The following is a 144,179-nucleotide window of genomic DNA, read 5'->3' as shown; positions in this document are numbered from 1 at the left end:
CCTCGGGTGCTGAAATCACTCACTCTCAAGTGCGTACTCACGCCCACAATTCAAAGGCCGCCACTTGCCCCACCCTCTGCACCTGTGTATGCAGCCATGCATTACAGCATTTGCCGACTTCCAGGGGGTCTGGTAGGCCCGGTTTTTGCCATCCCCATGCTCCAGAGGCTTTCTTGGAGCTTCGGGAGGGCAAAATGCTCCCCCCTCCGCCACATCAGAGGTAGTGATGGGCGAACTGAACCCGCACAATTCGGGTCCATACCGAATTTTGTGGTGTTCGGTATGCCGAACCTGAACATGAAATTTTTTAAAACTTCGGGCAAAGTTTGGGGTTGTGTTCAGCATTCAGATCTTTGACGTCACTGGCAGGTTGCTAAGGACGCCAAGGTGATCACTTCCTGGATTCCATGGAATCCAGGAAGTGATCACCTTGGCATCCTTAACAACCTGCCGGTGACATCAAAGCTCCGCCCCTGGAATCTCTTCATGGGAGGGATTCCCCATTCAGGTTTGAGTTCGGGTTCGGTTCGGGTTCAGCCGAATTTTGCGTAAAGTTCATCCGAACTTGCCGAATCTGAACACCGTTGGGTTCGCCCATCACTAATCAGAGGCCCTCCAACGGCCGAATTTGACCCTCCCCCCAGAGCCTCTGTACAAGGGAAAAAAACAGCTGGACAGCACACACATGTAGGCTGGAGCAGAGCTAGAGCAAAAGTTCATGTGCCAGCAGATATGGTTCCACATGCCCCCTGTGGCACACATGCCATAGGTTCGCCATTGTGGCTTTAAGTGTTGACCAAATCTGTTTATATTTTATCTCTCAGTTTTCCAGGTTGTAGTCAAGCATCATCCAAAATACTGATGATATTATAAATAATCAGCAACATATTAAATTACTTTTATAATTATTACTTTAGATTTAGTAACATTTATTAATGTTTTAGAAGCATTGCAGAGATACAGAGGATAAATTTATAAATATGGTTGAAAATAATGAAAATGATAAAGGTAAATAAAGTATAAATGAAAGAAATCATTATAGGATAATTTGGGGTGAAAGACCAAACAGAGATTTTCAAAATAATATAAATGTATTTGGATATTTTTTGTTTATTGGATTCCTCAAAAAGTATTCAAAATTTGATTATAATTGTTTCTAATTTCCCTTTGATTATATATTATTATAATAATGAACCAATCTCAGGAATAGATTTAATGTTTAGGTTATATTCCAAACAACTGGATTGGGTAAACATATTAAGTGTCTTAGATATATTGTGCCTGGTTTGTTGTAAAAAATATATCATTTTGGAAGAACAATTATATATCAAACTCTAGAGATTGACTAAAAAATTTATCAACTCTCAACATTTGAACAAATTATTTAGAAAAGAAAGACTATAAAATATGACTTGTAATGGATTTCATTTGTCATTCAGGTGGTGGCCATTTTTTGTAGAAAAAGAATGTCATTATTTTTGATAGTGTACAAAAGTATAGTGTATAAAAAGTGTACACTAGTGTACAAAAGTATAGAAAGTTTAATTTTATTATATTATTGTATTGTATCTTCTTTGTTTCTCATTCTTCCTTATGGTTTCTATTAGGATTTTGTAAAAGTAACCCATCTTTTAATAATAATAAATATTTATTAAATTTATATATGGTCAATTTCCAGGAGCCATATTTTGGATATTTGTAATTTTGAATAGATTGGAGTAGAATCATTTAATTCTAAATTATTTAAAATTGCAAATATTCAAATTTGCTGTTGTTTGTCCCTATTGGGTGAGAGAGGTGGCTATATAAATTTGATTAATAAATTAAATAAAATTTGTTTTTATTATTTAAAAAACCATTTAAAAATAAAAATAACGTAATATATTGTTGACATTTTTTTGTATACAATAGCTAAAGTTTCAAAAAGATGCTTTATTCTTAAGGTGGAAGAGTTCAGCTACTCTAACATTTGCTGGAAATCTAACTCTGCTAAGAGTTAGAGATCCAATAAATCATGGTGCCCTTTTTCTAACAATTTCATTTGTCAGAAACTTGAAGAAGGAACAAGAAGATGAGGTCTCTAACCCAGACCTTACCTCAACAGAGAGGAATTGGTTGAAGAAGTGAAAGTGACTAGAACCTTGAGGTGAAAAATATTCATGTCATCCTTGAGTTCATTATATCAAAGGAAGGCAGAATGCAAAAGTCAAAGCTATATACTGGCTTTCAGAAAAGTGAATTTTGGTGAATTCAGATTAAAAGGAGTCAAATACAGTAGCTTTAATCCTAAGAGGAAAAAGCACCCAAGGAGGATTGGAAACCTATAGTGAGAATATTACAGGTGCAATTGCAAACAATTCTTCCTAGAAAGAGCAAAGGGGAGACCTCCAAACATGACACTGTAGATACAGAAAGAGCTTTCTAAGATTCTAAAACAACAAAGGGGCAAGTATAGTAAATAGAAGGAAGGGATCATAAGCAAAGAAAGAAAGAGGCAATTATCCAAAACTGTAGGGATCCTATCGGAAAAGGAATGAGAAGGATTACATAACAGTTGCAAGAAATGCCATGAACAATAAACAGATTTTCAGATATTTCAGAAACTGTCTGTCTGTCTGTCTGTCTGTCTGTCTGTCTGTCTGTCTGTCTGTCTGTCTGTCAGCCTGCCTGCCTGCCTGCCTGCCTGCCTGCCTGCCTGCCTGCCTGCCTGTCTGTCTATCTATTAATTAATCTATTTATTAATTGGACTTATATGCCACCCTTCTCCATAGACTCTATCTATCTATCTATCTATCTATCTATCTATCTATCTATCTATCTATCTATCTATCATCCATCCATCCATCCATCCATCCATCCATCCATCCATCCATCTATTGGATTTATATGCTGCCCGTCTCTGAGGACTCGGAACATCTTACAACATATAAAAGAAACAATATAAATATCCTGAATCCAATTAATTTCACTAATTAATCTAAAAGTCCTAGTAATATTAACTCATTCCCATTCAAACAACAGACAGACATTACGTTCGTTGGCCAGGGGGCTAGAGTCTAGTGGCCCCAAGCCTGAAAATGATGGCCCACCTGAAAATCACCATGGATTCACTGCCAGACCTCTTGCAATTTGCCCACTTCAGGAACTTCTCTCTATTAGAATATGTGTTTTGGGCTATTCTATGTGTTATATTTATGTGGTGTATTATTATGGACTGATTGGTGAACATCTTGAACTTAAAAACTATGCACCTCAATTTTGGATATGGCAGAATTCCCTTCTTTCCTCCCTCCTTCCATGTCTTGCCTTGCTTTGCCTTTTTAGCAAGCAGATAAGTGGTTGCTGCAGGATGCGGGGAGGGAATGAGGCAGTGGTGGGTTGCTATTCTTGCGCCTCGGAGCTCCAGTAGCGGCCCACGGATTGTACAATTTGCACACGACAGCTACAGTGCCCTCTTTGCCCGTCTGTCACATGGCACCATCTTTTTGTAAAAAAAAAAATCACTGTATTCTGCTTCCTGCAAACTTCCTGCAAGGGGACACTTACCTACACTTACCTTGGTGATTTCAGCGATTATTTGCTTCTGTGCATGCGTAGAATTAAAAATTCACCAAAATCATGCATGTTTGATCCCCTTATAAGATTTTGGTGCTTTTTTTCCCTTTGCATGTGCAGAAGCAAAATTCCATGATAGGAACCCGCACATGTGTATATTGTCATGATGTGCGTGCAGCGCACCGGTAGGCAGATAAGAGCAACCTGACCCTGGAATAAGGGATTGTGAGACTGGCTGGGAAACTGTAATGGACCTTGAAAATGAACATCACATGACTACAACAGAAGCCAGTAGCAATGAAGCAGCCACAACTTCCCCAAATTTCATTCCCTCAAGATGTGAGTCCTGGATTTTGGACACGTTGTATGAGTTAGCTCATTTCAAGTAGCTTGATTCAAAAATTGAATGCAGTGTTTCATCTAATTAAATGATAATAGTTTTATCAGTAGATACGTTCAGGGTTTTCCTGGTTGTTATTCCTTGAGAAAAATGTAAGTCATTCCATTCTCTGAAGACCTTTGTCTAAAGAATCATTGTTGTTTAGATATTATTCTGCAGACAATCAAAATGCCCTCTCCTAATTTTGTTAGTATCTCAAAATGGGAAGAAAAGTTTAATTATTTGGGGATCGTATCTGTACTTTAGATATGTTTTAACAATGTTGCTGTTGCTCCTATTTTGTGCCTACACTATGTGTGGTGATATTCTATTACTATAGAGCACAATATAACAAATCATCATCATCATTGCCATCCTTCAGTCTCAAAAGACTGTGGTATCATGCTCTGGAAAGAGTTCCTAAAACGGCGTATGCAAAGTTGGAGTAACCTCTCCAGAGCATGAGGCGGCGTAGGTTAATATGGAGGATAGACTATTATCCAAGCAGCAGATCCCCCCTCTTCACATCTCTGCATTGGTTGCCGATCAGTCTCTGGTAACAATTCAAAGTGTTGGTTATGACCTATAAAGCCCTTCATGGCACTGGACCAGATTATCTCAGGGACCGCCTTCTGCTGCGCGAATCCCAGCGACCAGTTAGGTCCCACAGAGTGGGTCTTCTCCAGGTCCCGTCAACTAAACAATGTCGCTTGGCGGGGCCCAGGGGAAGAGGCTTCTCTGTGGCGGCCCCGTCCCTCTGGAACCAACTCCCCCCAGAGATTAGAATTGCCCCCACCCTCCTTGCCTATCGTAAGCTGCTTAAAACCCACCTCTGCCGCCAGGCATGGGGGAATTGAGATACGATTTCCCCCTAGGCCTTTACAATTTTATGCATGTATGATTGGTTTTTATAATAATGGGTTTTTAACTGTTTTTAGTATTGGATTATTGTTATATGCTGTTTTATTATTGTTGTTAGCCACCCTGAGTCTGCAGAGAGGGGCGGCATACAAATCCAATAAATAATAATAATAATCATAATCATCATCATCATTATCATCTCTGAAATAATCCCATGGAATGGCAAAGCCAATACAATTGGTTCCAGCTACATCACAGGAGTTATCAAAATATGGTTGTACACAGTTACAAGCTGCTTCCGGAACTGTGGCTTCAGATTTTGCTTCAAGGCTTATTTTCCAATTGTGTATATAGCCACAAGGGAGTGGAGAATTTCAGAGTTTCCCTTCTCCTAGAAGATGGTTTTCCTACTTTATCTACGTTTCGAGCATAGAGCCCTCTTCTGCCTTCAAAACCATTGACCATCTTCTCCTGTAACTCTGGAAAGGGGCCCTAAAGGTGTTACCAGCCGGTAATGGGGAGGGGGGAGCAGCTAACTTACCTGTCAAAAAAGAATAAATTTTCTATTTAAAAAAACAACAAAAAAACAAAAATTAGATGCTTACCCCAGAAATGAATTCTGATGAATTTAAGAAAATTTGTTTCATCAGGACATTTTTCAATCATTAGATACATATATGTTCCACTAATATGTTTCCACCTTTTTCTTTGTAAAATACTAAAATAGAAATTGCAAATCTCCCTGTGAATATGTAGGAGAGGATTCTCATTGTTATAAGAAACAAAAAGAGTAATGAGTAGGATTTCTTTTTACCTTGCATACCAATGGATCACGTATTTAGGCAATAAAAACTGTATTATTCCCTTCCTACAATATACACTTTAATCATACACTTACACATATACAGTGATACCTTGTCTTACAAACTTAATTGGTTCCGGGATGAGGTTCTTAAGGTGAAAAGTTTGTAAGACGAAACAATGTTTCCCATAGGAATCAATAGAAAAGCGATTAATGCGTGCAAGCCCAAAATTCACCCCTTTTGCCAGCCGAAACACCCGTTTTTGCGCTGCTGGGATTCCCCTGAGATTCCCCTCCATGGGAAACCCCACCTCCGGACCTCTGTGTTTTTGCAATGCTGCGATTTCACTGAGTCTCCCCTTGCTGGGAAACCCCACCTCTGGACTTCCGTTGCCAGCAAAGTGCCCGTTTTTGCACTGCTGAGATTCCCCTGCTGGGATTCCTCTGCAGCATCACAAAAACATGGAAGTCCATAGGTGGTGTTTCCCATGGATGGGAGCCTCAGGGGAATCCCAGCAGCGCAAAAATGGGTGGTTCACTGGCAACGGAAGTCCGGAGGCAGGGCATCCCAGTGGCGGCGGTGGGTTTGTAAGGTGAAAATAGTTTGTAAGAAGAGGCAAAAAAATCTTAAACCCCGGGTTTGTATCTCGAAAAGTTTGTATGACGAGGCGTTTGCAAGACGAGGTATCACTATACTATGAACCCAAAATCTAGCTTTCAGATGTTGAATTCTAGATGTATAAACAAGCTATCCACTTTAACCTTCAATCTATATAAGAATTTTCAAAGATTATTGTTTCCATATATTTTATGTCTGCAAAATGTATTGACCAATTCCACTTTTCTCATGCCTGCCTTCTCTTCATGAAGTCTTTTAGGGAAATGATTTTTTTATGGGAGGAGGACAAAGTTTCTACTCTTTTTTTGAAGTTTATTTTTCACAAACATCTAAGCCAAACTGGCGGCCCATGGGCCAGATACGTTGCACACAAGATACGCCCACCCCAGCTCTGCAAAGGAGTAAATTGTCATACAGTGGCAATATGACACGGCAAGTTTGACATCCGTGGTCTAAGCCACTGATAGCGAAGCTATGGCCCGGGTGCCACAAGTGGCATGTGGAGTCATATCTGATGGCACGTGAGCCATTGCCCTAGCTCAGCTCCAATGTGTGTGTGTGCCAGCCAGCCAAATTTTGGCTCACACAGAGGCTCTGGGAGGGCGGTTTTTGCTTCCAGAGAGCCTCCAGAGGGATGGGATAAGCACTTCCAGGGAAGTCTTTGGAGCCTGGGGAGGGCGAAACATGAGCCTTCTGGGCTCACCAGAAGTTGGGAAACAGGCTGTTTCCGACATCTAGAGGACCTCCAGGAGGGTGGGGAAACTGTTTTTGCCCACCCCAGGCATTGAATTATGATTGTGGGCACTCACATATGTGAGATAGCATGTTCACACACTCTTTGGACACCCGAGGAAAGAAAAAGGTTTGCCATCACTGGTCTAAGCTATAATCTTGCCAAGTGAAAGGTTCTGCTTTTTTGGCCTAATTTAAGTGGGCGTCACATCAATCTTTTTACACGTCTCTTTACAGAAATTCACTGCCCCAAGCTGCACATAACCAATATCACATTGTTCAGAATAATAACGGACATTATATGCAAATGATAATATGGTCACATTAGTACACTGTCACAATAGCAACATAATAAAAGTTTGGAGAAGGGCGGCATACAAATCTAATAAATTGAATTGAATTCATTTTATTTATCTTGGTAATTTTAAACAAGTCATTTTATCACATTAATTAATGTGTGTGTGTGGGGGGGGGTTGTTAAGATAGAAAAAGGGAAAAGGGAAGTTATGCAAGTGATAAAAATATTACCAACAGCAGCTTTCAAAAGTCCAGTAGGCAGAAAGTTGCTCTGCTTTTAGTTCTGGAAATAGAGAAGTTAAACCAATTGAATGCCTACTTTATAAAATGCTCTATTGCAGTGTTTTTCAACCAGTGTGCCGCGGCACACTAGTGTGCCGCGAGACATGGTCAGGTGTGCCGCGAAGCTCAGCAAGAGAGAGAGCGAGAAAGAAAGCAAGAGAGAAAGAAAGAGAAAGAAAGCAAGAGAGAGAGAGAAAGAAAGAGAAAGAAATCAGAGAGAGAAAGAAAGAGAAAGAAAGCAAGAGAGAGAGAGAAAGAAAGAAAGAGAAAGAAAGAAAGAAAGAGAGAGAGAGAGAGAGAAAGAAAGCAAGAGAGAGAGAGAGAAAGAAAGCAAGAGAGAGAGAGAAAGAGAGGCAGGAAAGGAGGGAGAGATAGAAAGAGAGCAAAAAAGAGAGGAAGGAAGAGAGAAAGAGGGATGGAGAGAGAGAGGAAGGAAGGAAGAGAGAGAAAGAGGGAGAGAAATAGAGCAAAAGGGAGGAAGAGAGAGAGAGAGAGAATTTTTTTGTCCACATTTTTTTAGCCCCCCCACCCACCCCCACTCAAGGTGCCCCATTATTTTGTATAAGTAAAAAATGTGCCGCAGCCCAAAAAAGGTTGAAAATCACTGCTCTATTGAATATACATTAGGGTGTAATTTCTTTGGTAGGCAGTAAGACATTTAGTACTAAAATATATGTATATATCACAGGCAATTTCACCTTGACAACTTCATTTTCTAATAAACTTCCAGATAATCTCGCTATACCGATATATTTCATCCCTTAGGAATTATCATACTATATTTCACATATGTGCAGATGGAGTCATGGCTATTTATTGAATTTTACTAACATTTCAAGGTGATGTGTATGTGTTTACCTTTTCCACCCCAAGTTATTTAATTAAAGTGTACAGCAAATAAACTCAGTTTACTAGTCAGAAAATAAATCTGAACTTGTAAACAGTATGTGCATTCAGATAAGAAGTTTAAAAATCTATGGGATTATATTGTGTGTGCAGTGGATGGCAAGTGTCTTCCACAAAAATTGCTAGTCTTATGAAAATGAAATTAAATTATTAATTTTCCATGAAAGGCTAACTAGTTTAAATTGTTTCTTAGCTGGGAGGACTTTGTTCATAGATACTCTAATTGATATCCCTCCACCTCACCCTCCTTTCTGAATCCAATTTCCAAACTGCTTATCTGAGCAATGTTTCTTCTAACCCAATAACTCTATATGTGCCTTTTCATGGTTTTCTTTTTGTTTACAGCTAATTCTATATTCCTGTCATTCTTCCTCTCATTACCTGACCAATTTAGGGACTGGTTAACCAAAGGTCTAGTGCAGAGGGCTAGGATATATTTACTTACTGACTGACTGACTGACTGACTGACTGACTGACTGACTGACTGACTGACTGACTGACTGACTTACTTACTTACTTACTTACTTACTTACTTACTTACTTACTTACCTACCTGGTGTTGTGGTTAGCTCTGGCCCTGCTCCTGCCCCAAGGACTGTGGATGTGGGGAAGACATCCACATGCTGCAGGCCTGTTTTGCCCCGGTGGAATCTGCTGATGAAGGCTCCTCTGATCAAGAAGACATGAGTGACAGGGAGGAGGAGAGTGTGGCAGACAGCTCAGAAGGAGATCAATTATCTAGCTCCTCCTTGGATTCAGAACAAGAGTTAATGATACAGCCACGCATGCGGAGAGCGATGCATAGGCAACAACAACTGAGAGATTATTATCAAAGAAAATGAGGCCACCTGTGGTTGGATGGGGCTGTGGTAATTGGTGAGGCTGCTATAAATAGCAGCCTGTGGGTTTGGCCATTGTGGAGGGTTATCTGATCCTTGTGTTTCGTGACTGCTTTATTGACTTTGACCTTTTGTGTGCTGATTTTTCCCTGCTTTGAAACTAACCCAGAGCAAAGTGTGTTTCAATTTGTGAAAGAGGAAGGACTGTGAATTGCCTCACAGCTGCAATCTAAGTATCACAGAACTGATAAGGGACTTGTACAAATTACCAATTTGTTTGGAGACAGGTGCTCTTTGCTATACAAAAAGAGTGCTCTGTTTATTTGCATTTTCGGTATAAAGAACATTGTTTTGAATTTTCAAACATGTGTGTGTCTGAAATTGTATCTGTGCATTTTTGGAAGGATTCTACCAGAGAGCTCGACAGAACACCTACCTACCAACCTACCTACCTACCTACCTACTTACTCATTCATTCATTCATTCATTCATTCATTCATTCATTCCTTCATTCATTCATTGGACTTCTATGCTGCCCAATCACATGAGACTCAGGGCATCTTACAACAATATAAAATACAATATAATACAATAATAGAATAAGTCAATATTAATATTAATACTAAACACATTAAAATAATAAAACAATAAAATCTTATTATAAACCCGCAACAATCCAATCAATCAAATATATATCAACACAATTTGGCTGTGACAGATCATAGTATTCACAGCCCCCAGGCCTGCCTGCAAAGCCAGGTCTTACTACCTTTTGGAAGGTCAGTAGAGTGGGAGCAGTAAGGACATCGGTGTGGGGGGGAGCTGGTTCCATAGAATTGGTGCAGCCACAGAGAAGGCCCTCCACCACAGCCTTGCCAACCTGCATTGCTTAGTCAACAGGACTCGAAGAAGGCCAGCCCTCTGAGATCTTATTGGTCTCCTGGAGGTATTCTGTGATTTAGTTCAAATTTTAACCTTTGAACTATCGATATTCCAAACATTCAATTGCATGTGGATAAATTTGTGGTTATGTTGTAAAATAAATATTTAGCCACATCTCCACATCTTATTTCTTTGGGTACCAAAGTACTGATAACTATAAAATGTTAGGAGACATTTTGTCCAAAAACTTTATTTCTCAATATCTTTGACAGAATGGCTTTTCTTCAGAATGGTTTATGAAGGAATTCTTTGCAACCATCAAATTGACCAAGAATCCTGGTTGGGGGAAGAAAGATGATTTTGATTCCCCCCCCCCCTCTATTATTTGACTTTCCGTTTTTGTTTGATTGATTTTGAAGCTTGTATAACCAAGCAGGAATTGGAACTACTGACTCTATATTTTGCATTGCATAAAAGATTGCCTTTTTCCGTAGGTTATGCTTAAATGGATTTCCACTGACTGTCTTTATAACTAAAAACATTCTTCCAGTAATAGTAAAGACAAAGGATTGTATATTTAGTATTTGAAAAAATGAACTGGAAGACTTCATAAAGATATTTCAAATTTTATTCAATCAAGACTGAACACTATTCTTACATAGGTACAATTATAGGAACTTGGCAATGTTATATGAATTAATCCTGATAAAATTATTATTTCTTTGATAAGAACATTTCTGGCACTGTGAAGGCAGCTAAGCAATATTCCAGGTGGCCCTGCATCTTCCTATATAAAGCATGAAAAACATACTTTATTGGCATATTTAATTCAAATGTAATTTTTTAGGGATCTAAATGTGTACATCCACTCTTTCTTACATTAAGCCAAAGAACTGATACATTTAAAAAAAACTGCTTTTCGATTGGATTTATTTTGTATATTTGTTTTAAAAGTATTTTGTATTAAAATATTTATTTATTTATTTAATTAATTAATTATTTATTTATTAGATTTGTATGCCGCCCCTCTCCGTACACTCAGGGTGGCTAACAACAATAATAAAACAGCATATGACAAATCTAATATTAAAATAACTAAAAAAACCTTCTTAAAAATCAAACATACACACAAACATACCATGCATAAATTGTATAGGCCTGGGGGGAAAGGAATATCTTAATTCCCCCATGCCTGACGACAGAGGTGGGTTTTAAGGAGCTTACGAAAGATGAGGAGGGAGGGGGCAATTCTGATCTCTGGGGGGAGCTGGTTCCAGAGGGTCGGGGCTGCCACAGAGAAGGCTCTTCCCCTGGGTCCCGCAAAACGACATTGTTTAGTCGACGGGACCCGGAGAAGGCCAACTCTGTGGGACCTAACCGGTCGCTGGGATTCGTGCAGCAGAAGGCAGTCCCGGAGATATTCTGGTCCGATGCCATGAAGGGCTTTATAGGTCATAACCAACACTTTGAATTGTGACCGGAAACTGATCGGCAACCAATGCAGACTGTGGAGTGTTGGTGTAGGGAAGCTCATGATTGCTCTCGCAGCTGCATTCTGCACGATCTGAACTTTTCGAACATTTTTCAAAGGTAGCCCCATGTAGAGAGCATTACAGTAGTCGTGCCTCGAGGTGATGAGGGCATGAGTGACTGTGAGTAGTGACTCCCCATCCAAATAGGGCTGCAACTGTTGCACCAGGCAAACCTGGGCAAATGCCCCTCTCGCCACAGCAGAAAGATGTTTCTCTAATGTGAGCTGTGGATCGAGGACGATGCCCAAGTTGCGGACCCTCTCTGCGGGGGTCAGTGATTCCCCCCCCCCCAGGGTGATGGAGGGACAGATGGAATTGTTCCTGGGAGGCAAAACCCACAGCCACTCCATCTTATCAGGGTTCAGTTTGAGTCTGTTGACACCCATCCAGACCCTAACAGCCTCCAGGCACCGGCACATCACATCCACTACTGAAGTATGTTCAGGTATTTCTTTAAATAAAATAAATATTTATTTGCTTGTCACAAGTTCAAAGATAATAGAAAGTTCCTTACTTGCATTTCCAACATACAGCTGTAACACCTTTATGTAACTTGACAATTTATCTGGTGTTAAATACCAATAGTATAACATATTTTTTAAAAAATATATTTTAAATTATAGTTCAATATACATTTTTAAGCTCTTCATCCACATGTGTTCCCATTGTTCAAATATTATATCCGCTTCTTCTGTGGGTGGATGTTAGGATCCTGTCCATTGCAGTTCAGCATTATGCATGTATTCTTAATTTCAGATAATAAAGCATTATAAGAACATCAGTGAATCTATTGTAATAATCTTTCTCCATATCCAGTGCCCCCTGCTCCATTACTTTTATCATTGAAATCACTGGAAAAGTAGCAATTTTCTATTTGACAAGTGATTTATGACTGAGAAATTTAATTGCTTCTTCCTGAGAACGTCACATTGCCCAGAGCATATCACAATTCTTGTGTGTATACTTGAGAAGCATTTTTTTTCCCTTGTTCGGAATAATGAAATGTAGATTTTCTTTTAAGATAATGAAATGACAATTGATCAGGGGGGAAAAACTATTATTATTGCACTCTGAATATTTGCCTCAAGTGAGTTATCTCAGCCCCTTTAATTATACAGCTATTCTGATATCTTGTTTGCCTATGTATATATAATAGTCTTTGTACAAATATTTAAATTTATGATAATTGGATGCTTTGACATTTATTAAAATGAAAACATACAGTTTAGGAAAGGGTAAGTTAGTATACTTAACTGTTTCCATCCTCCATTCACTTGCAATGAAAAACACAAATACACACTCCATTTTTCCCAACTCTGCTTGACAAATGCCATTTAATCCCATAAATCGGTTGGTCTAAAAGGCTTCATTCCAGGAATGAAATGCTCCAAGTTCGCTCATGCCTGTCAGTTGTCAAAGAACCAGTCACAAAGGCAGCGTGGGCTCGACCTACCTCCATGGATGCTGCCATTTGGGTTCTTTTACCCTCTGCACATGCACAGAACACTTTGTGCATGCACAGAGGGTAAAAGAACCCAAATTGTGGCATCTGGGCAGGTAGGTGTAGCCTCACACTGTCTTCGCGACTGGCTCTCAGATGACTGATAGGCACAAGTGAACCAGGAACATTTCACCCCTGCTTCATTCTAATCTCCTCTCCAGTGATGGTCACTAGTGATGGGCGAACTGAACCCGCACAATTCGGGTCCGTACCAAATTTTGCAGTGTTCCATATGCCGAACACGAACACGATTTTTTTTCAAACTTTGGGCAAAGTTCGGGGTCAGGTTCGGCGTTTGGAGCTTTGATGTCACCGGCAGGTTGCTAAGGACGCCAAGGTGATCACTTCCTGGATTCCATGGAAAGGGCGGTAAAACATGTTTATTTTTACATGAATGGACCGCCCTTTGCTTTCAGCGCTGCTGCGGCATCCTTTTTTGTAAAAAATAACAATGTTTATTTTTACGTGAAGACCTCCCTTTGAAGGAGCTGGGGAATCCCTCCCACAAAGAGATTCCATGTAATCCAGGAAGTGATCACCTTGGCGTCCTTAGCAACCTGCCTGTGATGTCAAAGCTCCACCCCCGGAATCTCTTCGTTGGAGGGATTTCCCATTCGGGTTTGAGTTCAGGTTCGGTTCAGGTTCGGCCAAATTTTGCATAAAGTTCGGACGAACTTGCCGAACCCAAACACCATTGGGTTCACCCATCACTACTGGCCACTGGATGCCCATTTCATCCTGGATTTGATGGTTGCTGTGTTCTACCATCAACTTCCTTTATTTCCAACTGCTACTCTAAATCTCTTAATCACTGTGTTTTCTCATCTCTTGTGTTTTACAACAGACCACACATATTCCTTTAGGCAAACCTTCTGTTTTCTCCCAGTAACGATGAAGTGCATTCCTCTCCTCCCCCCTAATTCTGTGCCCACAGTACAGCACTGGGACTCTGAAGTTGCAACATTGGCAGAGCTGAATAAAACTACACTTCAATGGATGCTTATATATTCACCAAGTCTGCATTACTATTTCTGTTAATCTTCTCATTGTTCCTATCACCCATCTCCTCCCACTTATGACTGTAACTTTGTTGCTTGTATTCTTAAATTTTATACTGATTTTCCCCCAATAGGATTTGATTGCTTATTTGTACCTTATGACTAGGATTACTGTATTTTCTGGAAGTATAAGACACACCTTTTTACTTCCCAAAAGAGGGTGAAAGGTGGGTGCACCTTATACACTGAATGTAGCCCCACCCAGCTATCCTCGAAGAGTAATTTACCTCCTTGTAGCAATTTTCCTACTTGCAGCAAGCAGCAGCAGAGTCTGATTTGCATAAGCCATTGATTATCTGCCTCCTGAACCTCAGCTGATTGATTGAAGTTGCCGGCAAGTCCATACTAAAATGAAAGTGAAATGAAAACTGCATAAGACAAATTGCTGCAGGGAGTGTCAAAGGCTGAAACTGGCTGTTTATTTTTTTCTGCAAGGAGGTACGTCAATAACTATAATGCCTATAGAATGTTCAAATTATCACACTTATTTTTTAAAGACTGCTTTATTATTGTTCTAGACAACAAAATAAAGAAGCTTTTTAAAATAAATGCTTGCTCTGAAGAGGCCCAGTGCTATTGTATCTTTTAAATAGTAGGGAATATTTCCGGAAAGCCACATTAATTTTAAAGAACTATAAAAGTACAATCTGAAATGTCCTGTTTTAGTATTCAGTATTAGTATTAAGATAAGGCAGCTGAGCTAAACAGAACTACTCCAAACATGAGTTAGTCTTGTTTGGAGTACAGTGTTCCTTCGCTTTTCGCGGGGGATGCGTTCCGAGACCGCCCACGAAAGTCGAATTTCCACGAAGTAGAGATGCAGAAGTAAATACACTATTTTTGGCTATAAACAGTATCACAAGCCTTCCCTTAATACTTTAAACCCCTAAATTGCAATTTTCCATTCCCTTAAGCAACCATTCAGATTATTACTCACCATGTTTATTTATTAAAGTTTATTAAAAAAATATTTATTAAAGGCAGACGAAAGTTTGGTGATGACATATGACATCATCGGGTGGGAAAAACTGTGGTATAGGGGGAAAAACCTGCGAAGTATTTTTTAATTAATATTTTTGAAAAACCGTGGTATAGACTTTTCGTGAAGTTTGAACCCGCAAAAATTGAGGGAACACTGTAGTTCTATTTAAATAATTGGGAGGAGTTAGTGTGATTACATTTAAGAAAAATTTCTGGGATTAATATACTGTCATAATATATACATTCTATGACTTGTGGATTTCAACTTCCAGAATTCCTGACACAATCGTACTAGCACAGGAGATGAAGTCCACATGTCATAGAAGAGTCAACTTTGCCTACCCAGGCTAGAAGAATGTCATGCAGAAGAGCACTTATTGAAACATGATTAGCTTGGTGTCTGCAAACCATTCCCTACTTATATAGTATCGACTAAGTGTAAATCATTATTGGAAACATATAAATGGATCTGCTTTCACTTGTGTCTTTCTTGTTTTCCCTCATACATTGAAAGAATAAGAATGTGAGAATCAGCTAAAATCCAATCTGAATTAGCAACTGATTTAGAATTGATTAGATATGACTTTGTTTTTCAGTTCAAAGAGTATATTCAGTCTCTCAAACCAAATTGATTAAAAGTTTTCATTCAGTATAAATATGTATACACATTCACAAAAGTCTTTTAAATAATATGAATCAATCTGAAGACATCTAATATTATTTGATGAAATTGGATACAATCATTTTCAAATCAATATTTAGCAGTGAAGCTTCGCATGACTCTAAAATGGTAATATTCATTCTAGTCAGTTTTTCACATTCTTCAACATAACATCATTATTTCCCATTTCTACATTTTATGCATTTTAACTACATAAAACTTTACCTAATTTTAAATAGTTTTTCTTCCCAAGACACATTTAAATATATTTTATCCCTTATATTATTTTTATTTATAATTTAGTGAGTTTCAATGAAATATGATTTTTAACTTTATTCAGTGGCACACAATAAAACTACTACAACAAAAGGAATCAGTTACATGTGCCACTTTATCCATGAGCTCCTTTGAATTAAAAAAGGTAAAGATTTCCCTATCAGTCTTGTCCAAATCCAGGGCATGATGTTCATTTCCATTTCTTGGTTGAGAAAGCCAGTGTATCTGAAGACAATTTCTGTGGTATTGTGGCTATGTAGCAAAGGTGCATGGAATGCTGTTACCTTCCCACTGAAATGGTACCTATTAATGTATTTGTATTTGCAGGCTTTCGAACTTGCTACTAGTTCAGACTGGTCTGCGTGAATCAGTGGCGGAAATTTAGCCTTGTTTGCTGAACCAGTAATGATGGCCAGCTTGCCACGCCCCCAAATTGGTTACCCGGTTGCCACTGCTTGAAAGAAGCTGGCAACAAAACTTCTGTGCAAGGCTTCTGCACATGTGCAGAAGGTCAGAACCTGAATTCAATTCAATTCAATTCAATTTATTAGATTTGTATGCCGCTCCTCTCCGAAGACTCGGGGCGGCTCACAACAATAATAAAAACAGTACAATGGAACAAATCTAATAATAAAATATATAAAAACCTCAACAATTATAAACCATACAGCACATACACATCAAACATGAAATATAATAAGCCTGGGGAAGATGTCTTAGTTCCCCCATGCCTGGCGATATAGGTGGGTCTTAAGTAACTTGCGAAAGACAAGGAGGGCGGGGGCCATTCTAATCTCCAGGGGCAGTTGATTCCAGAGGGCCGGGGCCGCCACAGAGAAGGCTCTTCCCCTGGGGTCTGCCTGCTGAGGGCCTAGATAATCGGCTTCTTCCAAGGACCGCTGGAGCTGGAGCGCCACCACCTTCTCAACAACCTTCCCCATAAAGGGAAGGTTGGAGACTGGACGGTAGTTGTTGAGCACGGCTGGGTCCAGGGAGGGCTTCTTGAGGAGGGGGCGCACAAGTGCCTCCTTATAAGGAGCCAGAAAGGACCCCCTCCCCAAGGAGGCGTTGACAATCTCCTGGACCCAGCTCCACGTCACCTCCCGGCTGGCCGAAAGCAACCAGGAGGGACACGGATCCAGTAAACAGGTGACAGAACTCACAGCTCCAATGGCCTTGTCCACTTCATCAGGTGTCACCAAGTGAAACCCCAGATGGATGGACAAAGACATTTAGCCCCAGTCACCTCGGCTGACTCATTGTCAGCTGATACTGCTGTACAATTGGAGTCAAGGTCCGCCCAGATCCGAGCGACTTTATCAGCGAAAAATGAGTTAAATTCCTCGGCACTGCCCTGTACGGGCTCCCCAACTCCCCCCTGATTTAGAAGGGAGCAGGTCACCCTAAACAGAGAGGCTGGGTGGGATTCCGCTGATGCAATCAAGGCGGCATGGTACGCACATCTTGCTGCCTTGAGCGCAAAAGCTCTTACAAGTTCGATGTAACATGCACACACGAGCGAACATAGCACGATGCACACACTTCCAAACTGGTAGGAAAGGTAAAAGAAATCCACCCCTGGATTGCATCAATATATTGGCCCACAAGAATTATGTGTATCTCTTTCCCTTATTGTGAAGTAAATGATATATAACTAATTTTAAAACCTTGCCTTGAAACTTTAAAATAATCATAACTGAACTGTACTTTTTTTGCTCTGCAATGATTTTGTGTCATTTGCTGTTTTTCTTTGGCTATTTAGTAATATAGGGAAAATGTTATGAAGTTCAATTGTTGCCAGGTCAGTTTACTGGCAACATAAATAAATCTGACAGCACCAGCAAGAAGAAAAAAAACATGCAGAAAAATTATTAAGCATTGTGAACTATCTGCATATTTAAGATTAATTATTGTGAGACAACAATAAACTGTCTCAAGATAAAACAAACTGCAGAACTTGCTTCCAATACATATTGAATATGATTTCCTTTTCTACTTTCTAAATAAAGTACATAAATTTGCTTCATGGTATTTCCAACTGAAGCTTTTGCCAGCAGGCAATTCCATTAGTTACCATACAAGGTTTGGCTGATGGTAACTCATGATAATTAGTATATATTTTACACAATCCATATTGGAAATGTCACATTTTCATCATATATTTCCAATATAATTGATCATTCAGAGACAAATAGAGTGAGCTGCCATCTCCAAAGTGTTAGGTTTTAGGGGTAGTGATTTGTGACAATCTCAAAATGGGTGAGCAGTGTGGTCGGGCGGTAGGAAAAGCAAGTAGATTAGATTAGATTTATTGGATTTATATGCCGCCCCTCTCGGAAAACTCGGGATGCTTGGCTGCAAAGCTAGAGGTATAACAAGCAGAAAGAGGGAGATTGTGATCCCCTTATATAGAGTGCTGGTGAGACCACATTTGGAGTACTGTGTTCAGTTCTGGCGACCTCACCTACAAAAAGATATTGACAAAATTGAATGCAAAGACGGGCTACAAGAATGGTGGAAGGTCTTAAGCATAAAACGTACCAGGAAAGACTTAATGAACTCAATCTGTATAGTCTGGAGGACAGAAGGAAAAGGGGGGACATGATCGAAACATTTAAATATGTTAAAGGGTTAAATAAGGTTCAGGAGGGAAGTGTTTTTAATAGGAAAGTGAACACAAGAACAAGGGGACACAATCTGAAGTTAGTTGGGGAAAAGATCAAAGGCAACATGAGAAAATATTATTTTACTGAAAGAGTAGTAGATCCTTGGAACAAACTTCCAGCAGACGTGGTTGGTAAATCCACAGTAACTGAATTTAAACATGCCTGGGATAAACATATATCCATTGTAAGATAAAATACAGGAAATAGTATAAGGGCAGACTAGATGGACCATGAAGTCTTTTTCTGCCGTCAGTCTTCTATGTTTCTATGTTTCTATGTTTGGATATGGCAAGTTGGCCCTTGTGAAAACAACAAAATTCCATTCAGTTTTGCCTGCAAATGTCAGAAATTGGCTGCATTTATTTTAATTTGTTCAATTCACATCCATCCATCCTCTATTAAAGAATTCAATTTTTAAAACTAAGGTCCATATATAATCTCATGAGCCTTAGAAATCATACAAGATTTTGGCTGTTATTATAATTAGTTTGGGGCAATGTGTTTCCTGGAGGGTGCACTTCAATTAAAATGAAATAGGCAGCAAAAATCATATTATTCTTGATACAAAATTGATAATCGACCCCAGGGAAGGGGGGGGAGGAGTGGCTATAATAGCCAGGGAGAGCCTTTAGCTGCGTGGACTTGTTGTTCCAGAGATTGCTGGTTGCGAGTCCCTCCTGGTGAAGTTGGACTTAGGGGTTCAGGGGATCATACCTGCCTCCCAGCTGCATGTCAACAGCCCTGCCTGTGCTGCTCGAGGAGGTAGCCAGGCTAGCAGTGGGGTTCCCCAGACTTATTGTCTTGGGGGACTTTAAGTGGTGCTCAAGGCAGCAAGATGCGCGTATCATGCTGACTTGATTGCATTAGCAGAATCCCGCCCGCCCGCTCTGTTTAGGGTGACCCGCTCCCTTCTTAATCAGGAGGGAGTTGGGGAGCCCTTAAAGAGCAGTGCCGAGGATTTTAACACGTTTTTCGCTGATAAAATCACTCGGATCCGGGCAGACTTCGACTCCAATTGGATAACAGAATCGACTGACAATGAGTCAGTCGAGGTGACTGGGGCCTGTACTTGTCCATCTGTCTGGGAAGAGTTTGATCTGGTGACACCTGATGAAGTGGACAAGGCCATTGGAGCTGTGAGTTCTGCCACCTGTTTACTGGATTCATGTCCCTCCTGGCTTGTTTCGGCCAGCAGGGAGGTGATACGGAGCTGGGTCCAGGAGACTGTCAATGCTTCTTTGGGGAGGTGGTCCTTTCTGGCTTCTTACAAGGAGGCACTTGTGCATCCCCTCCTCAAGAAGCCTTCCCTGGACCCAGCCATTCTTAACAACTATCGTCCAGTCTCCAACCTTCCCTTTATGGGGAAGGTTGTTGAGAAGATGGTGGCGCTCCAGCTCCAACGGTCCTTGGAAGAAGCCGATTATCTAGGTCCTCAGCAGTCAGGGTTCAGGTCCGGCTACAGCACGGAAACTGCTTTGATCGCGTTGCTGGATGATTTCTGGCAGGCCCGGGACAGGGGCTTGTCCTCTGTCCTGGTGCTTCTCGACCTCTCAGCGGCTTTCGACACCATCGACCATGGTATCCTTCTGCACTGGCTGGAGGGGTTGGGAGTGGGAGGCACTGTTCTTCAGTGGTTCTCCTCCTACCTCTCCAGTTGGTCACAGTCGGTGTTAGTGGGGGGTCAGAGGTCGACCTCTAGGCTTCTCCCTTGTGGGGTGCCTCAGGGGTCGGTACTCCCCCCCCTGCTATTCAATATCTACATGAAATCGCTGGGCAAGATCATCCAAAGGCATGGGGTGAGGTATCATCAGTACGCTGATGATACCCAGTTGTACATCTCCACCCCATGTCCAGTCAACGAAGCAGTGGAAGTGATGTGTCAGTTGGGTCCCACAGAGTTGGCCTTCTCTGGGTCCCGACTAAACAATGTCAGCTGGCGGGACCCAGGGGAAGAGCCTTCTCTGTGGCGGCCCCAACCCTTTGGAACCAGCTCCCCCGAGAGATTAGGATTGCACCCATCCTCCTTTCCTTTCGTAAACTTCTTAAGATCCACCTCTGCCATCAGGCATGGTGGAATTGAGACATCTCCCCTGGCCTATATATTTTATGCATGGTATGTTTGTGTGTATGTTTTATTTTAAATAAGGTTTTTTTTAGTTATTTTAATATTAGATTTGTCATATGCTGTTTTATTATTGCTGTGAGCCACCCCAAGTCTACAGAGAGGGGCGGCATACAAAACTAATAAGTAAGTAAGTAAGTAAGTAAGTAAGTAAGTAAGTAAGTAAGTAAGTAAGTAAGTAAGTAAGTAAGTAAGTAAATAAATAAATATTTTAATACAAAATACTCTTAAAACAAATATACAAAATAAATCCAATTGAAAAGCAGTTTTTAAAAATGTATCAGTTCTTTGGCTTAATGTAAGAAAGAGTGGATGTACACATTTAGATCCCTAAAAAAATTACATTTGAATTAAATATGCCAATAAAGTAAGTTTTTCATGCCTTATATAGGAAGATGCAGGGCCACCTGGAATATTGCTTAGCTGCCTTCACAGTGCCAGAAATGTTCTTATCAAAGAAATAATCATTTTATCAGGATTAATTCATATAACACTGCCAAGTTCTTATAATTGCACCTATGTAAGAATAGTGTTCAGTCTTGATTGAATAAAATTTGAAATATCTTTATGAAATCTTCCAGTTCATTTTTTCAAATACTAAATATACTATCCTTTGTCTTTACTATTACTGGAAGAATGTTTTAGTTATAAAGACAATCTTTTATGCAATGCAAAATATAGGGTCAGTAGTTCCAATTCCTGCTTAGTTATACAAGCTTCAAAATCAATCATACAAAAATGGAAAGTCAAATAATAGAGGGGGGGTGAATCAAAATCATCTTTCTTCCCCCAACCAGGATTCTTGGTCAATTTGATGGTTGCAAAGAATTCCTTTTATAAACCATTCTGAAGAAAAGCCATTTAATGAAGGAAGGAAGGAAGGAAGGAAGGAAGGAAGGAAGGAAGAAGGAAGGAAGAAAAAAAGAAAGAAAGTTGAAGAAACTGAAAGGCAGATTCCAGCACTATATTAAGTGTTAATATCTAAAATGTCAATGATTGAAGAAATTATTATTAATAATAATAATAATAATAATAATAATAATAATAATAATAATAATTTCTTCAATCATTGACATTTTAGATATTAACACTTAATGTATAGTGCTAGAATCTTCCTTTCAGTTTCTTCAACTTTCTTTCTTTCATTCTTTCTTCATTAATAATAATAATAATAATAATAATAATAATAATAATAATAATAATATGTTTCTCCACTATTACACAAGATTATGTTTGGTGCTCAGGGGCTAGACTTGCTGATTCCTACTCTGAATCTTCCAGTCAAGATTGGACCATGGTAAAGTATAAATGGTTTTCTTGTGTTTTCCATGTAACATATCTTTAAAATATACTGGGAAAATGCAAATAATAGATCCAGATTCATTGCCTGGCAAGAAGAAGAAATGACAACATGTTGGCTAATGTGAAGTCTCTAACAACTGTTTTGCGTGCTATGTGTGAATTTTGGATCCTGCTGCAAAAACTTGCGAAGCCAAACTTGTAACAAAGAAACCAGCAAAGAAAAAACAAAAAAAAATAATCTGTTTGTCTATAAACAAAATGTTCCTGACCTAGATTTACACACACCATATGATTTTAGCTGTTATATCAATATGTTGCCTGTTTTCACATTACCTTTCACGCTTACCATTTCCTACCAGTGTGCTGTGTGTGCATCCTGATGTTTTGAACATGTGTCCCTATGCTACGTGCATGTGAGCACATTCCGAGTGTGATTTTGCTTCTGCGTATGCGCAGAGGGACAATTTTCCTTCTGTGCATGCTAAGAGAGTCAAAAATCGTGAAAAATTTGAAAAAAAGATGGCGGTGCACACAGTCCACCAAAGATAGGCTAGAGCCATCACACCAGAATTGCGCAATCAGCGGCCTACTACCGGAGCAATGCACCAGACTGTACCGGTGGGAACCTACCATTGCTTTTAAGAGATAATGCTAAGTCACATGATTTGGCTGAATAGTTTATAGCAAAATTTCTTGCTTTCTTCAAATCAGTGATGGTAGTTTTGTACCAATATGATCTTTGTTATCTGCAACTTAAGAAGAGTTGATTAATCACATATCATAAATATCATATCATAAATAAATATGGCTTTTTGCAGGAGGAAACCAGAAACAAATGACACACAACAGTTCTTTCTTCAATATGGACAATTGTGGATCGTAAAAGATCCTTTTCGGAATATACATAATGTCACAGGGGGAGAGGAGCCCCTTAATACACTTTGGATATTTCTGGACTGAAAGCTATAAACTGTTGTCCAGGGAATGCCCAATTGTGTTAACACAATTTTCTTTCATGAGCTCTCCTTGGGGTTTCCTTAAGATAAGGTCTGGCCCTTTGCTACTCCACAAATGAATACAGTGGAACCCCGACATAAGAGCTGCTCTACTTAAGAGCAACTCGAGATAAGAGCTGGGAGGGGAGAGATATTTTTGTTCTACTTACAAGCCCAAATTCGAGATACAAGCGCCAAGCAGCTGTCTCCTGAAGCCAAACGCTAACTTCCGCGTTCGGCTTCAGGAGACAGCTGCGAAGCGGCGCGCGTGTTTTAAAAGGTTGCAGCCGGCCTGGGGGGCTCGGGGGGGTGCTTGCAGCTTTCTTTCTTGCTCTTTTTCTTTCTCTCTTTTACCTTCCCTTCCTCTATTTCTTCTTTTCTTTCTCCTTCCCACCTTCTTCCCTCCCTCCCTCCCTTCACTCATTCCTCTCTTACTCTCCCCTTTCATAAGTTTCCTTGCTTCCTTCCAATGTTCCTGTCCCTTCCCCCTTTCTTTCTTTCTTTCTTTCTTTCTTTCTTTCTTTCTTGCTCTTTTTCTTTCTCTCTTTTACCTTCCCTTCCTCTATTTCTTCTTTTCTTTCTCCTTCCCACCTTCTTCCCTCCCTCCCTCCCTTCACTCATTCCTCTCTTACTCTCCCCTTTCATAAGTTTCCTTGCTTCCTTCCTCTGTTCCTGTCCCTTCCCCCTTTCTTTCTTTCTTGCTTTCTTTCTTGCTCTTTTTCTTTCTCTCTTTTACCTTCCCTTCCTCTATTTCTTCTTTTCTTTCTCCTTCCCACCTTCTTCCCTCCCTCCCTCCCTTCACTCATTCCTCTCTTACTCTCCCCTTTCATAAGTTTCCTTGCTTCCTTCCTCTGTTCCTGTCCCTTCCCTCTTTCCTTCCTTCCTTCCCACCCTCCGTCCATTCATTCACCCATTCCTCTCTTGATCGCTTAAAGCCGGTCCCTGGTGCAAAAAGGGTTGGGGACCTCTGTCCTACAGGATTGGGTGGCAGAGAAGTTGAACATATGTAAATTTAAAAGTTTAAGAAAGTTTACAAGTTAAGTGAAAGAAACTTCATTATTCATTTATATGTACATGTACATTTCTTCATTAAAAACATGTCTTTCTGCATAATTTAGACTAACTTTGTGAGTTTTTTGAGGGCTGGAACCAATTAAAATTATTTACATTAATTCCTATGGGGAAAAGTCGTTCGAGATAAGAGCTGCTCGACTTAAGAGCCCAGGTCCGGAACGAATTAAACTCGTATCTCGAGGTACCACTGTATACCTGTCCAGTCTAGTATAGTATATTCAGCACGTTCTTAAATTTTCTCTCCATTTAATTGAACATTAAATACCTCTTTTTCTATTCCATCTTCCTTTCAGGAACAAAAACAGCATATAAAGTATTCCCCTCCCCTATAATGTTATGAGTATAACAATACTATGATTAATAATCCTAAAACACACACACAAAATGACTTGCCCAAAGTCATTATGTGACCTTCATAGCTGAGTAAAATTACAAGCTCCCTGGGGATTTGAACATTGATATATAGGTATAGTTTCTGAGCCAGCAAGGGCTCTACATGCAAATGTATTTATATGGCTATCAATAATAATAAGAAGAAGAAATCTGCAGCTACTACAGTTTATTTTTCCATTTTGGTAAAACACTTGTTGTAACTGTGGAGAGAATACTCTTTGTCCCTTAGGAAGAAAGATAGAAACTTTAATGGCTGTTTTAATGATTTTCACTGCTCCCCTGATCTCAGTACTTTATTTCTATTGATTTTATAATGAGAGCCCATGAGACAAAGGGAATAGCAAAGTTTCTCAACTGGGCATATCTTCTTCTGCTGTCCCTAAAGAAGCATCAAGCAAATAATGACAAAATAGTATAACCCAATTCAATTGTACAGTTCTAATTGTTATAGTGCTTACTGGAATTTTTCATTTGGCAGGTGTAGATTATTTTTATTTTATTTGTTCCACAAATGAGTACTGCAAACACTAACAATGAGTAATTATTTGAGTTACATTTTCAACAAGTAGCCTTTTATTGGAAGGCTGAATAAAGATCCTTAAGATCCTATGGAAATGGCCCTGGGTTGGGCCGAGAGGCAAAAAGGAAGCTGTGACGCTCCTTCAATATACCAAGGTGATCCAACAGGGGGGAAAAAACATATATAGCCCCTCCCTGGTACAAATCTGAAGGGATCAGATCCTGTGGCCTAGAGGTTAATTCTCTGCCTTACAAGGCAGAAGTGGAGGATCAAATCCCACTAAGGGTATGGCTAGCTGATGAGGCCAGAACAAGGCCAAAATAGTATTATCCTAGTCTCCCTTAATTTTAAAATTCATCAAAAAACATGTGACACACACACACATGTGTATGAGCATGTGCATATAAATGATGTTAGTCCATCATTTTTGAAGAGGGCTTTGGCATCTTGGGGGTCATGTCAAGACTTGGGTATGAATTGGATTAAAATAAGAGAGAGATGCGTATAGTCAGCCTCACTCTCTCTTCCCAGATTCCATCTTGCTCCAATAGCAAGACAAGAGTCAAGATAAGAGATGGTCTGGGCGCAGTAGTTGACCTGTGCGTCTTTTGTGTCTTGCCATACTCTTAGTGTACCACATCACTTGCAGAGACTGCCTTCATGACCGTTGTTCTAATCTAGTAGATATCAGTCCACCAGAATCTGTCTTCACATGCTCGGGATAGACAATCCCCTATCTCATCGAAGGTCAATGACCCAATGGCTACTCTCAACCTGTTTTAGCCAGCCTGTTGAAGCTGTTGCCCGGGGTGTGGATGCTGCAAATACTACAGCTGCTAGTGGCCACTGGTGAGTGCTGTGTATATAATATAATACAATGTTACTATGTGTTGTGGTTAGCTCTGGCCCAGCTCCTGCCCCAAGGACTGTGGATGTGGGGGAGACATCCACATGCTGCAGGCCTGTTTTGCCCCCGATGGAATCTGCTGATGAAGGCTCCTCTGACAAAGAAGACATGAGTGACAGGGAGGAGGAGAGTGTGGCAGACAGCTCAGAAGGAGATCAATTATCTAGCTCCTCCTTGGATTCAGAACAAGAGTTAATGATACAGCCACGCATGTGGAGAGTGATGCATAGGCAACAACAACTGAGAGATTATTATCAAAGAAAATGAGGCCACCTGTGGTTGGGTGGGGCTGTGGTAATTAGTGAGGCTGCTATAAAGTGTAGCCTGTGGGTTTGGCCATTGTGGAGGATTATCTGATTGTTGTGCTTCATGACTGCTTTACTGACTTTGTCCTTTTGTGTGCTGATTTTTCCCAGCTTTGAAACTAAACCAGGGCAATGTGTGTTTCACTTTGTGAAAAAAAGAAGGACTGTGAATTGCCTCACAGCTGCAATCTAAGTATCACAGAACTGATAAGGGACTTGTACAAATTACCAATTTGTTTGGAGACGAGTGCTCTTTGCTATACCAAAAGAGGGCTTGGTTTAAGTGACTTTTCATTATAAAGAACATTGTTTTGAATTTTCAAAAGTGTGTGTGTCTGAAATTTGTACCTGTGAATTTTTGGGAGGAGTCTACCAGAGAGCCTGACAGAACACTATGGAAGTATTGGGGCAGAGAAGAGAGAGGCGTTTAAAACTAAAAAGGTCTATTGCCCATATTTTTCGGAATATAAGATGCACCAGAGTATAAGATGCACCTTAGTTTGTGGGGAGGAAAATAGGAAAAAAATCTTCTACCAGTTATTAATTTGTCAACCATCCTTACTCAGCACATTATTTTATCCTTGGCTAGGGCTTATTCGGAGCGAGCAGCAATGAAAAAAAGCCTGCAAGCTGGTAGGAGCTGAGAAGATCATTAGCGCATCATTTGGACTGGAAAAAAGGTTCAGAAAAAGCTATATTTGGAGCATAAGACAAACCCAAATTTTCAGCCTCTTTTAAGCAGAAAAAAGGTGACTCTTATATACTCTGAAAAATACTGTACTTTGGAGACTATATGTGAAGGTATTACAAATTGAGCTGATTTTTGTGTATCTGTATAAACTCGGTATATACTTTTAAATTATTATTTGGTTAGTGAAAATTAAAAAAAAACTTCCCTGAAATACATCAGTTTAATCCAAGTTAATAAAAGATTATAGTCCCATACTTATTAGCGGCAAATACCACTGAATACATTAGTACCTATTTTTCAGTTAACAAATATCAGATTTGACAGCTGCATAACTCATTATAAAACTAATTGAAAAACTCTATTCAAACAGAGATGCAAACGGCAATTCTTTTAGTTATCTTTAAGATTTAAAGGTCACAACAGAAAAGGAATGTCTTTAAAAGTTTTTGTATTTTCTGTTTATTTCCGAAACTGGATAATCTACGTGTTTACATATATTTAAAGCATAGCATAAGTAAACATTTCAAATTGGAAAGGAATAGTAAAATGAGTCTTATGAATAGATCCATTAAAATAAATAACTTAATCATGAGTGGCTTAATTATGATTAATGGAAGAGTAAAGGAGGTATATTTATTCAATCTAAAGTTATTAGCTTTGAATAGGCAGCCAGAACAGAAAACCTTTCAACCTATATTTTATAGAAATTAGCCAACCATTATCAATGGAATGGAAAACATAACAATATTTTTTTCCTATCAGTAAGTACATCTCTTCCCCTATACAATCCTTCCTTGCATATTCTGCTGAATCAGAGTGTAAAGTTACAGTAATCTTCCTCAAAGTAGTTAAACAGATGTCACTATCTACAGCCAGGGCCGCCGATAGACGGGTATTACTGGGAGGGGTGTACCGGGCCCGGGGAAATTGAATAATGGGGGGGCGGCGCTTCTCCCGCTGAGCCCAGCTGCTGTGGCTGGAGGCGCGCCCGCTCTAGCGTTCCTTTCGGCCGGCCGGCGCCTGTGCAAAGTTTGGCTGCGAACTTGGAAGTGCCATCCCGCCGGCTGGCTGGCTAGCTGCTGCCTGGCCCCCTCCCTCCCAGAGGAGGGTCTCCCTCCGCATCACCAGCGGCGCTCCCCCCGCCAGCCAGCCAGCCAAGCCCCGCGCCCACCGGAGCTGGCTCCTCGCTCTCCCCCCGCCGCCCGCCGCATTTGCAGGAGGTGGGGAGGGTCGGGCAGCCCGCCAAGGCCAGGAGGGATGCCGCTGCCCCCCTTCCCTCTCTCCACCCGCCGCTGCACCTCCTTGATGCCGAGAGGAAATGCCCCGGGTGGGGGAGGCCGGGGGGGCTCGGACCCGCCACGGAGCCAGGCCCCCTCTTCCCGAAAAGCCGCCGTGGAAGACCGCGGAGAAGGCAGGCTAACTGAGGAGGGGGCTGGGGCGGGGGCGCCTCGGTGCAGCAACCTGAGCAGGCAAGAGGGAGCGGAAAGTAGGGGCTGGGTGGGGGTCTGACCCGTGGGCGCTGGGGGGGAACACGAAGGTCACCCCACCTGGAACACTTCCTCGCCTGAAATGGCTCCAGATGCAGCAAAGGGAAATCGGGCTAGGTAGCCAATTGGGGAGGGGGCCTCACCTCTCTTCGGGGGATGCCTCCTCTTTGCCCATCAGAGAGAAAGGTGGGGTCTGCAGACTCACCTTCCAAAGCCCTTTTTCCCAGGAATCCCCTCCACTCCCCATGAAATTCATCATGACATAGCCTCAAAGTTAACCCAGAAGGAAAGCAGGCTACACTGAAGTTTCCCTTGCTCTAAATTTTGCTTCCCAATTCATCCCACACGCCTCAAATCGGAGACATTTTCCTACCCCAAAATGTGCTCAAGGTCTTTGGAAACTCAGTGCCATAGAGAAGCTCCCAGAATTCCAAGGCAGCAGCATGGAATCCTGGGATCTGCATTTAATAATAATAACAACAGAGTTGGAAGGGACCTTGGAGGTCTTCTAGTCCAACCCCCTGCTTAGGCAGGAAACCCTACACTACTTCAGACAGATGGTGATCCAACATCTGCTTAAAAACCTCCAGTGCTGGGGCATTCACAACTTCTGGAGGCAACTTCTATTCCACTGATCAACCATTCTGACTGTCAGGCAATTTCTCCTTAGTTCTAAGTTGCTTCTCTCCTTGTTTGGTTTCCACCCATTGCTTCTTGTTCTACCCTCGGGTGCTTTGGAGAATAACTTGACTCCTTCTTTGTAGCAACCACTGAGATGCTGTACTGGATATTTCAACCCATCTAGGAAGGCCTAGCCTAGCATAGCATGACAACCTGCCTTCCATTGAGGACCTGCACGAGTCAAAAAGAGGGCGGGAAAAATATTTACTGACCCCTCACATCCTGGACACAAATTGTTTCAACTCCTACCCTCAAAACGTCGCTACAGAGCACTGCACACCAAGACAACTAGACACAAGAACAGTTTTTTTCCGAACGCCGTCACTCTACTAAACAAATAATTCCCTCAACACTGTCAGACTTTCTACTAAATCTGCACTTCTATTCTACTAGTTTTTCTCATCATTCCTTTCACCCATTTCCTCCCATGTTGACTCTATGACTGTCACTTGTTGCTTATATCTAAGATTTTTATTAATATTGCTTCTTCATTGCTTATTTGACCCCTATGACAATCATTAAGTGTTGTACCACATGATTCTTGACAAATCTATATTTTATTTTATGTACACTGAGAGCAGGGCCGCCGATAGACCGGTACTACTGGGAGTGGCGTCACGGGGAAATTGAATAATGGCGGGGGGGGCGGCGCTTCTCCTGCTGAGCCCAGTCCTCGCCCAGTGGCTTTCGGCTCCTCCCGCCAAGGAGCTGCAAGGCTGGCCTTGGAGCCCCGCGCGGCCAGCGTTCCCTCGTGCCCGGCGGGCTCCCCTTTCCTAAACCCCCACCAGCCCCCTCCTTCCCTTCCCGCCCTGCCCTCCTTCCCCGAGGCATCCCTTGCCCATCATCCCCTGCCGGGCAATGGGGCAGCGGGACTGCTAGATGGGCAGCTCTTCTGGTGAGGGTGGGCAAGGCGTGCCCTTCTCAGCTCTCGGCTTCCGCCCGCGCAGAAAGCATCCTTCCTCACACCCAGTGCCGGCCATGGGGGCTTCCGCCACCGCCTTCCACAAGGCCCCCCGAGGAGCCGCGTGGGTCTCCAGCCTTCTCCTGGTGAGTCACCACGGCAAGGATGTGGGCGAGGGAGAAAGGGAAGAACCCGGCGCCTCGGGCGCTTCCCTCTTGCGGTAGAGGGGTAGGTTGTTTGTGGGGAGCGGTGGAGCGAAGGAGCCGGCATAGTCAAAGTCACAATTTCTTTTGTTTCTTTTTCTTTCTTTCTTTCTCTATTTCTCTCTTGCTCTTTCATTCTTTTTTCTTTCTCTTTCTTTCTTTCTTTCTCTTTCTTTCTCTTTCTTTCTCTTTCTTTCTCTTTCTTTCTCTTTCTTTCTCTCCTTCCTTCCCTCTTTCCATTTCTTTCATTCCCCCTCTCTTTTTATTTCTCTTTCATTCTCTTTCTTTCCTCTTTCTTTCTTTCGTTTCTTTTTCTTTCTTTCTCTCTTTCTTGCTCCTTCATTCTTTTTTTCTTTCCCTTGCTTTCTTTCTTCCTCTTTCTTTCTCTCCTTCCTTCCCTCCTTCCATTTCTTTCATTCCCCCTCTCTCTTTTTATTTCTCTTTCATTTTCTTTCTTTCTTTCTTTCTTTCTCTTTTTCTTTCTCTCTTTTACCTTCCCTTCCTCTATTTCTTCTTTTCTTTCTCCTTCCTACCTTCTTCCCTCCCTCCCTTCCTTCAGTCCTTCCTCTCTTACTCTCCCCTTTCATAAGTTTCCTTGCTTCCTTCCTCTGTTCCTGTCCCTTCCCCCTTTCTTTCTTTCTTTCCTTCCTTCCCTCCCTCCATTTCTTGCTTTCCTTCTCCTTCCTCCCTTCTTTCCTCCCTCACTCCCTTCTTTCACTCCTTCCTCTCTTACTCTCCCCTTTCACACCTTTCCTTGCTTCCTTTGCACCCTTCCTCTGTTCCTGTCCCTTCCCTCTTTCCTTCCTTCCTTCCCACCCTCCGTCCATTCATTCACCCATTCCTCTCTTGATTGCCCCTTTTACCATTCCTTCCTTCCTTCCTTCCTTCCTTCCTTCCTTCCTTCCTTCCTTCCTTCCTTCATAGCTCGCCCTCGCCTTTCTTCCCTTCCTTCCAGATGGGAGTGCCCCCTCAAGACACCCAGCTGACTGCTGGTACCCTGCTTTTTCTCTCCCCTCGTCCTTTCCAGCTCCTCTCTGGTGGCTGCCGGGTGTGGGATCCCCCTCCCCTCTCCCCTCGCTAGAAAGCACATGGTTTTGTCAACAAGAAGGGAGAAGTGCCAAGGAGCCGTAAATAAGCCTCGCTCCACCTGACTGATGCCAGGATCTTTCTTTCCCTTGTCACTCCTGCTTCTTTCTTTCTCCTGGACGAGTCCACACAATCGGCTTAACCCAGTTCCTGAAATAGCCTATGGCAGTGCTTCCCAACCTTGAGAACTTGAAGATATCTGGACTTCAACTCCCAGAATTCCCCAGCCAGCATTCGCTGGCTGGGGAATTCTGGGAGTTAAAGTCCAGATATCTTCAAGTTGCCAAGGTTGGGAAAAACTGACCTATGGGACCGCCTCGCTTGGCGTGAAGCGGGAAATGATCCCCGGGGGATGGAGTGGCTTGGCGACTTAAAATAGTTTTAAAATGGCGGGGGGCCCAGACACTTAGGCTGTATGGGGCCCCAAAATTCCTGATGGTGGCCCTGTCTACAGCTAAAACAATGAACATTTTATCTCCTATATACAGGGCTGGGCAGCAGCTGGAATTGCCGGAGTATGCATAGAAGCAAAGAAATAGGCTATTTTCACCTAAATCTCACTGCACGAGGGATGTTTGCATGAGATTTTGGTTGTTGCACATGCACAGCAGTCAAATCTCACTGTGGCGGCTAGAGCAGAAGAGCCCCAGGCATTCAGGCAGCAGTAACAGCAGCAGTGCTGAGCTCTGGCCACCCAGCCTGCTCCCTGTGCCGCATCTCCTCGACGCAACAAGGGCAAACCAGAAAGGGTGCCACTGCTGCTGCAGGAGGGGCTCACGAAGGAGCGGGAAAGCATGTGGCCTTGGCTCTTCTCCAAAAGGTAAAGGCGGGGCTGGGTTTGCTGTGAGCGCTGGCGGAGCGAGTGGGTCACGAGTGCTAGGCCTAAGCGGGCCATGAGCACCGGACCTGGGAAGGCAGCGAGTGTTGGACCTGGGAGGGCAGTGAGCACCAGGCCTGAGCGGCCAGCCAGCACTGGGGCCACAAGCACCAAAGCTGGGCAGCCGCTGGGCTGCAAGTACTGGGGCTGCAAGTGTCAGGGCTGGGAGAACACGCGGCCGTGAGCGCCAGGATTGGACTTACCTGGTATTCATCCATTTTTGGCCTTTTTTGCTTCTGCGCATGCACAGAACCCCAAAAAAGCAAAACATTAATTCTTGTAGGAGATTCAGCTTCTGCACATGTGCAGAAGCTGAATCTCATGCCAGGAGCGTGCATCCTGGCGTGTTCCGGGAACACCGAGAAATGGTGGCCTGTCACTGCCTATATACTGTACATGTGCTTTTCTATACATAAGATATAAATCTTTCTTTACACAGTTTTTGATACATACTATATTTGCTTGTAGTGGCATTTGTAAATGTCATATCTTAATTTAAATTTTAGTTTAATGAAAAGGACTAGCGGAGGCGTGATAGCAGTTTTCCAATATCTCAGGGGTTGCCACAAAGAAGAGGGAGTCAATCTATTCTCCAAAACACCTGAGGGTAGAACAAGAAGCAATGGGTGGAAACTAATCAAGGAGAGAAGCAACTTAGAACTAAGGAGAAATTTCCTGACAGTTAAAACAATTAATCAGTGGAACAGATTGCCTCCAGAAGTTGTAAATGTTCCAACACTGGATGTTTTTAAGAAGAGATTAGATAACCATTTTTCTGAAGTGGTGTAGGGTTTCCTTCCTAAGCAGATGTTATTCTAATAATATTTCAATAATATTGGAATATAAAGGCAGGAAAAGAGGGGTCTCCAGGAATCAGCCATATATAATTGAGGGGACATAATTATTCGGTCCTATTTACAGAGAATACATAAATTGCTTCAATTAGAACATAAATAGTTCTCTAAATTCAAAGTGAGTGGCATATTTTATAAACAAGAGTTGAACATTACAGAGTATGGAAGCAACTAGGAAAGACAGAATATCATTTTTATAAAAAAGGCATCCAAAAATAATAAAATAGAGAAGAAAATCAAAAGAATGATCAAGAAACAGTCAAATTATTAATCAAGTGTATAATGAATTTTGACATTCCAATATTTAAAAAAAACTGCAATAGTGACAACACAATTTGCTGTTGTCGTTGGAAAGGAATTTTGATTTATTGTACCCACCAAATAGCTATATATGTAAAATATGCCTTCATTTCCTCTTGAATTTTTATGATACAAGTCTTTGAGGTGACATCCTATTATTAATATATATAAAACAAGCAAATATATTAAATTCATTGCTGAAGTTTTTAATTCTATTCAAAATGGAAAATCTCCTGGACTGTCAGATAACTTTAATAAAGAATTTGGAGATCTTAATATCTGAATTTCTATTATTATGGAATACTTTGTATCAAGGAAGTCCCTTACCAGGGACTTGGAAACAATGTAAGATAGTTTGAATCTGTAAAGCAGGTAAACTTTTTCGGAATTGGTTATTTTATAGGGTCATCTTACCTCTCAACATGAACATGTTTTCCCCAAAATAAAACCTGGTATTATATTTTTTGCCACTAAAAAAGGTACCAGGTTTTATTTTGGGTGCACATATAAAAATCAAGTTAGGACTAAATTTCGGGTTGATCGTATTTTGGGGCAAACACTAAAATGGGTGCAAACTATACAGCAAATTGTTAGCTAGTGCTTATACATAAAATCATTTCTATGGATTAATCTGCTTTTTATTCTAGATCAAAATATTTCTATCTCCATTGTGATATTGCGCCGGATGCAGAGTAAGAACACGGAGACCATAGCTGGATTTAAAATGGGTCACTTTATTAAGTTGAATAAAACTTAATTAATTAAGCAAACAATTAACTTGGACCTGCAGAGGCCACTAAAAACTTTGAGGCAGAAATGATTCAAGATAACATTCCTTGGAAACTATGGGCATAGCTCCTTGCTGATCCAAGTGAGAGGGGCCACGCCTATCTGGATCCTAGCCATACTAGGCAAGTGGGGAGGCTTGCCATCCAATTCCCATCTGGTTATTGGATAGGGCATCCCCTCTCCAATCGCTCAGGCTGGTCAGACAGCATGAGCTCCTGGCGAGAGTCTGCCCATCATCTGCCCAAAGGAGAACATGCAGCTGCTACCACCACCCAATTTCCGCCCCTAAGTACCCCCTAACCAGTCCGTCCTGCTCCGCAGTGTGGGATAGGTGAAAAAATGACCACAAGCTAATATGCTGTGACTGCCAAGAATTCCTATTTAGCCCCATAGGGCGATCATAAAGCACATAGAAAGATAGGGAGAGAGGGCGGGTGTTCGCTCTTCTGTAGCCAGGGGAAAAGGAGGCTGTCCTATGGTGCAGCCCTATATATAGGGCTTGCCTGGCCCTCCCCTGGCCATGTCATAGGCCTGTGCCTGATGTGCAAGGCCTGGGCCAGAATCTCCCAAATTCTGATGAGATTCCAGCCCCAAGATGGCGGCTACACTGGCAGCCGCGTTCACTCAGCCTCGGCGCAAAATCCCAGCCGGCCGGTAAGTCATCTGGCAGGCAATTATTAAATATTATACAAATTAATGAAAGTAATCAATCTTCACTAACCATATATACTTTAGAGATATTTAAAACCTTTGATTTAATGGAGTTACCATTTTAAAAAGCAAATATTAAATAAATGTAAACTTGGGTCTGATTTTTGTAAGATGATTGAATCAATTAAAGCCCAGTTATGGCTCAGCTTCCATCACAATTGTAAAAGGCACTAAGCACAGTTGCACCATGTTTCTTTGATTATTCAACCAAACTATTGAAATGGCAATAGCACTTAGATCAGGGGTAAAATGCTCCCGGTTTGCTCGTGCCTGCCAGTTGTCAGAAAGCCAGTCGCAAAGGAGTGTGAGGCTCCGCCCACCTGCTCAGACACACCCATTTGGGTTCTTTTACCCTCTGTGCATGTGCAAAGCATTCTGTGCATGTGTAGAGGGTAAAATAACTCAAATGGTGGCATCCAGAGAGGGGGGCAGAGCCCAGGGGTGGGCTGCTGCCCAGACGGGGGACGACGAGGCAGTGGGGTAGCAAAAATGGAGCTCCACCCCAGAGCCCTCAATTTGCACTGAAAGATGTTGAAAGAAAATGCAGGGCATCCTGCATAAGCCACGCCCACAGTGTGGTAGTAAAAAAATTGGTAGCCCTTCACTGGCAGAGCCTCACGCTCCATTCACGAATGGCTCTCGACGACTGAGGCACAAGTGAACCAGCTGCATTTCACTCCTGATTTTATATAATTTTTATTAATATAAAAACTAATGCAATCATATATGTCCTCAGCTCTCTCTGTAAACATGTCCCCATTATGCAGTGTAGATAACAACCGAGTAAGCACAAAGGGGGTAAGATTATATATTTGGAAAGATCAATAATTTAATTTAAGTTGATTTTTTTGACACTCACATTACTAGTTTACTTGCATCCTTTAAACTTATTTACTTAATTGCATTCTGTAAAGTCTTAGAAGACCAGCCAAGATGAAAATACTTAGGAAACCTCTGAAAATTAATAAATAAATTCCTTTTCCATCATGAAAAATGTTACTTTTGGAAAAGCTTTGAAGACTACAGATTTTACCGTGCCTAAGGACTATCTGTTCTTTTTCTTACATTTTTCTTAGTTTATTTTCATATTTTTTTAAAAGTTTGATGAATAAAATCCCCTGCCTTGCCTTGAACATGTTCCCTCATTAAATATGACCTATTCATACCATAGCTAATATTCAGCTTAAACATCTGAACATTTTTAGCTTTGCTAAAATTTCCACTTGACCTTTTCTCCTTTATTCTACATTGGAAGAATATGAAAGTAGAACTTCAAATTTAATATAAGGCTAGAATTAAAGTAACATCAGGGGGAAAGAAACAGTATTTCCATTGCAAGAAAACAATCATTTTTAAGTGGAATGTTATAAAAAGAATCTTAACTGAAGTTCATATTTCCTCATTAAAATGCTTTTTGATGTTTCTTCTTCTAGAGCAATGGTGGCTAGCCTTTTTGTCACTGCATGCCATAATGCAATGTGTGTATGACCCCTGCATTGGCCCATCCCCAGTAGGTGTGTGTGAACCCCCTGTGCTCCACCCACCCTCTACGCATACACATGCAACTTCCCCACATGACCCCCATCTCCTGCATGTGCAAATGGTCCTCCTGTGACCCCCATTCCCATACATGCAAATGTGACCCCTGCACTCCCCCGCTGTGCATACATGTGCAACCCCCTTATGCACTTTGCCCCTCGCGCATCGGACCAGAATATCTCCGAGACCGCCTCCTGCCGCACGAATCCCAGCGACCGATTAGGTCCCACAGAGTGGGCCTTCTTCGGGTCCCGTCAACTAAACAATGTCGTTTGGCGGGCCCCAGGGGAAGAGCCTTCTCTGTGGCGGCCCCGACTCTCTGGAACCAGCTCCCCCCAGAGATTAGAACTGCCCCTACCCTCCTTGCCTTTCGTAAACTCCTTAAAACCCACCTTTGTCGTCAGGCATGGGGGAACTGAGATATCTCCCCCAGGCCTATACAATTTATGTATGGTATGCTTGTATGTATGTCTGCTTAATAATGGGGTTTTTTAAAATATTTTAAATTGTAAATTATTAGATTTGTCATGAACTGTTTTATTGTGTTGTGAGCCACCCCGAGTCTACGGAAAGGGGTGGCATACAAATCTAATAAATAATAATAATAATAATAATAATAATAATAATAATAATAATAATAATATTCAACAGCCACTTGCAGACCACTGGCATCCCAGGCAGGTGGGGGAGAGTCCCAGGTGGGTGAGTGGAGCCTCCTGCCACCACCACTATTGGTTCACAGAACTGGGAGCAACCTATGGCTGCTTACCTTGTGTTATTTTATATACTGGTTTTGTTAATCACATAGTTCTTTATTTATAATGGGCATCTGTGTACATTATTTAAAGAACCAAATAATAGAATTCCACATTACATTTCTGATCCGAATATAGTTTCTGACTATTTTTACTTATTTCTACAAGTTAGAAAAAATGTTTCGTAATTGGATGCAAATAGATTCATTGCCATGAGCACTTTTTTCTGCCTGAGGACATGTGCTTGCATACATTGCAAGATGTTGACTAACTTCTGGCTTTCAGATACAACATTCTATTGTAAATAACAAAATACATTTGCCAAAATCAGCACTACTCACTCTAAGTAAAGTGCATGATCCCTCTAATGCTGGTCACCCATATCTGAGTTTCATGTCATTATTTCTCAGGAATACTCATAGCGCTATCTTGAGATATTAAATAAATAAATAAACACAATCATTGCTCTAAGAAAACACAGCTTTTTACCATTTAGACTTGGCCATTCAGAAAGCAATATTTTATATATTTCTATTAGTATTGCTTGAAATAATATACTCCGTGTGTGTACACAAAAGAAACTATTTTTATTCCTTTCACTCCCATTATTCTAAATTGGATCATTGCTTCATTTTTTTTAAGTATAATATTATGACAATATTATGTTTCAATAAATCTCATAAACCTTATACCTTTCTAATAGAATTTAAAAGTTATGGTCTGAATCCTAACTTTTGACTACCATAGATAACACAGATTTTTCCCCCTACAATGTCTACAATAGGATATTAATTACATAATTCACATTCATTGCAAAACAAAAATGAAACAAAGCCCAAGGAAAAGGAAGAGGGAATGACAATATTAGCAATCTCCTGATATATTAAAATAGCATCAGCAGATTACTGATTATCAGCCAGGACCGAAAATCAGATGCCAAAGGAAAAGAATATGATACAAACACACCAGTGTCATAATATTTCCTCACTTTGAGGGAGGTTTAGCTGAAACAACAAAGGACCCTAACTTATTATCTTCTAGGTCAGTGATGCCGAACCTTTTTTTCCTCGGATGCCAAAAGGGCATGGGCACATGCTATTGTGCATGAGCGAATGCCAAAACCCATAGCTCAATGCCTGGGGAGGTTGAAAACAGCTTCCCCCTCCCCGTAGAAGCTCTCTTCTCTAGTGGATAAGATGACAATGGCTACAAATTTTAAAGAAAATATGTACTAGATGCTTTATAGGTGGCATATGTCTTCAGAGAGAATAGCAAAAATGTTGAAGACCAAATCAACGAAGTGTTGGAAATGTAATCAAATGACTCTTTTTATCATATATGGTGAATTTATATGAAAGCTAAGAAATATTGGACAGAGATTTAAACATGGATTGAAAAAATTCTAAAATAAAATGTTGATTAAAAACCTGAGATGTGTCTTTTAGGTATATTGCCAGAAAAATTTAAGGAGGAGAAAAAAAATTAAAATATGTTAAACTATGTTGATGTATTTGGGATGGGAGGGTAGGGTGGTCAGCTGGAGCTGGGCACACAGCTTCATTTATGTTGTGAGCTGCCCCGAATCCTCTGAGAGGGGCGGCATACAAATCCAATAAATAAATAAATAAATAAATACCCATTGGTGGAACTGCCTGCTGCCCACCCCTGGTCGCAATGTGTCGGATATTACTTTGCAGCTAACAGCAACTGCATGGGGTGAACTTAGATCAAGCTCAGTATACTAAATTGTAGTGGACTGGCAGCCAACAGCAAAACTGGGAGGGCCACCAGCTCTGTGATCTCCAGGTGATCACTTGAATGGAGTCATCTGTTAAGTATTTTCTACATCTCTTGTTTCTCATATTCTCACTGTCCAAAATTTTGCAAGCCAGATATGACTCCTGGAATTTGAAGTACATATTTAAAATAAGAGACATGTTAGAGTATATTTTTCTCTGCAGAGATAAAATTCACAACTCAAACGGATTTATGCCAGATATTATCTCCATGTCCAAAAATAGTTCTGCAAACATTTTGACAACAGGTCACCAACAGGTTAAGGTCTCCAAGGGCAGGTTTCTTTTCAAAGAATTTTGCCTCAGGATGAATGAAAGTGTACTGTTTACATCCAGTCAGAGTTTATACTGTATGTTAATAGGTCTACAAATCACATTCAAGCCTCCAAAGACTGTTTCAGATCATGAACTTTATATATTTGTTAGAAAATTAGACCATATTTTGTAAACAGTCTTAGCCCCATTGATTCAAATGTGAAATTGAATAAAATCTTTAGACCCAGATTTGAGAAAAAGCTTGAACAAACTGGCACTTACTTCTAAGTAAATATTGAGAGGTAGAAATAGCTCTTTATGCTCACAACACCATTATTACTTGTGGCATTAATGGGAAATCTGCAAGATAAATACTCACATATATTTAAATTGTGGATAAAGAAATAGGCATTTTCATTCAAAGGCTTTCATAAAATATAGTATGTTGTGCAAAAGGTGCCACTTCTTTGTCTATATTTTTCTTTCACATATTTTCCTGTTTACTCAGTAATAACTATAAATCCCAACTTTAGTATTGATTTTTTCTCTCCTTTATGCTGACTCCAAAATCACACATTTGCTTTTCACGAGCTGCTGATGTAAAAAATGGAAGATCAAGATGAATCCAGTGATTAGATTGAAAGGATGAAAATATTGTTGGCAAAAGCAAAGAAGACTTTTCAGATTATCTCTGGATTTGGAGAAAATTACAGTTATTTTAATAATGGCAATTGTTTTGTGTTCCTCTCTTCATATTTCTTAACCTTATCTTCCTTACTTGTACTATTTTCTTAATAATCACTTTTTCTCTCTAGCATTCAGTTCTTTGTTTTGGTCTGCTGTTTATCTTAGTTTTTTAGTGTTTCCTTTGCTGAAGACTGTTCTAATTTTATTGAAAATTATATATTACATATATTCAATCCACTAGTAATACGACTATTGTTATACAAAAAGTAAGAGGTAGACATACTTTTTAAAAGTATACTATACTATACTAATACTATGCTATACTATACAGTACTATACTATACTATACTATACTATTCAGAATCTACAGCTCCCAGCGAGTCTACGGAGAGGGGCAGCATACAAATCTAATAAATAAATAAATAAATGAATGAATGAACGAACAAACAAACAAACAAACAAACAAACAAACTAACTAACTTTCATTTGAACTGAGGGTACGGTAATAATATAATGAAATTTACTTTCACTGGTGGAAGATGGAGTTCAAAATTATAGAATTGCAATTCAGGCATTATTCTTATATATGATTTGGCTGGTTATACTTATAACAGGGTTTCTTATTTTTTAAAGTTAATTGACTGGTTGAAGGCTGATTTACCCTAATCCCTTGCTAGAGTTTAACATCAACTTTCTTTTGTTTCTTAATTTTTTTCCAGCTTTCCATATGGAAGCTGAGGCAATTTTCTGAGTAGTGATATTGACCAGACTGGATTTACATCTATACTGGATTTCACTACAGGGTTTAAGTCAGTGGTGAAATCAAATTTTTTTACTACTAGTTCTGTGGGCATGGTTGACTTGGTGGACATGGTAGGAGAAGGATACTGCAAAATCTCCATTCCCTCCGCAATCCTGGTGGGGGGGGGGTGAAGGATATTTCAAAAACTCAATTTAGTCAATTTCAGTTTTTATTTTAAAAAGCTAGTTCATCTTTTCAGAATTTTTTAAAAATATTTTATACCACCACTGTAGTTTTGGTCTCTGATATGCATATGTAGGCATGCTTAGTGTTCTTGTATAATATCAGAACATACTGTGTTCCAATTTCTGCAAATACCTTCAAAAATTTGAAAATGTGAGATATACTGGGGACTGATTTATGTCTAGAGAAATTCAGGGAGCCCAAGATAGTTATTCTTTAAGTGTCATTCTCCTACCTACATTCCCATCAGGGATGGGTTCTAATTTACCTTGCTACTGGTTCATTTCCTCCATTGCCATATGGCCATGCTGGTAGGTGCACATCTACTTTGCACATGCGTGCATATGCAGTGCCAAATAATAAAAATAAATCCCAAACAGAAAAAGCTGAAAACAAGACGGTGATGCATGCACAGTGCTGGAAATTGGCTTCTGTGCATGTGCTGGAAAAAAATTAATTGCTTAAAAAATTATCAAACAGTTGAGAGGAAAGATGTAGCCCAAACTCTCTGACTACTCCTACCAGGAATTGCAACTGCCAGGATTCCTCTTCCCAGGAGTGTCCATGGTCATCCAAGAGACATCTTGGGTCATTCCTAGCTTTCCCCATTCAATCTAGGGAGCAAACTACAAAGGAACCTGCTTTGGTAGGAAAATCAGCTGTTTGTCAGCAAAAAAAAGTAAACTCCCTTTCCCTCCTCCTTCTGCCCACCCAGCACATCATTTTGAAGGTAGATCAACAACAAACTGAACATGAACCAGCAGATAATATGACTGAAAACAAGACAAATGCAATTTTAGGTGCACCAAAGGAAATATAATTTCCGAAGCACCAGATATAATTGTTCTTTTCTTCTCTGATTGGGAAGTCCCCATCTCAAGTAGGTTCAGTAGTGGACATATGATATTTTTCAGGGTATAAGACTCACTTTTTTCCTCCCTAAAAGAAACTGAAAAATTGTGTGCGTTTTATAATCTGAATGTAGCTTTTTCAGCCTTAACGAGATGCTAACGATCTTCCCAGCTGTTACCTTGCAGACTTTTTCATTGTTACTCTCTCTGAAGAATGTCTTTCCAGCCATAAGTCTTTGCAGGCTTTTTTTCATTGTTCTACTTGCTCCAAATAAGTTTCTTTCCAGCCCTAACAAGGTGCTAATGGTCTTCCCAGCTTGCTGGCTCTTTCATTGTTACTCTCTCCAAATAAAGATTTTTTTAAGTCCTAACCAAGGGATATAATGTGCTGAAGCTGACCAGACTAAGGACACTAGCCAGATGAATACCTGGTAGGCAGATTTTCTCCCTATTTTCTTTCCCCAAATCTAAGGTGCGTCTAATACACATCTTGTACTCTGAAAAATATGGTACATTTTAAGAAGCATGCAGGCAAACATGTTCAGGGAATGACAATAAAGCTTATCCAGAGACCAGAAAATAAATGCTATGGAAAGAAAGAGCTAGGGATTTTAGCCTTTAGAAAAGCCAGCCAAGAAGAAAATTCTTCAAATGCCTCCAAAGACCTCACATAAAAGTAGTCTATAAGTCTCCTAGGAAAGGTGTAACTCTTTCCCAATCATTTTCCTCTAAACATTTGGTAGAGACTGACAAGAAGGTGTCTGAAGTTGATTTTAGTTTCCTAGTAAGGAAATATGAAAGGAAATGATCCTTCAGATGGATTATACATATTCTTATTTTTCTATTATCAAATGTATTTTAATCTGCTTCTATATCTGTTTTTTTTAATCAGCAATGTATAATTTTTAATGTGAATAGGATTAAAAAAATAAACCAGACAGGCCAGCCATTTTGTTCACACTCCTCATGTGAACACAGTAGGGAGGTCAATGTTTTCCAATCAGATAAATAGCGACTTTAATGCTAATATAATGCTGATTTGTGCATATACTATTATTAATTTAATTTTCTTTTGTTTTCTTGTGTACAGTGTTCCCTCACTTTTCACGGGGGATGCGTTCCGAGACCGCCCGCGAAAGTTGAATTTCCGCGAAGTAGAGATGCGGAAGTAAACACACTATTTTTGGCTATGAACAGTATCACAAGCCTTCCCTTAACACTTTAAACCCTTAAATAGCAATTTTCCATTCCCTTAGCAACCATTCAGATTATTACTCACCATGTTTATTTATTAAAGTTTATTAAAAAAAGATTTATTAAAGGCAGATGAAAGTTTGGCAATGACATATGACATCATCGGGTGGGAAAAACTGTGGTATAGGGAAAAAACCCGCAAAGTATTTTTTAATTAATATTTTTGAAAAACCGTGGTATAGACTTTCCGCGAAGTTCAAACCCGCGAAAATCGAGGGAACACTGTACTTACTATTGTGTTTTCTTTTTAAAAGTGGAAATTTAATAAAAATATTTAAAAACAAAAGAAAAACATATTCCACTACCTGTTTTGTGACCAAAGTCAGAAAGTTTGTTTCCTCTTATACTGTGGCTTGATTATTCAGAATCATGAATAATAATTTTTTTTAAGTCTAAATGAAATATTTGAAAGTGAAACTGTCAGAATATCACCATTAAGCCTTATTAATTAAGATTCTTTTCAAAATCTAAAAGCTCTGCTAAACTCAATATAGTTGATACAAAAAATAAAGTATTATCAGTAAATGGCAAAAACTGACAGATCTATAATACAACACTTTTATTTTCTACAATAAACTGGGTTAGTATTTATGTGCATATATAAATATATTCTGGTGTATGTATATGTACACAAATGCATATACTAACAGAGCTAGTAAGTGACTGATACTCAGCATTGTCAAACTTGTCAGACAACTGCCCCAAATAGCATTTAATAGTTTGATACCAATTTGATGCAGTTTGAATTATGCTGCATTAAATTAGCATCAGAATGCCTAAAATAATGACTAGGTTTTTGTACTATATACATAATCAGCACTTTGCCACATTTGAGTTCAGAAAATAAATGCTTTTTATGAAGCAGATCATTGGGAAGGATGAGGGAAGCAGGTAAAAAGAATAATTTTCTTTATATGCTGAATAGGCAGAAAAAGAGCATGAATATTAAAATGAGACTAAAAACAGAAATGAAGTGGATAGTTTTAGAGAAAAAGGAAAGAACATTAGTAGCAGTTAAAGAGAGAATAAAACAAAGGATGTGTCCAGATGGATATGGATACATAGTGTTATCAAACAAAATATATTTCTCCATCTTTTCCTCCTTAAGATTTATCAATATGGAAACAGAAACCAAGGAAAGAAGCAGTGAGAAAACTGAGAATGGCTCCTGAGAAAATGCTTTCTAAGCACAATGCTTTGAAATAAAATTTCAAAGAGTAACACCGATTTTGGTTGCACAAGAAATAATAAAGCTGAAAGCTAGACCAGGTCAGTTTAAAAATAAAATAGAATAAAAGCCAACCATTTTTATATCTTTCACCAAGAACAGCCAACAAGACTAAGAAACAACTTAAATATAGTGGGGCATGTCATTACATTGGGGGACCAGATGGCTTATCCATATATAACAAGACTGAAATAGTTATAGGTCGTTCACAGCAAAATGGAATCCCATTTTGAAGGGAAGTCAAGTAGTCGATATTTTTTCTATTATTATTATTATTATGTCAATACAACTCAGCAAACGAGATCACTATGCTGGATTTCGTATTTCATTACCAGTCAGGCGCTTCCCAAGCACCTAGGACTGCATGATGTAGCGGCGAATTATGTTTGCCGATCCCACTAAAGCAACCTTTTGCAATTGATAGATGGAGATTTTGTCAATTCCGATGATTTTCAAATGTCCGCTGAAATCCTTTGGCACTGCGCCCAGCGTGCCAAGTACCACTGGGACCATTTTCACTGGCTTATGCCAGAGTCGTTGCAGCTCGATTTTTAGATCTTCATATTTCACTAATTTCTCTAGCTGCTTCTCTTCAATTCTGCTGTCCCCTGGGATTGCGATATCGGTGGTCCATGCTTTCTTTTTCTCCACAATCAGGATGTCTGGTATGTTATGCTTCAGAATTCAGTCAGTCTGAAGTCAGAAGTCCCACAGTAGTTTTTTAAATTATTATTATTATTATTATTATTATTATTATTATTATTATTATTATTATTATTATTATTTAGATTTGTATGCCGCCCCTCTCCGCAGACTCGGGGCGGCTCACAACAGATATCCCATTTAAGAGACTATCATTGACAATTTTATTTTATAGACCAGGGGTGTCAAACTCAATTTAACTGAGGGCCTCATCAAGATTCTGTTCTACCTCAGAAGAGTGGGAGGAGCATGTCCAGGTGGGTGTGGCCATGATGGGTATAGCCAACTCAATGTCACTTGTGTCAGGGCACTAACGGAGGTCTGGGCAGGGCTGAGGAGATCTACTTTTGCTAGTAGTTTGTTTTGCTAGCACTCTGCCAGGAAAAAGGAAGAACGAGGGCCCCTGTAGAGCACCCCTGGCAGCATTGGGTTGCTACCCCGTAAGGGCTACACGGGCACAAATGAATCTATGCATGCAGCTCTGGGTGACCATTAGGCGCATGTGTCCCAGCAATATTTTGCTTCTGAGCATGTGCACGAAGCAAAATCTTATCAGGCGATGTGCACGAATGAGAGATTTGGGTGACTTTTTGCTTCGGCACATGCATGGAAGCAACAGAAATCACCAAAATCTCACACGTGCGTGCATCCCCTTGTGATATTTTACTTCCTGCACATGAGCTGGGGTGGCGCAGCAGGTAGAGTGCTGTACTGCAGGCCACTGAAGCTGACTTGTAGATCTGAAGGTCAGCGGTTCAAATCTCATCACCGGCTCAAGGTTGACTCAGCCTTCCATCCTTCCGAGGTGGGTAAAATGAGGACCCGGATTGTGGGGGCAGTATACTGGCTCTGTTTAAAAAAGTGCTATTGCTAACATGTTGTAAGTCGCCCTGAGTCTAAAGAGAAGGGCGGCATAAAAATCGAATAAATAAATGAATGAATGAATGAATGAATAAATGAATAAATGAATGAATGAATGAATGAATAAATGAATAAATGAATAAATGAATAAATGAATAAATGAATAAATGAATAAATGAATAAATAATAATAAATAAACTAATAAACAAACAAATAAACAAATAAACAAATAAACAAATAAACAAATAAACAAATAAACAAATAAACAAATAAACAAATAAACAAATAAACAAATAAACAAATAAACAAATAAACAAATAAACAAATAAACAAATAAACAAATAAACAAATAAACAAATAAACAAATAAACAAATAAACAAATAAACAAATAAACAAATAAACAAATAAACAAATAAACAAATAAACAAATAAACAAATAAACAAATAAACAAATAAACAAATAAACAAATAAACAAATAAACAAATAAACAAATAAATAAAATACCATTGTGGCATGCATGTGCACTTGCTGGTCACCCAGAGCACTGGGCAGTGGACCGGTAGCTGCAGGAACAGCAACCTCCGCCTGACCCCCAGACTCCAGGTTTGGCTGTGACAGCCTCCTGTAGCCCTATGCCAGTGAAAAGGGCCACCACACACAGCCCTCCTGAGCTCCATTTTCATTGGCAGAGGTACCATGGGCCAACAGTCCATCACTGCTTCCAGGTGTCCCTGTGAACCCGATCTAAGGACCCCATGGGCTGGATACAGCTCATGGGCCTTGAAGTTAACACTCCCCATTATAGGCTATGCCCAACAATACAACCAGTTTGCTGGCAGTCTCATGCTTTGCCAATGTTAAGTAGACAGGATCTGGGGAGTTGAAATAGACGTTTGATATTGTAAAAGTCTCAGACTTTTTATTTGTAAGAGACAGAAGATTCCAGTTACAGGGATACACCAAGGGTACAGGGATACACCAAGAAGCAGGTAGACCAATATGTCCCATTACGTGATATTGCCAATGTAATGTGGATTATGAAACAAAGTAATACAAATTTTATTGTCATCTCAAGGGAAGAGAATAATGGCTAGTTTCATATTTCATTATTCCTGTTCCTCAGATTAAGTTTACATCTTAAATGTACCCACTCCTGGGATTCTATATGAGTGTGATTTTCTTTTTATAACTTTTTATGGGGGTTTTTTGGGGTTTTTTTAGCCTCCCTTAGTATTTTTTAACCCTGTTGTTCTGTTCGGATCGTATGTGACCTGAAGCAAAGTTTGAGACCCTGTAAAAAAATTTCCCTGCATATCTGAAACTTGAAATTACATGACTTTGTGTCATTTGAGGGGTTCTTTCTATGAATATCTTTTTTTTGGGGGGGTGCTTAGGTTTTGCTGGGCAAAACAACTTACACTTGTAATGTTCCCGGGTCTATTTGACCCAGACTAAAAAAGGTTGAATTTATCTACTTAAATTTGTTTTTTTGGAAAACATTTTGCGTTGGTTTACTAATTTGAACATTTCTGATCACAAACAAATGAAAAATGAAATGAAAAAAAAATGTTTATTTTTTTATTTTGCTCAGAAAAGCCCCTCCCCCATCTGTGTGCAATTTTGTTCATTTATATATAGATTAGGCTGCAAGTTCCAAATTTTTTGAATACCTTTTGCATTGGTTTACTAATTTGAACATTCCTTATCACAACCAAATGAAAAATGAAATGAAAAATAATAATGTTTAGTTTTGTTATTTTGCTCAGAAAAGCCCCCCCCCCCCGACTGTATGCAATTATTTTCATTTATATATTTACTAGGCTGCAAGTTCCAATTTTTAAAATATCTTTTGCATTGGCTTACTAATTTGAACATTCCTGATCATTAACAAATCAAAAATGAAATGAAAAAATGAATGTTTAGTTGTTTATTTTACTCAGAAAAGCCCCCCCCCCCCCAGCTGTGTGCAGTTATGTTTGCTTTATATATAGACCAGGCTACAAGTTCCAAATTACATCCTTGTTTTTGCATAAAATTAGTTGTCTGGGTATCATTTACTTATTTTTCTGTGTACTTCATCCAGTGGTGGGCTGCAGGCGGAACCAACAGGTACGCAGTACCAGTAGCAAAACTAGGCTTATACTGGAGTATAAGCGAGCAAAATCGGTCATATAAGAGGAATATAACAGTCATATTTACAATAGTATAACAGTCATATAAAAGACTATGTTCCAATTCAGCATGAAATTTGCTTCTAAGCAAATTTCTAAGGGAGAAGGGAACAATTTCTCCCCACCTCCTCTCTCTTTACTTAAATTCAATCAAGATGGGGCATTCGGATTCAGAGTTTTAGTAGCTTGGGAGCTAAAGATAGAGTTAAAGGAGGAATAAACATAGAATTAAAGAAATTGTAACTTTTGATATCTGCTTGCCACTATCTTAACAGGTGGTTTACAGAATGATAAAATAAAATAAAAAGTTAACAATTACAATTAAGAAAAATTAAATAAAGAATAGAAACCAAGAGAACAATCAACATGTTTCTCCCTTCCCAGTATTGATTATCCAGGGCATCCAGCCAAAACAGGTTTTAAGGCACTCCTTGAAGGCTAGGAGTGTGGGGCAGACTTCACATGTTGTGGGACAATATTCGAAAGGGGCCACAGCAAAAAAAAAGAGAGGATCTTTTATAATTTCTGCAGGCTGGGGGGACATTAAAAAGCAATGCTGCCTTCAGGAGTATCACCAATTTTGAATATTATATTCAGCAGATCCAATTATAAACTTCCTTCTTCAGCTGTGCCATCGCAGAGTATAAAGCAAATCTCTAAACTTCCTCTGAAATAGCTTTTGGCTTTCCCTCAGATGGCACCAGATGTACTATTTGCATAAGTATGGCGTTAGACGTAGGGTTGCTTTCTTCTAGCTGCCTCCAATTTATGGCACTGACTGGTTGTTGCATACAATGGAAGGGGGGGAAATGTGTTTTTCCATCCTTCCACCCTCTCTGTCTGAGAGCAGGATATTTAATGTCTTTTGAAAGTATTTTCAGAGTGATTTCAGTTCACTCCATTCCCCGGAGGCAAAGCTGGTATAATTTACAATCTAAATATTTTATGAACTTGCGGTATCATTTTTTTTTTAACACAAAGCTAAATCCATTAAAGGCTACAGGAAGAAAGGCAAGGCAAAAGAGAAGGCCAGCTTGCTTGGTGTATTCTGTTGCCCCTTAAGGGGCTTAAGATAGCAGAGTGTCAAAAGGGTCACTTATAACCCGATCCTCATCTCTCTACCACAGCGAAAGACCTTATTGATCGCACTTTAACACGTCTGGAAGGATCAAGTTGGTAGAGACAGTTTTGATTTTTAAATCAGATGGTTGCTGAGGCAAATTTAAGAAAACAGTCTTATCAAAAGTACCGAAGTGCATTAGCTGAAATGGATGGTCACCGATCAATAGTTTTCTCTCTGAGGTTCATGAACATCATTCTGGCAGACAGTAGTAAGAATAGAAATAAAGAGCAGCTTTTAAAAAAAGAAACAATGTAAAGTTTAGTTCTTTACATTTGTAGATTATTATTATTATTATTATTATTATTATTATTATTATTATTATTATTTATTAGATTTGTATGCCTCCCCTCTCCAAAGACTCGGGGCGGCTCACAAAAATAATAAAACAATGTTGACAATGTAAACAAATCTAATATTAAAAAAGCATCTAAAAAAAAGTATCATTTAAAAACCATGCAACAAACGCATACCATACATAAAACTATAAAATCCTATGGAAGATGTCTTAGTTCCCCCATGCCTGGTGATATAGGTGGGTCTTAAGTAATTTGTGAAAGACAAGGAGCATGGGGGCAGTTCTGAACTCCGGGGGGAGTTGATTTCAGAGGGCCAGGGCCGCCACAGAGAAGGCTCTTACCCTGGGGCCCGCCAGATGACATTGTTTAGTCGATGTGACAGGGAGAAGGCCAACTCTGGAGGACCTTATCGGCCGCTGGGATTCGTGCAGCAGAAGGCGGTTCCGGAAATATTCTGGTCCGATGCCATGTAGGGCTTTAAAGGTCATTACCAACACTTTGAATTGTGACCGGAAACTGATCGGCAGCCAGTGCAAGCCACGGAGTGTTGGAGAGACGTGGGCAAACCTAGGTAACCCCATGATAGCTCTCGCGGCTGCATTCTGTATGGGAGACATTCTTTGTTCAGGATATCATAAAGAAAGAAATTCATTAGAGGACTCTATAAATTTTCATAGATTGCTTTTCAATAGCAAAGTCCAAATGTAAGACCCTTTAAGAAATAATTAGACAATGTATTATCCTTCCTAAAGAAAAGAAAGTTAACAAAAATGATAACAGCTGCTACCTGTAGTTGTACACGCTAAATGATTCTTTTCAAGAGTTAATAGATATTCATCTTGGCCAATTCCACAGAGCTCTTTGCTTGTTCCTTATTTTTTTTTTTGTTGGACTTAATTGATTTTGTGCTGAATAGATTGCTATAATTTTATGGACTTTTAAATGCAACTCTTGAAATATTCTCATTTTTTTGTTTTATATTTAAGGTTTAGGGACTATATCTTCCATTAAAATGTGTCCTAGTCTTATTCATATACAGAATGTTATTTATTTTTTTCTGTGTGACTAAGTTCTATCCAGGTTTTGAAAACTCACCAAGTTGTTGTGTTGCATTATGCTAGAGAGAGAGAGAGCAAGGGAGGGAGAGAGATAGAGACAGAGAGAGACAGAGAGAGAGAGAAAGAGAGAGAGAGAGAAAGACAGAATTTTTCAAGATATGTGAGAATATAGATTGAAAGAAAGAAAGAAAGAAAGAAAGAAAGAAAGAAAGAAAGAAAAACAGGCAACACAAAGTTATTCATCTTCAGCAACCATAACAGGAATGCTGAGTTCTAATTGTATGATGAATAATTGAAAAACATTGCAATTACAAATTTGCTTTATATTGGGCTCATAAAAAAGTGCAAGTATAAAGATGAATATTATATTTGAGTTGGTAGTAATTGCATTTTTAGCATCTGATTAGGCTTGTTGGTTTAAAATACTGAGAAGACCATTAAAATTGGAAATTAGTGAATGAGATAATGCAAAACATTTCCATGTAAATAAAGCTTTAAATAAATTACCCTTAATAATTTCAATTTCACTTAACAGTGCTGGACATTAAAATATTTATAGAATGACATTTCTTATTTTTGTTGTATAGTACAACAAAAGAACGACATCATTTTTAACCCATTAAGAAACGCCTACTTTAATTCAAATTCTAGCAGGTAATTACCACAATAAGTAATATAAGCAGGCTCTGTTGTCCAGACATTCACACATAATTAGGGATACAAAAATCCACATGATCACCTGTTGGGAAAAATTGGTTAGATTTTCATAATAATAATAAATTATTTGCCATTCAACTCTACCTTATCTCATTCTTCTCACTAGATCTGGTAGTCCATAAAATCATCTTCATAATTACCATATATATTTTAATTGTTGAAAAATAAATACCTTATTTTTCAAAGTATTTATTAGACATTAGACATTTATTCTGCCTTTATTACTTTATTTATTTTTATTTATTTATTTGGTTGAACAAGTATAGGATTGTAGTTTGTGCCAGCATAACATAAGTAGTAAGTAATGATAAAAGAAGACAATTGGGAGAGTAGGACAAGGACGGTAGGCACAATGATGCGCTTATGAATACTCCTTACAAACCTTTTAGAAAAGGGGAGAGGTCAACTGTAGACAATCTGAGGTTAAAGATTTTGGTGTTGGGGGAAGAAACCACAGAGTCAGGTAATGCGCTCCAGGCGTTGATCACTCTATTGCTGAAGTCGTATTTTCTGCAATCTAGATTGGAATGGTTTACATTAAGTTTGAATCTATTACATGTCCACAGGGCCACCATCAGGAATTTTGGGGCCCCATACAGCCTAAGTGTCTGCCCCCGCCATTTTAAAACTATTTTAAGTCGCCAAGCCACTCCATCCCCCGGGGATCATTTCCCGCTTCACGCCAAGCGAGGTGGTCCCATAGGCCAGTGTTTCCCAACCTTGGCAACTTGAAGATATCTGGACTTCAACTCCCAGAATTCCCCAGCCAGCAAACGCACACACCCGGCAGCCACCGGCGAGGAGCTGGAAAGGATGAGGGGAGAGAAAAAGCAGGGTACCAGCAGTCAGGCGGGTGTCTTGAGGTGGCACTCCCATCTGGAAGGAAGGGAAGAAAGGCGAGGACGAGCTATGAAGGAAGGAGGGAGGGAGGGAGGGAGGAATGGTAAAAGGGGCGATCAAGAGAGGAATGGGTGAATGAATGGATGGAGGGTGGGAAGGAAGGAAGGAAAGAGGGAAGGGACAGGAACAGAGGAAGGGTGCAAAGGAAGCAAGGAAAGGTGTGAAAGGGGAGAGTAAGAGAGGAAGGAGTGAAAGAAGGGAATGAGGGAGGAAAGAAGGGAGGAAGGAGGAGGAAAGCAAGAAATGGAGGGAAGGAAGGAAGGAAGGAAGGAAAGAAAGAAAGAAAGAAAGAAAGAAAGGGGGAAGGGACAGGAACAGAGGAAGGAAGCAAGGAAACTTATGAAAGGGGAGAGTAAGAGAGGAAGGACTGAAGGAAGGGAGGGAGAGAAGAAGGTAGGAAGGAGAAAGAAAAGAAGAAATAGAGGAAGGGAAGGTAAAAGAGAGAAAGAAAAAGAGCAAGAAAGAAAGCAAGAAAGAGAGAAAGAAAGAAAGAGAATGAAAGAGAAATAAAAATAGAGAGGGGGAATGAAAGAAATGGAAGGGGGGAAGGAAGGAGAGAAAGAAAGAGAAAGAAAGAAAGAGAAAGAAAAAAGAATGAAAGAGCAAGAGAGCAAGAGAGAAAGAGAAAGAAAGAGAGAAAGAAAGAAAGAAAGAAAGAAAGAAAGAAAGAAAGAAAGAAAGAAAGAAAGAAAGAAAGAAAGGCAACTTCAAAGAAAGGCTCACTGAGCATCTCTCACTCTCTTTCTCTTTCTATCCCTCTTTCTATCCCTCTCTTCCTTTCTATCTCTCCTCTTCCTTTCTCTCCTCTCTCTCAGCCTAATCCTATCAAGTCCACTGCATTCTACTTTAAATTTACAGTCAATTTTGATTGTTCTTTAACATCAACATATTTTTCCTTGTTCTTTTTAAAAATTTTACAGATTTTTTTTAAAAAACCAAAATTGATAAATAAGAAATAAAGAACAGAGACAGAAAAGAAGAAAAGAAAAGAGGCATAAAAATGTAAAGGAATAACTTCCAATCTTCTTTATAGCAGTCCTCAGTGTAGTTGTTTTATCCCTTCAGGAGCATGGCTCCTTTAAATTAAACATCAAATGATTCTTCAGCAAAAAGTCCATCACCTTTTTCAAGCTTTGGACAAGGAAAGTCAATGGGGAAGGCTGATCCACTTAGCAAGCAGGTCACTAACTTATGAATTGTAGCAATCCACTTAACAAAGGAACCTTATAAAACGGCAAAATTCACCCCAGAAATGTCTCACTTAACAATAGAAAGTATGGGCTCCAATGTGATCATATATCGAGGATTACCTGTACAGATGTAACCCACTTTTAAAAAAAAACATGGCTGGAGGAAAAACTTTTGAGTTTCAGGAGTTGGGAAAAAGTGGGAAGATCGGCTTCATCCCACCGCAGCCATCCCCGAAAGGAGCACCACAAAAAACCTGCAAAACCTCTTCGCACCAGAAATGGGGCTAGGCCACGCCCCCTCCAGCTCCCTCTCATTTTTAATCTCGTCCATCTTTGAGGTGACAGAACGTAATCGGCAGCTTAACTGTAACTTATAGAAGAGCCATTTTTTAAAAAAAGTTAAGAGAAGAGCCATTTTAAAAAAAAAGTTAAGTTGCGGGAGTGGCCGCCGACTGGCCTTGCCGATTTCACAACTCCTCACTTGAACTTCCTTTCTAACAGCGATTGCGAGAGAGACACAGAGAGAGACAGAGAGGGGGAGACAGAGAGAGATATGAAGGAAAGAAGGAAAGGAAGGAAGGAGAGAGAAAGAAAAGAGAAAGAAAGGAGAGAGGAAGGAAAGAAAAAGGAAGGAAGGGAAGAAAGAAGAAAGAAGAGAAAGGAAGGAAGGCGAGAGAGAGAAAGAAAGAAGGAAGGAAAAGAAGGAATGAAGGAAAAAAAGAAAGGAGAGAAAATAGAGAGAGAAAGGAAGGAGAGAGAAAGGAAGGAAAGAAAGAAGGAAAGGAAGAAAGGAGCAAGCAAGCAAGCAAGCAAAGAAAGAAAGAAAGAAAGACCAAGCAAAAAACCCTGCAAAGTTGTTGCCCCTCCGCCCCCCCCCGCCCCGCCCCACTCCCCCCCCCATGTGCCGAAGGTCGCAATCCAGGAGAGAGAGAGAGAAGCCTCTCGCCGCCCTTTTCCCCACACCAGCAGCCCCACTCCGCGGCCGGCCGGAATCAATGAAGCCGTCCCGTCCCTTAAGGAATGCCTCCCCCCCGCGGGGCCCTTTTCTCTCCGCTCCGCGATAGCTGAGGAAGAGCGCACGAAGCAACCTGGGAGCTTTTCCCGCCTTCTTCATTCTCTCAGGCTCCTCTTCGGCTTACCTTCGTCGGGGCTTCGAGTTCTGCCTCGCCTTTTACTGCAAAAGAGGGAGGGTACAGTCTGCGCATGTGCAAGGAGCTGCTGATTTGGCGCCAGAACGCCGGGGCCCCTAATTGTTCAATTTGGCCGGGGCCCGGGACAGGACTCCCAGTAATACCCGTCTATCGGCGGCCCTGCATGTTCATGTGTTGTTGTGGTTGAAGGTGAAGTAGTCACTAACAGGAAGGACATTTTGGTATATGATTTTAAGAACTACTGTTAGATCAGATTGGAGGCGACTTAGTTATAAATTGTCTAATTGCATTATTTCAAGTCTGGTGGAGTAAGGTGTTTTGTTGAGAGAAGAGGAAAGAAGGACTCTTCTTGTGAAATATTTCTGGACTCTCTCGATTGTATTTGTGTCTGATACACAATGCGTGTTCCATACAGGTGAACTGTATTCTAGAATTGGTCTGACAAAAGTTTTGTAAGCTCTGGTAAGCAGTTCAATGTTTTTGGAGAAGAAGCTACATAAGATTAGATTAGCAACTCTTAATGCATTTTTGGCCTTTTTGTTACAGTGGGCTCTGGCACTTAGGTCATTGGACTGCTGTCCTTTTTTATTTTTTATTTTGCATTCTTCCTCGGTTTTTGCCATCTTGAAGCTTCCCCGCAGCGAGCAAGGCAGCTGCTGGGGACGATTTCAGGTGGGGTGGAGGAGGTAGGGCAGGTGGGATGTGCCTGATGGGGAGGCTGTGTGTGTTTTGGGGACTTGATCTGTCACCTTTCCACCTGCTCCCACTTCCTTTCCAAGGGTTCTGGGCCGATTGTTGTGCTCATGCTATGTACCCTGACCGGTTCAAATTGTGGATTGCTTTCGTGGAATTCATGTGTGCCCATTGGACTCAGTTATGCAGCGTGAAGAAATCCAATTAATATAAAATAATATAAGGTAAAATAAAAATCCTTGTAAGTCATGTTTAATTCCTTCCTTCCTTCCTTCCTCCCTGCCTTCCCTGCCTCCTCCCTCCCTGACTTCCTCTTTCTTTCTTTCTTTCTTTCTTCCTTCTTTCCTTTCTTTCTTTCTTTCTTCTTTCTTCTTTCCTTTTAATAGATCTACTTTTATACAGAGTTATATTTTATACAGAGATTATGTCCAAACTGCTTGATCACTAAATTGTACAGCATATGTTTTTATCATATGCAGTCTTCAGAGAGGGGCGGCATACAAATCTAATAAATTATTATTATTATTGTTGTTGTTGTTGTTGTTATTATTATTATTATTATTATTATTATTATTATTATTATCTCACATACATTCATTTAAATATGCAGTTTTCATCTGAAATGGTATAAACCAGACATAGGCCTTTAATGTCATCTAAAGTAGATCTACATAGGAAATTAGAGCAGTTGTGTAAATATATAGTTTACCCTGATCAAACAATGCTTCTAATTAGATATCTAGATGTATAAAAGCTGTAAAGCCAACTTAGTTTTAAAATGAACTTTAAAATTATTACTCATTGTACCTAGTAGAAAGCTCTCATTTTATATAGGAAGGAGTCGGGCATTTTCCCCCAGCGATAAGAGTTGTCTGTGCTCTGCTGCCATGCGAATCAAATAAGATCTATCAGCAGCTCCAGGGCACTGAAGCTTAGAGGTTATCTGAGTAGCCCAGAAAGGACCTTTACAGAACTATAGCAAAATCCCCCCCAAGAGTAAATAGCAGTTATCAATGATCTGGAAGAAAAACACAAAATTACTATTGAAAAAGATTTGTACATGAGCCAAAGATTGACAGAGTGGAAAAATATGTACTCTTTATTTAATATAACGATTATGTTATATTATTATGTGAACTCCCATATTAATAAAGATAAATATAATGTCATGGAAAGACTATAGGCTTACCCCAATAACACTGAACCAGGAAAACTGGAAATTATCCTCTATAAAAATAAATGCTACTTTTGTCTTCTAAATGATTAACAGTAATTCAGTTATTTTACTTTCAGAATAGAATAGAATACAGTAGAGTAGAGTAGAGTAGAGTAGAATAGAATAGAATAGAATAGAATAGAATTTTTATTGGCCGAGTGTGATTGGACACACAAAGAAGGTATAGTAATAGAACATATCAATGAAAGAATAGAAGAAGAGATATATGAATAGAAGAAAGGTATAGGAGATATAGGAGAGCAATAGGACAGGGTACGGAAGGCACTCTAATGCACTTGTACTCGCCCATTAATGACCTCTTAGGAATCTGGATAGGTCAACCATAGATAATCTCATTGCAAATTGTATGTCTGGGAAGATGGAGTTCAGTAGGGTCTGAGAGCCTTTCAAGTGCATTTCTTTTGATGATGATGTACATGTTGCTACATACATACGTGGTAGCACCAAAATTTAGGTGTGCCATTTTGAAATGCACAATGTTCTAGTTCATGCAGGACCGTTTCTGCAGTGACTCCTGCTATTGGGGAGCCCATGGGCATCAGTTTCATTGGCTCATGTTAGTTTCATGTGTTATTTAAGGATCCTGAAGAAGAACTAGAATAGAATGCCCTATGAGACTAGACTTTCAATCCTGGGCCTAGAAAGTTTAGAACTAAGACGTCTTAAACAAGATATAAGTATTGCCCACAAGATCATATGCTGCAACGTCCTGCCTGTCGACGACTACTTCAGCTTCAACCACAACAACACAAGAGCATACAGCAGATTTAAACTTAACATTAACCGCTTCAAACTTGATTGTAAAAAATATGACTTCAGTAACTGAGTTGTCAAAGAGTGGAACTCATTACCGGACTCCAAACCCCAACACTTTACCCTTAGATTATCTATGGTTGACCTATCCAGATTCCTAAGAGGTCAGTAATGGGCGAGTACAAGTGCACTAGAGTGCCTTCTGTACCCTGTCCTATTGCTCTCCTATATCTCCTATACCTTTCTTCTATTCCTATATCTCTTCTTCTATTCTTTCAATGATATGTTCTATTACTATACCTTCTTTTCTATTATTTCTTAGATATATTTTACTATGAGTATCTCCTCTATAACCTTCATCATGTATTTTACTATGTGTATATAGATATATACACACTAAAACCCTCATTGTGTATTGGACTAAATAAATGAATGAATGAATGAATGAATGAATGAATAAATAAATAAATAAATAAATAAAATAAACGATACTACAGAGTCAGATAGTGAGTTCTATGATTAACTATTTGGTTGCTAACGTCATATTTCCTTCAGTCGAGTGTGGAGCGGTTTACTTTGAGTTTGTATCTGTTGTGTTCCTGTGTCTTGTTGTAGTTGAAGGTGAAATAGTCGTTGACAGGAAGGACATTGTAGCAGATGATTTTATAGGCTATGCTTAGGTCATGTTTAAGGCGACATAGTTCTAAGCTTTCTAAATCTAGGATTTCAAGTCTGGTCGCAGAGGGTATTTTCTTGCAAGTGGAGGGGAGGGATAGATAGATAGATAGATAGATAGATAGATAGATAGATAGATAGATAGAGATATTTTATCAAACATATACAAGATACAAGTATAGTATAAATATAGATATGAACATAGATATGAAAAACTGGAGACAGTCAAACAGGGATGTTAGCCAGTGATGGGCTCCTACAGGTATGGTCAGGTATGCAGAGCCAGTAGAAAACTTTTGAATTTTTTTTCTTTTTTCCCCTTCTGGGCTCTAGGTATGTTTTTCCTATTGCAGTAAATACAGTTTATATAGTAGATAATGTATATTTTTGTGTGCCTGTGTGTAATGCCATATAAACATAGAATTAAATAGTATGTTTTGGATGTTCAGTAATAGTCAATAGATAGGAAAATTATATCTATTTGAGGCAAGGGGAGGCTAGGCTCCCTAACCCTAACCCAAACCCTTGACGGGAGTGACGTCAAGTAGGCCACCTTTAAGCCGGTAACATGACCTTTAAGCCACCCTCTGGTCACATGATCATCAAGCCACTCCCACCTGGTCACATGGCTGGCAAGTCACACCGCCACTGCGCCATGGCCACAGTGTGGTACTAAAAATTTTTGCAGCCCTTCACTGATGTTAAGTATGCTGGTGCACTTATGCATTCCCCTTACAGACCTCTTAGGAATGGGATGAAGTCAACAATAGACAAGCTAAGGTTAAATGTAGGCAAGGTCAGCAGGGTTTCATCAGCATTACTTACCATGAGGAGAAGCTAGCTAAAAAGATCAGTAATATTGAGCAGCAAAGAATAACAGCAGTTTATAATGTATTTTTGTTGCTTTTTTTGTCCATTTGACCATTGAATGAGGACTAATTGTATTTTCTCTATACTATTTGTAAGAATATTTGAGTACACCTGGAAGTCTTAACCTACCATGCAATACAGATACTTGTTCTTCTAAAACAGGAGTCAAATACACTCATGGAACCTGGATTAACCCTAGATAATCACCCTTAATAGTTGAGGAAAAGTTAAAATGACAGCATAGTTCATTTAGCATTACATAAATTTAAAAGTACTTCAGCCTTAAAAGAATAATTCTTTAAAAGCAAAGTAATCAAAGTCATTTCTTGTCACTTTAGCATGTTTTATATCAGTATACTGATAATTTTTCAGAAGCACTGCCAGACTGCTTTGGAGATCAATGCCAGTGAAATATTTTGTTTACATTATAACCTCTATTTCCCCTAGAATTTGAGAACTTTAATGCCAATAGTGCTTACATCAAATTCTATTGATCAGGTTGCAAATTAAATGGCAAACAAAAGCAATTGTACTGCTTTGTCAAAACAGTTTCTATGGGGAGCCAAATTCTTTGTTACATCAGAAATAAAAGGATGGTTTCATTTACAGGATGTCTTTCAACCCAAGAAATAATTTTAACCAGATAGATCTACCTGATAAGAGTTACCATATTACAAAAGCCAAACACTAAAATTTGAGATAAGATTGTTCAAATTTGGCCATTCTGTGGAGACTGAAATCCACCAGAAAGAAATAGACAAAGTGCCAAAATTCTTCCTAGAGAAGGAAGATATTTTTCAATGTTGTGAAGAAGAGGAATTGAAACCTGCCACAGACTGTGGGTTGCAGTGGTTTCAGGGCCATAAGGGACAAGGACATATACATGGGTTCACCGAAGATTTTCTTATTTTATAGCAATAGCATTTAGTTATATTTATATACTGCTTCATAGTGCTTTTACAGCCCTCTCTAAATTTCAGTTTACAGAATCAGCATATTGCCCCCAACAATCTGGGTCCTCATTTTACCCACCTTGGAAGGATGGAAGGCTGAGTTAACCCTGAGTCGGTGGTGAGATTTGAACTGCTGAACTATAGCTAACAGTTAGCTGAAGTAACTTGCAGTGCTACACTCTAACCACTGCCTCACCCCCAGCTCTTCTTTTATTAGGCTAACTTGGAACAGATTGCTGATCGCTTGATCTTTTGCTTGTTTGTGGATTTTTTAAAAATTATTTTTGGAGGGGGCAGTAACACAAGGAAATTTTAGAGCATGTACTGGCTGCCGATCAGTTTTCAGTCACAATTCAAAGTGTTGGTTATGACCTATAAAGCCCTACATGGCATTGGACCAGAATACCTTCGAGACTGTCTTCTGCCACACGAATCCCAGCCTTCTCTGGGTTCCGTTGACAAAATAATGTCGTTTGGCAGGACCCAGGGGAAAAGCCTTCTCTGTGGCGGCCCCCGGCCCTTTGGAACCAACTCCCCCCAGAGAATAGGACTGCTCCCACTCTCCTTGCCTTCCGTAAACTACTTAAAACCCACTTATGTCGCCAGGCTGTCTCACTTTATGTATGGTATGTTGAGTTGTGTGATGGTTCTTAATAAGGGTTTCTTAATTGTTCTGTTTTTAGCATTGGATATGTAGACTGTATTGTATTGTTTGCTGGGAGCCGCTCCGAGTCCTCGGAGAGGGGCGGCATACAAATCGAATTATTATTATTATTATTATTATTATTATTATTATTATTATTATTGAATGAAGGAAGGAAGGAAGGGAAAGAAAGAAATAATAATAATAATAATAATAATAATAATAATAATAATAATAATAATAATAATAATAATTTCTTCAATCATTGACATTTTAGATATTAACACTTAATGTATAGTGCTGGAATCTGCCTTTCAGTTTCTTCAACTTCCTTCCTTCCTTCCTTCATTCATTCATTCATTCATTGATTTATTAAATCTATATTCTCACAGATCTTGAAAAATTATTTTCAATATTCCTAGATGGTGTTTTTAAACTAATCTTACAGGAAAAATAGCAAGAATTGCTGCTGCTATTATAGTCCTTGGCCACATAAGATAGCATTTTTTTAACAGAGTGACATGGAACGTGACAGCTTGTGAATCTGGTGAAGCAGGCAGACACCCCCTGGAAACAGACGATTTCATTATTAATAGAAATGCATGAGATCTATTTGTATTACTGCCATAAACATCGTCATATTACACATTGATGTATGATGAGCAGAATACATACTGTATAGTCTAGGGAAGTGATGGTGAACTTTTTTTTGCTGGGGTGCCAAAAGGACGTGCATGTGTGTGTATGTCTCCCCAACCATAATAAAATACCTTCCCCCTACACATGTGCAGACCAACCCCCTGTGCATGTGTGCAGGCATCACTGAAGCATACAGACTTCTGTTGAGTCTATTGGGTCATTTTTCATCATCCACAGGCTTTGGAGGCTTGGCTGGGGAAGGCAAAAATCTCTTCCCCCCCCCCCCATCCTTCGTATGGGTGGAAATAAGCTGGCCAGCATGCACATGTATGCTGAAACTGACATAGGGTAACGCATCACGTGTCCTCAAATATGGCTCTTCATGCCACCTGTGGTACATGTTTGTATTTATATTATTATTGTAAGCCACCCTCAGTCCTTCGGGATTGGGTGGCATAGAAGTCAAACAAACAAACAAACAAACAAACAAAGAAAAAAGGAAGAAAGAAAGAAAGAAAGAAAGAAAGAAAGAAAGAAAGAAAGAAAGAAAGAGTCTAGGGAATAGTTACTGAAATGGATGAAAAGAGAACTTTGGAGAGAATCTCATAGCCAAGAGTGATATTCTTGATGGCCAAGAGACATATATACATGAATGTTATGCCTGTAGGCTTCTCTCATGACTTTTTCAGTTTCACTGGTGTCCTGTGCTTACATTAAATTCCAGGGAAACATATCTGACTAGGTTCTTAATAGAGCTGCCATTGTCACCATTTGACATTGCCTTTATAATGGACATGATGGTCCTGTCCTTGGAAAAGTCTTAGAAAATTTCTCTTCCCACTAATTTAGTTGATAATTTTAAAGTTCTACAGAAGATGCCAAAGCTCTGTTTCTACACCTGATTTTATCAATTATCCGTGACTCTGTCACCCTTGATTGGACTAACAGCTTCCAATTAAGTTGCTTGCCAGTCTATGATAATTTATCTCAGCTGACAATTCTTGCCAGATGTCTCTGATTATTATTCTTATCTCCATGTGCAATTTAGTTGCTAATTGTGTTTAAAATGCATTTTCTCCTGCCTTGATATAAAGCAATTAGTTAGGGGGGAAAGAAAATATAAAATTTATAAGAAATGCATCCAAAACAAAAGAAAAAAAAGTTACCTGTTTGACTAGCAAAAGAAGATTTTACTAAAACCCTTTTAATAATTAAAACATGTACATTGTTTATCATAACATAAATATTAATATGTAAAAGACACTGAGTGATAAGGATTCAATAGATGATCTCATATAAATTGTTCTTGCCCATTAAGATACTGTTCAGCTAATTTGAATTCTCCATTTATTTAAGAATTTCTAATATATTTAACACTGGGGGTTGAGTTATGTAAGAAGTTGTATAACTCAAGTAAGATTGATATTTTTGTTAGGGCTGACTAGGCTGATTTTTTAATTTATTTAATTAAGTAAGTGAAAGTCAGCTAAATTGCATTTTCTATCTTCACTCCACAGACTAGCTGAATTAAGTATAAAGCTGTCACTGATATAATATGAGCATATGATTTTAATCTCTCCTAAATAAATTGGCTATCCTTATATTTTATGGCAATCTTAGTTGCTCGCATACAAGAGTTGTTTCAAAAGCACAATTTAGCCATATGTTTAGGTGTTCCATTTGCAAACATTTTAATAAGGACATTGATCATGCTGAAAGTTGAATCTAGAGAGTTGTAATGCAAAAAAGAGCAGTTCCACTGTGCTAGCTGTGCATTTTTATTTCCAGGAGATATTTCATTAATTCACCCCTCTCATCAGCAATATTAAGAAGAATTGTGTGTCTTAAGGCAAGTTTTTTTGACCTTGGTATAAAAATGAATTGAAATTATTTTTAAAGAATACATTCTTCACTCAATAACATGTACCTATGCTTTTAGCCTATTTGAAAATACATTCTTATAATATATCAATAAAGGTGCATTGATGCAACCTTATTTTTTGATTTCTGTACCCATATATCTCTACAAGTGACTAGAAATTGTATCATTTAAAAGAATACACCTTACCACAGCAAAACACCTGTGACCATGAGATTCCAGCATAGCAGGCTGAATGCTAACTACTTCTGAATGAATTCAAAATCCTGATTCTTCTCATTATACTGTTGGACATGGACTAAACACACTCTAGCTCCGTGATGGCGAACCTATGGCACGCAGGTGGCACTCAGAGCCACATCTGAGGGCACAAGACGCGTTACCCTATGTCAGTTCCAGTGCACATTTGTGCACTGGCCAGCTAATTTTGGCCTTCTGGAGGGTGGAGGAGGCTGTTTTTGCCCTCCCCAGGTTTCAAGAAAGCCTCCAGAGTCTGTGGCTGGTAAAATATGGGCCCAATGGGCCTAGAGGAAGTTTGTTTCTGAACTAAAATATGGGCCTGTTGGGCCTCTTTTTCGCCATCCATAGAGTCCAAAGGCTTCAGTGTGGCATGCACTAGGGGTTGTGGGGCATGGGGGGATTGTGCATGCATGTGTGTGGGAAGGGCATTGTTTTATGAATGTGGGCATGCGTCTGTGCCCTTTTGGCATCTGAGCAAAAAAAAAAAAGGTTCACCATCACTGCTCTAAATAGTTAACTATGTTCCAGTTGCCTTTATATCTGTCAAGTTGTATATGTGGCCATTATGAATATTATATATTTTGTAATGATGCCTCTTTCTTTATTGTGATGGCCACAAGCAGTAGATGCCAGGCAGCAGCTAAAAACATATAATAAATTATTTGAATAAAATATTACTGAATCACAAAAGAGTTTGTTGTTTAATTTTCAAAGACAATAATTTATTTATTCAACATCTTGTCACCCAATCCCTATGGGGCACAGGACAGCTAAATAAATACAATAAATGCTAGGAGGATCTGTGGAAGATTTGAAAATTGAATATTGTAGGATAAGTGCAATATAGAATGAAAACAAGGTAAAGAATCTTATATTCCTTCTGCTGGTCAGGTATACCCCAATGGACTAGTAAAGGTAGTGTGAAGATAGCATTCTCCCAATCTTTTGGTTTCTACTGAGTTTTATTCCTGAAGATGGTTTTTGAGCTTATACATCATTATTCTAATTAATCATGACTTTTAATATCATAATTAATTGTTATAATATATAGACAAAGGAAAGTCATCTAGCAGTTTCATGTTCCTTGTCAGAATATGTAATATGCGATCTTGGGCAGTAGCTTTCTAACCTCCTTATTCCAAGCAGACAATTAGCCCAAAAACATTTTAAGAAAACATTTTAAATGTAAACACAATTAGCTTAAATGTCAACCAACTAATTCATAAGACAAAACAGACATTCTCCAAAATAGATCAGAGGTAAAGTCCATGCATATGGAGGAGAATAAGGGATACACATCACAAGAAATATAATTAAATTAAAATTAAAACATTTAAATCATATATAAGCTATATAGTATCCAGGGGTGAAATTCGGCAGGTTCTGACAGGTTCTGTAGAACTGGTAGTGGAAATTTTGAGTAGTTTGGAGTACCGACAAATACCACCTCTGGCAGCACTTTGCTATTATATTTCTAGAAATGTTTAGTTTAAATATTCAAAAGCATTCTGCTTATTTTGAGATTATAAATGAGCTATCAAGAAAAAATAAAATCTTGCTGCAATTCAATATTAGATTACTATTGTTCATCAAATAAAAACATCAACATTTTGTGGACAAGGTTTTACTCATAGGACTCATAGTTGCAGACAATGACAGGATGTTGAATTAAACAAATAAATGTATAATTCAGACTTTTTTGATTTAATCCTATGCTGTTGATATAAATTCCAGAAAACCTATGATTTATACCTTAGTCAAATAAAAAGAGCATCCATCCATCCTTTGATCCATCCATCCACTTTCTAAGGTCACTCTTGACAGCTTAAGGTAAAGGTAAAAACAAATAACTCTCATGTTATATATGTAAATTATATAAGAAAAAAATTAAACTTTCACTCAATTCATTATCTTCTTATACAGATATTTATTTTGATATGATACAAAATACAACAAATTGCATAAAAGCATAAATCTAAGGCAGATGATGCTTTTTATCACTGTTTTTTTCAATATTTATATAAATAATTTATTTAAGTTCTGCTTATATTACTTAAATTAAACAACTTTTAATGAAAAGGAACATTTTTTAAATAAAAAAAAATTAAAAAGGAAACAATTGTCTTTGTCTAAGTGACACTGCAACCAACATTATAACAAATAATTGCACTTACTGTCTCTCATATTCCTATGAATCATTTCAACTATACGTGTTTAATAGGTTAAACTTGCTCCTAATTAATAATAAACTGGTTCAAATATCATCATAATAGTGACAAAAATCTAAGATAATCATTTTGGTATAGTTAGTTTTAATTAATTAAAAATTGTCCATGGGGGAAAAGTGAGAATTGAAGTAGATGGTTTGTGAAGCCATACAATGCAAATGTGTTTCTTGAATTGTCTCTCCATGCAGCCATAGTGCTATATTTTATTGCCCAATATTTTTTATGTCATGTTGTTTAGCTTCAGTAGATACTGTACCATAGGATTTAGAAGAAACATATCATAAATTACAAAAAATTGGAAGTAAATCAAGTTGCTTGTTGAGCCTACCTCTTACTTTGAATGGAGATTATGTGCTACTTTTAATTAATATTTCTTCTCACTCCTAAAATATGCGGGGGTCCAGTTTTACAGATATCAGACTGCAATGTTAGCATATGTGCTTTGACTAATGCAATTGTTTTCAAACAGAATTTTCATGCTGACTTAAGAATTCCTTTGGAACAAATTATCTAACTGGAAAATACCAGTATGTCTATTAGAACATACAGTAGAATAATAGAGTTGGAAGGGACTTCCATGGTCTTCTAGTCAAACTCCCTGCTTGAGCAGGAGACCCGATACAGAGCTATCTCTGTGGCCACACGAGTCATCACCCTAGGTCATCTCCACTGTGCATGCACACGCACCTCCTGCCAGCCAACTGATTTTCAGGTCTTTCAGTATAAGATGCACCCTAATTATCAGCCTATTTTAGGGAGGAAAAAGGTGCATCTTATACACGGAATGTTAGGTATGTTAGGTATGTTCCAAATACATTTTTATGAATTAATTTCTACATCAAAGTGGAAATATCAATGAAGTCAGATCCCCAATCTAAATTAATAAACTGAATTAGATTTGTACACTGATTTCATAGAAATAAATTTGAATAATAATGTGTATTTATAAATGGAATCCAACAGAGGTATATTTTGATATAATATATTTTCATATAGATAGAAACCCAATACATAAAAGAATTGAAGAAATTAGTTATATGACAGTCCAAGTTACCTTTCTCAATAACTTGAACAATTAAGTAACAGAATTTTTAATCCTTAGCAAATATAATGACCGGAAGAAGAAGCATAGAGACAATTCTTTGTTTCTACTTAGTATGCACAGAAATATATGAGCTAGATAATATAAAAGGCATATTTTTTTCAGTTTAAGACAAATGTAAAGTGACTTGTTTTGAATAAAGTGTTTATAGAAGTTATGGATCATAACATTTCAAACTGTAAAAACATGTAAGTGAACGTGCCATTCTTATTTTTCCTAGTTACCAGGCTGTAATAAATCATTTGGGATGGTACTGATGTCAAGTCACATATTTTGATGAGCTGTGGTTGCACAGTGATTAAAATGCAGTATTACAAGCTAATTCACTGCTCACTGCCTGGAGTTCAATTCTGCAGGGCTCAAGGTTGATTCAGCCTTCCATCCTTCTGAGATCTGTAAAATTAGGACACAGATTGATTTTTAAAATCTCTCTGGTGCAATATGCTGTCTCTGTAAACCGCTTAGAGAGGAATGTAAAGCGATATGAATCGGTTTATAAGTCTATTGCTATTGATATTTTTATAGGCAACTGCCTTTTACCAAGTTATTATTCTATTTTAGTTACTGTCAGAGATTTTTCAGACAAGATTCTTCCTCAAAACAATCACACTATAATTTTGAGTTACAGGTGGGCTGTTTCTTTAGAATAGTGTTCAAGTTGATTTTGTTAATATTTTGGACATTGTATCATCTGGTTTCCTGGTTCAGAAAGTCAGGGTTAGGTCATTCAAAAGCTGAAAAAGTTCCTTTCAAAATCTTCACTGAATCAGGGAAGAAATAGAAAGGAAGCTAAGGTGGCACTTTCACCATTTCAATTTAACTTTCCATTTCAAAGGGCTTTTCAAATGCAAAATAAATAAAGAGGAAAAAGCTAACATCGAAGTCACCAGTAATAAAAGCCAAGATAAAGAATAAAGTAATTGCTTTTCAGCAAAGCTTAAAGCAAAACAATAGCAGAGAAATACTACAGCTTAGAAAATTATTTGCCATTTCAGTGATTCATTTCAACTCTGTAATGGGTTTTATTTGTTTGCTTTTCCAATGATACATTCATTACATGCCCAATTTAGAGCAAAGTTAGCCACCACATTCTGTATAAATCTATAGCGAAGTCGCTTTTCATCTCATCATGCTAACTCCATCAGCATGATATCTGGCAAACGCAGAGGATAGTAATGTGGCAGAACAATAACATAAAGACAATACTTCTCTGCTATGTCTTATTGGGGAAAAAGATTAGCTTATTTACTAATAACAAGAGTTCACTACATAATGTATTTAGCTGGTGGCCGGTCTCCTTTGAGACACAATTGAAGCCATCATTTGATTAATCTGAGTTCACATCAAGTGGTTAAACAAGGCAGATTTTATATAGGCCTGTCTGATGAATGCTGAAAGAAGGTATATACATGTATTTATTTATGTATTAGATTTGTATGCCACTCCTCTCCGTAGACTTGGGGCAGCTCACAACAACAATAAAACAATGTATAACAAATCTAATAATTTAAAAGTAACTAAAAACCCCTTATTAAAAAGCAAAAACATACACACAAACATACCATGCATAAACTGTATAGGCCCGGGGGAGATGTCTCAATTCCCCCATGCCTGATGGCAGAGGTGGCTTTTAAGGAGTTTACGAAAGGCAAGGAGGGTGGGGGCAATTCTAATCTTTGGGGGGAGCTGGTTCCAGAGGGTCGGGGCTGCCACAGAGAAGCAACATTGTTTAGTCGACGGGACCCGGAGAAGGCCAATGTATGTATGAATGTATGTATGTATGTACAATATGTATGTACAGTATGTATGTATGTATGTATGTGTGTGTGTGTGTGTATGTATGTATGTATATGTGCCAACTTTGAATTGAACCTGGCTGAAGCCATCTTTTGCTAGTTAATGGTTGCTTTATAGTTGCCACGTATTCGGGGGGGGGCATGGGGAAATAGGTAGACTGTCTCGCAGACAAAACAATGAGCCTTCCTGTGGGAACCAAGATCATCCCAACAGGTGGCAATTGAAGGAGAAGAGTGACTGAGGAGCCCTCCAACTTTTTAAATTGGATCATGTGATATAAAAGTTGGTTTTCAATAGCAGTGCTGATATGATGTCTCCAATAAATATGTTCTTTGAGGGGCCTGCCTGCCTCAGACTCGTGTATTACTCGATCATCACCTAGGTTAACAAGGATTACAGCAGTTGCTGTCCTTTGGCAGCTGTTGAAAAGTGAATTAAAAGTTTGGAGAAGACCTACACTGCAAAAATAAAAAAACAACCAACAACAACAAGAGAAAAATCCACAGGAAGAGGCTTAAATACGTCATATAGGGCAGGAGTCCCCAACCCCAGTCCATGGATTGGCACTTGTCCATAGCATGCCTGAAGCTGGTCCATGCAAACAAACAAAGCTCCATCTGTGAGATACAGGCAGCAAATCGACCCCGAGGTCTCCCCCTTGTGGGGTGCCTCAGGGGTCGGTCCTCTCCCCCCTGCTATTTAATATCTACATGAAACCGCTGGGTGAGATCATCCAAGGGCATGGGGTGAGGTATCATCAGTAGGCTGATGATACCCAGCTTTACATCTCCACCCCATGTCCAGTCAACGAAGTAGTGGAAGTGATGTGCCGGTGTCTGGAGGCTGTTGGGGCCTGGATGGGTGTCAACAGACTCAAACTCAACCCGGATAAGATGGAGTGGCTGTGGGTTTTGCCTCCCAAGGACAATCCCATCTGTCCGTCCATCACCCTGGGGGCGGGGAATTATTGACCCCCCTCGGAGAGGGTCCGCAACTTGGGCATCCTCCTCGATCCACAGCTCACATTAGAGAACCATCTTTCAGCTGTGGCGAGGGGGGCATTCGCCCAGGTTCGCCTGGTGCACCAGTTGCGGCCCTATCTGGACCGGGACTCACTGCTCACAGTCACTCATGCCCTCATCACCTCGAGGTTCAACTACTGTAATGCTCTCTACATGGGGCTACCTTTGAAAAGTGTTTGGAAACTTCAGATCGTGCAGAATGCAGCTGCGAGAGCAGTCATGGGCTTACCTAGGTATGCCCATGTTTCACCAACACTCCGCAGTCTGCACTGGTTGCCGATCAATTTCCGGTCATAATTCAAAGTGTTGGTTATGACCTTTAAAGCCCTTCATGACACTGAACCAGAATATCTCCGAGACCGCCTTCTGCCGCACGAATCCCAGCAACCGATTAGGTCCCACAGAGTGGGCCTTCTCTGGGTCCCATCAACTAAACAATGTCGGTTGGCGGGCCCCAGGGGAAGAGCCTTCTCTGTGGCTGCCCCGACTCTCTGGAACCAACTCCCCCCAGAGATTAGAACTGCCCCTACTCTCCTTGCCTTTCGTAAGCTCCTTAAAACCCACGTTTGTCGTCAGGCATGGGGGAACTGAGACATCTCCCCCGGGCATATACAATTTATGCATTGTATGTTTGTGTGTATGTTTGCTTAGTAAATGGTTTTTTTAAAATATTTTAAACTATAATTTAGATTTGTCATGAATTGTTGTATTCTGTTGTGAGCCGCCCCGAGTCTGCGGAGAGGGGCGGCATACAAACCTAAATAATAAATAAATAATAAATAAATAAATAAATAAAATAAAACCACATCTGCTCCGGTCTGCAGAAAAACCTCTGTCCATAGACTGGTCCCTGGTGCCCAAAAAGTTGAGGGTCACTGGTATAGGGTGACCAATGATAGAACAACAGGAATCCCAGTTGCTGAGACAGCCCAGTGGTGTAAGCAAAGGCCTGCATTGTGCAGAGATACACTAGATAACTACATGGAACATCAGAAGAATGATTCAAGGTAAATTAGATATTGCCAAATGTGAGATGATGAAGATGGGAACTGATTGCCTTGGTATCAGTGAGCTACAGTGGTCAGACAATGGTTTTTTCAATTTTCAATTTGAGGATTTCAAATTATTTCAAATTATTATTCAGGACATAATACCAGAAAACAAACAGAATGGCATTTATTGTAGTCAAAAAATTTGCTAGAGCAGTGGAATGCTTCTCAAATGTTAGCGAGAGCATTATAACCACCAGAATTCATGCCAAGCCCCTCAACATCTCAATTGTCCAAGTTTATGACTCAATAACTGCTGCAGAAGCTTGAAATAAGGGCCAAGAAACAATGCAACAAAAAAAGATATTGTTTATATCCTTGGTGACTTTAATGTGAAAATTACTAAACAAGTGGGGGCAGGCATCACTGGTTGTTTTGGGCTAGGTAAGAGGAACAAAACAGGTAATTGTTTCATAAGATTATTTGAGAGTTCCAATATATAGGGGTGATTATGGAAAATAAAATGATTTGTGTAATTTATAACGACTAGCATTATGAATGAATTTTGGAAGTGGGGTTTTTTTTCTGTTGTAACTGTGACAAGTGTATTTTAATCATTGTAATTGAAAGTGTTCCTAAGAGGAAAGATGTTGGGAATATATGACAATACTTCCAACAAGTCACCCAAGGCATGAAGGTAATTCCAGTTGTGAAAAAGACCTGGACACGATAGTTAACTTCAAATCTTTATTTCTACAGGTTTCTAACTAGACGCGGATACACTTTCACTCAGACGCGAGCTAGTGAAGAGAGCGCGTAACACCGGTGGCAGTCTTCCTTATATACTTTCTACCCCGGCAACAAGCTATGCTTGACAGCGCTACAATCTTGGCGCCAAACCGCAGCAGCCAATTAGAACCAGGTAAACATCTTTGACTGCATACATCTTTTTCTGCTTAACAACTCTAAGTTTCCTTAACTTTCCCCAGTAACAAAATATTGTAGAACTTTCTGGACATAACAAGTTGCCCAACTAGAGCAAGCAGACAGTTATACTGAGCAACAGTGATATAGAAAGATTGCAGAGACATGCAATCACTTTAAGACAGGGGTCCTCAAACTATGGCCAGATATGGCCCACTAAAGCCATAAATCAGGCCTACGCTAAACCATGAGGCTGCTCCACCCACATCACCCTGCCCACCCATTGGCCCCCACTATTCAACCAAAAACTGGAATGGTTCTGGAGGTTGGGAAGACTAAAAATGGATCATGCAGAGGCTCTAGGAGGCCAAAAATGGGCCCATTTTTTGATTGGCAGAGTGCTACTGAAGATGGGGGAGACAAAATATGGGTGTTTGGAGGCCTCCTGCAGCACTCTGTTGGCCATGTGGAAGCTGCAGGAGGGCTGAATTGGAGGAGGAGGGCCATCTGCTCACCCACCCACTGGCTGGACTAGTCTTTTAATTTTAAGTGAAAGAGATGTGTTACTTTTGGTGCGACTGTGGGTTTGCCCCACTATCTTGTTCCACCTCCCCTCTGGCTATCTTGTCTTCAGCATACCAATGGTAGGTGTCTGGACATCAGATTCCCACCAACAAGCACCAGCTCAGCAGCTACTTCCCCCCGAGGGCACAGAGCCCAGAGAGAGAGATACACAGAGAGGGGGGGAGACATACACACACAGAGAGAGAGACTTATTCATTCATTCATTCGAATTCTATGCTGCCCAATCCCATGGGACATGTTGATTGTATGCTCCTTGAGGATGAGAAGAATTGCTGCAAAACTGAATTTCCTGAAGTGGTTCACTAAACTCCTAAACAACTTTAAAAGTGATCTAGTAAAAAGAAAAGTTAGCCAAAAGAGCAACATGCAAACAAAAGTAAATAAGACACCCCCAGAAGCCAAACAAATAAAGTTTACTTTCTGTGTATTGTTTAATGGACAGCAAAACTGGCCACACCAATCCAGTCACATGACCATCTAGCCACATTCACCCAGCCCGTCAGCCCCACACCCTACAGTCTGAGGGAGTGTGAGTTGGCACTCTGTTTAAAAAGTTTGAGGACATCAGTATCAATTCATGCTGCACTGGAGACATCAGTGGCAAACCACCTCTATATTTTAATCAACAAAACCAAATCGATAGAGAGAATAAAATGATTGATGATAGAGTGAAGATGATGAGCCTGTCTACTTAGAAACATAGAAGACTGACGGCAGAAAAAGACCTCATGGTCCATCTAGTCTGCCCTTATACTATTTCCTGTATTTTATCTTACAATATATGTTTATCCCAGGCATGTTTAAATTCAGTTACTGTGGATTTACCAACCACGTCTGCTGGAAGTTTGTTCCAAGGATCTACTACTCTTTCAGTAAAATAATATTTTCTCATGTTGCTTTTGATCTTTCCCCCAACTAACTTCAGATTGTGTCCCCTTGTTCTTGGGTTCACTTGGATGGTACTCAACATACTACTGAAAAACGTGGAACACTTTTTGGAATAGTAGTGAGGTTTATGACATGGGTAGATAAAAGTTTTGGTACAGATAGTATTTGAGGTTGTCATGCAGATAAAGAAAATCTGAAGGTCTAAAATCCACAAGAATATAGAAAATAAGAAATAGGAACATTAAAAAAATCAGTAACTGAAATATGAAAGTTTTGCAATCTTGACAACTGAGGTCACAACAAATTGAAATGGATTAGAAGAACAATTTCAGTCAGAAAATCATATTGTGGCTACATAGTACATAGACAGGCACTGTTGATATAGCAAGGTTATAGAACATTACTTGAATACTGTAAATAACCAAATAAAGTTAGTTAGACTTTCTGGAGTTTTATGATCAGGTTTTATTCTACAACCACAGTTGCAAAAGGAAAGTAGTTTAATGGTCAAGTTCAATTAATTCAATTAAACTGTATTTGGAAAAAAAAACATGAATATGGTTTTAAAACTTGAAGGAAAAAAATAAACAACTTATTCTATGCTACTGATGCTACTGTGATCTCTGAAAATGCAATGATTTTTTTTAGAAGATCTAGTAATAAAAGTCAAGGAGCACACTGAAAATAAAAATGGGACTATGATTTAATGTAAAGATGACCAAAGTAATGATTGCTGCTACAGAAACTGTTGTGATTCAGCCTGAGGCTCCTCAGGGACCGGCTGCGTCTCTGCTGGATCCAGGCCCGGAGGAGGAGGACAGTGAACAGGAGGGGGAGGAACAGGCAGACGGGGGAGAGGAAAGTCAGGAAGAGGATGAGGGGGAGCAGCCTGAGAGCCCCGGGGGGGGGGGGGGGGCTCTCCCCAGACAGTAGCCTGGCCTCATTGGATGAGGAAGCACAGGCTATAATTGACATGAGACAGCGACGTGCAGCTCAGAGACGGACCAATTAGAAAGGTATTGGCATCACTGAATTGGCAACAGCTGTGGTTCTCCTCAGCAGGGTTTAAAAGGCAGGCCATCCCTTTAAGCCATGTGGAGCATTATCACCTGGAAGTTCTGTGACCCTGCTTTGCTTCTCGGCGTCTCTGATCTTGGCTTGTGGCTTAGAAGACTGGAAGACTTGGGGGAGGCGTATGTTTGTTATCTCCAGCGTTGTTTTTGACAGCAAGAATCCTGTTTTACTTCATGGCCTTCGTGAAACATCTTTGAAGTTTCAGCGTGTTCCTGTTTGTAAGGACATTTTCTGTTACCTGTGATTGCTTTGAATTCTGTAAACTGCCTTTGCTTTTTACCAGTGTGTCTGGCTTCTCTTTTTGGGTTGGTGTTTGCTTCTGGAGGGACCCAGACAGAACAGAAACCAGCCTTAGAAATGACAGGGAAGAGACTGGGCTGTGAAAGGAAATGGAATCTTAGTTCTACTTGATATTCTGGGTGAAGGATCAAATGTGAGAGGTCTATCATTAATAACTGTTAAAACACTACGTAAAGTGTTTGGTAGTATGAATAAAATATTGAACTGAACTTTAGAGATACAATTAAAATCTCTGTTTAACCTTGAAAATCACCATAGATTAATATGAACCATTTACTGTTATTACTGAAAGTTGGCAAACTCACACAGTTGTCAAAACATAATGGCAAACAGCTAAAAGAACAGCACAGAACACCAAAGTTCAAAAACAGTGACAGCAATGTTACTCCATCGTGTTAATTAACATACTATTCCATTTCAGACTCTTCTGGTTCACGTAGGGATGTGAAAAGCATGTGTCAGAATCCATGACAGTGTCACATTCAGTCAGTTCCTCATCATTCTGTGAATTCTAGAAAAGAAAAATCAAGTACACTGTATTTGTACTTTTCATAGTAGAAAAAAAGAATACATTGTTATTACTTTAAATGAAAAGAAGAAACTTGTTTAACCTTATATAATAAATCTTCATCCAACACAAAGTTTAAATCATATCCATATTTCTACAATTCTCCTATTCTTTTTACTTTTACTTCTTCTTATTTATCCATATATACACTTTATTCCAAATCTCATAAAATTCTGTTTCTTCTTGGTCTTTTAAAAGACCAAAAAGAATTCCAGATTATTATTTATGGGACCGCCTCTGCCACACAAATCCCAGTGGCCAGTTAGGTCCCACAGAGTTGACCTTCTCCAGGTCCCGTTGACCAGACAATGTCGTCTGGCAGGGCCTAGGGGAAGAGCCTTCTCTGTGGCGGCCCCTGGAATCAATTCCCTCCAGAGATTTGCACTGCCCCCACCCTCTTCACCTTCCGCAATAGTCTTAAGACTCACTTATGTCACCAGGCATGGGGCAATTAGATCATGCCCACCCACCCCCGACCACCAAATGTGATGTGTGGTTGTGACAGTTATTTGACCGTTTTTAATATAGTGAGATCTTAGCGTATAGTTTTAATTAATTAATTAATTAGATTTGTGTACACATTGTTTTATATTGTATTCCGTGAGCTGCCCCGAGTCTATCGTACAGAGGTGTTTTTTTTTTCACATCTTTTCATATTATATCTCTGGGGCTTAGGGGCAGGGGAGATTATTTGCTTGTTGCATTATAACTAGAAGTTAACTCACACAAGTGGGCATCAAGTGCAGAAAATACTAAAGTGATGGATTGTCCCTGCTGCTATTCTGCATGGGCTTAAACTCCATCAGCTGGATAATTACAGGATATGGATACAGGTTCAAAAATGCAACTACCATCAACCAACTCTTGTACATGGATGATTTCATGTTGCATACTAAAATAGCAAAGTAAAATAAGAGACTGAATTTTATGTTTGCATGGAAATATGTCCAAAGAATACATACTAATATTGTTAATTGTAAGTGAAAATCAATTCATTAAATTATAATGCAGAAAAATGAAAGCCATCTTGTAAAAACAAAAAACAAAAAAATGATTACATATTTAATTAAAACATGAGATTATTGTTTCAATAAAGGTCAAAGCACCACTTATAACTGAAGAAAAAGCATTGCTGTGTGTCTTTCATGCAGGGAGACACACAGATGCACACACCACACATACAATATTGACATTTAAGAAATGTCTGTCTAGTGGATTTCATTTTGACTGGATGGATGAATTAAAATTATATGACTAGTTAGATGCAGCATTAGCCCCACCTCCTTAAAACATTATTTTCTCCTTTCTATGCGCTACATAGCATTATTCAGCTAGTGATTTATTCAACATTATGAAGTTGCTCAGTGATGGATATATTATATGAGAGCTGAATGAAAAGCAATGTCTCAAATGTTATGAGCCACCAACAGATGGCAGTGTTGATATGCTCGAAGATCTGACATATTCTTTAGCAACTCTTTTTTTCCCTTTAGTTGATAGAAAGTTGCTATGAGAAAATGTTGTAGTGATATTTTTTGTGAAGCCTTCATTCAGTACTTGTCAGTGTGCTTTGATCAACTCACCATGATTAAATTTGTGACTGATGAAGGGTCCGTCCAATTGAAATTCATGGCTGAATGCAGGATGTTTATGGTGATAGCTATTGACGTGAGAAATATGTATTACTGGGCTGAATTGTGAAAAGACTAGAAAATGCCAATGTGCGCAATCAATCATCAAATGGATGACTTGTAACAGCAAATGCTGATTTTTCATCAAGAATTAATAATAAATTATAATATAATTAATTAACTAATGATAAGGGCAATTGTCAAAACACCCAAAGAGAAATTGCTGTCAAGTAATTAGTATTTCACAAAAATATTTGGGTCACATCATTTATGGATGTGGAAGGTTGATGTAACATGGAACCCTTGCATGGTGATGGCAAGGTAAAAAAGTGTTGCATTTTGTTAAACCATTATTGAAACACTACAGGAATTAAAGAAAAAAAATCTTCACAGATATTGTGATTCCGTCTGAGGCCCCTCAGGGAACGGCTGATCCTCTGCCGGCTTCCTGCTCAGAGGGGGAGGATGAGGAACAGGAGGTTCAGGCAGACGGGGAGGAGGAATCTCAGGCTGAGGGAGAGGGAGGACAGCCAGAGTCCCCCGAGGGGGAGCTCTCCCCAGCAAGCAGCCTGGATTCCTTAGATGAAAATGCACAAGCAATGATCGATCTCCGGCAGAGAAGAGCAACACAATGAAGGGGACAATTAGCCAGGTACTTTCATCACTAAAGAGGCAACAGCTGGGTTTGGGTGTGGTGCTCTCTGGAAAGGCTGAAAAGGCAGACCCACCCTTCCTGGCTTGTGGAGTATTATCTTTGGGAGTCCTGGGACCTGGCTGTCATCTTTGGCGTCTTGGAATTCTGGTTTGTGACTTTGAATACTGAAACCTTGGGGGGAAAAGGTGTGGGTCTTATTCTCTACAGTGGTGGGTGTGCCAGCAAGAAGTCTGCTGTATTGTCTGGCCGTCAGGACTCTGCTGTGAAGTCTCATAGCCTGCCTGTTGGGAAGAACAGGTTTTTCTCTGTGTTTATTTTTCAAACTATAAAGTGCCTTTGTTTTTACCAGCGTGTCTGGCTGTTTTTTCCAGTTGGTGTTGAAGTCTGGGGGCACCCAGACAGAACAACAGAATTGTTACAATCAGTGAAAAATATTTCACTTGTGAATATTTCACAAAATATTTTGTGAATATATCAGTGAAATATTTTCATTAAGTTGTACCTGTAAAAAAACTCAAATATTTTCCAGTTATACGTCCAGACCTTTTCCCAGGTATTCAGATCTATCTCTCTATTTAAATTTCTACACCAACTAATCATGTTATCCTTTAATATCCATTCTATATTTTTACTATTAATTAAAAATTTATATGTTTTTCCTATCAATTTTCTTTGCTCTGTGGTTAGTAATTTACCTAATATATTATTATCCTTCCTAAGTATATATGTTGTTTTGTCTTTATGAAATCTCGACTTAATCTGTGTATACAGTGGAACCCCGACATAAGAGCTGCTCGACTTAAGAGCTACTCGAGATAAGAGCTGGGAGAGGAGAGACATTTTTTTATTTTATTTTATTTATTACTTGGATTTGTATGCCACCCCTCTCCGCGATACGAGCCGAGAAGAGCCGGGCTGGCTTACTTTCCTTCCTTCCCACGCTGATGCAGAGCCACTCGAACAAAGCGTCGCGCCCCTCTGATGCTTTCGGCGGCTTCCGAAGCGACGCTGGGCTCTTTTGCCGCCAAAAGCGTCAGGGGGGCGTGACGCTTTGTTCGAGTGGCTCTGCATCAGCGCGGGAAGGAAGGAAAGTAAGCCAGCCCGGCTCTTCTCGGCTCGTATCCCGGCACTTGGTGAGTGGAGAGGCGGTCGCCTCCCCTGCCGCCCCACTCTGGGGGTCCTTGGCTTCTGCTGGGGGTGGGGGGATCCGAACGCTGTTTTGAATTTCACATTCCGAGTGGCCCAAACGCCAAAGGCGAACTTCCGCACCTTAGGAGTTAGCTCGCAAACGGCGCGGCTGTTTTAAAACATCGCTGCCGGCCTGGGGGGGAGAGGGAAAGGGGGGAGAGGGGGGAGAGAAAGAGAGAGGGAGAGAGAGAAAGAGAGAGGGAAAGGGGGGGAGAGAAAGAGAGAGGGATAGAAAGAGAGAGAGAGTGAGAGATGCTCAGTGAGCCTTTCTTTGAAGTTGCCTTTCTTTCTTTCTTTCTTTCTTTCTTTCTTTCTCTCTCTCTTTCTTTTTCTCTCTTGCTCTCTTGCTCTTTCATTCTTTTTTCTTTCTCTTTCTTTCTTTCTTTCTTTCTCTTTCTTTCTTTCTTTCTTTCTCTTGCTTTCTTTCTTTCTCTTGCTTTCTCTCCTTCCTTCCCTCCTTCCATTTCTTTCATTCTCCCTCTCTATTTTTATTTCTCTTTCATTTTCTTTCTTTCTCTCTTGCTTGCTTTCTTTCTTGCTCTTTTTCTTTCTCTCTTTTACCTTCCCTTCCTCTATTTCTTGCTTTCCTTTTCCTTCCTCCCTTCTTTCCTCCCTCTACAGGATTGGGTGGCAGTGAAGTTACTCTCCCCTTTCATAAGTTTCCTTGCTTCCTTCCTCTGTTCCTGTCCCTTCACCCTTTCTTTCTTTCTTTCTTCCTTTCTTTCTTCCTTCCTTTCTTTCTTTCTTTCCTTCCTTCCTTTCCTCCCTCCATTTCTTGCTTTCCTTTTCCTTCCTCCCTTCTTTCCTCCCTCTACAGGATTGGGTGGCAGTGAAGTTGAATAAATAACTACAGTTTAATGAATAAAAATAAAAGTTTGCCATGTTGATTGTTTTGGGTAAAAAGAGGAAGGGAAGGAAAGCTCTCAGCTTATCATCTTATTAATAAGTAAAGTTACATTTATTCTTGCAATGTCTTTTTGCATAATTTAGACTAACTTTGTGAGTTTTTTGAGGGCTGGAACCAATTAAAATTATTTACATTAATTCCTATGGGGAAAAGTCGTTCGAGATAAGAGCTGCTCGACTTAAGAGCGCAGGTCCGGAACGAATTAAACTCGTATCTCGAGGTACCACTGTATTGCCACCAGTCTATTGCCAGGCCCGATTCCAACAGTTCCTGCTTTGTTTTCAAATTCCACTGATTATCTACTAAATCTTTATATTTCCAGATCTTATCCTCTTGTAATAAATTTGGAAAAGTTATGGCTTCAATGGGAGATATCCATTCCGGCATAACTAAAAAGTAATCTTTTTTAACTTCATTCCAAACATCTATAAGTGCTTTCCTAATGATATGTCTTTTGAAGTAGGAATGTGTTTTATACTTTTCATACCATATAAAGGCGTGCCATCCTAACATTAAATCATGTCCTTCTAAATTTAATAATCTCCTATTTTGTAAAGTAAGCCATTCTTTGGTCCAAGTCAAAGTTGCAGCTTGATAATATAACTTCCAATTTGGACAGGCAAGGCCTCCTCGCTCTTTTATGTCTTCTAAAGCACACTGTCTTATTCTAGGTTTTTTGTCTTCCCATATAATTTTTTTTTGTTATTCTATTTAATTTTATAAAAAAATATTTTCCTGGATTAATTGGAATTACTTGGAATAAAAATAATACTTTGCATAGAATATTCATTTTGATTGTGGAAATCCTGCCTAGTAGAGAATATTGCAAGTTACTCCAGGTCTTTAAATCATTTTTAATTTGTTTTAAAAGTTTGGTATAGTTGTCTTCTTTTAATGTCATAACGCAAAATATATGGTTGGAGTTTTTTTGTGGCTGCAGATGTTGCTACTCATATGAGCTTTTCTGAACCCCTTAATGAACCAAATATACTGCTATAATATACATTTCTCCATTTTTTTGCTATTTCTATGGGTCAGGCACACATGTACAGAAATACACAGGAAACAGTGTATATCATCTGTACCGTTTGCTGTTTGCTGGGAGGCAAATTACTGGGAGGCAGAGGCAGATTTTTTTCTCTTGTTTTCTTCCCCCAAAACTAAGATGTGTCTTATACTCCGGTGAATCTTATACTCTGAAAAATGCAGTAATTCATTTATTAAGTGACAGCATAAAATAAGAAGCATTTGCAGCTTTATTAGTGTTTCACCATTGAAACCTACTTCTGTTAAACTAATAAGGATAAACATAATTTTTTTTTAACATGGACTTTCAATATTGTAAAGCTAATGTCAAAATATTTCGTCTAACATAGTGAGGGCTAAGAATTAAACACAAGTAGTTCTCGACTTACGAACACAATTAATCCCAAAATGTATTGTGTTAAGTGAAACATTAATAATAAATTAGTTTCCCCCATTTTATGACTTTTCTTGCCACAGTTGTTAAGTGAATCACTGCAGTTGATAAGTTAGTCACCTAGTTGTTAAGTGAATCTGACTTCCTCATTGACATTGCTTGTCAGGCCTCAAAAAGTGATCACATGTCATAGAGCAAAGTCATAAACCATGTCATAGAACAAAGGCCATAAATATGAGTTCACAAGTGGCTGAATTTTAATAATGTGATCATTGCAAAGGTTGTAACTACGAAAAATGCTCATAAGTCATATTTTTCAGTGCTGTTGTAACTTTGAACGGTCACTAACAAACTGTTGTAAGTTGAGGTTTACCTGTAATACAATTATGTACCTTTCTCAACTAAATGTATTATTTTCTCAGTTAAATCACACTAAAATTGGCAAGATGTAACTTAATTAATTTTTAACTGTAATGAAAAAATTTTAAATACAGCATGCACATTTTCATCTTGTATGTAAATCATATGAGCAAGCACGTGGGATTTTTTTCCTAAGAAAAATAAATCAAATATTTTGTTTTCAATTTTCTTGTGAATGCCCAGAGGCCAAAGAATATACCCAAGAGAAAATTAAAAGTTTTGCATTGCCACATTTAAATTCTACTTACTTATTTTTATAGGACCCAAGAGTTCTTTCATATTAAAAGGAAATTGGACTAATTGTCTGTAAGCTTCTCCGCCTCCCTGTTTTTATTCCAAGATAATTAAGTTGTAATGGGCTTTAATTTATTTCTATTTTTGTGAAGACAATAATTATCTATTAATATTATTAGTATTAGTATCTCCTATTAGATTTATTACTGTTGCTTTTGTTGCTGTTGTAGCAGTAGCTGCCCAATTTATTACATATTTTGCTATGGTCATTAAGCAAATTACTGCAGTCATTAAGTGAATCTGGATTACCCCATTGACTAGTTTTGCTGAGAAGGTCACAAATGGCAAACACATAACCTGGGAATATTGTAACCATTGTTCAGTCATAAATGCAAGCTGTTGGTGAGGGCTCGAATTTTGAATCATGATTGCAGAGATATTGGAACAGTCATAAGTGTGAAGACCATAGGTCACTTTTTTTCAGCACTGTTATAACTTTGGAGACTATTAGATGGTAGTAAGTTGAGAACTACCTGTATTTCTTTATCAAATCTTGCTGGCAGAATTACTCTCTAAATGTGCTAGGCCAGTGATGGTGAACCTATGGCACGGGTGCCACAGGTGGCCCGCGGAGCCATATCTGAGGGCATGCAAGGCTCTATGTCAGCTCCAGCATTAATCAGTGCACTGGTCAGCTGATTTTTGGCCTTCTTTTTGGCTGTTTTTGCTCTCCTCAGGCTTTAGGAAAGCCTCCTGAACCTTTGGGACAGCAAAAAAAGGCCCTGCAGGGGTTGTGTGCATGCATGGGGAGTAGCAGGGGGATTGTGGACATGTATGGTGGGAGGGCATTGCATTATGGGTTGTTGTGGTTGGCTCTGGCCCAGCTCCTGCCCCAGGGAATGTGGAGGTGCAGGCAGGGGAAACGTCAACATGTCCTAGGCCTGTTTTGTTTCCAGCAGAGTCAGGGAGTGCAGTTTCCTTGGATGAAGAAGAAGGAGGGGGTGACTTGGAAGAGGGGGGCTTGGCACATAGCCCAGGAAGCCAATCACCATTATCTTTGGTCGATTCGGATGACGAAGTGTTAGACCCACGCAGGGCAGACTTATGCATCGAAGAGACCAATTGAGGAAATATTACAGGAGATAAGAGAGGCCACCTGTGTTTGGGTGGGGCTCCAGTAATTAGAGCTGCTGCTATAAATAGCAGTGTGCTAGTTTGGCCATTGTGGAAGATTATCTGATCGCAGTTCTTCAGAATCGTGCTTCGCTGTGTCTGAACTGTGTGGATTTCTCACGCCTTTGACACCAAAGCAGAGTAAAGTGTGTATGTGTTTCACTTCATGGGAAGAAAGAGGGCTGTGACGTTTCTTCACAGCTACTAGCTAAGTACTTAAGGACTGATTAAGGGACTTGTACATCAGACAAGGTTGTTTTGGGGAAAAGTGCTCTTTGCAATACAAAAAGGGTACTTTGTTTCTTTTGAATTTTGTGATAAAGGACATTGTTTTGAATTTTCAAACGTATGTGTGTCTGAAATTTGTACCCGTGAATTTTCGGGAGGCTTCTACCAAAGAGCCCGGCAGAACAATGGGTATGGGCAGGCACACACATGCTATCACACGCGCTCACCCTTTCTTGGCACCCGAGCCAAAAAAGGTTTGCCATCACTCTGCCAGGCCAAGATTGAAATCCAGCAGGTTCTGACAGGTTCTGGAGAACCACTGATGGAAATTTTGAGTAGTTCAGAAAACAGGCAAATATCATCTCTGGCTGGTCCCAAAGTGGGGAGGGAATGGAGATTTTGCAGTATTCTTCCCCTGCCATGTGCACCAAACCACACCATGGCCACTAAGTCATACCCATAGAACCAGTAATAAGAAAAATGGATTTCACCACTGTGCTAGGCCAAACATCTTAATGGAGAAAAAGAAGAAAAGACTACAAAATAAATTTTGGATGGATAAGATTGAGAAAGACATCTGGACAACTGAAAACTGACTTGCTTCCAATTATAGTTGCCTTTCAATATGAAAAGATGAATATGAGAAGTAAATGAGAAATAGGAATATGAATTTTTTTTCCTGTGTTAAGATATTTGAATGGGTTAGAAAGAAATAGCTGCACTAAAAACAAACACAAGTCCCCCTTTACAGCAACTATTCAGCAAATATATGCTTTTTTATTACTGTTTGCACTTAAATATATTTACTAAGATAACTCCAGTTATCATCTGCTATTATGACTGATGTATTAAATATAGGACAGTGGTTCAAAGGTCACCCTGCATATAGAAGATGTTTGTTTCCATACATAGCTATGTGATATTCAACTTACACTACAAAACTACATTGAAAATATATTAGGAAAAGATGTAAACGTTTGTAACACTATAATAGTAGGATAGTAGGCTAACCTGCTATCGACCTAGGTAAGAGTAGACAACTTTACTGTCTGCCTTCTAATTAACAGAGTAAAAGAGATGGAAGAGACATTGGAAGTCTTCTAGTTCAACCCTCAAGCTGTATCATGTGGTTGTCTAATCTCTTCTTAAAAGTCCCTATGCATTCACAAATTCTGAAAGCAAGCTATTATGTGTGTTAATTGTTGTCACTCTTGGGAAATTTCTCCTTAGTTCTAGATTGTTTCTCTTCTTGATTAGTTCTCATCCATTGCTTCTTGTCTTGCCTTCTGGTGCTTTGGAAAATAGGTTGATTACCTCTTGGTGGTGGCCCCTAAAATATTGGAACACTGCTAATCAGGTCACCCTCTAGTCCTTCTTTTCACTAAATTAGATATACCCAATTCCCGCAACTGATGTTTGTTTGTTTGTTTGTTTGTTTGTTTGTTCGTTCGTTCGTTTATTTATTTATTTGTTTATTTATTTATTATTAGATTTGTATGCCGCCCCTCTCCGCAGACTTGGGGTGGCTCACAACAATATATATATATTAGTTTCCAGGCCTTTAATCGCTTTAGTTGTTCTTCCCTGCACTTTTACCATAGTTTCAACACCATTTTTGTAAATGTGGTGACCAAAACTGGATGCAGTATTCTAGGTATGGTCTTACTAAGGATTTATAAAGTGGTATTGAAACTTCACATGATTTTGATTCTATGCCTCTGTTTATACAACCAAGGATTGTATTATCTTTTTATTATCTTCAAATATAATCAATGCTTGTAAGCAGTGTTCCCTCTAATTTTTTGGGGGGGTGGGCGGAAAGATATAGTGTCTGAGCGGCAGTCCCTTCGGGACTGGGCGGCACAGAAATAATAAATAAACAAACAAACAAACAAATAAAAAACTCACCCTGTTTTGCCTCAGAGAATTTCAAAATAAAATACTGTACTGTGTGTCTATAACAGTGAGCTCATAATAGGGCAACTCTATCAATATCAAAATGCCACTTAAATAGTTGAGCTAGTTTCAAACTAGATTTTGATTTTCTTTCTCTCTTCCTTACTCCCATTCTTTTTCTTTCTCTTTTCCTTCCTCTCTTTTTTCTATCTGTTTCTCTCTCTTCCTCTCTTCCTCTCTCTCTCTCCTTCCCTCTCACTCTTTCCCTCTCGGCTTCTGGGCAGGTTTGGAAAACTCTGAGTTGATGATGATTTTTAAGTGAGCAATTGCTCACTGCTCAGCTTAGAGGGAACTATGCTTGTAAGCATTCATTGATTGCTATAGAAATTCTATATTCTGCAATTCAAGGCAAGTATATAATGATTGTTTTTAAATTAATGGGACCTTTCTCTATTTCATATTATTTTAAGAGTTTGCTCAGGAGCAAAAGCTCTTTAAAAAGCTCCTGCTGAATTCAGTTTCCAACTAAACTATTTGTGGGACTAAAAATTAAGAATAGACTAAGAAATAGGAACTGAATAGTTCCTAGTGCTTACAGTATATATATTCTCCCTCCTATTTAAGACAACATGGCTTACTGAAAGCCAGTGTATTAAAGAAAGTGATAGCCTTCTATATTTAATAATAACACACCTAAAAGGCATTTTAGAAGTAAATTTAAAAAAGCCTGCTTCAAGAATAACTCAGCGGTACTGCAGACTAACAAAAGTGCTGAAAGAATTGAGAAAAACTTTTCAAAATGAAGCCTACGCATGTTTTGTGTTAATTAAAATTTGGTTACTTTTCTTAATATTTGTAAACAGTAAATTAGAAGAAACTTTAGCTCAGCAAACTGCTTTGGAATAACATTGCCTTGATTAACTGTTTCATATTCCCATGGGAAAATTACTTTTTAAGTGTTTGTCTGACAATGCAAATTCTTAAACTTCACAGCTGTCAACTTCCTGGGAATATTTTCTATTTACATTTACCTGAAAACATGCTTGCTGTGCACTTTGTAATACACCCAAGCAATTTTTCATTCACCTCATTTCAGATTACATGTACTGTAGATTTAGGATGCAATCTGTTTACCTGTTTATCTTCTTCAAGTAAACATTTATCAGGTCGTACTATTAGGTTCGTATTCATATATTTAACTGTCTTTAATGTTATTTATTAATACTAACAGTCTACTAAGTGTTATATAAATTAAATGGGCTATTTAATTGCCTACCAACTTCAAGATTTTGGTTTGTTTGTTTGTTTTTACAACATTCCAACACAGGTATTGTTGTACATACTCCTGATCAGTTGGAGGATGATGAAGATATTGAGGACTTGGATTCAGATAGTGTTTATGAAGTAGTGGGGGCCCCGGGGTTACAGGTAGTAGAACAGGTGGGAGGCCAGCCACAGGATGGGGCTATGAGTTCAAGATCTAGTGAGGGAGAATCAGACACTCGCTGGGTTAACCCTAAATTCAGAAGGATTCAGAAACGTAGAGAACAAAGGTCTGGAAGAATATATTAAGGAGAGGAATGGGTTAAATATTGTAGTGAGGTAATTGGCACATCAGGGGGCTAGTGGAGAAGAAGGATGGAGTTTCAACGTTGCTGAAAAGAAATATGGATGTGTTTTCGCCGCGCTAATGTAAGCCAAAGTATTTTGTATTGTATTTAGTCAGTGCTGCTGTTTTTTAAAAGCTATGTAGTTAGGAATAAATCTTGTCTAAGCAAAGCAGGAAAAGGAATGTGAGAAATGCGGCTAAGAGAGAGATAACGGACCGGGTGATGTCTGGAATGTGTTGAATTACAGGAGAGCAGATAAATAAACGGAGTTGCTTTATTCATGAAATGATGCATTTATTGAGAGTTATTTGTAATTACTAAACTTCTACCAGAAACCAGAACAGGTATTACTTTCATTACCTGTTTAGATGCCAGACCTTACAATATATTTTATATAGCTAATGCTCATCTTAATGACCACAGTTGAACCCAAAATGTGTGTTGCTAAAGTAGAAATTTGTTAAATGAATTTTGCTCCATTTTATGACTTTTCTTGCCATATTTGTTAAGTGAATCACTGCATTTATTAAGTGAATCTGCCTTCCCCATTGGCTTTGCTCCCTCTTTGAGGAAGACGGCTGCTCTAAAACTGGGAAACTGCTCTAAAACTGGGAAAAATAAATAAATACAATTTATTAAAAATTTATTAATGTTAATGTTAAATAAAAAACTTCACTGTTTTCCAGCAATATTGATGGCACTTAGCAGAACTGTATTTCCCCGCCCCGAGTCTGCGGAGAGGGGCGGTATACAAATCTAAATAAATAATAAATAAATAAATAAATAAATAAATAAACAAACAAACAAACAAACAAACAAACAAACAAATAAATAAATAAATAAATAAATAAATAAATAAATAAATAAATAAATAAATAAATAAATAAATAAATAAATAAATAAATAAATAAATAAATAAATTTCTGTCTGATATCAAGTTCAATATAATTCTTTATAAATGCATATAGAATAGAATAGAATAACAGACTTGGAAGGGACCTTGGAGGTTTTCTATTCCAACTCCCTGTTCAAGCCTAAAACATGATTTGAGTATTGCCCACAAGATCATATGCTGCAACATCCTACTTCAGCTTCAACCGCAACAACACAAGAGCACGCAACAGATTCAAACTTAATACGAACCGCTCCAAACTTGACTGTAAAAAATATGATTTCAACAATCGAGTTATCGAAGCGTGGAACTCATTACCGGACTCAATTGTGTCAACCCCTAACCCCCAACATTTCGCCCTTAGACTCTCCACGATTGACCTCTCCAGGTTCCTAAGAGGCTACTAAGGGGCATACATAAGTGCCCTGGTGTGCCTTTCGTCCCCTGTCCAATTGTCTTTCCTTTCTCTCACTTATCATATATATTTTTTTTTCATATATCCTCTCCTCTAAGTTCACTTTACCCTTATATATATTACTACATGTCTATTTTTCTTCCTATGTATTTGTGTATTGGACAAATGAATAAGTAACTAAATAAATAAGTAAGTAAGTAAGTAAGTAAGTAAGTAAGTAAGTAAGTAAATAAATAAATAAATAAATAAAGCGGGAAGCCCTATACCAGTGATGGCAAACCTATGGCACAGGTGCCACAGGTGGCACTCAAAGCCATATCTGCTGGCACACAAGCCGTTGCCCTAGTGCAGCTCCAACATGCACGTCTGTGCCAGCTAGCAGATTTTTGGCTCTCACAGAGGCTCTGGGAGGGCATTTTTAGCTTCCAGAGAGCCTCCAGGGGAATGGTGGAGCACATTTTTACCCTCTCCAAGCTCCAGGGAACCCTTTGGAGCCTGGGAAGGAAGAAACATGAGCATACTGGGCCCACCAGAAGTTGGAAAACAGGCCTTTTCCAGCCTCCAGAGGGCCTCTGGGGGGCAAGGGAAGCTGTTTTTGCCCTCCTCAGGCATTGAATTATGGGTGTGGGCACTAGCGCATGTGTGATAGCGCGCACACACGTTCTTTCGGCACCTGAGGAAAAAAATGTTCGCCATCACTGATTATACCATTTAAGAAAAATGGTTATCCAATCCCTTCTTAAAAACTTCCAGTGATGGAGAATTTACAATCTCTGGAGGCAGAACTTTAACATTAAAAATGCAATTCATTAAATTTTCATTTTTGATTAATAATTTTCTCTCACACAATTTTTACAATACAATGCCCCAAAATTACTGTATCTTCTAAACAGAAATACCGTATATACTCGAGTATAAGTCGAGTTTTTTAGCCCAAAAAATGGGCTGAAAAACCCGACCTCGACTTATACTCGGGTGACTGACAGGTCACCACAAGAGGGCGCAAGGGGCTTAGGGAAAGACAGCCGTCTTTCAGCTTGAAAGAAGCGGCAACTGCCTGGTTAAGAAGGGAGAATCCACCCCCTAGCCAAACAGCTTTTTTCCTGTTTAGCGCTCGAACGCTGCGCTAAACAGCAAAAAAGCCGTTTGGCTAGGGGGTGGATTCTCCCTTCTTAACCAGGCAGTTGCTGCTTCTTTCAAGCCGAAAGACGGCTGTCTTTCCCTAACCCGCTTCCTGGAGACCGCTAAGGATAGCGCTCTGACAGCTGCCCGGTTAAGAAGGGAGGATCCACCCCCCCTAGCCAAATGGCTTTTTTTGCTGTTTAGCGCTCGAACGCTGCGCTAAACAGAAAGAAGCAGCAACTGCCCGGTTAAGAAGGGAGAATCCACCCCCTAGCCAAACGGCTAAACAGGAAAAAAGCCGTTTGGCTAGGGGGTGGATTCTCCCTTCTTAACCGGGCAGTTGCCGCTTTTTTGCTGTTTAGTGCTCGAACGCTGCGCTAAACAGAAAAAAGCGGCAACTGCCCGGTTAAGAAGGGAGTATCCACCCCCTAGCCAAACGGCTTTTTTTGCTGTTTAGCGCTCGAACACTGCGCTAAACAGAAAGAAGCAGCAACTGCCCGGTTAAGAAGGGAGAATCCACCCCCTAGCCAAACGGCTTTTTTACTGTTTAGCGCAGCGTTCGAGCGCTAAACAGGAAAAAAGCCATTTGGCTAGGGGGTGGATTCTCCCTTCTTAACCGGGCAGTTGCCACTTCTTTCAAGCTGAAAGACGGCTGTCTTTCCCTCAGCCGCTTCCTGGAGACCGCTAAGGATAGCGCTCTGGGAGAGGGGGCAACTGCCCGGTTAAGAAGCAAGAATCCACCCCCTAGCCAAACGGCTTTTTTCTTGTTTAGCATGGCGTTTGAGTGGTTGGCTCTTGCGTGCAAGCAAAGGAACCTGCCAACCACTCGAACGCCGTGCTAAACAGGAAAAAAGCCGTTTGGCTAGGGGGTGGATTCTTCTTTCTTAACCGGGCAGTTGCCCCCTCTCCCAGAGCGCTATCCTTAGCGGTCTCCAGGAAGCGGCTGAGGGAAAGACAGCCGTCTTTCAGCTTGAAAGAAGCAGCAACTGCCCGGTTAAGAAGGGAGAATCCACCCCCTAGCCAAATGGCTTTTTTCCTGTTTAGCGCTCGAACGCTGCGCTAAACAGTAAAAAAGCCGTTTGGCTAGGGGGTGGATTCTCCCTTCTATCCAGGAAGCGGCTGAGGGAAAGGTGGTGGTCTGCCTTTCCTTCAGCTCGAAAGAGGCGGCAATTGCCCCGCCTTCCTCCAGCCGCTTAACCGAGCGCTTCAGGAAGGTGCCACCTCTTTTCGTTGTAGGAAAGGAAATCGCGACCTGATGGTGATGGGGGTTCCAAGCAGGCAGCAATCACCAAAAGAAGGTGATTATATCCATGGAGGCACCTCCCCCGCCCGCCCTGGGATTCCTTGCTGCAATCCCAGCTTCTCAGCTTTTTTAAAAAATGACCGTTTGGGATTGCAGCAATGGATTTTTCCAATAGAAAATTACCGGAGTGGGCGATGGAGGGAGGTTGTCCTCTGAAATGGCCAGAGCAAGGGGCGGATGGGAGCGTGTGGTCCTAGCCAGCTATCCATTTGCCGGGACTTCACTTTCTGCCTGCCCCGCACCAAGGCTCCTGCCAGGTGAAAAACGTTTACCAGACTGCATGACCCCCCTCGTCTCAGTGGGAAGGGGCTGGCTGGGTGGAAAAGCAGTGAGCCATTCCCTCCCGATATTCCCTTCCTTCACTCACTCGCCTTTATTTTGCCGACTTGACTGCCTTTTCATTCTATTCCCACGACCAACTCTGCGGGCGCCCGCCCCCTTCACCCACACTTCCCTCCCGGTGCCTCTTGGGAGTTGTAGTCTTTTCGAGGAGGCGGGCTCAGCCGCTCTGCCCAAAGAGACACTACGGCTCCCAGAAGGCTAAAGGGAGCGTGACGTAAACTGTGGATGCAGCCGAAAGAGACACCGGCAGGCGTCCTGTCAATGGGTATTTCCGTGGTGAGGAGGGGGGAGGGGGATGCCAGGCTGAGTTGTTTTTCTAGAATGAAAAGCACTGGTGCTCAAGCCTTCCAGGAAAATTACGGTAGTTCTCTGCATCTTTCATTTGGAGACTTAGCCCTGCTTTGTGCTCTGCACCTGAGCAGGGGTGCCCCCCTCCTCTGTCTTAAAGTCCCTGTCTTATACAGTTGGCATTTTACTCATTGCCAGTGTCAAGGCATTTTAAGGGTTATTTGTGCATTTTATGCTATATGCTGTTACATTTTATATTGCTTTTTAGTTGTTGTGATTGTTGTGAGCCACTCAGAGTCCTGTTGGAGTTGGGTGGCAAGGAAAGAGGGAGGGAGAGAGGGAAGGAAGGAAGGAGTTAGGAAAGAAGGAAGACAGAAAGAAAGAAAAAAAAGATGGTAGAAAGGAAGAGATACAAAGAAAGATGGTAGGAAGGAAAAAAGACAAAAAAGGAAAGGGAGGGAGGGAAGGGACTGAAGAAGGAAAGAAAAAGGAAAGAAGATAGGCAGACAGAAAAAGAAAGGGGGGGAAGAAGGAAGAAAGGAAGGAGAGAGAGACAGACAGAAAGAAAGAAAGACCTATGACCACAATTGAGCCCAAAATTGTGGTTGTTAAACAAAAGCGTTGTTCAGTGAGAATCACCACATTTTACTCAATCCATGGCATTTCCTAGCTCTAACAATGATGTGCAAGCTAGGGAAGTACTGGTACATCTGAAGGTACCATATGTGTAATGTTCTAGTTATGGTTAAATGTGTGGCAGAAAGTGGACTCTGGGTTTGTTTTTCCTATTACAGTAAGTGAGGTTGAATGTACCGTATACAGTATACCGGTAATTTTACAAGAGCTCCCTCCCTCTCTCTCTCTCTCTGTAAATATACCGTACATATACAGTTTATATAGTAAACAATGTATGGTATATTTTTGCGTGCCTGTGTGTAATATGTATGTATACATATGGCATATATACATAGAATTAAATAGTATATTTTGGATGTTCAGTAATAGTAAATAGAGAGGGAAATTGTATCTCTTTGAGGCAAGGAGAGGCCAAATATCGTAACCCTAACCCAAACCAGCAGGAGCAGTGGGGGCTTGAGGTAAGTACAGTACTTGCAATTTTTTTGCCTATACTGCCTTGGGGTACATATACCTGTTTACCCTCTTTTAAACTTACAGAGCTAGTTTACTGGTTTTCTTTGAAATAAATATTCTAAAACATTTACTCTACTGATGCCTCAATTGATGTAATTTTATTGGTTTCCATTTTAATAAGTTACCATTTTCCATCCTCGACTTATACACGGGTCAATAAATTTACCCCAATTTTTGTGACAAAAGTAGGGGCCTCGACTTATAGTCGGAGCGACTTATACTCGAGTATATACGGTACTTCTTTTTTCATACAACTTTCAATAGCGTATTTTAAAATACATTTTTCCCTTTGATTTTTGAAATCTTCTTTTTGAAGATAAATGAAAAGTCTTTTTAACATTAGGCTCTCTTTATTATGTAGCTCTAACTGAACTGAACACCCAGTTTCCTCCCACTGTATCCAGTATTTTTAAATCTTTACTCATAAAAAGTCATGTAAAAATCAATGGGAGCAATAGCCTTTTATGTGTTTTGGGGAGCAAATGCTTTTTTCCCGAGTCACTTTACTTCAAACAAACAAACAAAACTTGTTGGAACTATTGGAAAATATTTGAGAATATTTATGAGAGAAAATATAGGAGAGAAAAAAGAAAAAAGGTTCTTAAATTTATTCACTTAGCTAAATATAATTAATCTGCAGCTGTTCTTTTGAGGAAGGCAGTATGCATTTTCTAAAACTGCTTATTCAGTCTCTGAGATGATAGTAAACATTTCTAGCTTTTAGATTACTAAGATTAGAATTTGCAATGGATATCTCGGTACCAAATTAAGTTCTTCAAACTAGCTGAAATAACTCTGCATACTTAGCTCTGCATATTACAAAATGTTTTACATGCATCTCCTCTGCACGGAATAGCTTGATTGCACAATTCAACTTGCTATGTGCATATATAATACAGATAGTTCTCAACTTGCAGCCATTTTTAATTAATCATTCAAAACTATGATGGTGCTAGAAAAGGAGACAATTGACCTCTCCCCACTTCTAAGAGGTCTGTAAGGGGCATGCATTGTACCTACCGTCCCTGTCCTACTGCCCTATTGTCCTCTTTTATCATTACTTTTTCCTTATGTTATTTTATTTTTTACAAACTACTATCTTGTACATGTTTGACAACCAACCAACCAACCAAAAGCCATGTCACTTAAGCCTCTTGCGGTGTACCATGGTCAAATGATCAAAGGCTACCTTTGAAAAGTGTTCGGAAACTTCAGATCGTGCAGAATGCAGCTGCGAGAGCAATCATGGGCTTTCCCAAATATGCCCATGTTACTCCAACTCCGCAGTCTGCATTGGTTGCCGATCAGTTTCCAGTCACAATTCAAAGTGTTGATTATGACCTATAAAGCCCTTCATGGCAGCGGGCCAGAATATCTCAGGGACCGCCTTCTGCCACATGAATCCCAGCGACCAGTTAGGTCCCACAGAGTGGGCCTTCTCCGGGTCCCGTCAACTAAACAATGTCGCTTGGCGGGACCCAGAGGAAGAGCCTTCTCTGTGGCGGCCCCGACCCTCTGGAACCAACTCCCCCCAGAGATTAGAATTGCCCCCATCCTCCTTGCCTTTCGTAAGCTACTTAAAACTCACCTCTGCCCCCCAGGCATGGAGGAACTAAAATACACTTTCCCCCTAGGCCTTCACAATTTTATGTATGGTATGTTTGTATGTATGATTGGTTTTTATATAATGGGTTTTTAACTGTTTTTTAGTATTGGATTTTGTTGTACTGTTTTACTGCTGTTTTTAGCCGCCCCGAGTCTGCGGAAAGGGGCGGCATACAAATCCAATAAATAATAATAATAATAGTAATAAAAATCTGGTTTTCTTTTTGACAAAAAGTACTGGGGCGGAGAGTGGTGAAGAGGAGGGTTGGATGCCGAGGTACTATCTTGTCCCAGACTTGGTGAAAAATTTATATCACTTGGAAATGTAAAGAAGAGGGGAATCGTTGTTTATGCTAATTCAAATCTTGCCCCAAGATTAATTTATTCTGACAATAATGGTCAAATTTTAATAGTACAAATTCTCCTAGGCTCAAAAAACCCAAATATAATTACAATATATGCCCCATCGATTCGGCAATCTATATTTTTCTCCAACCTCCACAAAAAAATTATGGAATTAAAATTAGAAAATATAATAATAGTGGGGGATTACAACGCGATAGTTAATTTAAAAAGTGGACTATAAAGGCTTTAAAACTAAATCTAGAAAACAATTACCATTAGCTTTTGAAGACTTAATTACTGAATTTGCATTACAAGACGTTTGGCGCTACTATAACCCAGACTGTCATGAATATACTTTTTTCTCTGCCCCACATAAATCATGGTCACACATTGACATGGCTTGGGCCAACCCTGAACTCATTAATGAAATAACGCAGATCCATATACTTCCGAATACATGGGCAGATCACAACCCTATAACTCTGAAGTGGAGAATTCCTTCAATTTTCCAATCTCGAAGATGGTCCATGAATCAATCAGTACTTAATGAAAAAGATTTCCAAAACTTAATTAAAAATGAAATACAGCTCTTTCTTCAAATTAACCAGGACGGGCCAACATCTACTGAAAATCTATGGGATACCTTGAAAGCTTACACAAGAGGCATTTACATTGCATACACAGCCAAAAGGAAAAAACAGGACAAATCTCAATTCCATACATTAAATTTAAAAATTTAAAAATCAGAAGAAAGTTTACAACTAAATCCAAATAATCATAAAATTGTAGCTGAAATAAACTTGACTAAACATGAAATAAATTTAAAAACTCAAGATGAAACATCCCGAAAAATAAGAATCTCTAGGCAAAAACAATTCAAATTTGCTAATAAACCCAGAAGACGGCTATCATTTCAATTTGCCTAACAAAAGAAAGACAAAAATATCGAAGCCTTACATGATGAACTGGGAGTCTTAAAAACTAGCCACAATGACAAAAAACAAATAATTGAACTTTTCTTTTCTAATCTGTATTAAAATGAGGAAATAGATGACCGTTTACTCTTAGAATTAGTCCAAGATTCAGATTTAATTAAAATAAATAAGGCCCATCGAGAACTCTTGAATGGGAAAATAACATCATTAGAATTAGACAAAGCAATTGTGAATCAAAAAAACAATAAAGCGCCAGGCCCGGATGACATTCCTGCTGAATTATATATACAAACACCAGAAATTTTGCACCCTATACTTCTTAAATTATTTAATGAAGCATTAGAAGAAGCCACTGTCACTGCAACATGAAATGAGGCATATATAACCTTAATTCCAAAAGATGATAAAAATAGGTCTCATATACAGAATTATCATCCAATATCCCTGTTAAACTCAGATTATAAAATTTTTGCATCAATTATAGCCGATAGACTCAAAAGGATCCTAAATACCATAATACATCCAGATCAAAATGGTTTTCTTCTGGCAAGGAATATTGGAATGAACACGAGAATTATACTGGATTCGTTGGAATATTACAATAAAAATATTGATAAGCTCGAAGCTTTCATATTTGTCGACCTTTATAAAGCTTTTGACAGTCTTTATTGGCAATTTCTCATCTCACAATTGGAAATCATGAAGTTCGGCAACCATTTCGTTAATCTTATCAGAGCTTTATACACTACCCAAACTGCGAAAATACTAGTCAACAATGATATGACTGATAAGATAAATATTTGTAAAGGCGTTAGACAAGGATGTCCCTTAGCCCCATTACTTTTTATTCTGGCGTTAGAAATTCTATTAAATAACATAAGAGCAAATAATGAAATTTGAGGTCTTAAAATTAAACAGGAACAATTTAAAATCCAGGCATTCGCTGATGACATGGTTTTCATATTACAAGACCCTTTAAAATCAATTGTAAACCTCATTAAAGAAATGGAGAGATTTGGTACTGTGGCTGGATTAAATATAAACAAAGAAAAAGCCAAAATGATAACCAAAAACATGTCACAAAACCAGATAGACAAAATAGAAGAATTATCTAAACTCAAATCTACAAAAAAAAAAAAAGTATTTAGGATTATGAATCACCGCAAATTGTGCCACAATCAAAAAAGACAATTAGAAACATAGAAACGTAGAAACATAGAAGACTGCCGGCAGAAAAAGACCTCATGGTCCATCTAGTCTGCCCTTATACTATTTCCTGTGTTTTATCTTACAATGGATATATGTTTATCCCAGGCATGTTTAAATTCAGTTACTGTGGATTTACCAACCACGTCTGCTGGAAGTTTGTTCCAAGGATCTACTACTTTCAGTAAAATAATATTTTCTCATGTTGCCTTTGATCTTTCCCCCAACTAACTTCAGATTGTGTCCCCTTGTTCTTGTGTTCACTTTCCTATTAAAAACACTTCCCTCCTGAACCTTATTTAACCCTTTAACATATTTGAATGTTTCGATCATGTCCCCCCTTTTCCTTCTGTCCTCCAGACTATACAGATTGAGTTCATTATGACAAACTTACTAATGATGTAGATAAAGATTTAAATAAATGGTCAAAACTCCCTCTCTCCCCAATGGGAAGAATTGCTACGATTAAATCAAACTTTCTTCCACTTTATTTATATTTATTCCAAACTGTCCCAATAAAATTAAATAAAGCTTTCTTTGAATCTCTACATAAAAAATTTCGTAAATTTATTTGGGCAAAGAAAAAGGTGAGGATAAAAATTAAATATATGTTCGATCATCGTACAAGAGGGGGATTTGGACTCCCTAATATGGAGTTGTATTATAAAGCCTCAATTCTCAATTCAATCAGGGAATGGATAACACTGAAAAATAGAAGGCTATTAGCACTAGAAGGCTATGACCTTCTGATGGGGTGGCATGCCATCTTATTAACAGACCTGCATAAAATACCATCATACTTCAAACAACACTATGTTCACAATGCCTTAATTCATGTTTGGCAATTTATTAGGAAGAACTACTATCTATCCACCCTAAAATGGATATCACCAATTGAAGTTTTTACATATCCAAACCTCCTCCCCCTTAACAAGATAATAACATATGAATATTTACTTGATACCAATGACGATCTAATACCCAAACATAACCTACTAGAGGCCGGCCTTAGTTTTGACTGGTATCAATATATTCAAATACATAATATTTATACTAAACATAAAAACTATTTTGGATTTCAGAAAAATAACATATTAGATAAGATTTTACTTGGCTCAAAAAAGAAAATAATATCTAATATATATAATAACCTGTTGCATCAGTACACTATAGAAGAAACAGTTAAAGCATCAATGATTGCCTGGGGTCAAAATTTTGGATATAATATTTATCTAAATGAATGGGAAAAAATATGGACTATAAATTATAAATATACAATTGTCACTACCCAGAAAGAAAACCAATATAAAATGTTCTATAGATGGCATCTTCCTCCAGCTAGACTTGCCAAAATCTACCCAAATATGTCCCCCAAATGCTGGAAGTGCAATGAAAAAACTGGGACATATTATCACGCATGGTGGACATGTGAAATTGTCTTATTTAAACTTATTTAAAAATTTAAAAAAAAATTAAATTACCTCCTTATTTATACCTGGTTGCTTGTTCACATGCGGATTTATATAATCAGGCTAAAGAAGCAGGATATACTACTTAGATGACAGTTTGTCTGCTGTCAAATCTCAATACACACATATCAGTACACTGTCAATACCTTTTAAACACAGCCTCAGAGTAAAGGTGCCGATTGATTAAGCATCATTAGATTTACATGGTTGTTAGTCTCTAAATTACACATACTCATCAGACCACTTTTGTTCTGGTTCATTAAACTGAGCCAGTCACCACATTGCTCCTCTTTGGCTGGGTGTAATTGAGTCTCTGCCTTCTGGCAAGGTGATAATGAAATTCATTGAATAAGTGACAAGTGGGTGGGAAGGAATCTATTTACACCTATCCAAAGGGGACTGACCCAATTAACACTTTGTTTAAGGGCAGATGTTTCCTCCCACATGTTTTATTCTGATAAAGAAAGGGTTTCCTCCATTATTAAGTAAATATTTGGAAAACTGTAGCCAAATGTTTAAGTTCTTGCTTTGTATTAGTTTATTTTTTTCATTTTTAAAAGTTAAAGAAAACCATTGTTCTCCAGAATGCTTTTTATATTATCATAGTAGCTATCAATAAGGAAATTAAAACCAGCCAAAATGCTCAATAAATAATATTGTCTTTCTGTCCGAGATCTAAGCACTGAAGTTTATAACAACAGCATAGAGTTCTATTATGTGACTGAATTTTAACAAACAACAATGGATTTATATCCATCTTGATCACACATAATGTTTGATTTTCAATGATTGAATCCAAAGTGGAATTATTGTTTTTGAAAGCTGTTATTCTAGTAAAAGTAACAATTTACTTAGGAAAATGAAATAAATTTTTTTTAAAAAATTATGACATTGCTTTACTAGTAAATTTGGAAATACGTATTATATTAATTGCTGATAAAAAATACATTGGGATTCCTAAAGTATTTGTGTACCGTAAAGGCTAATAATTAAATTATTTGTATTCAACTTTACATTATTAATATTTTTGTTGATAACTAAGTTTCTTCATTTTAAGAAGTGGAGCATTTGAGAAATTAAATAAAATGGTTAATTATATAATTAAAGGAAAGAAGAATGGGAATTATGATAAACTGAATTGTATTATGATTAACGTATAATATTGGAATAAGAAGTTGATATAATGATACAATGAATGAAATGGAAAGGGGGAGAAATGGTGTCTGTGTATTTGGGAACAATGTTTGGATGAATGTATTATAAGATGATGCTGGGTAGGTGTAAAAGGAGATGTAAAAATTAAGTCTAAAGAAACATATTATTTATTAAGTTAAATGGAAAAGGTATTAAAAAGTAAATGGAATTTTATTTTGTTATTACAAATTAGAAATTAGTAGTTTAGATAGAAAGGACTGCTTTTAAAGAGTGTTAACTATGCAAGGGAATAAGAAAGTTTTAGGGTAAGTGCAAATGATAATATTGTTTAAATGTTATAAAGGAAGTAGAAGGTAAATTGAATTTAAAAACATAGAGAAAGAACATTATGGCAGAAATGGGAAATATATCAAAATTGTATATGGGGATGTTATAAATTGTATAAAAATTTTGACTTGAGCAATACTCTGTTCAGAGAAAATACATTGTCTGTGTGTGTGTTAAAAAAAATTAAAAATATGTCAGGCAGACCCATTCGTGAAACAGTGAAAAATATTGGTAGCCTAAAATACAATTCACAGAGGAGGCTCCATTTTCTCTGCATGACTTTATGCTAATCATCTCCATTACGGATAAAGTGATCTTTCTCTCTAAGTCAGTAACTTTGGATGTAGGCTTTGAGCTGAGTTGTGTGCCCTCAGAAGCATCTTAAATTTAGAAATGATATGGTAAGCTTTCTGACTGCAGACTGAATAATGATAGCAGAAACTGTATGTTGTTTTAAGACTTCGCTGAGAAATTGACATAATATCTCAAAACTAATTTCTTATTTCTCAGAAAGTTTTCTCCCACAAACACAGCATATTTCTATTTTACTTTATTTGTTTTGTTCTAACAGCAGTTTAAAATTTCTTTGAAATTTGTGTTAGTGGTGTTTTTGAATATTAGAAAATTAAAATATTAGAAAATACAGATGAATATATGTCTGCTGAAATGAAGGAGACTCAGACAAGAAGTACAAGATGGTTCCGTTTATTCAGCTATTTCGCAAGTGACTCCAGCAAGGAACGCATCTGAGCTGTCAGTGTCAAAACAGCCCTATTTATACTTTAAAGGCTCGCGCCTAAAAGAAACGGCCGTGCGTCTTAGCCAATCAGACGCGGCCAGGGTTTATTCATAGTTAGAGACAGTATTTACAAATTCTTTCTTTTACAGAGTTTTACATTGGTTATACAGACTTAACACCCCTCCCTCATTAGTTGAGTCAAACTGTCAATCAGTGAGCCAAGTGACGTAGTCCTCCAATCGATTGGGCTGGCGTGACGTGCGCTCAGACCTGCGCAGATCATTACCGGCTGGTATGTCTATGGTGGAGGTTGGCTCGCTGTTGTCTCCTGTCCGCGGCTGGGCCCAAGTTGGGGCTCTGGCCTGCGGAGATGAATACGCTGGTGCCACACCGTGCCCTGAAGAGGAGGAAGGCTCGGCGTCGCTGGAAGATGCATCTGGCCGTGGTAAGTCCTTTTGTAATTCCAAAAGTTCGAGTTGCGTATTAGTGTCTGCTTGGGGGGAAGAATTTCTATTAGCGGCCGGCTCTTCATTTGGTGTTATGCGCCCTCTTAAGTGATCGATGTGCCGCCTCCATGTGCGGCCATCTTCCAATTGTACCACATAAGATTTTGGGGCCGTTTGTTGCAATATTTTCCCTTTCAGCCAATTCAACCCCCCGTCAAAATTTCTAGCAAAAACAAGTTGCCCTAGGTATATACTTCTTTCAGGTGCTATACATGTTTCATCATTTTCATTTTGTGTACAATAACGAGGGTGCAACCTGTCCAGGGGGGACCTTATTTTTCGACCCATTAAAATCTCTGCTGGGCTTTTGTTTGTGATGGAATTTGGGGTGATATGTTGCATTAATAGGAATTGGTCTAATTTGTGTTGTATTTCCCCTGGGCCTGCCCTGCGCAAGGCTTCTTTGGCCACACGTACGTAACGTTCTGCGAGGCCATTAACCCATGGTGAGTAAGGGGATGTGAGTGCGTGTCTGACCCCTAAGTTGCTTAGAAAACACTCAAATTGTCTGGCAGTCAATTGTGGCCCGTTATCTGAAACTAGGATGTCTGGGCACCCATGTGTGGCAAACAAGTGATATAATGCTTTAATGGTGGCACAAGTAGTAATGTTTTGCATAGCAATGATTTCCACCCATCTGGAGAAAGCGTCTACCACAATTAAAAAGTTTTGAGTTCCAATAGGCCCTGCGAAGTCAATGTGAATGCGGGACCATGGCCCAGTGGGTCTTTCCCATTCCAGAGGTGTTGTTTTCGGGGGATTGGGTCGTGACTCCTGGCAAGGGTCACAGTTTGCTACCCATTGCTCAATGTCTCTATCTAAACCTGGCCACCACAAGTAACCCCTGGCCAAACCCTTCATTCTAACAATGCCTGGGTGGCCTGCATGCAACATACTTAGTACCTTCTGTTTTAAGGTATTGGGGATGACCACCCTGTCACCCCATAACACGCATCCCCTCAAGTAGGATAATTCCAACCTCTTTGATTTAAAATCTGACAGTCCTGTTTCCTCAGAGTCTCCCAACCATCCTTTTTGAATACAATTGATTACTCTTAATAATAGTGAATCCTTCTTAGTGTGCTCAGCTACCTCTTTGGCAGTGGTCAGGCAATTTTCCTCAAGGTCTATTAGTAAAACGTCCTCTGTGGGGGTTGGATCTGAGACTAACTCGGGCATGGGGCATCTGCTTAGGCCGTCAGCATGGTTTATTGATTTTCCCCCCTTATGTGTTAGTTGATATTGATATCCTGACAGGAATAGAGCCCATCTTATTAATCTAGGGGACATAAAAGGAGGAGTTGGTTTGTTGGAAGCTAGAAGACCAAGCAGGGGTTTGTGATCTGTTATTAGTTCAAAACTCCTCCCACACAGATAGTAGTGAAATTTCTTAACGCTAGAGACTAGGGCCAATGCCTCTTTGTCTAATTGGCTGTAATTTCTCTCGGCCATGGACAATGTTTTAGAAAAGAAGGCGATGGGGGCCTCTGTATTGTTTGGCATTATGTGAGCTAATACCCCGCCAACCCCATAAGCCAAAGCGTCGCACGTGAGCCTTATGGGCAAGGTTGAGCTATATTGAACCACTACGCTTTTAGAGGTCAATAACTGTTTTATTTTATGAAAAGCTTCGCGCTCCATTGTGCCCCAGGTCCAGGGAATTCCCTTCTGCAGCAGTCGGTGTAGCGGTTCTGCTGCCGTTGCCTTCTGTTTCAGAAAGACAGAATAAAAATTAAGAAGGCCCAGAAATGCTTGGAGTTCTGTCTTATTATTTGGCTCGGGTGCTTTGGTTATGGCCTCTAATTTATCTGCTGTGGGGTGTATTCCCTCACTGTCTATTCTATAGCCCAGAAATTCTATGCTTTTGGCTCCCCACACACATTTGTCTGGTTTTACTTTTAACCCCTTAGCTTGAAGTCTAGCCAACACTTCTCTGATGCGCATGTTTAATTCTGCTTGGTTTTTTCCTGATATAAATATATCGTCAAAATATGGGGTGGTTCCTTTTATACCTGCTAATAATCGTTCCATGAAACTTTGGAAAATGCCTGGGGCGGTACTGACCCCAAATTGCAGGCGGGTGCACCTGAAAGCACCCCTGTGGGTCACTATGGTCTGGGCCAGGGATGTGGCCTCATCGACCGGAAGCTGTTGGTACGCTTGCGCAAGGTCGATTTTTGAAAAGACTCTCCCTTCTCCCAGGGAATGTAGCAACTGTTGGACTACTGGGATTGGGTATGGATGGTGTTGAAGGGCTTTATTGATAGTGGCTTTGTAGTCTGCACAGACCCTTAAGGAGCCATCAGGTTTAACTGGGGTGACTATGGGGGTTTCCCATGGCCCTTGTTCTACAGGGACTAAGATGCCCTGGGCAATAAGTTTGTCCAATTGGATGTCTAATTTAGGTAATAGCGGTAGGGGTACCCTGCGAGGCTTAAGTCTGACTGGGGGTACCTTGGGGTCTAGAGAGAAGGAGATAGGGGCCCCATTATAGGTGCCCAGAGTAGGGCTGAAAACCTCAGGAAATTCTTGGATAAAGTTAGGAATATCAGGTTCAGCATTTATATGACAAAGACCCAGTATTTCAATACCCAAAGGAGACATCCATGTTAGCCCCAGGAGGGAGTGTTTGGCTCCCTCAACCACGATCAGAGGAAGAGAATATTCACAATTTTTAAATTTTACAGGCACATCTACTTTCCCCAAAACAGGTATGACATTACCTTGAAAATCCCTTATTACTAAAGTTGAGTTAGCAAAGTCAGTTTTAAGAAAATTTGGCATATACATTTTGAATTTGTCCCAAGGCATAATAGAATGCTTAGACCCTGTGTCTAATTCTAGGTTACAGGGTTTGTTATTTAAAAGTAGCGAGATGGTAATCTTGTTCCCTCCTTTAGTAGTTGCGCAATTTACGTAAGTTTGTGCTTTACCTCGTGCGTAGTCACGGTTAGCGGTGGAGTCGTTTCTGCGATTGAAGCCTCTGGAAAATTTGTTGTCCCGCGGTTGTTGTGCCTGGTTGTTGAATCGTTGTTGGCGGGGTGTAGAGAAGGACTCCTCTGGTAGGGGCGCTCTGCAAGCCTCGGCGATGTGCCCGCGTCGATTGCAGCGGCGGCAAATGGCGTCCCTGAAGGGGCAGCGCTGTCGTGGGTGATTTCCTCGGCATCCGGGGCATGGGTTGGATGGACGTTGGTATCTGGGTTGTCTGGCATGCTCGGAAGGCAGCAGGAGACAGGTGTCGTCGTCCGTGGCAGCTGGGCTGAGGTCATCTGGGGTTTCGGCGCGGGAAACAGCAACGGAGATTTTGGAGACGATTTCCTTCTTTTCGTGTTCTTTTAGTTCTTTTGCGGCCGCGTCAGCTACTTCGGCTGTTTGAGCCAACTTGATAACCGACTGAAGCGTTGGGTCGTCTTCTGTCAGGATTTTATTTCGTACTGTCGCATTCTTCATTCCAAAAATTAGAGCGTCTGTGAGGCGAGCTTCTGGGCTGTCAAATTTGCACTTTGACAGTACCGTGCGAAGTCGCGTGGCAAACTGATTGATTGTCTCTGACTCACGCTGGGTCATCCTAGAAAATTGATGTCTGTAGACTACGGCAGGCTTCGTTGGTTTGAAGTGGTTGGCGAGTCTTGCTTGGAGGTCGTCCCATGGAACGGATTTAGCCGGGAGCGGGTCGGTGAGCGTTTGGACGAGGTCAAAGATTTCCGTCCCGCAATAGTTTAAGAAAATCGCCCGCTTTCTGTTGTCTTCGGCTTCTCCCATTCCTGCCGCTTCTAGGAAGATTTCAAATTTCGCCAGATAGGCGTCCCAGGACGACTTCTCGGGGTCGAAGTAGTCGGGAGCCCGGCCGATCTGGAGGTGATTCATTCTTGACTCGTGGATTCTTCGTTCTCTCGTCGCCAGTGAAATGAAGGAGACTCAGACAAGAAGTACAAGATGGTTCCGTTTATTCAGCTATTTCGCAAGTGACTCCAGCAAGGAACGCATCTGAGCTGTCAGTGTCAAAACAGCCCTATTTATACTTTAAAGGCTCGCGCCTAAAAGAAACGGCCGTGCGTCTTAGCCAATCAGACGCGGCCAGGGTTTATTCATAGTTAGAGACAGTATTTACAAATTCTTTCTTTTACAGAGTTTTACATTGGTTATACAGACTTAACATCTGCATCTATGTTTATGTGACTATTTTGTATAAATTCCTTTAATCTTTCTGAGCAATTCCTTTGAAAGAATTTAGTTATATCTTTAAAATATGTGCATACCTTTCCTTGGAAATATTTACATATCTCAAGTGTTATTTTAATTGCAGTCTGCTGGGGAGATGGGACAAAGATCGAGGTGAAGATAGGGCATGTGTTCACAGCCTAAACCAGTGATGGCAAACCTATGGCACGGTTGCTACAGGTGGCACTTGGAGCCATATCTGCTGGCATACGAGCCGTTGCCCTAGCTCAGCTCCATCGTGCATGCGTATGCTGGTCAACTAATTTTTGGCTCGCACAGAGGCTCTGGGAGGGTGTTTTTGGCTTCCAGAGAGCCTTTGGGGGGATGGGAGAGGGTGCTTTTATCCTCCCCCGGCTCCAGGGAAGCCTTTGGAGCCTGGAGAGGGTGAAACTCGAGCCTACCAGAAGTTGGGAAACAGGCCATTTCTAGCCTCCAGAGGGCCTCCGGCGGGTTTTGGGGAAGCTGTTTTCGCCCTTCCCAGGCATTGAATTATGGGTGTGGGCACTTATACATGCACACTCTTTCGGTACCTGAGGAAAAAAAGGTTCGCCATCACTGCCCTAAACCACCCCATTGCTAATAAAAACGTAAAGTTATAAATTTCACTAAACAGAATTCCACCATGATATTCATATTTGAAAGCAATTATGTAAATAATCAACTTTCCCTTAATTAAAAAATGTCTGAAGAACTGTTTAGACTTAGCATTAGGAACTAGGTAAGGGCAACTTACTCTCTGTTGCATGCTCACCAACACTTGATTCCTGGTGAACCTAGCTTAGGGGTGTCAAACTCACATAATCATGGCACTGTTACATGACATATTGCAACTTTTTCCCCTTCACTAAACTGGGTATGGGCGTGGTCACTGTGTGACAGATCCGGCCTGTGGGCTGCGAGTTTCACAGCCCCGACTTAGCAAGTTGTAGAAACAGAAATAGGTTGCATCAGAACTATGATGTTTGTTCTTGTTGATATTAGTATTGATACTACCCTGTTTCCCCGAAAATAAGACGTACAGAGGTAAGTCATGTCAGAGGTTTTGCAGAATTTGCTAATATAAGGCACCCCCCGAAAATAAGGCGTAGTCAAGTTTACATACGGTATGGTGGAATAACATACGGTACCATTCAAAGCTGTTCATAGCGGTACCGTAATAATGTGGCGTCCCCTGCTGGCCCCTTCCATCGCTTTGTACCGTCCAGTACAGCAGACACAGTCTGCTGCTGTCTCACCACCATTACAGTCTCCACTACAGTGCATAGACTGTAGTTCCTCTGGTGGCCGGAAGCTGCAATAGCGGGAGTATACTGTTGTACCATATAAGTGCCATCGTTTGTGTGTGTGGGTGCCATACTGACAGGCACCATACCATAATCAGTGTACCATACGGTACACTTTCTTTGGGGGTGTCGCTTTTCTGCCTGTGAATTTGTCTTATTTGAGATATATAAGGCACCCCCCGAAAATAAGACGTAGCACAACTTTTGGAGCAAAAATTAATATAAGACAGTGTCTTATTTTCGGGGAAATACAGTAGGATACTAGCATTGCATGCTGTTATCCCTCAAGTGACCAGACAGGCAGTAGAAAGTTATCCATTTCAGATTCAGGTTTGCAGAAAGTGTCTGTAGCTTCTAAATGCATTATTTCCACCCCTGTGTGGCACAGACTGAATATCGGCTTCCTATGTTATAAAACCAACTAATAAAACCTTACATTTGCTGAATACATTGTGTGGCTTCTCCTTCCTTCCAGCATCCTTGTAAGTATAATAACTTACAAGATCACAGACCTCTAAAAGTGATTTGTGTTCTAAGCTTTCAGCTATGTTTTTGATCATTGAACAAATCTGAGTTCTAACTGAGCATCCCCAGTTAAATGTTTTATAATCAGTCTGGACCCAGGCTCAGCAGTGTAACTTATGAGTATGTCAAGATTCTTGACATTTGATATATGCAAGTAAGGACAATTTATACCGGATGCCTGTATCATAGATCAAGTCAAGCACTGATGAGAAACATTTGGCCTGCAGGGAAGACTCCTCGGAAGAGAAATATAAATCTAATATTGGTGAGACTGCAGGCCTAGAATACATGTGATGTTGACAATGTGGAAATATCACCTGGGAATACATGCAGAGTTTTATAAAATCTGAACTTGGTGAAGGAAAACCTTTACGTGGTTAGCTAAGAAGGGGGAAAGGGAGAACTTTTCTGATCTTTCTATGGACATATTAATTTCTTTCTCTGCTTTTCTGTTGTTAAATATTATTCTTATTCCTGTATATGTAAATTAATTGGCTTTGCACTGGATATTATCTTAAAACATTTTTTTCTCAACTTGATGTCCTACCCCAACACCCAATGTTGTATAAAATATTATAATTTTGTTCCAATATTAATGAATAATGTATTTATTCATTCATACTGTATATCTATTCCATTGCAATCAGTTTTGTTTAAAACTGCTTATAAACATAGTAATTGTTAGAATTATAAGAATTATATAATGGTTATATTATAAAGTGAGTATATACTAGAATTATATCAATAGGTATATATCAGAAATAAGGAGATACCATATTTTTCGGGGTATAAGACACACCTTTTTACCCTTGGGATATCACATGTTGTACATGTTCATGTTCATTGTCACACCACCGGGAAAAAAAAAAGTTCCGACTATCCTCTTGAAGAAGAATACCAAGAAGGCATCTTTTAACTTCAATGCAGTAAACAATGCCAAAACAGCTGAAATGATTTTATGCAGTGGCCTGAATTGTCACTGTAAATGAACTGGTAATCTTCAAATCTAAAACTAGAATAAAAGACCCATTAAGGTGTTTATTTTTAATTGGTAGAACTGGACGATTGAATGAAGTTTTTCATCTCTTGAGAAGACCATACTGTAAGAAAATAGAATAGAATATAGAATAGAATAGAATAGAATAGAATAGCAGAGTTGAAATGGACCTTGGAGATCTTCTAGTCCAATCCCCTGCTTAGGCAGGAAACCCTAGTCCACTTCAGACAAATGGTTGTCCAATATCTTCTTTAAAACTTCCAGCATTCACAACTTCTGGAGGCAAGTTGTTCCACTGATCAATTGTTCTGTCAGGAAGTTTTTCTTTGGTTCTATGTTGCTTCTCTCCTTGTTTAGTTTCCACCCATTGCTTCTTGTTCTACTCTCAGGTGCTTTGGAGAATAGGTTGACTCCTTCTTTGTGGCAACCCCTGAGATATTGGAACACTGCTAGACTGCATTTAAGATAGACTGTCTTAGATGTGATTGCTCTTGTTTATGCATGGAAATTCAGAACAACTCTCCAAAATTTATTTTTTGGCAATAAATAAAAAAATAAAAAAATAAAAAAAATAAAAAAAATAAATTTTTTTTTAAAAAATTTAAAAAATTTAAAAAATAAAAAAATAAAAAAATAAAAAAATAAAAATAAAAAATAAAAAAATAAAAAAATAAAAAAATAAAAAAATTAAAAAAAAATTAAAAACGATAAAAACGATAAAAACGATAAAAACGATAAAAACGATAAAAACGATAAAAACGATAAAAACGATAAAAACGATAAAAACGATAAAAACGATAAAAACGATAAAAACGATAAAAACGATAAAAACGATAAAAACGATAAAAACGATAAAAACGATAAAAACGATAAAAACGATAAAAACGATAAAAACGATAAAAACGATAAAAACGATAAAAAGCAAAGCAAAGCAAAGCAAAGCAAAGCAAAGCAAAGCAAAGCAAAGCAAAGCAAAGCAAAGCAAAGCAAAGCAAAGCAAAGCAAAGCAAAGCAAAGCAAAGCAAAGCAAAGCAAAGCAAAGCAAAGCAAAGCAAAACAATACAATTATAAGCAACAGAAGCAAGATTGTCACTCCTCTGATTACTCTAAAGCAGAGGTCTCCAACTTTGGCAACTTTAAGAATTGTGGACTTCAACTCCCAAAATTCCTAATTTAGCTGGCTGAGGAATTCTGGTACTTGAAGTCCACAAGTCTTAAAGTTGCCAAGGTTGGAGACCTCTGCTCTAAGTAGAGTGGAAAATTGTTGTAATTCATGACTGCCAAAGAAATAAAGAAAGCTGAACTTTCAGTCCCCAGATGGGCTCTTTTTAGGGGGGAAAAGTGAAGAGGGGAATTATTTCCCATATTCTGAATATTAATTTGGCTTCATTTACTTTCCAGAAAGTAGAAAGAAAAGAAGCACCAAATCTTTTAGGTCAGTGTTTCCCAACCTTGGCAATTTGAATATATTTGGACTTCAACTCCCAGAATTCCCCAGCCAGCGAATGATGGCTGGGGAATTCTGGGAGTTGAAGTCCAGATATCTTCAAGTCGCCAAGGTTGGGAAACACTGTTTTAGCTGTCTCTGAAAGCAATATTGGGATTCAGTCCAACATTATTGCATTTTTTTAAAACCTAAAATTTCCCAGCTTTCAGACATTCATCTGTTTTGCCTTATATTTGTCTTATTAGTTTAATAATAGTAATAATAATAATAATAATAATAATAATAATAATAATAATAATAATTTATTAGATTTTTATGCCGCCCCTCTCTGAGGACTCAGAGCAGCTCACAACAGCAAAACACAATGTTAAAAGCAATTTAAAACCCTTCTAATAAAAACAATCACACAACCTAACGAACCATACATAAAAAACCATAGTAGCTAAGGGGTATATATGTTTCCCCATGCCTGGTGACATAGGTGGGTTTTTAGGAGCTTTCAAAAGGCAAGGAGGGTGGGGGCAGTCCTAATCTCTGGGGGGAGTTGATTCCAGAAGGCCGGGGCTGCCACAGAGAAAGCTCTTCTCCTGGGTCCCACCAGATGGCATTGTTTAGTCGACGGGACCCGGAGAAGGCCAACTCTGTGGGACCTAATCGGTCACTGGAATTCATGCGGCAGAAGGCGGTCCCGAAGATATTCTGGTCCGATGCCATGTAGGGCTTTATAGGTCAGAACCAACACTTTGAATTGTGACCAGAAACTGATCAGCAGGCAGTGCAGGCCATGGAGTATTGATGAGACATGGGCATATCTGGGAAAGCCCATGATTGCTCTCGCAGCCTCATTCTGCACGATCTGAAGTTTCCAAACACTTTTCAAAGGTAGCTCCATGTAGAGAACGTTGCAATAGTTGAACCTCGGGGTGATGAGGGCGTGAGTGACTGTGAGTAGAGACTCCCTGTCCAAATAGGGCCGCAACTGGTGCACCAGGCAAACCTGGGCAAACGCCTTCCTCGCCACAGCCGAAAGATGGTGCTCTAATGTTAGCTGTGGATCGAGCAAGATGCCCAAGTTGCAGACCCTCTCCGAGGGTGATGGACGGACAGATGCCATTGTCCTTGGGAAGCAAATCCCACAGCCACTCCATCTTGTCAGGGTTGAGTTTGAGCATGTTGACACCCATCCAAACCCCAACAACCTCCAGGCCCCGGCACATCACTTCCACTGCTTCGCTGACTGGACATGGAGTGGAAATTTAAAGCTGGGTATCATCAGCATACTGATGATACCTCACCCCATGCCCATGGATGATCTCACCCAGCGGGTTCATGTAGATATTAAATAGCAGGGGGGAGAGGACCGACTCCTGAGGCACCCCACAAGGGAGAGAACTGGAGGTCAACCTCTGACCCCCCACTAACACTGACTGTGACTGGCCAGAGAGGTAGGAGGAGAACCACTGAAGAACAGTGCCTCCCACTCCCAACCCCTCCAGCCGGCGCAGAAGGATACCATGCACACTTCTATGAATAAAGACAAACTGTACGTTAATATAATAAAATCCTTTTTGCAAAATTAATTTTTCAGCAAGCAAATAAGGTTCCATGTACCAGCCTGATGTTTAAAATGGCTAACCACCAGCAGACCATTAACTGTAGCGTCTTGTGTTTGCCAGTGAAAAATGCTGTGTAAAAATGATTGCACTGGAAGCTATTGGTACATTTGAATGCAAACTATCAAACCATGAAAAATGAGGCATCCACTGACTATAAAAATAAATTAGAAGGCCTTAGCTTGGCTGGCGATGCCATCTGAGCACCACAGTTTATAACTATTTGTGATACCATTAACAGATGTCTTTAATCGTCTTGTCTGCTGTGCTAGGAGAATGCTGCATTCTGTTGCATAGGGAACAAGTCAAGCAACTGTGTTTTAAAATATAGTAAAATCTGGCTTGATGTAGGGACCCTATGGGAAATTATACAATCATGTTACCTATGTACCTAATTTTCTTCATATAAAATCCTGATTCCCACTACACTTTTATAGCTGTTTGAAGTATTGTTTAACACCACAATTTCCATGTTAATACACCAATAAATTTTAGGAATATAATAAATTTGCCAGCAGAATTATAAATTTTCTTTTCTAAATTAAAATGAAAAGAAACGTAGGTTGATTGTATGCCTGCTTTTTACTATTGCATGAAATAGTTCTGTAAGAATTAAGCTGCATAGACCACTTAAATATACTGTATGTAGTTTTGTCACTGAGTTTCATGCCACATGGTACAAGCTTTGTTGTGGTTGGCTCTGTCCCAGCTCCTGCCCCAAGGAATGTGGAGGTGGATGTGGAGGAAACATCCACATGCCCTAGGCCTGTTTTGCTTCCGATAGAATCTCCCGACAAAGGCTCCTCTGATGAAAGAAGTGTGAGTAGAAGGGAAGGGGGGAGTTTGGCAGACAGCCCAGGAGGAGATCAATCATCCTTATCATCCCTGGATTCTGAACAAGAAATTATGACAGATCCACGCATGTGTAGATCTATGCATAGGAGAGAACAACTGAAGGATTATTACAGGAGATAAGTGAGGCCACCTGTGGTTGGTGGGGCTGCTGTAATTAGTGCTACAGATAAAAAGAACAGTGTACTGGTTTAGCCTTGTGGAAGTTTATCTGATTCATAGTTCGTCAAGATCGTGGTTTTGCTGTTTCCCTGTTCACGACTGTGTGTGGACTTTCTGGACTTTGGAATTTGGACTCAATTTCCCAGTTACCGGGTGAGAAATTGGATTGCATTTAACCTGTGCCTTGTGTGTACCAGAAAATCCCGTTGACATTTAAAAAGAGAGTTTTTCCTGCTTTTCTGTTGATAAAGATTTTTGGTTTTCCTTTTTTCGTGTGGTGTGTGTTTTTCTGGACTAATTACCCTGTAATTACGGGCGGTTGGGACATGCTGGCATAACAAGCTTGAAGAAACAGGAGGATATTCAAGGCATGCCTTCCAAGAAGAAAAATGGATATTATTGTGTATTCTGTTCAAAAGGCAGAACATGGTTCTCCTTAGAACCTATTTAGCTGCTTGGGTGGAATTCTTCAGCAATGTCTTTGGAATCTCATAGCTCTTAATTTAAATAATTAATAAAGTTTTTTGGTTTTTTTTTAATCCAGGTTCATATAAAGAACAATTTATCTCACATTCTTTTCTCTTATGGACAAAATAAAGCAGGGGTAAAATGCTCCCAGTTTGCTTGCGCCTATCGGTGGACAGAAAGCCAGTTGCAAAGGGAGCGTTGGGTACCACCATTTGGGTTCTTTTCCCTCTGCCCATGCACAGAATGCTTTGTTCCTGTGCAGAGGATAAAAGAACACAAATGACAGCATCAGGAAGGGGCGTGCATAAGTGCACCAGCATGCCTACCATCCCTGTCCTAGTGTTTCTTTATTAGTAGTGCCAATATCATGTATATAAACATCGTTATATTTTTGTATACTACCAATAGATACATAAGTAAGTAAGCAAGCAAGCAAGCAAGCAAACAAACAAATAAACAAATAAACAAACAAACGAATGAATAAATAAATAAATAAATAAACAATATAAATGAATGAATGAATGAATGAATGAATGAATGAATGAATGAATGAATGAATAAATAAATAAATAAATAAATAAATAAATAAATAAATAAATAAATAAATAAATAAGACAAGAAAAGACCCTGGGGTTTTCTGAGACCTGCAAAATATTTCATGCCTTTCCACTGGATTGATTTTGGTTGGTTGATCATTCTTGAGGAGGCTTAAAATGTTAAATTGCCTCCATTTGTATACAAGCTGTCTGACTGGTAGAGTCTGAACTCTTAGAATTAGTTTTGCGAATTTTTTGATATTGGTAAGCATCCACTGTTTTGGGCATTTTCCTTTTGAGTTTAACTATGGCAAATTTCCACATACGGCAGCTATATTGTGAAGATCAAACTTCGATATTCCCAAAGTGTAAGTCTCTTTTTAGCATTTAAATTTTAAAATTCTATTTAACTGAATCAAATAAAACATATCTGAAGATGTTCAACAGCATTTTTCATGCTGGGAAAAATGATATATGAACCTGAAATACAAATGTGACTGTGATCCTAAAAATAAGTAAAGAAAATCTTCTAGTGAGATTATCTTCTTAGTCATACATGCTTTAAAAATCAATAAATATTCACATCTTCAAGGCAATAATATAAATGAAATGTTGGAACTTAATATTTAGCACAGATTCAAATTACTACAAAGATAAAAAAGAAATGAAGTCCTGCAGAACCAGGGAACAAACTTTGGATTCCTAAAATGTTACACACCACTGAGTTTAGTAAGAAATGTGTGTGTGTGTGAGTGAGCCGTATCTAAATGTTAGATATAAGGAAATGAGCTGCTGAAAATATAACTAATTCATAATCTTAACACAGTTCTACCGTACACCTGCCCACTCCTTTCTTCTCTTTACTCTTCTTTCTCTTTTTTCTTTCTTTCCTTTCGTATGTTTGTATGTTCATTGACTTTTTTGTTTATTTGTCTTGGTTTATTGTCAAAGTATATGATTATTGCCTATGTAATTCACCATGTTTTATATTGTCAATCGTAATTATATGTATCATATGTATTTATTGTATATTTGTAAATAAAATATTTTTAAAAAAACCCAGTAAGTAGATTTCACCATTGTATTGAGGTAATTGATTACAATCAATCATGTATTGAATCTTCTTTTTAATTTGAGGTATTTCTTTTAATTTTAAACAGCCGATTTAACTAGCTGGTAATTAACAAGTAAAATAAATAATAACTATAAATCTGGAACTCCTGAATCTCATCTTTGCCAAGAACACATTAAGTGATGTTTTAAGCAAGCTCACTCTCTATCTCCCCTCAGGCAAAGCATGTGATAAATAACTTCTCTGAAGCTACTTAGCACATGAATGATTCGACCACTTTTGTTTTCTTTTTATATTATTGCAACATTTTCTGCAAAAAGTGATACTAAAAAGAACAGTCAGCGCCAAGATCTATTAACCTTGGGATGCATTCATAGCTGCCAATACCATCCTGCATATGTATTTATTCAGCCTTATTGAGCAGTGAAGACTGCAGATTTATAAAAGAGAGGCGTTGAATAGCTATAGTACAATGCCATTGCAAAACATTATTTCAGACAAAATGCTATATCCCAGTGGATATTATTTTAAAATAAATCAGATCTTAGCAATTAACTATTTCGTGCTTGGCCAGCACAGTAGTTTGAGAACATCTGATTTATAAAAAAAATTACATTTCACAAATTCATACCAGTTGATGAATTAATGGTCAAACTTTGTATTAAAGCTTTGAATGCATAGGTGCCTTTTAAATAGGTTATTAATATGTTACAATTATATTTAACCCCCTAAAATGTTACCTATTCCTATGAGTTCTGAATTAGAACAGTATGGAATGGAATGGAATATAACAGAACAGAACAGAATAGAATTTTATTGGCCAAGTGTGATTGGACACACCAGGAATTTGTCTCAGTGCATATGCTCTCAGTGTACATAAAATAAAAGATAGGTTCATCAAGAATCATAAGATACAACATTTAATGATAGTCATTGGGTACAAATAAGCAATCAAATCATATTAGGAACCAGTCAATATAAGACATATAAGACACATGAGAGCATGTGAACCAAGACAAATTCCTTATGTGTCCAATCACATTTGGCCAATAAAATTCTATTCTATTCTATTCTATTCCATTAATGTTTTTCTGCCTTCCAACATAATTGTAAGAAAATAAATTGGAATATCATTCTGTGAATAAGAGTCTGAGAAAATGTATTATAGTGCAGTAGACTTGAAGGACAATAGAACTAGCAATAGCACTTAGACTTATAAAGCACTTCAGATATTTTACAGACCTCTCTAAGTAGTTTATGGATGGAAGGCTGATTCAATAGGATGGACTTGAGCCATCAGGATTGAACCTCTGACACTCGGCAGAATTAGCCTGCAATACTGCATTCTAATCATTGTGCCACCACACAGTTATTAATAAAAAATAATTACAAAATAATAACAAAACAAAAACTTCGATTTATATTCAATGACTTCACACAATTAAATAAGAAAAATGGTAGCCAGTATGTGCTATTAAGGATGAGTGGGTACTAAAAGGATAGGTATCATTTCATTTCACACCACAAATATAAACATGTACATTATTTTTAAAAGTAAAAATGTTCATGGTATTTCTCCTACAATAGTAGAAATTCCTTCTAAAACCCATCAGATTTTCATGGGATCAGATTCCATCACAATTATTTATTTGTCTCAGTTTTGACCTAAATTTATTTCATTGACAAGATAATAATAGGAAGCCCGATATTAATATTTTTTTATTAGCACAGCTGCTTCCTATGCCAAGTATGAATGCTGTTTTAAAAAGAATGAAAGTTGCTATTCATTGAATCATAAGGGCATCTAATGGTGCTAAACAAGAAGTATGTCCACTTGGCCTGAACTTTGAGATTAGGAACCTTGTGAATATATTTGATACCATGCAACTAGAGGTCAAATACTAAGAAGTGGTAGATCTCCAGATGTTATTCCTTACTTGTTCTTCTGGTTTATTGACCACACCTAGCTGAAGCTGTTGAGAGTTATTCCCATGATACTCAGAAGGTCACTGATTATCTGATGTAAACTCTTCTAATGCTTATCTAGAATAAATTAAATACATAAATCATTCTATGAAATTTCTCCCAGCAGATTCTGAACTTTGACAATGAAAAAAGGGGATTAAAAACAATATATTTTATATTTGTGCTTCTCTGTCTGATGCTTCAATTATTTTATGGTTTCTTCCAACAAATGTTGGTCATCGTGATTACATCATGAATAGTTGCTGAAGCTAGTACTGTACTAAAAAAATGACCTTCAAATGCAATAATTATTGAAGCTATTATTTATCTCATTGTAAAACTGAAAGGCCCATTAAACCACTTCAAAACAGTGCAAATAGAGAAACAAGCTTGCTTGTTTTTTTCTGAAGCTTCCAAAGATCTTATTGGAAAATAGATAATAGAGATGTTATAATTCATCTGTTAACTATTGTTGTTATTATTACTCCACAAGATAAACTGTTTGCTTGCAAGCAAGTACTGGCAAACCACAAAATAAACTAAGTCATAGAAAATGAAAAAGTGCTCTGGGACTGTGGACTTTAAAGAGAAAACATTTGCCACATAACACAAGTCTTAACAATTGTCAAAAAAAAAGACAGAAATGTCTAGATCAGGGGTGTCAAATTTGTATCATCCCTATGGCATGACATGACATATCACGACTCCCCCCCTTCACTAAGCTGGGTACGGGCATGGCCAGTGCATGATGCATCCAGCCCACAGGCTGCGGATTTGACTGGTATAGATAGTGGACATGGCAGGTGACAGAAAAAGAGAAAAAACTGGGGGGAGGGGAGGGAGTCACCAAACAGAAAAATCTACAAATAAAATTAGATCAATTTGTGGCAAAAGAAAGTAGTAATAGATGACCTGATGCAATTCCAAAGTACTTGAAGCATCATCAGCATTGACAAAATCACCGCCAGTCAGTTTCAAAAGGCAGGTTTACCCAGAACATTTTACATCCTTTAAATGTACCTTTAATGCAGAGGTGAGCTGCTAAGGTGGAACAGTGACGTGTGCTCGCCCCTGTGGCTCTGAGTACTAGCGGAGTCCAGTGCAATTATGATACTGCACCTGGGCAGGTAGCAAAATTTCACATGGACACACAGGTGTGCCATGGGTGCACCTTCCAATCCGCATGCAATTTCGCTACCTGCCCAGGTACAGTAGCATAATTGCACTGGACTCCGCTAGCACTCAGAGCCATGGGGCGAGCAAACATCACTGTTCCATCTTGGCAGCCCACCTCTGCTTTAATGCCACAAAATAGCATCAAACAACAACATCTGCCTAGGCCCAGGTCCTTGGGAATAAAAATGTCCAAGCCAGTCTAAACATCTGTCTGACTATGTGACCAACCATGACACAGTAATCTTAATTCATTTTACAAGGCTCGCCCAGAAAGTAATTCACCTTTTTTTTTCTCAGCCTACAGTAATGGTACAAATGTGAAACTTTAGATATACATTATTTGAATTGTCAGGAGTCCATGTGTAAATTTTGCATTTCTTCAGACAGCGTAGCTGCAGCAGTGTTTCGAAATGGTGTCTGTAAGTGATGTACGTTACAAGCAGCGTGTCATCATTGAATTTCTCACTGCAGAGAAAGAAAGTGTTAGGAACATTCACAATCCTTTGTGTAGTTTACGGAGAATCTGCAGTCAACAGAAGTATGGTTAGCTGCTGAGGGTGAGGCCATTAGAAGATGGTTCAGTGCAGAAATAACTTCGTGACAGAACAAGGGATGATACTGACAGGGCATACGTGCCCTTGTGTCTCACTGGAGGAAGGTCATAGAATGGGGTGAGATTGCGCAGCCGGTGAGTCAACCGCGACCCGGATTTGCTGCAGGGCCAGGGAGACATGGCCCTCAGCACAGCTGCCATCTTGGGGCCGGGATCTCATGAGATTTCGCGAGATCCCGGCCATCTTTGGGCATCGGCCCTGGCTGATGACATCGTCAGGGGCGGAGCCTGCCAGCCCTATATAAGAGGCTGTGCAGGCTTGGGGCCTCCTTTTTGCCCCGACAACGAGCAGGCAAACACCCACCCTCCCTATCTTCCAGTGTGCCACTGTGGGTCACCCTTAGGGGGCCGAATAGGAATTTTGGGCGGTCTCGGTATTTTCTGCGACCGTTTTTTCGCCTATTCCACACTGCGGTGACGGATGGATGGTTAAGGGGTGCTTCGCTCCCCGATTAGTCTAATTGGCTTACCTTTGGTCATTTGGATTGGCAGGTTAGGGGCGGAAATTGGGTGGTGTTTAGCAACTGCGTGTTCTCCGTTGGGCATCTTTGGGGATGATTGACAGGTTCTCTCCAAAGGCTCATGGTGCCTTTAGTTCGATCTGAGCAATTGGGGGGAACCTGCCTTTGGGTCACGCCCATTTCTATCCCCTTGTAGGGGTTAGACAGCGAGACCTCCCACATGCAGGTGCATGGCTGGGATCCAGGTGAGGGTGGGGCCCTTCACCTGGATCAGCATGGAGCTACGCCCATAAGTTGCCCCGGAAGTTTTTCTGACGTCATTTTCCACCCCGGAAGTAATTGTTTAACCCTGCGGGTCCTTGTTAGGTATTTAGTTAAATTTATGCTAATTTAATGAATAAATTATGCTAATTTTATTAATAAAATGACCCAGTTTAAATCCAGGTCTCTGTGTCCATGTCGTTACTTCACCTCTGCTGCAATACATGGAAAAATAGGGAGTGTAGAAGAAACATCATTCTTTCTTGTGTTTAAGTTTCATAAATAATTGTTGAAGAAGAAAAATGTGGTGTATTACTTTCTGGGTGACCCTGTTGACTGAAACCAACTAGGGACAAAAGAATCCATCAAAATCTAAAGTCTTCTATCTACATTAATTCACCTTTTAAAAAGAATAAAAATATTGCACCTCTGTGCACGTCTCACCAAACATGTTCTCACAGAATAGATACCTCTTTATATGTACTTTATCTTGTATACCTTGCACAATTGTATATCTTGTATACGATATTTAGAATGATAAAGAAGACTGAAAATGTAGTAAAGTGCACTTTCAATATATTATTTAGCACAGCTGTGATAGCAGGTGAAGGATGCTGGAAATTCTAGTACAGTACATCAAATCTATTGCATAGGTTTGGGAAACGTAAGTTTGGCAAATTCACATATAAATGCAAATCAACCGTATGTTTCCCAGTTCTAAAACCTAAAAAAAATATTTAACACCTAAACCCCCTAAATGTATTTTTAAAAGTTCGTGTGTACTTTCAGTTCCCTGCATTAGAACTGCATTCATTAAGTTACATATATGGAAAGGCCTGAGGTACCGGTAAGTAATGCAGAAACATTTATCCTATGAATAAACTTCTGTCAGTGCAACATTGAATGAATTGTCTAGTGCAGTCTAAGGGGAACCATTAAAGACCTTGGCTTCCAAGTTAAAAGAATTGGATTAAGAAACTCGCATGAGATTAAACCCTGGTTGTCAAAACACAAAGTATCTTGTGTTTGATGTTGATCAGATATCAAGACCATAGCATCATAATATTTCCTTGGAATGAATTTGTAGTAATCCTTCCTTGAAAATTAAGTTGTATAGACTTTGTGTAGCTGATGAAGGTATAAAGCTGCAGCTAGCATCTACATTACTCATTAGATATGAAAAAACAAAGAATAACTTCCAGAAGGAGAATGATAAAGCAAGGGCAGCAAATATTTAACTAATCTTTTTCCAACTTGATGACTTGCCATGAAACGAATGTGCTTACATTACTTAATTGATTGTGTAATTAAGTGGTAGGAAAGGCAAAATATCTGTTTCTTTCTTAGTCAAAGAAGGATAATGCTCTATAATCTGCAAAATACTGTGGATCCCAAAGTGTTAAAATTTCCCCAAAAGTCATTGCTAAAACATTTGAGATGGCCTTGTGGGCAGCAAAACAGAATAAAAATTCTAAATTTTTGCTGCCATTTGGCGTTCTTCTGAAAATCTGTGTTCCATCTATTACTCTTGTAAACTAATACTATTTTAATTGTGTAGATCAGTGATGGCAAACCTATGGCACAGGTGCCACAAATGGCATATGGACCATATCTACTAGCACATGAGCTGTTCCCCTAGTTAAGCTCTAACATGCATGTGTCTAACATGCATGTTTGCTGATTTTTGGCTTGCATAGAGGCTCTGAGAGGGTGTTTTTGGCTTCTAGAAAGCTTCTGGGGGTGGGGATGGGGGAGGGCGTTTTACCCTCCCCCATCTCCAGGGAAGCCTTTGGAGCCTGGGGAGGGAGAAACACAAGCCTACTGGGTCCACCAGAAGTTGGGAAACAGGCTGTTTCTGACCATCAGAGGGCCTCCAGTGGGGCAGGGGAAGCTGTTTTTCCAGCCCTCTCTAAGCGGTTTACAGAGTCAGCATATTGCCCCCAACAATTTGGGTCCTCATTTTACCTACCTTGGAAGGATGGAAGGCTGAGTCAAACTAGAGCCTGGTAGGATTTGAACTGCCAAACTGCAAACAGTCTGCATATGAATATATATATTCATTGAATCCAATTGAAAACTAATCAGTCTTCTTTTCCACATAATTTTTAAAAGTAAACTCTTGATTTTGTTACAATCCTTTTGTAAAAGGTAACTGCTTTAACACTTAAGGAAGCAATAGTTTGCTGATACTAAACTGCTTGCAAAACCATTGCTGAGATGTTAATTTCACATAGAGTCTAAAATCCATGCTAAGTTACTTTGAAATTAATCATTATCTCTTCTTATTCAAGGTTCAGGCGTGTGCTTATCTATTCAAGAATCCATGGATAAGAAAATAGCTCCAAATGAACAGATAATTGCACTTTGTAATGTGACATTAATTACATTTTTACTTCTACCTGTAGTTCTTTTTTTCTCTTTTCTCCGATATTTGACATATCTTAGAGCCTCTCTTTTTATGTCCTAGTATTGGGGAAACCCCCCCCCCCCCCCCCAGTGTATGCACTATAATAATCTCAGCATTTTTCTGAATACTTTAGGAATATTTAAGTCTCAAATCAACTGTGATGGATTGAGGTACCAGATTAAGATGAAAAAGTTTTGGCTCAGGAAAACTCAGTGAGAGTCAAGTGTGGAACATAGGACTTAAATATCTCTTGAAAGATGCACTTGTAATTTGCCAATCATTACTACAGCTGAAGACCTGTGTGTCCTAATTTAATATCATACAGTTTATTGAAATTTCAAGGCTGAGACTAATGGGAATTTTTGGATGAGAAGTCCAGTGTACCTGTTCCTAGCATTTTTAATGGGAAGCCCATTGCAGAAGAGACGGAGTAACGACTCGGACACAAGAGCTGGATTTAAACTTGGGTCATTTTTATTATAATAAATTTGCATAATTTATTAATTAAATTAGCATGGATTAGCATAAATTTGCATAAATCAACATACTCAACTATGACCCGGAAACAGTGGACCTGCAGGGTCAAACAAATACTTCCGGGGCGGAAATGACGTAAAAGGTCAACATTCCTGGGCAACTATGGGCGTAGTCGATGCTGGTCCAGGTGAGGGACCTCTCCCTCACCTGAGACCCTGCCATGCCATCGCATGAGGGGGGTCCCGCCGGCTCACCCCTACCCTGGGACTTCAATAGCGGGACCCAAAGACAGGTTCCCCCCAAGTGCGCAGGTAGCACCCACCATGGGCTTGGAGAGAACCTGTCAATCATCCCCAAAGATGCCCAAGGGAGAACGCGCAGTTGCTGAAACCACCCAGATTTCCGCCCCTAACCTGCCACGGATAGGGGGTCAGATCTCTATCTTGGCCCCCCGACTCCCCCCTCTATCCGCGCCAGCTCACGCAGAGACACTGCAGGTCCAAAAGGGAAAATGGCGTTCCTCAGTTCTGACAGAGGAAGACCAGCAGCCAGGTAAAGCCACAGCTGATCTATGGTGATGCGGGGATGGGCCACACCACCCCGCTTAACTTTCTGACTACCGTACCCTGGCCTTAACTCCCCGTCTAACCCGGTGAAGGGCCCTAAGGGAAAATGGCGACCCACCAGCGATCCCCCAAGAGGATCTCGACCACACCACCTGCGTGGAGGGCCGCACAGTGCGAAGCCACCGCAGGCTTCGCGAACCTGGCAGATCGAAAACGACCCCCAGGCCCACACCGGTCCTTGCCACCACGGTGCAAGGCCCACTACCTGGGCGCCGCAATGGGATGCAGCCCTCCCAGTACCATCTGGGCGCAGCAATGGGATGCCGCCCTCCCAGCACCAACTGGGCGCAGCAATGGGATGCCGCCCTCCCAGCACACATCCAGGCACAGCAATGGGATGCCGCCCCCGGCACTAACTGGGCGCAGCAAAGAGATGCCGCCCTCCCAGCACTAACTGGGCGCAGCAATGGAATGCCGCCCTCCCAGCACATATCCAGGCGCAGCAATGGGATGCCGACCCCCGGCACCGGCTGGGCGCAGCAATGGGATGCCACCCTCCCAGTCCCAACTGGGCGCAGCAATGGGATGCCGCCCTCCCAGCACCAACTGGGCGCAGCAATGGGATGCCGCCCTCCCAGCACACCTCTGAGCGCAACGATGGGATGCCGCCCCTGGCCACCGACTGGGCGCAGCAATGGGATGCCGCCCTCCCAGCCCCACTGGGCGCAGCAATGGGATGCCGCCCCCCCGACACCACCTGGGCGCAGCAATGGGATGCTGTCCGCCCAGGACAAACTGGGCGCAGCAACGTGATGTCACCCTCCCAGCACCTCCTGGGCGCAGCAATGGGATGCCGCCCTCCCAGGACCACCTGGGCGCAGCAATGGGATGCCGCCCTCCCAGCAATAGCGGTGGAAACGCCCGTCCCACCGCACACCCCGTCTCCCCAGCCAGACAGCCAGGACCCAGCCGCCACGACGGCAGGGTCCCCACCCCGATGGCAACTTGTTGCTGAGTGGTCTCGGAGCGCTCTGACCCCAAGCAACACCGTCGGTCGCGTCCTGGCGGGGTTGAAGAGAAGGGGACCAAAGGAGGAACCTGGCCTAAGATCTTACCCGGACCCTCAACAGGCCGTTCGTACCCTAAAACAGGCCGTTGACCGCCGGCGGGCGACTTCCCGAATCCTCCGTATCGAGAGGCCGTTACCGCACTAGTGGCAGCGCCTCTCGAGAACGAGCGTTCCCGAATGGCGGGATCCATACGTGGCCTGGCCAAACCCTACATACTAGCACCCACCTACTGAAATAATGAGATGGAAGGCACCAAATTGACCCGGCGGCCCGCGATGCGGCCCCGGCCCAACTATCCCGCACAGTCACACTGCGGAAGACGCCATAAAACCAATGACCCCGCCCCCGCCTTAAACAAGGCGAAGCCGGTCAACCTGGACCTAATAGTCCCAACCGAAAGGCCACGCTGCCTAAGCTGGACACCAATATGGCCAGGTACACAACTGGGGCAGGCCAGCTATAGGGGTAGCCCGTATACTGCCTGCCATCCCAAACAGTTCACCTGCCCGCTGCGAAGCCCCCCCCCTGGGTGCCAGACACTCCCAAGAGTGCCGCAGCCCAGGAAGCCTCGCCTCTTTACTGTACAGTAGCCCCCCCGGCCCCTAGGTGGACAGGAAAAGCCGCTGGCGACAACCGTGCCCGCAGGGCCAGGGTCCGAAACCAGGACAACTGACCATGGGCCGAGGCGTCACAACCCCGTTATCTAACCCGGGGACATGCCTAGCTAAAAACAGTGTGGTCAGGGACAAGGACCTGTGCCCAAAAAATAATTGGCGGACAAGCCGCATGACCCTGTCCCTTTTGGAGGACAGGGCGTTCACAACACGGACAACCACTAGGCTGTCACACCAAAATGCACAGTCCTGCCCCCCAAACCGCTCACCCCAAAGCTCTAGAGCCACTATCAAGGGGGAGAGCTACCAAAAGGGTCAAATCCCTAACCGAAGGAGAGGCCCCCATTAGGAGGCCACGCAGACCAGCCCACTGGTCACCCAACACAACCCAAAGCGCGAGTACATGCCGTACCAGAGCACAACTGCAAATCAGCTTCCAAAAGAAGCTCTTGCTTCCCAAAAAGACAACCCATTAAAACGTTTTAAGAACTCCGCCACACGCAGAGGTCAGCCCTGACCCCTGCACATAAGCGGGTACGATAATGGGGCAAACAGAGCCCCTTCATCGCAGTACATAACCACCTAGAAAAAACCCTGCCCGGCACCATGACCCGGCGGGCAAAATGAAGTATCCCAGCTAGGTCCCGGAGCTGCCGAAGAGTGACCTTCCCGCAGCCCCAGAACCATACCAAGGTGATCCCTGATTTGAGCCAACTTGACCAGGGGCAAACTAGAAGATTGCACCTCTGAGTCCAATTCAATACCGAGGAAGGTAATCCCGGTGGCGGGGCCCTCGGTCCCCGTGGAGGCTAAAGGCACCCCCAACAGAGCGCAAAGGGCTTCGAAGACCCGCATTGGAGCAAAGCAGTGCTCTGCACGCGCAGTCCCCGCCATCAAGAAACCCTCAAGGTAGTGAACGCCGAGCCCGGGCCGCTGCGCCCCTTGAGCGCCCACTCCAAGAAGGTGCTCGAGCTCTCCCAAAAGAGAGCATGAGAGGGAGCCACCCGTGGGTAAAACCCCCGATCACTTAAAAACACCCATGAAATGGAAGCCCAACAGCGCGAAGCCGTCCGGGTGCATAGGGAAGAGCCGGGATGCTGACTTAATGTCGCATTTATCCATAAGGGCTCCATCCCCACACTGCATTACCATGGCCACGACCGCCTCCAAGGATGCGAAGCCGGCCAAACAAAGTTCGTCAGGAAAGAAAACCTTCACTGACTCCCTTTTAAGAAAAAACGAGTGGTGAATCAACCTAGATTCATCACCCACCTATCAGGGGACCCCCCTGAATGGGGAGACCCCAAGATTCATGAAGGGCGGCTCCGGGAAGGGCCCAAGGCCCCTCCCCATGGCCACCTCTTATGCTGTCCCGGACCGAACAAGCCGTTATGTCCCACAACCAACCGGAGGTTGTTGAACCGAAAGGCCTGCTCGAACCCCCCATGTAAGGGATCCCGAATCCCTTAGAGAAACCTAGCAAGAGAGCGGCCGCTCTCGAGCAGGGGTGGTCGTCCATCAACCAACCCCATTGTTGTTGTTGTAGTTGTTGTTATAATTAAATGGGCTGGGCCCAGTTTCCCCCCCCCCGTAGGTGGGGCTTGCCCTTTCAGGGCAGGGGTACATTGCAGCGGCACGGGAGCCCCGCCTTCCCGCACGCATGGCTATACATACAAAAAGGGGGGAAACAAGTCCCTCTGCCGCAAGCCCAGGACAATGCAGCGAAAGGGTCCCACCCTGTGGTGGCCCCCTTTCCCAATCTCCCTGGCCCCGACGGGTAAGCCGTCAAAAGGGGCGGAGGCCCTCTGGCCAGGGTTGGCGGTCAAACCCCCTGCCCCCAAAGCACCAGGCCCCGGCAAAAGCTGCCCCAGGGGCCTGTGCTCTCGCACTAGGAGCCAGGGGGGGGGAAGGGGGCAAACCTGGTTAGGAGTCCCCCACCCCCCCGAAAAAACGCCATAGAACAGAATTTTCTTGGCCAAGTGTGATTGGACACACAAGGAATTTGTCTTGGTGCATATGCTCTCAAGGTACATAAATGAAATATACATTTGTCAAGAATCATGTGGTACAACACTTAATGATTGTCATAGGGGCCAAATAAGCAATGAAGAAGCAATATTAATAAAAATCTTAGTATATATTCAGAGTAGTTCCTGTTTGCTGCTCTGATCTCCCTTGTAAATATTTTTCTGGCCTGATTAAGTTAAATAATAGCTGTAATGAAGTTTGTCCATGATTTACTGAAATAGTAAAGGCCTGGAACAAACTTCCCGCAGACCCAGTAGCTGAATCCACAGCAACAGCGTTCAAACATGCCTGGGACAAACATACAGCCATCCCAAGACAAATACAGAAACAGAACAAGGGCAGACTAGAGGGACCAATAGGTCTTTTCCTGCCTATGTCCATGCTTGCCTACAAATATATGACATCGTTCCAACCATCATCAGTCTCATTAGGAGTATGATTAATATGTGCCATGGTTCTTAATTTACACCTGAGGGAACTGGGGCCCCCAGGCCCCAAGAGGGCAGCAAAAGGCCTCTGCCCAAACAGGCAGCGCAGCAGCATGAAGCTGCCACCGAGGGCCCAACCGTCCTCCTTTTTTATTTTATGTTGTGTTTTATTTCTTATTGTTTTTTGGGGGCCACGAACCGGGAGGGGCCGCACACGCAAGCCCCCACCCTAGCCCCCCACGTCCCCAAGGGGGCTACCATAAGGATCCCCCCCCAAAATAGGGGGGGGCAACAGCCAAACGGCCTTCACACCGGACCCGAAGCCCCCAAACCGTTCCCCGAGCCTCCGATGAGGCTCTCAAAATGGCGACCGCAACACGCGGCCGCCTGTTACGTGGGGTGGGGGTGGGGGCCTCACGCGGGACTCCTGCCGCAAGCCCGTTGCTGCCCAAGACTCCTTGCAAATGTGCAGACCGGCAGCCTCGGATGGGCGAAGCGAGCGACGAGCAGTGCCCCAAGCCTCTAACGAGGCCCGAAATGACGGCCGCCTCACGCGGCCGCCGAAAGGCTCCAAGAGCAGACAGCCGAGTGTCTGCTCTTAGCTTCAGGTCCGGGCGAACAGGCTTTCTTCCCGGCCTGCTGTCCCTTAAATAGGGCCAGCAGGCCCCGCCCGGACCCGACGTCATGCCCAGCCACGTGGGAAGGGCATTCTCGGCCGAAATCTCGCCTCGCGAGATTTCGGCCGAAAACAAGATGGCGGCCACCATCGGAAGGGTCCGAGTCTGCCCGGCCCTTCCGCAACAGCGCCGTGGGGCCGGTAAGTCAGCCGGCGATATTGTAAAAAAGGTTATGTAGAGTATATTCATTAGTAGCTGAACTGTGACTAAATATCCTTGCTGTTTCTGCACATAATTACTCCTTATTGATCCTCCTAAATTGATTGTCTGCATTGACTTTTACAGACAAAGGGATTCCTCTGCTAAAGATAGCTATAGGCTCACATGGAAAGTAAACAATACTATTTGCAATCTCCCAGGGAATATAGTAATATAACCTGGGAAATGATTCATTCATCTGAATGTGTCCAGACTCATGTCATTACATTAATGAACATGGTAATTATGCACATACATATTGAAATATTTATAAGAAACATATAGCATTCTCTTTGCCACAGTTCTTTATTATCTTATTGTTACCAAAAATAGTTCTTAGCTTGAGTACTCATGCTAACTATATTGTTTCTAAATACAGTGTGCTTCTCCAGCTGTTAACTTCAGAAACATTTAACATTTTTAATATGGATTTGGAAATTGATCTTACCTTTTATTATGGCTTGCTATCTTATTTTGATTTTGCCAGTTACTTTAGAGTTGTTTTAAGCAGGAAAGAAGAAAGAAAATTCAGGAGCTACCAGATGGAAGCCCATAATCAACTAACAGTGGCAGAATCCAAGGATTAAAATAAAACTTCAAGAACAAATTAAAATATTGTTCTAAGCATTATTAGACGTTACTATTAGATTTCACTGAAATCAAGAATACCTACTTATCTGTATATAAATTATATGTGGCTACTTATACCGTACAATTTATGAATGGTATGTGTGTATGTATGTGTGTTTAGAAAATGGGGTTTTTTAAATGTTTTTAGTAGAAATTTAGATTTGTTGTAAACTGTTTTTTCACTTTGTTGTGAGCTGCCCCGAGTCTGCGGAGAGGGGCGGCATACAAATCTAAATAAACAAACAAACATCATAAAAAGTTAAAAGTTAAAGTTAAAACTTCCTGGAGATTGAATGAGAAAGAAAGAGAAATAAAATAACCGAAATACAAAGAGAATTTAAACCTGAACTATTCTTATTAGGAATAATTAACCAAAAGATAAAGCAACAACTCCAATACATCATTTACACATAGTAAACGCATAGTAATCATGACTTCATGAATCAAATCTCCACACAAACATATATTTTGCCAATAGTTTAAAAGTCCCATTCCTGTCTTCTATGTATATTTATTGAACTCCCAGACACAGATAAGATTGAAACTTTTTACTGAAGAACACTGAATAATAAATAAAGTTCCAAAATAAAACAAGGGAGCTTTGCTAAAATTTTAAACATAGACAGAGGTCAATAATTCATCCTAATACATTCTAGTGGAAAAGACTGAAATGCAATATAAATCATTTCTATGATGTCTCTTTTGCATTCAACTATTTTACAAAGGATAGAGAAGTATTTGGCAAAGATCACTCTTTGTAGAGAAAGAGTGATTTTTACCGAAGCATTTGGCACTTGAACCTCACAAACATGAGGTAGTAATATTTTTCTGTAATGGCCCCGTGGCATTATTTTCAGGTTGCCTACAATCCGTAAGCGAGACACAGTACCTTTAAATCATCCTCAGTGTAGAAACAGTATTTTCCTGCCTTATACTGATACTGTCAGAGGTTCAGCCTCAAGATATATAAAATCTCTTTATCACCCATCCTTTTGAAGAGAATTCAGGTGGCTGCAGTAAATTGAAATGAAGGCAATAGAGATTGGCAACTGGAACACCAAATGTCATGCTGTTATTGCTTTCGGTTCATTCAACGATAAGAGTAGATGGGATTTTGATATAGCTTTGGGGAAAACACTATGACAGTTATGTCACTGAGGAGTTTTGTCTCATTGTCAGAATTGGACTTACATTCAGGTCTACTGAACATTTGATTTAATTTCAACTAAAATTCCCCAGTGTTATTTGAATATTTAATATTTAATATTATTTAATAACAGGATATCACCACCGATCTTAATGATCAAAAGTGTCAGCAAAACAAACTTGGAAAAAATATTTTTAACTGGATGGAATATTTCAGCCTCCTGAAGTATCATCAGGCTTTTAAGGGGCATGCATAAGTGCACCAGCGTACCTAATGTCCTTGTCCTGATATAACCTTTTATTAGTATCCATTTCATGTATTTATAATCATATTTACATCTACTGTATATGTTATCTAATACAGTAGTACCTCTAGATACAAGTTTAATTCGTTCCAGAACGGAGCTCGTATGTCGATCAACTCGTATCTGGAACAAATGGCTTTGGACTTTGTTTTTCCCCACCGAGATAACCAGAAGCAAGGATTCTTGCACCACCTAGTGGAAGCTCGGCTCGTATCCCGAATTTGAGCTCAGGTGTCGAACAGAAATTTCACTCCCGTCGTGGCTCGTAACTTGGAATACAGTGGTCCCTCGATCATCGCGAGGGTTCCGTTCCAGGACCCCTCGCGATGATCGATTTTTCGCGAAGTAGCGGTGCGGAAGTAAAAACACCATCTGCGCATGCGCAGATGGTGTTTTTACTTCCACCGCAGCAGCGAGGAGCCGAAGATTGGGGTTTCCCCGCCGCCTCGCTGCTGCCGCTTATCCGCGCGCGCGCCGCCGGGGCTTCCCCCACCCACCCGGTTAGTGTTGTTGCTTCCCAGCTGGGAAGCGGGCCTCGCGCGCGCGCCGCCGGGGCTTCCCCCACCCACCCGGTTGGTGTTGTTGCTTCCCAGCTGGGAAGCGGGCCTCGCGCGCGCGCCGCCGGGGCTTCCCCCACCCACCCGGTTAGTGTTGTTGCTTCCCAGCTGGGAAGCGGGCCTCGCGCGCGCGCCGCAGGGGCTTCCCCCACCCACCCGGTTAGTGTTGTTGCTTCCCAGCTGGGAAGCGGGCCTCTCGCGCGCGCCGCCGGGGCTTCCCCCACCCACCCGGTTAGTGTTGTTGCTTCCCAGCTGGGAAGCGGGCCTCGCGCGCGCGCCGCAGGGGCTTCCCCCACCCACCCGGTTGGTGTTGTTGCTTCCCAGCTGGGAAGCGGGCCTCGCGCGCGCGCCGCCGGGGCTTCCCCCACCCACCCGGTTGGTGTTGTTGCTTCCCAGCTGGGAAGCGGGCCTCGCGCGCGCGCCGCCGGGGCTTCCCCCACCCACCCGGTTAGTGTTGTTGCTTCCCAGCTGGGAAGCAGGCCTCGCGCGCGCGCCGCCGGGGCTTCCCCCACCCACCCGGTTGGTGTTGTTGCTTCCCAGCTGGGAAGCGGGCCTCGCGCGCGCGCCGCCGGGGCTTCCCCCACCCACCCGGTTGGTGTTGTTGCTTCCCAGCTGGGAAGCGGGCCTCGCGCGCGCGCCGCCGGGGCTTCCCCCACCCACCCGGTTGGTGTTGTTGCTTCCCAGCTGGGAAGCGGGCCTCGCGCGCGCGCCGCCGGGGCTTCCCCCACCCACCCGGTTGGTGTTGTTGCTTCCCAGCTGGGAAGCGGGCCCCGCGCGCGCGCCCACGGCTTTGCTCGCGCCACTTACCGGGGCAAGAGGGGGAAGACCCAGGGGAAGCCGCTCAGCCCGGTGGGGAAACTCCACCATCTACGCATGCGTGGCCATAGAAAAAAAAGGCCACGCATGCGCAGATGGTGTTGTTTACTTCCGGGTTGAAAACTCGCGATATAGCGTTTAGCGAACATCGAGATCGCGAAACTCGAGGGATCACTGTACTCGCATGTGGAGCAGCTCGTATCTAGAGGTACCACTGTACATGCTTGATGAAATAAAATAATAATAATATCTTTCTAGGAAGACTCTGATTTTTTGATAATGCAAGGTGGAGATTTGCTATTGAACGGCTACATTCTGTATCTTCTAAATTCCTTTATTGTAACCCTGGAGCCATCTCTGATGGCATTGGTACGATTCCATTTTCTGCTATTTTGAGATAGGGAATGTACAAAACTGTAAGAGAGTGAGAGAGAGAGTGCTTTGTCCAAGTGGGTAATGTGGCTCCAACCAATTCTACATTACTGTCAAGTCCATTAAACAAGCAAACACCTTAAACATTGCCTCTAGTCACAAGATTCCCTACTATTGCTTTACATGATTCATGGAAAACAGTTGTCAGCATTTATTGACCTGAAAGCAGCTGCTTTTCTACCCAAAGCTATTTATTTGAAGTAGTGTCTCTTCCCATCCATTTCACCTTCCAATACACTCATTTTTCTACCTTTCTTGTTTGTTTGTTTATTTGTTTGTTTGTTTGTTTGTTTGTTTGTTGGACTTGTTTGTTGGACTTGTTTGCCGCCCCTCTCCGAGGACTCAGGGCAGCTTATCAAAAAAACTTATCAAAAAAACAGTATACAATATAAAAATCTAAAGTCCAATTAATATAATTACCGTATTTTTCGCTCCATAAGATGCAGTTTTTTTCCTCCCAAAGTAGGATGAAAAATCAGCCACGTCTTATGGAGCGAAGATGCAGGCAGGGAGGGGGGGGCGCTGGAGCAGAGGGGGGGGCGGCGATATACTCATCTGGAGACCGCCGCCTCTGTCGCCGCCTCTCCTCTTCCCAACCCCGAAGAGAGCCGCGCCTTTCGGCCTCCGGAAATGCTGGGCCAGGGGACGCCTCCACCCCGCAGGTTTAGGAGGCAGAGCGGCACCGGAGGAGCATTGGCGGTTCCGAGCCTTTGGGAAGGCTACGGGAATTGCTTCAGGAGGCGGGGAGGTCTCGAAGACCCAAAACCCAGCCAGTTGCTCGCAGCCGGCCGCCGCCTGTGCAAAGTTTGGCTGTGAACTCGGCTGGCTAGCTGCTGCCTGGCCCCCTCCCTCCCGGAGGAGGGTCTCCCTTCGCACCAACAGCGGCGCTCCCCCCGCCAGCCAGCCAGCCAAGCCCCGCGCCCGCCGGAGCCGGCTCTTCGCTCTCCCCCCGCTGCCCGCCGCGTTTGCAGGAGGTGGGGAGGGTCGGGCGGCCCGCCAAGGCCAGGAGGGATGCCGCTGCCCCCCCTTCCCTCTCTCCGCCCGCCGCTGCACCTCCTGCTGAGCCCCCTCGGCCCCGTGCGGCACCTGTCAGAGGAAGCTGCCCTGTCCCGGCCAGGATCCGGGGGCGAGGTCGTCGGGGTTTGAGGGGCCCTAAACCGCCCACAGCAGAAAAACAGAAAAAATAAGGGAGAAAGAAAGAGAGAGAAAGGAAGAGGAGAGATAGAAAGGGGGAGAGAGAAAGAGGGAGAGATACAAAGAGAGTGAGTGAGAGAAGGAGAGATAAGAGAGAGAAAGAAAGAGGGACAGAGAGAAAGAAAGAGAGGGACAGAGAGAAAGAAAGAGAGGGACAGAGAGAAAGAAAGAGAGGGACAGAGAGAAAGAAAGAGGGACAGAGAGAAAGAAAGAGAGGGACAGAGAGAAAGAAAGAGAGGGACAGAGAGAAAGAGAGAGGGACAGAGAGAAAGAAAGAGGGACAGAGAGAAAGAAAGAGAGGGACAGAGAGAAAGAAAGAGAGGGACAGAGAGAAAGAAAGAGGGACAGAGAGAAAGAAAGAGAAGAACAGAGAGAAAGAAAGAGAGGGTCAGAGAAAGGGAGAGGAGAGATAGAAAGGGGGAGAGAGAAAGAGGGAGAGATAGAGAAGGAGAGAGAGAAAGAGAGAGATACAAAGAGAGTGAGTGAGAGAAGGAGAGATAAGAGAGAGAAAGAAAGAGGGACAGAGAGAAAGAAAGAGAAGAACAGAGAGAAAGAAATAGAGGGACAGAGAAAGAGAGAGGAGAGATAGAAAGGGGGAGAGAGAAAGAGGGAGAGATAGAGAAGGAGAGAGAGAAAGAGAGAGATACAAAGAGAGTGAGTGAGAGAAGGAGAGAGAAGAGAGAGAAAGAAAGAGGGACAGAGAGAAAGAAAGGGACAGAGAGAAAGAAAGAGAGGGACAGAGAAAGAAAGAGAGGGACAGAGAGAAAGAAAGAGGGACAGAGAGAAAGAAAGAGAGGGACAGAGAGAAAGAAAGAGAGGGACAGAGAGAAAGAAAGAGGGACAGAGAGAAAGAAAGAGAGGGACAGAGAAAGGGAGAGAGAGAAAGAGAAAGAAAGGTAGAGAGAAAGAGGGAGAGATAGAAAGAAAGAGAGAGGGGGGCTTGTTTGTATATTTTTCCAATTCCCCTAGGGCAGTGTTATTGTAATAAATATTTTAGCCTACTTTTTGGCTCAAAATATTTTTTTTCTATTTTCCTCCTCTAAAAACTAGGTGCGTCTTATCAGCAGGTGCGTCTTATAGAGCGAAAAATACGGTAACTATTCTAAAACCCCCGGAACATTAAAAATCATTCATTCACATTCAAACGAAGCATACATTACACTCGTCAGCCAGAAGCTAGTTTTTACGAAAGGCAAGGAGAGTTCTTCCCTTCTTCCTCTTTCTCTTCTTTCTTCTTTTCAGAATAAAATACATTTCCAATAAAATCACAATCAGTTAATTTCTCAATCTGCTGTTAAGAAACGGGGTCGGGGGTGGGTGGGATCTGTATCTAAGACATATACTGTATTTTTCAGAGTATAAAACACACCGGAGTATAAGAAGCACCTAGATTTTAGAGGTGTTTTCAAATAAAATAATATTTAGAGTTAGTAAATTAAACAGTAATTTATTTGTCATGCAAAGCAGCCTTGAGATTCTGCAACATGCCAGAGTTGCCTTGACTTTTTTCCAAATACAATACTCAAAGGCAAAGCAGATTTAACTCTATGCCTATGCATTTGATTTTTCTTCCTAAATGTAGAACTTTACTTTTATCACCATTGACTTTCATTTTGTTAGATAGGACCCAGCACTCTAAAATATCTCAGACGATAACTAGTAGTTTAGAAAGTTATAGCTTTACTTTGGCAAGATTCTGCTCAGTGGATTTAAGCAAATAAATGACTGAACTTGATTGGATTTTGCTGTATTGTCTCTGGGCAAAACAAAGGAGATTAAAGTACAGTGCTGTTAAAATTAGTCCCATAGAAAGCTACAGGAGAAACTCTAGGCAGGGACAAGGTGATAAATCTGCTTGTAGGACAACAACGACTCTGACTGGAAAACAGCTCAGGTTGTATAATAATTCACTGAGGATGTGCAGAGAGTAAAAATTTCAGAGAACAATAAATATCCAAGATTATAAAGCTTAAATAACTACAGTTCACACACACTCCAAAATAAAGTAAATCCAATACAATATTGCTAGCAGGACATTTTCATTTACAGTGTTCCCTCGATTTCAGTGGGGGATGCGTTCCGAAACTACCCGCGAAAGTCGAATTTACGCAAAGTAGAGATGCGGAAGTAAATACACCATTTTTGGCTATGGACAGTATCACAAGCCTTCCCTTAACACTTTAAACCCCTAAATTACCATTTCCCATTCCCTTAACAACCATTTACTCACCATTATTACTGGTACTCACCATTGAATAAGACACTTAGTGATCCTGATATTTATAAACATAATTATTTATTAGCAATAATTATTATTTTCGTTATTTATTTGCAAAAATTATTAGTTTGGCGATGACATATGACGTCTTTGGGTGGGAAAAACCATGGTATAGGGGGGGGAAACCGCGAAGTATTTTTTAAATTAATATTTTTTGAAAAACCGTGGTATAGGCTATTTGCAAAGTTCGAACCCGTGAAAATCGAGGGAACACTGCATTTCAAATACATGTTGCCTGGAATAGTTTTTTTTAAAAAAAATATCTTAGTTGTTCCTAGAACTCTCCTCTATGAAAATTCCAGCCAGATAATGTCTAATGCTGCTTTTGCCATCCTTGGTTCCCACCTTGTCCAATGTTTTCCTTGTGGATTATTCTTTTTGCTGTGCCTTTGAAGTTTAAAATTTAAAAACAACAAAAGGGAGTACCTGGAGAATCTCACCGGCAATTACACAGTTAAGCCTTCTCCGAGTCTTCGGAGAAGGGTGGCATACAAGTCTAATTAATAATAATAATAATAATAATAATAATAATAATAATAATAAGAAGAAGAAGAAGAAGAAGAAGAAGAAGAACAACAACAACAACAACAACAACAGCAACTACAACTACAACTACAACAACAAATACAACTAATACTACTACTACTAAACAACAACAACAACAACAACAACAATAAGCCTCATCCTCATGTCTCTCACTTATGACTAAATTGCACAACGATTAGATCCAACTTGGTTTAGTGATTAAGTTGCTGGTCTAGAAACCAGGAGAATGTGAGTTCTGGGCCTCAGTAGACATGAAAAAGGGCTGGGTGACTTTGGACCAGTTACTGTCTGCCCAACTCACCTCATGGAATCATTATTGTGGGTAAAAATACTCTAGAACAGTGTTTTTCAACCAGTGTGCCGCGAAACATGGTCAGGTGTGCCGCGAAGAAAGAAGCTCAGGTTCCGGTCTTGCAACTTTTTGCTGAGAGAGAGAGAGAGAGAGTGAGAGTGAAAGAGAGAGAAAGAAAGAAATAAAGAGAGAGAGAAAGAGAAAGAGAAAACAAGAGAGAGAAAGAGAGTGAGAGAGAGAGAGAAAGAGAGAGAAAGAAAAGAGAAACAGAGAGAAAGCAAGAGTGAGAGCGAGAGAGAAAGAAAGAGAGAGAGAGAGAGAAAGAAAGCCAGAGAGAGAGAGAGAGAAAAGGAGAGGAAGGGAGAGAGAAATGAGCAAAAAGGGGAGGAAAAAAGAGAAATGAGAAAATGATTGAGACAGAGAATGAGAGGAAAGAGAGAGAAACAAAAGAGAGAGAAGTGACTCTTGATTTAAAGCATATGATAAAAAGCACCCAAAGAATAAGAGAGAAAAAACCCCTAGCCCTCACCTGTTTTGGAAATGGTTCATGAGTGTGTATACACACGCAAGGGAAGGGGAGGAGACGGATGGAAAAAGAGAGGAGAGTGTCTTAGGGTGTCATTTTGTGTCATTTTGGTTGGTGGTGTGCTCCAGGATTTTAAAATGTAAAAAATGTGCTACGGCTCAAAAAAGGTTGAAAATCACTGCTCTAGAAGACAAGAGTATTAAGTATGCCTGCCACCTTGAGATGTACAGATCAGTGGTGGGCTGCTATGGGTACGGGCAGGTACGCAGAACCAGTAGAAAATTTTTGATTTTTTTCCCTTTTTTTCCATTCTGGGCTCTGTGTATGTTTTTCCTATCTCAGTAAATGAGGTTGAATATATATAATTTTAGAAGAGCTGTGCATGCGTGTGTAAGTGTACATACACATACAGCTTATATAATATATAATGTATATTTTTGTGTGCCTGTGTGTAATAGGTATGTACACATATGGCATATATACATAGAATTAAATAGCATATTTTGGATGTTAAGTAATAATAAATAGATAGGGAAATTGTATCTCTTTGAGGCGAGGAGAGGCCAGGTACCCTAACCCTAACTCAAACCATTGATGTGAGTGATGTCAAGTTGGCCACCTTTAAGCCAGTCACATGACTTTTAAACCACCCCCTGGTCACATGAGCGTAAAGTCACTCCCACCTGGTCACATGATGGACAAGCCACATCCACAAAATAAGCCATGCCCACAGTGCGGTAATAAAAATCTTTGCAGTCCTTTATTGATATGTATGTATGTATAAAAGGTCGGATAAATATCTAATCATTGTCATGACAAGTCTGGACTACTATGTGGTAGACGCACTGAGATAGATTCAGATTAATCTGAATCTATCTGAAAAAAAAAATTACTTAGAAAAACATATATTCCTCCAGCTTTTCCTTTTTAATTTTAATTTGTTTTTGCATATTTTTTACTCGGTTAAAATATAATAAAAGAGATAGTTTTGTGCACTAAGCTTAGGTTAGAATGTAGACGATGTAGTTTCAGGCTTAAAATTTTAAGTCTACCGGAATAAGGCATTTTATTGCGAGCAAAGGAGTCAAATACTCTTCTTGTAAAAAGCTCTGGACCTCTCTAATGTATTAATGTCAGAAATACAGTGTGAGTTCCAGGGGTGGGCTACTGCCCAGATGGGGGTGGATGCAGTGGGGTAGCAAAAACGGAACACCACCTCAGAGCACCCAATTTGCACTGAAAGGTGTTGAAAGAAAATGCAGTGTGGTAGTAAAAATTTTGGTAGCCCTTCACTGGTGAGTTCCAAGCAGGTGAGAAGTATTCAAGGATAGGGCTGAAAGGTTTTGTATGCCCTAGTTAGAAGTATAGCATCACCAGAGAGAAAACTTCATAAAATAAAGTTGATAACTCTTAATGCCTTTTTGGCAATGTTGTTAAAGTGAGCTCTGGGGCTTAGATCACTGTAGACACTGATTCTGTCTCAATTATAGTCATAAGTTGAGAACTACCTGTACTAAAATTTGAAGGTCAGAAAAATTTTGAGAGCTGCAAAATGGAACAGTTCAAGGCAAAGCTGCAGTTGCCTTAGTCCTAAGTGGGCATAGTGAATAAGAATGGCCAGTGCTTGGAAGCTGCTTTATACTCAAACCGATAAATTAATTTGAAACGCCTATTTGGCACAGCCTTGCAAATGTATAGCCAAGAGGTATAGCTATACACATCCTTTCTCTGCATCAGTTGCCTTCGATTGAAATTGTTGCAAACTAGGGCAGATGGGAACTCTGTTTAAATTTAGAAAGCGTGAATGCCACATGCTGAGTTAGGCTGAACAATTGCAGAAGGTTTACTCTGCATATATGTTATTTAATACTGAAGTCAGTGCTACGGAGAGGGGCGGCATACAAATCTAATAAACAAATAATGCTATAGTGCAGAGGTGGGTTCCTGTCGCTTTAGACTGGTTCTATAGAACTGGTAGTAAAAATAGGAACTGGTTCTCCAAACAGGTGATAATGACAGCCTGGCCATTCAATTCAATTCAATTCAATTTATTAGATTTGTATGCCGTCCCTCTCCGAAGAAGCTGGTTCTCTCAGTGGTGCCATAGGCACCGCCATCTTATTTTTTGCTTCTGTGCATGCGCAGAAACTTTGTTTTAGCATTGCACATGTGTGCTGTATACCTGTGCAGTGTGCCACTGAGTAAACCAGCAGCAATGAAAACCGGAACCCACCCCTGCTGTAGTGGTTGTATCAATACATGGTGTTTGGAAATTTTAAACCATCCAAAATGCAGTCGCGTGAACAGTTATGGGCCTTCCAAGGCATACCTATATTTCACCATTACTCCACCGACTGCACTGGCTGCCGATTAGTTTCCGGACATAATTCAAAATGTGGCATCGGGCCATAGAAGAACTTGAACGATTGAAGATAAATAAGGCAATGGGTCCAGATGGCATCCACCCCAGAGTTCTTAAAGAACTCAGATCTGTCATTGCTACCCCCCTGACTGATTTGTTTAACCAATCCTTGTTAACAGGAGAAGTTCCTGAGGATTGGAGAATGGCCAGTGTTGTGCCTATCCACAAGAAGAGCAGTAGAGAAGAAGCTGGTAACTACAGGCCAGTTAGCTTGACATCAGTTGTAGTTAAAATGATGGAGACTCTACTCAAAAAAAGGATAAATCAGCACCTAAAAAACAATAACTTATTGGACCCAAATCAGCATGGCTTTACTGAAGGCAAATCATGTCAGACTAATCTCATTGATTTCTTTGACTATGTCACAAAGGTGTTGGATGAAGGTGGTGCCGTGGATATTACCTACCTGAACTTCAGCAAAGCCTTTGATACGGTTCCACATAAAGAGCTGATAGATAAATTAGTGAAGATTGGACTTAATCCCTGGATAGTTCAATGGATTTGCAGCTGGCTGAAGCGTAGACATCAGAGAGTTATTGTTAACGGCGAGTATTCTGAGCAGAGAGTCAGGTTACAAGCGGTGTGCCACAAGGGTCTGTTCTGGGTCCTATTGTTTTTAATATGTTTGTGAGTGACATAGGGGAAGGTTTGGTAGGGAAGGTTTGCCTATTTGCCGATGACTCTAAAGTGTGCAATAGGGTTGATATTCCTGGAGGCGTCTGTAATATGGTAAATGATTTAGCTTTACTAGATAAATGGTCAAAGCAATGGAAACTGCAGTTTAATGTTTCCAAATGTAAAATAATGCACTTGGGGAAAAGGAATCCTCAATCTGAGTATTGTATCGGCAGTTCTGTGTTAGCAAATACTTCAGAAGAAAAAGATTTAGGGGTAGTGATTTCTGACAGTCTCAAAATGGGTGAACAGTGCAGTCAGGCGGTAGGGAAAGCAAGTAGGATGCTTGGCTGCATAGCTAGAGATATAACAAGCAGGAAGAGGGAGATTATGATCCCGCTATATAGAATGCTGGTGAGACCACATTTGGAATACTGTGTTCAGTTCTGGAGACCTCACCTACAAAAGATATTGACAAAATTGAACGGGTCCAAAGACGGGCTACAAGAATGGTGGAAGGTCTTAAGCATAAAACGTATCAGGAAAGACTTAATGAACTCAATCTGTATAGTCTGGAGGACAGAAGGAAAAGGGGGGACATGATCGAAACATTTAAATATATTAAAGGGTTAAATAAGGTCCAGGAGGGAAGTGTTTTTAATAGGAAAGTGAACACAAGGACAAGGGGACCCAATCTGAAGTTAGTTGGGGGAAAGATCAAAAGCAACATGAGAAAATATTATTTTACTGAAAGAGTAGTAGATCCTTGGAACAAACTTCCAGCAGACGTGGTAGATAAATCCACATTAACTGAATTTAAACATGCCTGGGATAAACATATATCCATCCTAAGATAAAATACAGAAAATAGTATAAGGGCAGACTAGATGGACCATGAGGTCTTTTTCTGCCGTCAGACTTCTAGGTTTCTATGTTTCTATATTACCTCCGAGACCACCTTCTGCCGCATGAATCCCAGCGCCCGGTCAGGTCCCACAGAGTTGGCCTCCTTAGGGTCCCATCAACCTGACAATGTCGTTTGGTGGGGCCCAGGGGAAGAGCCTTCTCTGGGGGTCCTGGCCCTCTGGAATAAGCTCCCCCCAGAGATTCACACTGCCCCACCCTCCTTGCCTTCTGAAAAAGTTTAAAGACCTATTTATGCTGCCAGGCCTGGGGCGATTAGATCCTAGCCCCCGAACAATAAGTGTTTTAGTGTATTTATGGAGTGAATGGTGATGAATGTTTTTAAAATTATATTGGAGTTTTTAAGTTCATTTAGTCATATTGTATCTTTTGAGATGTATACCATTTTGTACTTTTTGATACGTTGTGACCTGCCCCGAGTCCTCAATAAATTAAATAGTCAATGCTTCAAAATTCCTGAATTTCACAGGAATGCGATACCTGCCCTGATGCCCAAACCAACCAAGATGTGTGAAAGTGTGACCAGAGAGCAGCATTCCCAAGCATTGCCCTCCCACCAGAAATTAGCATTCTGTTATTTATTGGGAGCTTTATAAAACTCCTGAAAAAATCTCTAAAAACCTGGGGACTTGTCAGAGTGGGAGGGATCTAGAAAGTAATCAAATATGACTTTTCCCCCCAAAGTAATCACTGAGGTTACTTACTGATGAAGTGACATCAGCTAAGAGTTTGGGTTTAAATGTCAGAATTCCTCTCCTTTCCTATCCTTTTTAACCATTAATATATCATTCAATTATTTTCTCCTGCCTCCCTCTTCTTCTTCTTCTTTTTGGTATTGTTTAGAATGTAAGCAAATTTTGCTGCGCTCTTTCATTTCCACTTCATTTCATTTCCACAGCTTAATACTTTTTTCTGAGTACTCCAGGGAAAGCTATCGGGTTTTTGGTGAATATGCATCATTCATCCCATTTTCCTTTTGTTCAAAAGAAAAATGGGCGGGGTGGGAAGTATAACAACACATTTCAAAGTCCCCTTTTGAAATCATCAGTAGATTAATATTCTGCCAAACTGAAGCAACAGCAACACAACTCTTTTCATGAAAATTATGCAGTTGAGAACAAAACAATTGCAGCCACGACTGGGAACACAACTCTGGCTGCTCGTTTCTCAGCATCTGGCGCCTTTTCACGACTGACATACTAAATGTATTTTCTGTGGTGAAATGGCCCATACATCTGTAGAAATGTCTCAGCAATGGCTGACAAACCATACATTGAATAAATGTACTTTGGGAAAGGATGCAGTTCTAAGTCTGTAACATCCAGTTCTAAGCCTGTAACATCCATATCTTTTTACAGTCTTCTTCACCAAATGTTTTTGTCTTCTCCAGCTCCCAGGAGTATTGTGCAAGTCTCTTAAACCATCTACATGCCCCTTTTTTTTACAAAAATAAGGTGATTTTTTTGCAAAAATTGGGAAAATCTTGCCTTCCCTGAGCACCCAGGGGCACTCTGAAGGCCTAACAAACGCTCAGCAAACCCTGGGGTTTTTTTCAAAAGTGGATCTGTTTTTCACCTATTTTTTGTGAAAAATGGGGCACACACAGAGTTTGGGAAGCTTGCAAGACTGCTTCTGGGGGTTGGGGGAGGCAAAAACATTATGTTTCCCCCCCCATTTTTTGCAAAAATGGGGTGCACAGAGGATTTGGAGGGCTTGTAGAGTGGTCCTAGGGGCTGGACGAAGGCGAAAATGCTTCCATTTTCACCAATTTTTTCACAAAAATGGGGGTGTTTTGCCTTCCCCCAGGCTCCAGTAGCACTATGCAGTCCTCCTAAGATCTCTGTACACCACATTTTTTGTGAAAAAGAGGCTCATTTTTTATAAAAATGGGACGCAGGGGTGGAGCTTCGGGAGGCAAAAAATGGCTATATTCGGTGTATAAGGTGTACCAACATTTCCACCCTCTTTTAAGGTGGGGAAAGGTGTGTCTCATACTCAAAATATATGTTACCTTTTCTAAATATGATTTAAATCCAGTTATTTGCATTTGGGTGTGTATGGGGTTTTTTTTCAACCACAGAAAATACAACTTCAGCAACTGGATGATCAATGCCTGGAATGGACTACCTGACTCTGTGGTTTCTTCCCCCTTTAACCTTAGACTGGCTACTGTCAACTTCACCCAATTCTTAAGAGGTCTATAAGCGGTGTTCATAAGTGCACCATTGTGCCTACCGTCCCTGTCTTACTGTCCTATTGTCCTAATTTATCTGTACTTACTTTGCTTATGTTTATAACTATACCTGCTATGTTGTACATGTTTTACAAACAAACAAACAGATAAATAAACAAACAAACAAACAAACAAATAAGTAAATAAATAAATAAATAAACAAATGTTATTATTTTGTCAAAGTGTTTTTAAAAGTTTTCAACTTGGGTTTTCATATTACCAAATAGCCTTTATTATGCTGCCCGTTACTTTTCCTTGTCTATAATCAAATAAATTGTTGCTCTGGTGTATCTTAGCAACAAAGAGATAAAACTCCTCAGAAGCTGGAATATTCCTCAGAGTGAAAAGATAAGTAGAGAGGCAGGGAGAATGTTTGAATAGTTCAATCCAAGATAAAAAAGATTAAAAAATAATAATCTCCAAACTTTTTGCAACTTAATAAAATGCAAAATTCCTGTAGTGAAAGTCCAATATAGATATAAACCAAGTCCAAAATGCTACTCTAAGACATGCTGTTTTCCTTATAGAAGTCAAAAATGACTCAACGTATCAAAAAGATCAAAAGAAAATAATAATAATAATAATAATAAACAGATAAACGTCCAGCAAGGGTTAAAATAAATCAAGAGTTCAACTTTTAGACATAAAAAGCAAAACAAAACAGAAACTTTAGAAAGTTTCTGAAGTGTAATTAAAACCCAGGCATGCTTAATAAAATAATCTGCCAAAATGAAATGGATGGGTGATCTGATTTTCTCCCAGCCCAACTGTAAATCTTGAAGATATATCGTTCGTGCATCTACAGTTGTCTGAAAACCATCTTGGGTAATTTTAAAGTGCTCCCATTCAAATCTAGGAAGCATTACTATCAAAGAACAGTGTTGGCAACAAAATCAGCAGAACAACAGGAGAGAAAAATCATCCCACTGTTCAGCAGCCATCTTGATTTTCAACACTTTCCTATATGAATTGCACTATCCTATATAGGGCAGTAATGGAATCACTGCACTAACATTCATAGTGCTGACAATGATTGTCTAAGCATCCAATAAAATATAAACGTATCTGTTTAGCTCCATATATATGTGTCATGCTTTAATTACCAGAAAGCTCACAAATAAGGAAGGAAAGGGAATAATTATGATTTGAATGATGAATTAGAAATCAGAATTTTAAACATTGTAGGCACTATTAATGCTAATACCCTATGGCCAAATGCTGCAGTTAAATTTCAATTCTAATACCTCCTCAGCAAATAAAGTTAAGTCATCATAGAAACTAAATTCTGATATATCTTGAGAGAAGCAGTTTGAGAAAGCTGTCCAAAGCATTGGCCAATGATCGAATGCAAATGAATCATTAAAGTCAATGCACGATGACCATGATTACCATATTTTTCAGAGCATAAGATGCACCCCCCCCCTAAAAAAAGTGGGTGAAAATGTCTGTGCTTCTTATACAGTGAATATTGCCAAAGTCCCATCCACCCTCTGGCCTCCACCCTTCAGCCTGTACCTCTCAGCAATTTTCGCAGCATGGTCAGATTCAGCATTACCTGTCTGGGAAGAGTTTGATCTGTTGACACCTGATGAAGTGGACAAGGCCATTGGAGCTGTGAGTTCCGCCACCTGTCTACTGGATCCGTGTCCCTCCTGGCTGGTCTCGGCCAGCAGGGAGGTGACACGGAGCTGGGTCCAGGAGATTACCAACGCTTCCTTGGGGAGGGGAGTTTTTCCAACACTCTATAAAGAGGTTTTCAGGCCCGGTTACAGCACGGAAACTGCTTTGGTCGCATTGATGGATGATCTCTGGCAGGCCCGGGACAGGGGTTTATCCTCTGTCCTGGTGCTTCTTGACCTCTCAGCGGCTTTCGATACCATCGACCATGGTATCCTTCTGCACCGGCTGGAGCGGTTGGGGATGGGAGGCACTGTTCTCCAGTGGTTCTGCTCCTATCTCTCCGGTCGGTTGCAGTCGGTGTTAGTGGGGGGTCAGAGGTCGACTCCGAGGTCTCTCCCTTGTGGGGTGCCTCAGGGGTCGGTCCTCTCCCCCCTGATATTTAATATCTACATGAAACCTCTGGGTGAGATCATCCAAGGGCATGGGGTGAGGTATCATCAGTACGCTGATGATACCCAGCTTTACATCTCCACCCCATGTCCAGTCAACGAAGCAGTGGAAGTGATGTGCCGGTGCCTGGAGGCTGTTGGGGCCTGGATGGGTGTCAACACACTCAAACTCAACCCAGATAAGACGGAGTGGCTGTGGGTTTTGCCTCCCAAGGACAATCCCATATGTCTGTCCATTACCCTGGGGGGGAATTATTGACCCCCTTGGAGAGGGTCCGCAACTTGGGCGTCCTCCTCGATCCACAGCTCACATTAGAGAACCATCTTTCAGTTGTGGCGAGGAGGGCATTTGCCCAGGTTCGCCTGGTGCACCAGTTGTGGCCCTATCTGGACCGGGACTCATTGCTCACAGTCACTCATGCCCTCATCACCTCGAGGTTCGACTACTGTAATGCTCTCTACATGTGGCTACCTTTGAAAAGTGTTCGGAAACTTCAGATCGTGCAGAATGCAGCTGCGAGAGCAGTCATGGGCTTACCTAGATATGCCCATGTTTCACCATCACTCCGCAGTCTGCACTGGCTGCCGATCAATTTCCGGTCACAATTCAAAGTGTTGGTTATGACCTTTAAAGCCCTTCATGGCACTGGACCAGAATATCTCCGAGACCGCCTTCTGCCGCACGAATCCCAGCGACCGTTTAGGTCCCACAGAGTGGGCCTTCTCCGGGTCCCGTCAACTAAACAATGTTGTTTGGCGGGCCCCAGGGGAAGAGCCTTCTCTGTGGCGGCCCCGAGTTGGTTCTCTGGAACCAACTCCCCCCAGAGATTAGAACTGCCCCTACTCTCCCTGCCTTCCGTAAACTCCTTAAAACCCACATTTGTCGTCAGGCATGGGGGAACTGAAACACCTTCCCCAGGCATGTACAATTTATGCAGTCTGTGGAGAGGGGCGACATACAAATCTAAAAAATAAATGAATAAACAAACAAACAAACAAACAAATAAATAGCCTGAGCACAAGCAGCTTATTGGCAGTTGGATCTGCCTCTGCGTGCTACATTTTTACCTTCCCCTATTCCCATTTTGGCCTCTACATGCCCCATTTTAGGTCTCCGCGCATCCAATTTTCAGCCCATTCCAAGTGGTGGGGGTAGAGGTCAAAAATAGGATTCAGGGAGAGTGAAAATGGGACATGCAGAGGCGACAATAAGTGGCGGCAGTGATGAGCTCTGGTGATCCTGAGAGCCTGGAAAAGCTCATAGGACGTATTCCAGGAGGCAGATCCAACAGTCAATCAGCTGCTCA

This window comes from Erythrolamprus reginae, chromosome 7 (genome assembly GCF_031021105.1).
Source record: "Erythrolamprus reginae isolate rEryReg1 chromosome 7, rEryReg1.hap1, whole genome shotgun sequence".
NCBI classification, from domain to species: domain Eukaryota; kingdom Metazoa; phylum Chordata; class Lepidosauria; order Squamata; family Dipsadidae; genus Erythrolamprus; species Erythrolamprus reginae.
This window is presented reverse-complemented; position numbering follows the sequence as displayed.